At 44.9% G+C, this 143,390-nt stretch overlaps 2 protein-coding genes and 1 long non-coding RNA gene across 3 annotated transcripts; 2 read left to right on the top strand and 1 right to left on the bottom strand.

The window, feature by feature from the left end:
* The first annotated feature begins 4,437 nt into the window (after positions 1-4,437).
* On the top strand, positions 4,438-76,482 carry MARCHF6 (membrane associated ring-CH-type finger 6). The gene is made up of 26 exons (XM_070476485.1): positions 4,438-4,687; positions 26,504-26,600; positions 27,379-27,452; positions 29,221-29,364; positions 33,698-33,770; positions 38,365-38,533; positions 40,016-40,205; positions 41,646-41,707; positions 42,345-42,377; positions 46,219-46,270; positions 47,939-47,997; positions 49,239-49,319; positions 49,763-49,831; positions 49,916-49,990; positions 50,957-51,091; positions 52,880-52,999; positions 53,962-54,062; positions 56,524-56,661; positions 58,173-58,377; positions 60,307-60,376; positions 63,226-63,407; positions 65,083-65,217; positions 70,295-70,384; positions 72,257-72,389; positions 73,320-73,455; positions 76,080-76,482. The coding sequence occupies exons 1-26, from the start codon at positions 4,669-4,671 to the stop codon at positions 76,168-76,170; spliced, it is 2,733 nt and encodes a 910-aa protein (XP_070332586.1). The 5' UTR covers positions 4,438-4,668; the 3' UTR covers positions 76,171-76,482.
* Positions 76,483-78,903: 2,421 nt separating this feature from the next.
* On the bottom strand, positions 78,904-84,566 carry LOC139038234 (uncharacterized). Its single transcript, XR_011491173.1, has 2 exons — positions 84,206-84,566; positions 78,904-80,095 (listed from the first exon to the last, which is right to left on the bottom strand). It is a non-coding gene; the product is annotated as an uncharacterized lncRNA (long non-coding RNA).
* A 124-nt stretch (positions 84,567-84,690) lies between these two features.
* ROPN1L (rhophilin associated tail protein 1 like) lies at positions 84,691-103,729 on the top strand. The gene is made up of 6 exons (XM_020914166.2): positions 84,691-84,796; positions 85,096-85,269; positions 90,931-91,054; positions 92,236-92,397; positions 101,026-101,201; positions 103,547-103,729. Exons 2-6 carry the CDS (start codon positions 85,139-85,141, stop codon positions 103,608-103,610), a joined length of 657 nt encoding a protein of 218 aa, XP_020769825.1. The 5' UTR covers positions 84,691-84,796; positions 85,096-85,138; the 3' UTR covers positions 103,611-103,729.
* The last annotated feature ends 39,661 nt before the right edge of the window (positions 103,730-143,390 follow it).

Raw genomic sequence — 143,390 nt, forward strand, 5'->3', positions numbered from 1 at the left:
TGGGACCATAGATATGAGGGCTGATTGTAAAGTTATAGTCAGCTTTTGGACTGCATGGAGGGGGTGTGTCAGTGCCTCTAACCTGCTATATTGTTCAGAGGTCAACTGTATATATTTTTAAATCTGTTTATGTGTTTAAAAATGAGTTCCTAATGACACCTATAGTTCCGATCCAAGACCTCAGGTTTCTTCCTAGCCTTTCCATTTTCCACATTAGTATCTTCTCCAACAATGGGAAATCTGGTCATCATCATTCAATGTAATAAACTGTCCAACCCCACCAGTCTTCCCCTCTCTCTGCCACCTGCTTGCCTCTCCCTTCAGCACCCATGTTCTTGCCCATATTACTGTTGTGTCTCATCACAGGAAAGGAAGAGAAGTGGAATAGAAAAATAGAAGGGAAGATGAGATAAGAGGAAAAGGAAAACATTAATGTTAAGATAATGTCATAAACTACCTTCAATAACTTGTAGATGTTAATAATGTTAAACTCATAGCCAGGCATTTTGCTTAATTACTGTATCTATACTTGATCAGCAGCAATTCTGTGCAACTGTTGCAAAGTCTTGGGTTTCTCTATAAACATGGGCTCACAGTAAAAAGTTGAGAGTGTAATGGCAGTGTTAAGAGTATGGTTGTTAATGGGAAATAGGTGAGGTTTAAAAATCAGAGGTTTGGAGTCAGAGAGACCTGTCCTTTAATTTTGGCTCCTCTTCTACATATGGCCAAAAGCAAGTTACTTACCAACTGTGAGTCTCAGTTTCCTTATCTACAAAATGGGTATAATATTTTCTTCACAAGATTGCTATTAATGTTCATTCATAACAGGGATTAGGGTTAATTATTGTTATTGTTAGCGTGTTAGAGTTAGTGCTCAAAAATTTATACTGTTGTCTTCCCACACAAGCTCTGTTGCTCATTTTATTGCTACATGGAAACCCAGAATTACTATAGTATTCTCATGGCAGAGTAACACACACACACACATGCACTCAGGCTAGAACCACATATATGCCACACCTTCAAGTATCTCTTTTGACTAAACTTCTTCTCAGGGTGAAATTCTGTATGAATTCTAACTGATTTCCTCGGATAAAAGTGTGGCAAATGAAAATATTCCTTTACAATCTTGGTGTCCTTGTTTGAAAACAATGAGAATTTTAACTATAATGCCTACCTATAGTTTCGTTCTCCTTTTTCTCCTGGGAAATGCTTTTTCTGCACTTCAGTACCGGAGTTCAATGGCAGCGTATATATTCTTACAGACCCTCATCATTGGGTTCAGGGATGTGCACCTCGCTGGACCAATTAACTATCCTTCGCTGAGAATTACTGACTTGGGGCTGGAGAGCGTCACCCTCAGCCGGTCTGATGGTGAAGCTGAAGATATGACCTTGAAGCCATCACTCCCCAGCCACGTGGAGGAAGCTGGTCTGACAGCAAGAAGCTGATGTACAGAATGAAGCAGAGCTGAGGGGTGCGGGCAGAGAGAGGACTCTAGTTCCAGCAGCTCCGGAGGCCCACTGGACCACTACACTTGTCACAGTTTGTTCACGTCAACAGTACACTCCTCCCTCTTGCCTACTGGCTTAGTCGGGTTCCTGTCAATGGTTAACTGCATCCAATGTCTGAGTGACCTTATTTCCAAGGCCCTGTTGTAAGGACCACTTACATAGTAAGGCGCATAGTAAGGACTCAGCAGATGTTGGTTGATTACTCTTATCCTTTTTTTTTTTTTAAATTCATCTGTATTTGTTACAACTTTTTAAAGCAGAATGTGACTTGAGCACTACATTTCCATTCACAAAACTTGCTCCAAGTTACTTTTCCAGCGGCTTTACAACATGCCTGAGCAGGCTTATAATTTTGCTACTCTAGGATCTCCCTCTGAACATTTCCGGTGAGATGTTGCAACAAAGCAAAATTTTGGAAGTTATCAGGAAGAATTTGGTCAAAAAGTACTCTTATCTTTAAACTCCAAATGCTGAATGAAAAAACGTTGGGGCAGTTCTTAATTCTTGAAGTAACTTTCCTTGGAGCACCACAAAAAGACATAAAGACAAAAGTGGGGAGCCCTCCACCCACACCACATATACCCACATCCCTCCAATCCTAACTCTGTTCTACTGCTTGGAGATTCACATAACTGCGCTGACAGACCGCTAGCACGTCCCTCAGTAAATCTCTAAGTCTACCTCTCAGAATCCTCCCTCGTTTTGCTGTGACACCTGAGACTGGATCTGAACTGGTGGTGGTGAACTGCGCCCCTGGTCTGAGCTGAGTGAGATGTGCCCTGCCACAGGCCTTAGAGGGGATGCGTCTGCTCTACGTGTTGGGTGGAAAGGGTAGGGACTGAGGTATGAGCCTCCTTCAGATACAATTTCTTGGGAGACAATATAGTCCAAACATATTTAAGGAAAAGTTTAAATACATTCAATTCTCAAGGTCAGCCCTTGAAATTAGTGGGCCTCCATTATTGCGTCAAGAATTTGAATTCTTTCCCACCTTGGGCAACATGAGTGACTGGAAAAATCAATGGCATTAGTCTTCAAAGGTTTCTTTGTGGAAGGCCTCCATTATCTTTAATCTAAGTCTCATTTTGATTGGTGAGGCTTGCAGGAAGCGGGGATCTTCCCAATTCCTTCACTCTCACAGATGGAAAAAGTATTGCTAGCATTCTTGAATTTATTTTTGCAATTCATTTACATAGTCTTTAAAATATATCATCTTGGTATTACCGACATCTCTAGTTCTACTCAGGCAATTCAAAGATGGTGACATAACTTGTATTTTCTAAATAGATTTTTTTTTTTAATTGGAGTATGGTTGATTCACAATGTTGTGTGACATTTCTTCCTTTAGAGTAAAAAGCAGGAATTACAGTGAGGAAAGGTGTGTGCTGATGGAGGCAGGGCTGTCTTTCATCAGGCAGAAGCAATTCACCTCTGGCCAGGTAAACATCCACGGCTCAATGTATCAAGCCCTGTGCACATCTTGTCGACTAAAAAGATGTAATCACAACCTGAAAGTAGTTATTTGGTGGGAATGTTTAGGACTGGGAGCCCAGGAGACAGCATCTCAGTAGCTCTGAGAAAACTGCTCCAAAGAGGCACGTGGGGAAGTCAGGCTATATACAAGTTTGCAACCAAGGGAACACGCGGTCTGAACACCAAAGATCAGGTTATCAAGTTAAGGAATTTAGTATTCCAGGTATGGGAAGATGCAAGCCTCTGGGCTCACTGAATTCATTCCTTTCACATGCACCTCAGCTATGGGGGACGGGAGCCCGGGGGGTGGGGGGGTGGGGTGGTGGTGGTGGTGGTGGTGGTGGTGGTGGTGGTGGTGTCAACTCCGTCTTCTTATTCACTTTGCATTCACCCAGCTCCTCAGCAATCAAAGGTGGGCTTGGGGTAGCAACATCCAGTGGATTGCAGTTTGGGATTCATATTTGGAGGCCAGAAATCGCTGATGGCTGTGACACTTAATAACAAAGTGAGTGAAGTCGCTCAGTCGTGTCCGACTCTTTGCGACCCCATAGACTGTAGCCCACCAGGCTCCTCTGTCCATGAAATTTTCCAAGCAAGAGTACTGGAGTGGGTTGCCATTTCCTTCTGCAGAGGATCTTCCTGACCCAGGGATCAAACCCATGTCTCCTGCATTGCAGGCAAACGCTTTACCATCTAAGCCACCATGGAAGTCCCGTTAATAACAAGGCAGGAGGCATTTTCACTTTACAGTCGGAACCAATTTCCCTTAAAGGCGGATGTTACAGCCTCCAGCCTAAGCATATTGAAGCGGTCCTTCCAGTCAAATGAAGAAGTCTCCTTGGGGAAGGATCTCGGTAAAGTTAGGACTTGCCTTTCTCATATTAATAATATCTTAGCACTTATTCAAAACGTGCATCAGAACCGCCCACAGGTGTAGAACAAAAATGCCCATTCCTGGACCGACTCCAGACTCGCGGCACCGGAGTTTCGGGCAGGAAGAGGAGAGTGGAGCCGGGCGCAGAACTGTCTTTCACAGGCGCCCAGGTAGCTCTTCAGCCCCGAGACCCGCCTGCGTGGTGCAACGCGGTGCGGCGGCGGGTGCTGGGCTCGCTCCTGCTGCCCTCCTCGCTTGGCTCTGTGCCGTCTTTGTCGCCGCCCCCCCGCCTCCCACCTCGGTGTCATTAGAGTTCAGCTCCTTCTAAGGTTTCAGCCTCTCCGGCCGCACAGCCCTCTGGACAAAGCCCAGGTGGCCCGCGGCCCACGACGGTGGCCACCCCGCGGCCTGCGGAGGCAGTCGGGGGCGTTGGGGGGGAATGTCGCGCAACGCCCCCCGCGGCCGCCGCCCACTGAGCATGCGCACCGCGGAGCTGCCGGAAGTGACGCCACACGTCGCGGAGGCGCTCCGCCCCTTCCGCCTTCACACCCCGCCCAGGCCTCGCCCCTCCGCTCTCCCCGCCCCTCCCCCTCCCCTCTCTCGCCTGCTTTCTGTCAGCCTCTCTCCCTCTCCCTCTCCCCCCTCTCTCTCTTCCACTCTCGCACCTGAGCACACGCACCTGCCCGGGCCCGGCTCCGCTCCCTCCTCCTTCCTCCCCGTCCCTTCCCCTTCCCCGCCCCGGCCGGAAGGCTCCGGCCTCGGCCGCTAGAGCCTCGCGGCTGCGTCACCGCCGCCCCCCCAGACAAGATGGACACCGCAGAGGAAGGTAAGTCGGCGGCGCCCGCGCCCTGTGCTTGCGGCGCCCGCGTTCGGGTCGGGCCCGTGCCGGTTCCGTGCGGCGCTCGAGGAGGGCGGCGGGGCCCGTGCGGCGCGTGAGGTGGCGGGGTAGGCGGGGGGCGCCTCCGCTCGGGGCAGGGGCTCGCGGTGACAGCGTTGCGAGCGGGCGGGACCACGGCCCGTTTGCCCCACTGAGTAGCAGGGCGCGAGGGGCGGCGGGGAGCATGAGGGGGACCCGTCGGCGCCTCCAGCCGTTCCCCGCCCGCCTGCGCCGGTCGAGGGCCGGGGGCGTCGGGCTTGGGTGGGCGGCGTGGCTCCCCGACCCCCGCCCCTCCACTCCGTCCCGCCAGTCCCGGGGGGCGACGGCGCGGTCGTCGCTGCTCTAAGTCTGAGGGGTCGTTTTGTACGCCCTTCTCCCCCCCCCCCCCCAACACACACACTCGGTTTTGTCCGTCTTTTAACGTCGCTTCGCCCAGCCGACTCGAGCGGCCCGATCCCTTCGCGACGAAACTTCTTTGTTGACTCTGAAACTTCGCGAAAAACACCTCGCCAGGTGACGGCCGAGTGACCCTTGTTTGAAGCCCTCCCTCTTGCTTGCGTGCCCCCCACCGATAATTTGTTTACAGACGAGGAAGGAGCAGGCCCAGCGAGGTTATTCGAAGCTGGAAGGCTCTGAAGAGACTCCTTTTGTTTGGGTGCAGTTTATTTTGTGCTCAGCCCCTGACACCGATAAGCAGAGTTTGTGTGTGTGTTTTGCCTGGTGAGTGCGTGTGCTCTGACACCAGCTGACTCGTAAGCAGAATACAGAAGTGAAGACACAACTGAACATCTGTGGCTATTGACATGCATTTGCTTTATTCAGTGAAGGTAGTTAGGTTGTTTTTAAGCAATTTTATCTTCCTAGAGTCTATCGAATAATGAGTGAGTGTATAGATGAACTTATTAACTTGTTTCTTGTTTCGATTATCAGTGAAGATACATTTATGCTTGAGATATCTTACGTGGGGATGTGATAAGCATCTTTCAGCCTTTCAGATTGTGACTGTTGGTGATTTTAGGTGAAGATCGTTGAGGACTGTCGTGGTATGCAATAATGAGTGGTGGAAAATATGATATTGTCCATATATGTAATGAGTGGAGGGGATCAGTGTATCATTTTTAAAAGAAGTCTTTCCTTGGATAATAAAAGAACTTCAGCTGTAGTGATATTTGCATGTTATACTTGACAGTTTACAAAGCATAGTTACACGCCTTCACATTTGATCTTACTAAGAGCCCTGTGGAGTAGGTAGGTATTATTATCTTTTACAGATGTGTAAGTTATTGGTAGTTATTTTAGTTATCTTAATAGTTTGTCCAGGTTTCACACCCGAATGAGAGAAAGATTTAAACCTAGGTATCCTAATTACAAATAGTTTTCCTTTCACTGTGTTTCGGCTGTTTCTACTAGGTACTATGAGTGAAAGGTAATTGCCACAGTAGACTCCTTTGGAAACAGTCAAGTGAAACTGCTGAGGAGATTAAGAATGACTTTTTTTTGGACAAGTGGTCCTAGTGTGTAAATTTCTATCTACCTCTGTACATCCTTTTGGGTTCAAATTTTAATGACTCAACCTAGTAATAACGTGTGTTTATTGATTTATCACTTGATCTATACCGGCATGTTTTATTAAGTTCTCATTCTTTGAGCTTATGTACTAAGTACCTGCATACACTTACGGTACGATAGTGGTGATTCAGGAATTGCAGAATCTCAGTCTATGTGGAATGGTGGAGGACATATTTTCAGTGTGCTTCTTAGTGCACTGTTTGTTTTTTTTTTCCTTTCTATGTAAAATTATAATCAGGATGAGGTATAAATGATGTTTATGTACTAACTCGAACATTGTTCTCTGTTGAAGTATCTAACATTTACTGAGGGCTTGATGTATGGCATGTCCTTCACTAAACATTTTACACACAACTCACATTTTACACACAAACACTTATCAGTAGGTAACATTCTCTTTTTACAGGTGAGGAAACTGAGGGTTAGTATGATTAAGTAACTTCGCCAGGGTCATAACATGTGACTGACATCAGAGGCAAGATTCAAACTCAGGCTTGTCGGACTTTGTGGTTACGTTAGATATTTCAGACTTCATGTTTAAATTAGATATTTATAAGTGGATACCCTGTGTCTTCCCTGGTAGCTCAGATGGTAAAAAAATTGCCTGCAGTGCAGGAGACCTGTGTTTGGTCCCTGGGTGGGCAAGAGCCCATGGAGGAGGAAATCGTTAACCACTCCAGTATTCTTACCTGGAGAATTCCATGGACAGAGGAGCCTGGCAGACTGTAGTCCATGGAGTCACAAAGAGTTGGACACAACTGAGCAACTTTCACTTTCACCTTGTATCCAATGTTGAGATAACTGAATTTTTGTCACTCCATTTATAAGATGAATCATTTACATAATTGGCAAAGTTTCACTTTGCATTTGTTTTATGATACTGTTAGCCATGAAATGAAAGTGACTTTTAATACGTCTCATGCCTAATTTTGAAAAATTCCAAATTAGAAGTCTGAAAATTTCAAATTAATGTAAACTTAACTTGAAACAAGGCTGGAAAAAGCGGCGGATTACAGAAGATTTCATGATAAAATGATAAAGCGAAGATAGGAAAAAGCTTGGAAGCAACTTCTGTTTGCTAAATGAGTTATTACAGGTTATTTCTTCAATTAAAAAAAATGTGGTTGGGTTTTTATCTGATTACAAAAGAAATTTTCTTTTTGTAGGAGACTTGGAAAATATGGCTAAGCATAAAGAACATAAAAATTTTAAAAATCTTTAAATTTTATCACTCATTGTTAATAACACTGAAGACATTGTGTACTTGTTTTTTTATCATGTTAATATGAACAGATTTGTTACTGAAATACCAGCCAGCAAATAGTGTTAACTCTTACATCTCTTTTAAAAATGCTTGTTGCTTTCCCCTAATGGTATCATATATGATGTTATATGCTCAGAATGTTTCATACTTGTAGTAAAAACCCTGAATTGTTAAAAAATTGATTATTTGCCAGATTTTGACCCTTCGTATTGTTTGTTGTGTATTAAAGTGTTCAGTATATTAAATCTTATTTTTGCAAAACCAACAGGTTTATTATCATTCTCATAATACAGGCATGCCTTGATTTTATTGTGTTTCACTTTATTGAGCTCTGTAGATAATGATTTTTTTTTAAAACAAATTGAGGGTTTGTGGCAACCCCGCACTAAGTCTGTAGGTGCTGTTTTTCCAAAAACATTTGCTCACTTGCATGTCTTTCTGTCACATCTTAGCAATTCTTTCCATATTTCAAACTTTCTCATTATTACTGTATTTGTTATAGTGATCTGTGATTTACTACTGTTACAGTTGTTTTGGGGCACCATGAACTGTGCCCACAAAGAGAGCAAACTTAACTGATCAATGTGTGTTTTCTGACTGCCCCACTCCCTGCTGTTGCCATTTCTTTTTTTTCTCCTCAGGGCCTCGCTATTCCCTAAGACACTATAATATTGAAATTAGGCTGTTTAATAACCCTCTAATGATCTCTTTTAAGTGTTCAAGTGAAAGAATAGTTGCCTGTCTCTCACTTTAAATCACAAGTTAGAAATGATTCAGCTTAGTGAGCAAAGTATGTTGAAATCCAAGATAGGCTGAAAACTAGGCCTTTTGCTCCAGTATAGCCAAGGTGTGAATGCACAGATAAAGTTCTTGAAGAAAAAAGTGCTGCTGCAGTGAACATACAGATGATAAGAAAGAGAAGCAGCTGTATTGCTAATAGAGTCTTAGTGGTCTGGAGAGATCAGACCAGGCCCACACTCCCTGAAGCCAAAGCCTACCCAGAGCATGGCTCTCACTCTTTTCACTTCTGTGAAGGCTGAGAGAATGGAGGAAGCTGTAGAGGAAACGTTTAAAGCTAGCAGAGCTTGGTTCATGATTTATAAGGAAAGAAGTTGTCTCTTTAACGGCGAAGAGCAAAGTGAAATAGCCAGATATCCAGAAAATCCAGCTGAGATAATTTTTGAAGGTGGTCACACTGAAGAGCAGATTTTCAGTATCCACGAAACAGCCTTATATTGGCAGAAAATGCCAACTAGGATTTTAATAGCTAGAGAGGAGAAGTCAGTGCTTGACTTCAAAGCTTCAAAGGACAGGCTGACTTGTGTTAGGGGCTAATGTAGCTGGTCATTTTAAGTTGAAGCTGTTGCTCATTTGCCATTCTGAAAATCCTAGGGCTCTTAAGAATTATGCTAATTCTACTCTGTCTGTGCTCTGTAAATGGAACAAGGCCTAGATGACAGCTCATCTGTTTACAACATGATTTATTGAATATTTTAAACCCACTGCTGAGGCCTACTGCTCAGGAAAAAGAAGATTCCTTTCAAAATACTACTGCTCATTGACAATGTACCTGATAACCGAAGAGTTCTGATGGAGATATGCAATGAGATGAATGTTTTCATACCTGCTGACAAACAAAATCCATTCTGTAGCCAGTGGATCAAAAAGTACCAATAATTTTGACTTGGAAAGTCAAAGTCTTATTATTTAAGAAGAAATTTCTTAAGCCTATAGCTGCCACTTGTTGTTGTTGTTGTTCAGTTGTAAAGGCATGTCTTACTCTTTGCAACCCCATGGACAGCAGCATGTCAGACTCCCCTGTCCTTCACTGTCTCCTGGAGTTTGCCCTCATTCATGTCCATTGAGTTGGTGATGCTATCTAATCATCTCATTCTCTGTCACTTCAGCAAGCTGCCATGGAGATAATTATTCCTTTGATGGATCTGGACAAAGTAATTTGAAGACATTATGGAAAGGGTTCACCATTGTAGATGCCATTAAGAATATTTGTGATACTAGAACAGCATTGTAAATCAACCATCATTCAGTTAAATAAAAATTTTAAAAGGGAACATTTATGATTCACAGGAAGAGGTAAAAACATCAACGTCAACAGGAATTTAGAAAAAAGAGTTTGATTCCAACCCTTGTTGATTTTGAGGGCTTTAAGACTTCAGTGGAGGAAGTAATTGCAGATGTGGTATAAACAGCAAAAAGCCTCGATTTAGAAGTGGAGCCTGAAGATATGACTGAATTTTGTAATTTCATGGTAAAATATTAACAAATGAGTTGCTTTTTAGGGGTGAGCAAAGAAAGTTTCTTGAGACAAGATATACTCCTAGTGAAGATGTTATGAAAGTTGTTGAAATGACAACATAGCATTTAGAATATCATGTAAACCTAGTTGGTAAAGTAGGGGCAGGGTTTAAGAGAATTGATTTCACTTTTGAAAGATGTTCTGTTAGGTAGGTAAACTGGTCTGTCATTAAATCTTTAAATGTCAGAGCTTGAGAAGATCTTACATCTTTCTCATTTTGTCAGTTAGGAGTCTGATTCTGCAATGCATTGAGGTTTTTCAGTTTCAAAGAAAAAATGTTGTCCTTTGCCAAAAGGTATGCATTTTTAAAAAGCACTGCAATATTGGAATGGATGCTGCAAGCAAGTATTGATGTATGAAACTCTGATTAAGATATTAAACATTCTGCCATAGTAGAGTGGTCTTACTTCAGCTCAGTGATACATAGAGCTGACATTTTTCTTTTTCATTTTTCTAAATTACTGCTCAAACTAACAAAACATAATATAAAATCTTATCAGCAGTTTTTTATGGACTGCCAAAGCAATTGTTCTTAATGCTTTGTGAATTGTATTCATTGGGAAGGGATGACGCTCAAGTGTATCATATTGATCATGTTCTGTAGTATGGCAAAACCTTGAGATGACTTAGATTTGGAAGCGATGAGTTAAAGGATAGGAAGTTGTCAGAAGCAGACAGCTAGTTACTGTCTTTTTAGAACCACATGGTCTCTCCTCTGCTTCCAGTAGTGTCTGCTTCATTGTTTTTGCCATAGATCAGCTGTCACTGCTTTGCATGCCTACGGCCAGGCATACATGCACTTATTTGACAAGTGCTTACTGAGCAGTTGTTACAAGCCAGACACTATTTTATGCACCTGGGGTAGGCGGGTAACAAAATAGACAAAGTCCCTTTTTTCATAGAGCCTGTGATCTTGTCTTTGGCTTGGTAAAGGAGGAAGGGAGAACAGAAAATAAACATGTAGTAAATTATATGGCAAGACAAGACGATTACACGTGCTGTGGAGAACAGTCAGTTCAGAGGGAATGAGATAGGTGAGAGAAGGATGAGAGATGGAGGAGGATTACGAAGGGGCCTGAGTTAATTCTGGTGGTGACGGATCTGTCATTATCTCGAATGTGGTGACAGTTTTACCAGTGTCAAGCGTATCAAGTGGTATCCTCTGAGTGCATTTGATTGTTTTCAGTTATTCCTCAGTAAAGCTGTTTAAAAATCCATTGTCTTTTACTTATGCGTGGCTTTGTATCAGCATGTATTGATTTGGTAGCTGTTGGATCAAGGTATACAAATCTTCCAACTGTTGACATGTTTTCCTGTATAATATAAAAGTCACATTGATTAAGGTCACCACTTATCTCAGGAGGGCTTTAGATATTAGGGACACTGTCATGTTTATTGTGGTGGAAATAGGTTTTCTAAAATCCTAATTTTTGTTTGAAAGTTTTGTCATTGGCAGCAAATATTGTATTGGTTTCTTTGGTTCTTAGACTCACTTCATTCTTTTGTGACAGTGCCTGCCACATACCTGCCTGAGTAACTGTTGTCTGTCAGACTTTTTTTTTCTTCCATAGTAAAAATGGTGTTTCAGTGGGGTAAAAGCAGTTCCAACTGGTCACACCTAAGAATAATCCAAGTGCTTTTTCTTGAGACAGTCATTGCTGTTGAGCCTGAGCCGAAGAATGAGCCCAGACTCCCTGTATTTTTCAGTTCTTAAAATTTTCACTTCGTTCTTTAAATCTTCTTTTTTCTTTATATTTTGGATCCAGTGAGGAGACTGAAAACACAGTAACTTAGAGGAAGTTGAAAGAATTATTAAGCTGTGGTAAGAGAATAATTATAAAGATGCCAGAACTGCTGTAAAGGATACACTGGGCCTGAGGGAAAGTGCAGATAGGAAGACTTGGGAGGGGTGGGACTCTTCCTCACAGCTGTGGTTCAGACTGCATTGGAGAAGTATGGAGTTGTCCAAGCCAGAGCTAGCCCACAGTTCCTGGGTGAGCAGGAAACACCCCCCCTCCCCCTACCCCCGCCCCCGGGCGCATGCAGGAAACCCAAGGTTGGTGGGTGGGTAGACATGCACAGAGAGTTAGGGTGCCGCTGTGGGTGCAAGGCCTGCAGTGTGTTGAGGTCTTACCAGTGGGGCTGTGAGAAGCTGGCAAGCCCACTGAGAGTGCAGCAGGAGCAGGCTTGCCCCAGGCACCTCCAGCACCCTCTACTGACAAATCCTTTCTGAGAACTGTTTAAAAGAGTCAGTCTCTTATTACTGAACAGGTAGTACTGAAGGGTAAGTTTGGAGCTGAGAGGGATCAGACTGATACTCGGCACACTCCTGCTGACCCTTGGGAGTTACTGCCTCTGCTGCTGAACTTGTATTTGCCCACAGCTGGGCAAAGCCAGAAGTAGAAAACGGCGGTACCCCTTCCCTCCGTCTTCTGATCCCACAGAAGAGCGTCTCACTGACAGAACGTAACTCAAGCCTAGTAGTAATTTTCAGGCTGGAAACTAGTTTTTGGGCTTCCAGGAACAGTAGTGCAGGTGAATGTTAGTTTTGTAATGACATGTAATCTGAAGGGATCAGAAATAACTAAGCTTTGGGATATATGGATTGGAATTTTAAATTCCAGTTTAAATTGGAATTTAAAATTTTCAAGGCCTAATTACCAAATCCACATTTTAAAAGTATGTATATGTATATATACTTCCACGGTCAAAAAGGAAGTGTTTTCCACAAAATTTTAGTTCAGTTTTTTTTTTCTTATAGTCGTAAAAGCAGCAATGAAACAATAGAAACTTGGGAAAGAGGAGAAGAAAATCACCCATATTCTCATCTAACCAATTATAGTGGCTGTCATTTTTTTGTGTGTGTGTTTTCTCTTTTAGGCTGTTTTAGGTTTCTTACCTTGTTGGAAGAACAGTGTGTATTCATTTTTTAAATTTGTGCTTTGCTTATTTAACATTATACATTTTTCTATATTGTCATAAGAGTTGTTAAATTTGCTGTTTTTAAGGGACTATAGACATTCCGCAAAGAGTCGGACATGACTGAGTGACTGAACAGCAACAAATAGACATTCCAAGTACTGAATGTACCACAGTTTTTGTAGCCACACTCCTGATCTTGGCTGTAATATTTTGAGTAATACTTGTGGCCCTGCTGAGAGACATGTGTAATTTCCCCAACCAGGGATCGAACCCACACCCCCTGCATTGGAAGCATGAAATCTTAATCACTTGACTGCCAGGGAAGTCCTGAGTAATACTTTTTAATAATTGTTCACTGTACTAATAGCTTCTAATTAAAAGATTTTCGTCGATAATCAGATATTGGAAATCCCTTGTTACTGCAACCAAGTGAATCAGCGTCAACTTTAGTAGTCATAAAAATCATGTTGATAATATGTACCCTTGATATTATGTGCTGAAATGGCACTCTGCCTGTGAGATTTTCCTTCCCAAAATACATAGCTCCACTCTAATCATGAGCAAAAACCGTAAACAAATTCTGATAGAAGGGCATCTTGCAGTACTCCTTGAAATGATAAAAATTGTCAAAGACGAGCAAAGTCTGAGAAACTGCCAGAGCTAAGAGGAGCCTAAGGAGACATGACAACTGAACGTAATGTGGACTCTGGAACAGAAAAATCACTTTAGGTAAAGATCAAGGAGACCTGAATAGACTCTTAACTGTGGTTGATGATAGTGTGTCAGTATGGGTTCATTAAGTGTCATAAAAACCCTAATGTATTAGAAGTGTAACATCCTCATGTAGGATGTCAGTAATGGGGGTACTGGGTATGTGGAAACACTGTACTGTCTTCCCACATTTTCTGTAAATGTAATCTGTTCTAAAAAATAAAGTATATTAAACCATTGTTTATTAAAATTATCACTAGTTTATCACCAGAAGGAAAGTGGACACTTTTTGAAGTCTTAAAGAGCTTTCAGGGTAGACAGTGGTTTAAGAATTAGAATGTACCCAAAGCCAAGAGTTGGTCTGTATTTTTCCTTAGGGTAGATGCTTAGAATGTATGTGATTTCTGGGCATACACACCGAGGAAACCAGACCTGAAAGAGACACGTACACCTCAATGTTCATCGCAGCATCGTTTATAATAGCCAGGATGTGGAAGCAACCTAGATGCCCATCAGCAGACGAATGGATAAGGAAGCTGTGGTACATATACACCATGGAATATTACTCAGCCATTAAAAAGAATTCATTTGAATCAGTTCTAATGAGATGGATGAAACTGGGGCCCATTATACAGAGTGAAGTAAGCCAGAAAGATAAAGACCAATACAGTATACTAACGCATATATATGGAATTTAGAAAGATGGTAACGATAACCCTATATGCAAAACAGAAAAAGAGACACAGATGTACAGACAGAATTTTGGACTCTGTGGGAGAAGGCGAGGGTGGGATGTTTCAAGAGAACAGCATCAAAACATGTACATTATCTAGGGTGAAACAGATCACCAGCCCAGGTTGGATGCATGAGACAAGTGCTCGGGCCTGGTGCACTGGGAAGATCCAGAGGAATCAGGTGGAGAGGGAGGTGGGAGGGGGGATCGGGATGGGGAGTACATGTAAATCTATGGCTGATTATTCATGTCAATGTATGACAAAAACCACTACAATATTGTAAAGTAATTAGCCTCCAGCTAATAAAAATAAATGAAAAAAAAAAAAAAAAAAAAAGAATGTATGTGGTGAACTGGATTGTTGGCTAAAAGAACTAAAGGGATGGGCTAGTCCTAAATGGGTGCTGACTTGGTAACCTCTCACACTATTGGGCTTTCCCTCTCCCTTTCACCTCCTAGGTTGTCTCCTTGCTCAGTCACTCAGGATTTGAAGGTTTCATCCAAAGCACCTTAATTGAGCTAGGTAATGGGCTAGAAACTTTCAAAAGGTATGCTTTGTGAAGATACTTCTTGTTCCGTCACTCAGTTGTGTCTGACTCTTTGCGACCTCATGGACTTAAGCACACCATTCTTCCCTGTCCTTCACCATCTCCCAGAGTTTGCTCAAACCCATGTCCATTGAGTCAACGATGCCATCCAACCATCTTGTCCTCTGTTGTCCCCTTCTCCTCCTGCCATAAATCTTTGCTAGCATTAGGGTCTTTTCCAATGAGTCGACTCGTTGCATCAGGTGGGCAAGGTATTGGAGCTTCACTTCAGCATCAGTCCTCCGGATGAATATTCAGGGTTGATTTCCTTTTGTGAAGATACTAAGTATTCAAATAAACAAACTAAGCAACAAAAGTTGCTACAGGTTATAACAGAAGTTTGCCCTTGAAAACCACTAAGAGCTTTTTTTTTCCTAGGTAGGTTTGCAGAGCTTTGATTTTTAGGTAGGTTTGTGTTCATAACCAGTAAAGTGCATTGATTTTACTTTGGCCTGAACAAGATTTGTAATTTTACTGCATGTAAATTTGAAGGAGCCTTACTCCACCACATTTCATTTTTAGTGAAGGGCCTCAGGCTGCATCTTTTGTACACTTAGCTCTCCTTTTGTACTGTTGGCCTTGTTATTCTGTTGAAGTTTCAGGTGGTGGGATTGATCCTACTAAACAAAATAGATTATTCTTTGACTCCCTTACCGCCCCCCCCCCCCCCCACTTTCCCCCTTGAGGCATTTTATGTGCATGTGTTTCTCTCCTGTGTGTTTTTGTCTTGTTTCTTCATGGTCCTTATGCCAGCTGAGGTGGTCAGGACAATGAAACCAAGCTAACAGAATGGAAGTAGGTTATTTTGCCATTTTTCTAGGTTTTCAAGTTGCACTTCCAGATCTAGGGCTGGTCACTCCATGCTTGATAACTTGCTTGTGAGGGTCACTGTAATTTTTCCAGCCCTGTGATCATCAGTGATTGCAAATTCACCAGTGTAAGCATGCTTCATCATCACAGTCAGAAACCAGATGATGACTTGGGAGCATGGCCTGATAAGGACCTAGTATTGGTCTTTCTTTTCAGCATTGTTAATGCTCTTGAGAACATGGAAAGATGGTGGAAAGAGTTTTCTTTGAATTTCTCTGTTGGTGGTAGTTGTGCTTGTTCTAGTTTTGTGAATCTGCTAAGATCCTTTATAAAACAGGAAAGGGTAATTTATGTCTTAGTCATACTACTACTGTTGCCAAGTCACTTCAGTCGTGTCCGACTCTGTGCGACCCCATCCCTGGGATTCTCCAGGCAAGAACACTGGAGTGGGTTGCCAGTTTCCTTTTCCAATGCATAAAAGTGAAAATGAAGTCGCTCTGTCATGTCCGATTGTTCGTGACCCTATGGAATGCAGCCTACCAGGCTCCTCCGTCCGTGGGATTTTCCAGGCAAGAGTACTGGAGTGGGGTGCCATTGCCTTCTCCGGTCTTAGTCATAAACTACCCCCAAACCTGAGCAGCTTAACCAACAAAAGGTTGAAGTTTCTCACTGATGTCACATCTCAAAATGCTCCTAAGTTGGATCACCTGGAGATCTAGATGGGATACCGTGTTTTTGATTCTACAGTCATTGAGGCAGGAGCATGCAGTGTGATGGAGAGTGTTCATCAGTGCCCAAAGCCTTCTATCCAGAAGTGATGCCCATCGCTAGACCTCATATTGCACTGACCATAGCAGGTCACATGTCCATGTACGATTTCAGAGGTAACAGGAAAGTGCAGTCCTGCCACATGCCTAGGACATAGAATGCTGGAAACATTTGATGACTAGCACTGATGATTCCCAGTCCCTTGCAACGTGGTTGGATGGAATAAATGTGCTCACTGCCATACATTGCAGTCTACAACTTCATTAGACCACATTTTAGAGGGAGAACCAATTTTTTTCCATGTCATTACCTTTTCTCATTTCCTGTTTCTTGTTTCTCATTACCTGCTCTTGTCTCCTACATCTAGTCACTACTGTAGAAAATCTTTTGATCTCCTCCCCCCCAAGTATAATTAAAGTAAAATTTACCTTATTTAATGTCTGTGAGTTTTTGACAAATGGATGCAGTCATGTAGCCACCACAATCAAGAAGATATAGAATACTTCTTTCACTACTCAAAATATTTCAATGCCTTTTTATGGTTAGTTCTACCTCCAGACTCTGGAACCACTCATCTGTTTCTGCCTATATATTAGGTTGGTACAAATGTAATTGTTGTTTCAGACCTTGAATTTCAAATCATCATAATTTGGCTCAAATATCTTTATTAATCAAAATAGGAGCCGTTACAGTCAACATGTTTTTTGCCAACAGGAGGTGCTTGTTTATTCCTGTAGCATAAAAATCCATGCTTCGTGAGTCAACAAACTCTTGGAAAGCATTTTCTTTCTCCTACTAGTTATGGAAGCATTTTTCCTACAAAAAGTTGTTGAGGTGTTTGAAGAAGTGGTAGTCGGTTGGCCAGAGGTCGGGTAAACGTGGTGGATGAGGCAAAATTTTATAGCTCAATTCCTTCAACTTTTGAAGTGTTGACTGTGCAACATGTAGTTGGGCGTTGTCATGGAAAAGAATTGGCCCTTTCTGTTGACTAATATACTGGTTTGACTAATACTGGTTTCAGGCCTTGCAGTTTTTGGGGCTTCTTACTGATTTGCTGAGCATACATCTCAGATGTAAGGGTTATGCCGAGATTCAGAAAGCTGTAGGGTATCAGATGGGTAGCAGACCACCCAACAGTGACTATGACCCTTTTTTGGTGCAAGTTTGGCTTAGGGAAGTGCTTTGGAGCTTCTTGGACTAGCTGCTGAGCTGGTCATTGCCAGTTGTCATATAAAATCCACCTTTCATCGCACATCAACATCTGATCAAGGAATGGTTCATTATTGTTGTGTAGGATAAGAGAAGATGACTCTTCAAAATGATAATGTTTTTTAAAATTTTTGGTTAGCTTATGAGGCAACCCACATAGCTTTTTCACCTTTCCAGTTTGCTTCCAATGCCAAACGAATGTAGAATGTTGACATTGAGTCCTTGGGCAGCTTCTTGTGTAGTTGTAAGAGGATCATTTTCAATGACGACTCTTGGTTGTCACCTTCCGATGGCTGACCACTATACTCCTCATCTTTAAGGCTCTCATCTCCTCTGCAAAACTTCTTGAACCACCACTGCACTGTACATTCGTTAGCAGTTCCTGAGCCAAATGTGGTGTTGATGTTGAGTTCTATCCTCTGCCTTATGACCCATTTTGTACTGAAATAAGATTGCTCGAATTTGCTTTTTGTCTAACATCATCTCTGTAGTCTAAAATAAATATAAAATAAGCAGCAAGTAATGTTATTAGGGAAAAAAAAAAAAACAAGAAATGTGCATTAAAATGATGTATAATGTAACCACATTTAAGAATGTATTCCAGCATCAAACAGCAAATTTAAACAATGCAATAACCGCACTTACTTGTGCACCACCCCAATAGTTTTGCCTTTTCCAGAATGTTATACATGGAATTAAACAGTATGTAGCTATTTGAGTCTGGTTTCTTTCAATGTAACATAATGTATTTGAGATTTATTCATATTGTTGCATATATCAGTAGTCTTATCTTTTTTTTTTTTTTAATGGCTGAGTGGTATTCTGTTGTAGGAATGTGCCACAGTTTATCCATTCCCCAGTTCTGGAATTTTGGGGTTGCTTGTTTCAAGTTTGGGGGAATTACACGTGAAATTCACATAGATTTCTGTGTGAACATAAGTTCTCACTTTACTAGGTCAAATACCTAGGAATAGGATTCCTGAATGTATGATAAGAGTATATATGTTTTTGTTTTTGTCATATTAATAGGTGTGTAGTGGTATCTTATAGTTTAGTCCATGTCTGACTCTTTTGCAACCCCATGGACTATAGCCCCCGACAGTCTCCTCTGTCCGTTGGATTTCCTAGGCAAGAATACAGGAGTCTGTTGCCATTTCCTTCTCCAGGGGATCTGCCAGACCAGGAATCAAACCTGTGTCTTCTGCATTGGCAGACGGGTTCTTTACTGCTGAACCACCAGGGAAGTCCAGTGGTACTTTACTGTGGTTTAAACATTTTTTAAATGTGGGAAAACATACATAACAAGAGTTAGCATCCTAACCATTTTTAAGTGTGTAATTCAGTGGCATTAAATACGAGCACATTGTTGTACAGTTACCAACAACTTACTGTGATTTTAATTTGCATTTCCTTAATGATGTTTGCATTGCTTTCATGATGCTAACTTCTCCAGGTTAGCATCAGAAGCACCAGGTGCTTCTCTGGTGAAGCATCTGTTCAAATCTTTTGCTGAAACTTTCTGGATTATTTTCTATTATTAAGACCCCAATTAGTAAGCTGGACGACGGACTTGAATAGTTCACAGAGAAAAAGAACATGGCAGAATGTGGAAATGATCCAGCTTCACTAGTAATAAAACTACTTAATTAGCTACTGTACAAGTTATTTTTGTCCTTATATTCAGTAATGCAGTGTGTTTTTATTAGACGGAGCAATCTACCATTCAAATGCAAGAAAATAAAGTTGGAGGGGTAGATCGAGATTTATAAGATATTGACATTAAATTATAAAGTAAAACATTCAGGAAAACTTGATCTATAACCAAGGTATGCATGATAAAGTCGAAAAGTTCTCTTTTGGAATTTGGGGCTTGGTTTTAATCCTCATTTCTTTATAAACTTGCTTAATAATATCGTTGGGTTAGTTTAGAACTGGAGTTAGCTGATCTCCATCTGCTCCCCACTTGTCTTTGGTGTCAGAGGCAGTGGTAGGGTTGAAGTTTCTCTTGTACCGTTTGCCTGGATTACGGCAGCAGTTATTGTCTATAAAGTTTTCTGGCTTACTGAGTTGCTGCTTTTCTGGTCCTTTGGCTAGAGGGAGCAGGTTTTCATGGGGAATTTTTTTGGTCTGCTCTCATTATTGTTTCTAGGTTGCCAGCTTCTCCACCTTAGTCTCTAGTTCAGGCTCAGTTCGGTTCAGTCACTGAGTCATGTCTGATTCTTTGCGACCCCATGGACTGCAGCACGCCAGGCCTCCCTGACCATCACCAACTCCCAGAGCTTACTCAGGCTCATGTCCATCAAGTCGGTGATGCCATCCAACCATCTCATCCTCTGTCATCCCCTTCTCCTCCCGCCTTCAATCTTTCTCAGCATCAGGGCCTTTTCTAATGAGATCCAACCAGTCCATCCTAAAGGAAATCAGTTCTGAATATTCATTGGAAGGACTGATGCTGAGGCTGAAACTCCAATACTTTGGCCACCTGATGCAAAGAGCTGACTAGTCCAGGCTGCTTAGACCCAGAGAACTCGCTGCTGTGTGTGTGGTTCCTGGGGCCCCAGCTCCTCTTGCTGTCCTGCCTTTGCTTCGCTCTTCAGTCTTCTTATGTGTGTTTCGTGTATAATATCTTGTGGTTTTAGCTCTCCTTGGCAGGAGGAATAGGGAGAAGACTATTTTATCTTGATCTAGTCTTTACTAGTCTTTTCTAGGCTAAAAGACTTTTCTTTTCTAGTCTTTACTGCTATCTTCTCTAGGAGGAAACTTTATCTTGATTTTCTAGTGATACCTGTTTTTCACATTTTTGTATTTTTTTACATGTGGAAGTAAGTAACTCTTTGTGTCTGGGGTTCTTTATCACTCAACATAATTTTGTGTTGTTGCTGTTCAGTTGCTAAGTTGTATCCAATTCTTTGCAATCCCATGGACTCCAGCACGCCAGGCTTCCCTGTCTTTCCCTGTCTTCTGGAGTTTGCTCATGTCCATTATATATGGACACATACACAAATATATGCAGTTGATCCTGAAACAACACTGGTTTGAACTACTTGGGTCCACTTTTATGTAGATTTCTTCCAGTAATGATATAGTGTTGCCTGTTATCCCCATTCGTGGGTTTCATGTCTGTAAATTCAACCAACTGCAGATCATAATTTTCGTGTGCCTTTGCTTGAATCCGTGGATGCAGACAGAACCTGCGGATGTGGAGGGCCGACTTTGGGACTTGAGTGCCCTGGAGTTTTGCTATACATGGGGTTCCTGGAAGCAATCCATCCATGGATACTGAGGTACAGCTGGACTATAGGCAGTATACCCATGTAAATTAAGGAAAGAACTTCTTTCCCCAACTGTGATCCCTACAAAGTAGCAACTGTTAATAGCTCTTACCTATTCTTCCAGAATAAATGTTCAGCCATGACCTTTATACATTTATGCTTTGTTTCAGGTTTTTCTGCTGGACTATGGATTGGCAGGGAAGAAGCTTCCGTGCCTTCTACTCCATGCGCACAGACTAGTGAAGGAAGCTTGGTTGAGGATATAGACCAGGGCAGCCTAGCTCTTAGGCAGCTTTTCTTGGCCTCCAGTTCCTTGATAAAGGGGATAAGCCACACCTAATCAGGTGTGTGGCTCAGGGCCTACTAAACAGTGTTTGCCTTAAAGTGTTTTATAGCTAAGGCTTATCACCATTCTGGTTGATTTTGAGAAACCGTCTTTGCCTTTCCATTTAGGGAAATATTTATACAGAAAGTACACTTGAACAAAACTCATTTAGTCACAACTTTATCATGTGGGAAAAGACAAAGAATCAATACTACAGAAGAGATTTGTGACATTGTTTCTTGGATCAAATTCTTTTTAGAGTCATTTAGATTAAATGGTTTTAAATTAGATTTGGATTGTTGTTGTCATAGAAATAGACCTTTAGGAATGTTGAGACATATTACTTAGATCTTATTCTGCTTTCTTTCCCTGATGAGGATATAGACAGTGAAAGTTTGAACACATTTTTTTTTTGGCCTTGCCATGTGGCATGTGAAATTCTAGTTTCCTGACCAGGGATTGAATCCATGTCCCCTGCATTAGGAGCTCCAAATCATAACCACTGGACTACCAGGGAAATCCCTTAACACATTTTTAAAAACATGATCACTAAAATAGGAAAATTGCTAACAAAAGTTTTCACATTTGTGTGTGTATATTAAATAAACTACATGCTAAGTCCTCCTACTAGAGAACTTCATGATAAAATTGGACTTGATAGTGTTTAGTAAAATAAAAATTCAGCTATGATATTTCCAAATTGTGTGTTTAATCTTTGATTTATATAGTTTAAAAGTTTAATTATATAAATTTCAAACTCTCACAAATAATTAATGTAGCAAGCCTTCATGCTGCCAGCATCTTGATTCAACAGATACAAGTACGGCTGACAATTGTTTTCTCTCAACTCTTTCCCTCTTGCTTCCCCACACTTCTACTGGATTGTTTTAAAGGAAATCCCAAATATGATATCTTTTCATCAGTAAATGCTTATGTATTCTAAGAGAAAATAACTTATTAAAAAAAACCAACCATAATACCAATATCATTCTGCTTACTGTCTCTATCCTCCCAAGTTTTAAAAGTCCTGTCAAGGGGCTTCCCTGGCAGCCCCGTGGCTAAGACTCGACACTTCCTCTGCAGGGTGCACAAGTTCTGTCCCTGGTTGGGGGACTAAGATCCCACATGCTGTTGGTGCAGCCGAAAAATAAATAAATAAAAATGCCTGTCAGTATTATTGCTATTAACAGGATGATTATTTAATTCTCTTTAGGATATCTCTGTAGTCCCTTTTGTCTTTGGATATAGCCTACTAGGGATGTATGATCATGTTATAAATTCTCTAAAATAATTATTTTCTGTGATTAAGCTTGATATACACAGGTTCATTTGTTTTTGGCTTATTTTCTACTTTGACTATTTGATTCCCACTTTTATTATTATGTAAAAGAGTTCCATGATTCTAAAACAAGATTGATTTAGAAGCCTAAATGTCCCTTCTCTTTCCTTTTATATATTCAGTGGAGCTTGTGAAGTCCCTGATAAAATAATGATAATATTGTTTACGTGTGTATTTTGAGAGAGCCATAGTTACTGTCAATTTTACTGTGGGAAAAAAAATTATATTGGGCAGTGGTTCTCAAACATTTTTGGTCTCAGGATCCCTGTAAACGCTTCTGAAAGACTCAGAAGAACTTTTATTTGCCATATAAGAAAAAAACATTTACAAATTTTTATTTACTTAAAACTCCCATTATGTGTTAATATACATTTTTTTTTCTTGAAAATAACCATATATTCCAAGCCAGAACATTGGTGAAAAGAGTGGATTTGTTTTATATTTGCATATCTTTTAAATGTTTGGTTTAGTGGGAAAAGCTGCATTCAAACAGTTATGTCCTGTGGCCTCTGGAAACCGCCACTGTAAACTGGCAAGACAGTGAGAGAAGACTCTTCGTGTTAGAATGGAGATAGTTTTGACCTTGCAGGGCCCCGGTGAGTCCCAGTTCTGTACTGTAGGCTGTTGAGCAGAGCTCTGGGGCTTGATTTAGATTTGTTGTGCTTGCTTAGTTTTGTGTTCCTTGGTTTGTCCTTTAGAAGGGTGGAATCTTCTGAAAATCAGTGTCTGGATCTAATGGAGATCCAGTCTTCCCAATCATGCTCAACTCCAGCCCCGCCTGCCCCTTGCGGCCGTCCTGTGGAGTGTGGGGAACTGTGGTGCCCCGGGCGGATGGGCGCACCCCGCAGTCTCCACGTCCGGAGCCCCAGGGCCCTCAGCGTTCATATCTAGGAGGAGCCAGGCTGGCCGTCAGCCGTTTGCCCGCTCCTTGGTGGTGGTCCGCGCGTTACATCCCTGTGTCCTTCTGGCCGAGTGTGCCAACAAAGGCTCTCCCTGGCCCAACCCCAGTCCTTCGCCGCATAACTGCTGGCTGCCAGTCACCATGTTTCTGCACCACTTCCCTCTGCCCTGTGTCCTGCCTGCCACGCTCTCTGCTGTGCCCTACTTCCTGCCCCCGGGGCCGCTTGAGAGCTGGTGGGGAGACAGGAAGAGGTGGAGCCACTTGCCCTGTGACTGCACCTGCCCACCCACAGTTGAACTCAAACTCCCCATAAGTGGGGGATCCCGCAGTGGCATACGCCTGTCTCTAAAGTTAATCCACAGAGGTCTAGGCACTTCTGACTGGTACCCCGACATAGCGAATGACTTTGAGTGCAGGTTTGGCTCCTACCTGCAGAACCGTGGTCATTCTAGAACTCATCCATGCCCGTGGGCATCCGCAACTCAGCTCTCATGGTTCTAGGTCAGGAGGAGTGCATGTCCTGTGGCCCTGCTAAGTTGTTGTTTCGACCTGGGCGACTGGTAATTGGGTGACGGGGAACCCAGATTTGGTTCCATAGAGGAAGCCTGGTAATGGACTACCCCATCCAAGGGGTAGCAGACTTGGTACTCGTGACCCAAGGGTGGGGAGGCAGTGATGAAAAAACAGCACTGGTCTCTGGAGATCTGATAGTTGGAATGAGTCCACTTAAAATCCTTTCAGGCGGATCCATTGCATGGCAAATCTAGTACCTGCAGCCGGGGTGATGGTGGTGTGGTTGCTAAGTCGTGTCTGACTCTTGTGACCCTGTGGACTGTACCAGGCTCCTCTGTCCCTGGGATTCTCCAGGCAAGAATACTGGAGTGGACTGCCATTTCTTTTTCTAGGGGGTCTTTGCGACCCAGGAATTGAACCTGGGTCTTTTGCATTGCAGGCAGATTGTTTACCGACTGACCCATGAGGGAAGCAGCCGAGGTAATCTCCAGCTTCAATGGCAGGTTGTTGAGTTCGGTGCAGTTAAAATACTGTGTGATCTGCCGCACGGGTTTATGGATGGGGAGCCTCTGCCCCTATCCCCATGTCCTGCTTCTCCTTGCCCTCCTGGCTCCTAGGCTAGTTTTCCTGGGCTGAAGTGAGGGAGCTGCCTGCCCACTGCTGCCGCTGGAAATCACGGCATGGGACTGTGGTTCTGTTTTGTGTTGGAACTTTGCGGAGGCCGATTAGACATGAAAGCTGGGACGTTCCTACTGCACCGCTGGAGCTCAAAGTCTTAGATCGATGCAAAACGGACCAGAGTGAATGCTGTTGCCATGGATGTTTTTATTAATTAAGGATGAAGGTGAAAAAGGGAGGTTTGAAGAGATTCTGATCCCATGTTCTCTCCATAAACGATGCCAACTGCCAGCATTATTTCCGGTAATGTGCCGGTAGCTTACCGAAAGCAAAGTCCTTCCAATGATGGTAGCTTCAGTGTCTGGTTCTAGAGAATTTGAAGATGCAGTAGTGCAATCTATGCTTAATTTGATACAATTTGGATAACTCTACAGCGACTCCATGGGAACCAGGATTGACAATTTTGGTAGATTTTTCCTGGGTGATGGTGAGTTATGAGTTTATGTGTTTATGTGTTGCTGGAGTGATTTGTCTGGTTTATAGATAACAGAGAGACTAGTGTGCTAACCATAGGTTACCCTGAGCGCTTGATAGCCTTAACTTTGACAAATATTGCTTAGCCGCCCAAGATTGAGCAGTCACAGTTCTGTGATGCTCTTAAGTGGCCCAGAACCGTACCACACTGCTCAGCATGTGTGCTTCCAGTCAGATGGGTGCTGGAGGCTCATTAATAAATCCGTTAGAGAGAGGCTCTGGGTTGCAGCTGTTACTCGTTAGTGAGGAACTCACTGTAAGAGTAGATGAGAAGCTTGCGTCATGTCCCTGCCCCGTGTCCACACTGCCTATTGCCCCTCACTTTCCCACCTTGGGGTTGGTATTTGGCCTTGGTGGTTCGCTGAGAAGCTGTTCTAACTGAAAGTCACTACCAGTTTTGGTAGGTGGTCCTGCGGAAGGACCACATTAATGAACGAGCGAGCTTGATGGCATGCTTTTAGTCCTCTGCATGTCACCTGCCACGCCAGTCAGACTGACCCTTAGAACCACTTAGGGCAGGAGCGTGAGGAGGAGCTGCTGCCCTCTGGCTGCAGACCCGTAGCCCTGCGCTCCTGTAGTTTCTGCTTAAGGCGGCATCTGACTTGTTTCTCTCTGGCCTTCGTGGTCTTGGGGGGGCCCCCTCCACGCCCTGATTGTGTGTGTGTGTGTGTGTGTGTGTGTGTGTCTGTGTCTGTTACAGTGTCTCCCTCTGGTGGAGGGTTGTCCCCAGGGCCGCTCACTGCTGTTTCTGTAAGTCCTGAGATACGTTTTTGTGAAGTTTAAACTTAGGACTGGACTTAGAACTTTGAATTGTTGGCAGAGGAATGGTGATTGATTTTTGCTTATTTCTATCTATAGTCTGTTAGTTATGAGAGTGTGCAGTTTTAGAGCTTCCCCGGTGGCTCAGATGGTAAAGAATCTGCCTGCAGTGCAGGAGACCTGGTTCGATGCTGGAGTCAGTAAGATCCCCTGGAGAAGGGTGTGGCAACACACTCCAGTATTCTTGCCTGGAGAATTCCATGGACAGAGGAGCCTGGAGGGCTATAGTCTGTTGGGTCGCAATGAGGTGGCATGACTGAACGACTAAGCACCATGCAGTTTTAAAGAAAACCACTGTTTCTGTCATTTTCAATTTTTATTTATTTACAGAACTCTCATACAAAGGAACAATTGACCTTTTTATATGATAGGGATTTTAAGTTTCAGATATATTTGGTTATCATCTTGATCACCCTTTTTAGTTCTTCATGATGTTGATTGATGTTTTATGTAGTGACAGAGTCTTTGACAAGCAATATTTTAGTTTTTGGTGGTCTATTAATTTTTTATAAGTTACAACCAAAATAATTCAACTTTTCTTTTTTCATTAATAGACATATGTAGAGTGTGTCGGTCAGAAGGAACGCCTGAGAAGCCTCTTTATCATCCTTGTGTGTGTACTGGCAGTATTAAGTTTATCCATCAAGAATGGTGAGTCGTCCTTCTGGGAGATTTTTGCCTGAGCTTCACTTGTCATCTGTGTAAATAAGGGGAACTGTTTCAATGACTTTATCTGTAACTAGATATTTAAAAATTCTTTTACTGTGTTTGGAGATTATGCATATTCCTTATTACCATGCCATGTCATTTTGGTATATTGTCTTTTGCCCATTTGTTTGTTTCTACCGTGGAGAGCTTATATGTTCATGGGGAGTGTTATGGTTTTCTGGTTTTGCTTAGGATGGTTGTAGCTTACATTGAGGAAATGCTTTGTGTCGGAATACTCAGTGCTTCTATACGTTTTAGCTCATTTAATCCTTACAACAGAAGTGTGAGGTGGAGTACTACTGTTACTCACATGAGGAAACTGAAGCAGACAGAGGTTAAGTTCTCCGTGGCATTGCCCGCCGATTAGCGACAGGCCTGGCCACCAGGCGGCAGTGTTCTCAGACCAGTGTTAGAACCAATGCTGATGCTTGAAGATTCTTTTTATATTCAGTTATCTTTGAGGAGATTACAGTTTACATTAATTAATTGTTCAGTTTAATATAAGCTGCTTTTTAATAGTAGAAACACGTGATTTTTAATCTTTGTTATAATTCTGTACTCTTCGAGGGCATCAGTGATAAAAAAATTAAAGATACTCTGAATTTAAAATGTAAAAGTTCTGTGATATGTAAAACTTTAGTAAAGCAATATTAGTTTTCAGTGAAACCTTAAAATTTCATTGTCATAAATACTATACTTATGAATATGTTTGTAATTGCAGCTTAGTTCAGTGGCTGAAACACAGTCGAAAAGAATACTGTGAATTATGCAAGCACAGATTTGCTTTCACACCAAGTAAGTTCTTCAGAAGTTTTCACTGCATTTCTAGGTTATAACTGGCTACATAAAGGTGTTTAAACAGTTTTAAAGCAACTATGTTCGATTCAATTTGTTTTTGATAGTAATAGAAAGTATTGCTATAGCATTTTGGAAAGCATTTTTTAAAACTACATGTTAACTTTTAACACACGCATGTGTGATTTAATTTGCGAGATATTTTTTCTTTCTTTTTTATATTTTAGATGAGTTCAAACATATACAAAGGTATAGTGAACCTATGTATATCCATCACTCAGTTGCATCCATTTTCAACCCATAGCCCTTACATGTTGTCCCCTATGCTCTTTAACAGCAAACATTTACTGCTTCATACATTCTGTGGATCCGGAATCTGGACCCACCTTTGCTGGGTGTCTCTGGCTCAGCACCTCTCACACACTTGTAGCCAGTCCGTCAGCTGGAGCCCCAGTGTCATCTGAAGGCTTGGCTGGGCGCTGTGGGCTGCGGGCTTTTCCGGAGTCTCTCGGGTTTGTGAGGGTCCGTCCCCTGCAGGCAGTTTCCTGGGGGCCTCTCTCGGTTGCACGTGGGCTTCTCTGGTGGTTCCCTGTGCTCTTGTTCCCACGTCTCCACCCTGATTAAAGAAAATCCTATTTAGGATTTCATCTGTACATATTTTAGCATGTACCTCCAAGACAAGGGTTCTTTTTTAAAAAAAAAAAAATACAGCTATAATACCATTATTTACCCAGAAAAGTGAGTAACTAATGATGCCTTAAATTTGTCAAATATCCCATCCCTATTAAAATTTGGGATTTTTTTTTGAGTTAAAATTGTGTTGGTTGTAATAATAACGACAAATATTTAATTCACTTTTTAAAAACAGGACTTTTTAAGCTCAGTATTTTGTAAGCCTATGGTAAATATTATGCAGATCTTTAGAATTCCAATTATATTTTATAAGTCCTTTTTCTGTTGATTTATACTTAATATTATGTACCTTATAAATAAGTAGATGTTTATATTGGCAAGGTATCAAGAATTTGAAGCCTATTTTCATTCTGGGATCCTAGTACATTGCTCTTCTTCCTCTTCTGCACCCTCCCCCAAAGCTTTTTATGCGTTCGTGTTTGTTTTAAGCATCTTGAACTGCTGAGTATAAATTCTGTAAATTAGTGTTAATTTTACTTTGTTTTTATATAATTAGTTTATATGATTAAAATCATAACAATTTACCATTTGAATGTTGATTGTGCCAAAATGGGAGCGGGGAGTGGCTAACAGACCTCAACAGGCTGTTTGCTCCTGTAGGAAGTACTTCTGTCGCAGATTCTTCTGCACTGCGAGTGCTGCTGCTGAGGCTAGTATTGGGGGAGGGTTCTTTCTTGAGGACCTCTGTCAGCTTCACCTTTTGCTCCTGTATGCTTTATGTGATCTTTGATAATTCTGGAAACTAGTTGGTTATATTGTTTGAGTGCTGAAATGTGTGTGAGTTAGCCTTGCATAAAGTTCCTGGCTCTTGAGTGAGGGGGTGTGTACATCTCTTGAATCTTTTTTCCTGCTCAGAGGCCTATTTTGTTGGCTTTTATATTTATGTGATTTGCTCTCATAAATGACTTCTGGGTAAATGTAGTATTATGTTGTAACTATTTGAATTATTTTTCATATAGGACAAAATAAGTGCAATGCAAAGGTCGACAGTTAGATAGTTCTATCTGCCTACACAGTAACCTATTTTTGAATCTTCATGAAGTTGTGTGAACTTTTTCCTTTCCCCCCATTACAGTTTATTCCCCAGATATGCCTTCGCGGCTTCCAATCCAGGACATATTTGCTGGACTGGTTACAAGTATTGGCACTGCAATACGATATTGGTTTCATTATACACTTGTGGCCTTTGCATGGTTGGGAGTTGTTCCTCTTACAGCATGTGAGTATTCATTACCCTGTGGCTGGAGTTGTTTAAATATTACACAACTGTTTAATATTATAAAGTATTTTTGGTCAATGATGTTTATTAGATATTATAATGTTGTATATTAGGAAAGCCTCATTTGGAACATGTTATTTACCTGAATGAAAAACCATTTTTTAACATCTGAGCTTCTTAAATGAATGTGGGAAAGAAACACAGCTATACAGAGGCTAATAATGAAAGTTCATGAGAGAATTGAAAAAGCAAAATCAAAGCATGATTGAAAGGAAATTGAATTTTACTGAAGTTTATCAGAAGTTTGAAGTTTATTAGAGCTTTCAAAGATGGCAAAAGATGTATTCTTTTGAGTTTTTTTTTTAAATCCCCCTTTAAAAAACACATCCCCAATGGTCCTGAAGAATTGGGAAGTGTATTTTTCAACTACAGGAGTGCCTCTGAGAAATTGGTATACCAACTCTTAGTTGATTCTCTCTGGGTTCTTTGTGTTCTTAAAGACATGGGGAGGATTCAGTAGTGTGTGTGCCAGAGTATGTAGGCAGGATTCTTTAGAGTTAAATGCAAACAAAATTTTTACGTAAGTGTGATTAATATCCTCATATCTTCTTAAATAAGCTTGATGAGTTATGAAAATTTTATGAGAATAGCAGAATAGGTACTATTCACATGAAGAATGAATTAGTGAGCTAGAAGATTGAGCAACGAGTTCACTAGATGTGACTCAGGGATAAGAAGTTGTAAGTATGAGGGAAAAAATTGAGAGATGGAGGCCACATCCAGTTGTTTCAGTATCTGACTAGTAACTAATACCAGAAGGTGAAAGAGAGCGATCTGACTCTGATAAGGGAAAAAGGCAAAGCTAGGCACATTCTAAAGTTTTCCAATGCTGAATAGGGTAGTGTATAGATATTAAGCTTTCATATTATCCTACAAAGTAATGAGCGTCAGGCTGGCTGAATGTTAGAAGACAGCTGACACTTCAAAATTTGACAAAACTTTTGAACCTAAAGTCTTATACACGTAAATTATTCTCAGATAGAAGGACAAATGCAGACTTTTCAATAGAGGCAAGGAGTTGGAAAGTTTACTACTTCAAATTATTTATGAAATAGTGTTTGAAAACATATTTTACTAAAGAGAGCAAGGAATCAAAGAGAAAGGTGTAATTTACAAAGAAAAACAAGTACTTCTTACAGCTAAATTATAATTGTTGTTAATATACAATAATTGGAGTAGGAAATGGCTGCCCACTCCAGTATTCCTGCCTCAAAAATTCCATGGACGGAGGAGCCTGCTGGCTACAGTCCATGGGGTTGCAAAGAGTTGGACGTGACTGAGCATGCATGCACTACAGTTTTTTAGGTGTCAGTCTGAAACTAAAATTCTGGGTGATCTTCACATGAAAGAACCTTGTGAGGGGAGGATAGAAATAAGAACTTTTTAGATTGTTTGTCTTTCTTGTGGGGAAATTATAGATGCTTTAGACAAAACAAGAGAATACAGTGCAAATACACATTAAAAATAAAGGCATAGCTAAGTAAGAGTCCAGAACTAGCAAAGTGATTAAGAGTAGAGGTGCCACCACTGCTCAGGGGTGGAAAGATGGCCATTTCAATAAGCAGTATAAGCATCAGCCGGTTGGGCATACGGAGAAAAACGAACCACACCATCACCTCCCACCTGACCCAAGTTAATTTTAGATAGATCATAAGTCTGATTGTGAACATTAAAATTAAAGAATTTCTAAAAGATAATATGTTAGAACAACCGTAAAAGAATGAGAAATTTAACTTAATTAAAGTTAAGGTTTTTCATTCATGCTCAGATACCCTTAAGAGAGAAAGGCAAGCTACAGAGTGAGAGAAGGTATATGCAGTTCACATATCTAACAAAGGACTTGTATCCAGGATATATGCAAGGATATTTAATAAAAGAAGTATTAAATCTAAGAGAAAGGCAGACAAGCCAATTAAAACTTGGACAGCAGATGTAAACAGGTGTTTCTGGAAAGAAGATTAAATAGCCAGAAAGCACATGACAAGACAAGCCAATTAAATCGTGGACAGGAGATTTGAACAGGTGTTTCTGGAAAGAAGATTAAATAGCCAATAAGCACATGAAAAGATGCTCAGTATCATTAGTTATCAGGGGAAGGCACAAGAAGGTACTCTACAGAATCAGCAGAATGGCTGAAGTTTAGGAAAAAAGACAGTGCCAAATGCTTTTTATTAGGATGCGGATCATCTGAAACATGTATTCATCAGTAGTGATTAATATAAATATTGTATAACCATCTTGGAAAGCTGTTTGGCATTATCTGTCAGTGGTTAATATTTGAAATACATTATGACCCAGCAGTTCTATTTCTGGGCATATTGATTACAGTAATATTCACAGGACACTTGTATATAGTAGTGTGATGACTGCAGCTCTGCAGATAGCAGTCTAAAACTGGAGCCAACCAGGTGGCAGTAGAATGGACGCTGCCCACTCACCCCTGTAGTGGGGTTCCGCACAGTGATGACGGAAGGGCTGGCTCTCTGACGTGGGGTAACATGGGTGAGCTTCACTTCTTTGAGAGAAAGAAGCCAGCCACGAGAGTATGAACTGTATGACTGCATTTATGTGACGTTTTAAAATAGGCAAGCTGATCGGCAGTAATAGAGATCAGAATAGTGGTTACCTTGTGCTGGCAATACTGACTGGGAAGCAGCTTGAAGGAGCCTTCTGGAGAGCTAGAAATGTGGGGAATCTTATCTGGGTGGCAGTTACTTAGATATATAGTGATGTAAAAATTCACACAGATACACCTAAGATTTATGTGAATTTTACCTTAATAAAAAAGTAATAAAACTTAAAGGTAACCACTCGGAGAATAGAAGTAAGATAGTGAGTTTTTATCCTAGGGAGTAGGAATAGGAGACAGCGAATAAAATTTGAAGTCCAACAAAGGACAGGAAAGACAAGAAGGGAGGACAGAGAAAGAGGAGTGAAAGTGATCACAGTAGCTGTGATAACTGTGTACATATGAAAGTGTTCCACTACGAGAAAGAAGTACAAAACACCCGGGGCTGTTGTTAGATTTGTTAGCTAACAAAACACAGGAACAGTATTCTACCAGTCAGATATTCTTCAAGATGAAACACTTTAAATGAGGAAAAGCATTTTATTTCATATTAATAAAAGAAAACAACACTTTTTATGCATCAGCAAACAGGAATGTAAAACATTCACAGTGATAGTGAAAAACTAACACACTTCTCTGAAATCAGTAGATCAAATAATCAAAAGTTAAGTAAGGACATTGAGGATTTAAGTAACAGGTAACAAGCTTGCTTTCTGTTCTGACTTGTTTACACATACACTCACACACAATTAAAATCTATGTCATACTTCTTTCTTTAAGTTAGCAATGTACCCATGACTGTCTTCATGTAGGAAGGTGTTGAACTGCCCTATTTTTAAGCACACTAGTAAGGAGGCCTTTAATTTATGAATCTATTTTCTTATCTACAGACAATTGGCCTTCTGTCAGTTTTACTTTGCTATAAACATACTTGCTTTGAATATTTTATACTCAGATGTAAGCAAATTGTATTACAGAAAACCTTTTCCTATCTTTCTATTTTGACTTGACATTTGAAAACAGCCATTGAAGTTACTGTAAATTTTTGGTACAAGGCTATAGAGGATGCTTAAACTAACACACAAGTACTGGTTTGAAAGAAAACCTCAACTTTTGGGCCTCATTTCCAAATCTATTCCTGCCTATTCTGGTAAGAGGATAGGGGATGGCTATATATTGGCCCTTCCTTCATATTTTCCCTTCGTGGCCAGGTTGAAGATTTTGTCCTTTTGAAGACCCTTGAATTTGTGTTTTTAATAAATTGGTTGTTAGTTTGCTCTTCATAGCATTGAAGCATGCACTCTACTGAAAAGTCCTTTTGATTTCAAAAAGCATGTACCTCCAAAACTTCATTTTCATGAGCAGATTCAATGAATTTTGGAATTCTAGGTTAAAAAAAAATTCTCTGTATTATAATTTTGGAGATCTTTTCTGGATTCCTCCCCCCCTTTTTCTCAAACATCTAAGCTTATTCAATAAACACAAGTAAATCTAGAAAGAATCTAAACTTTAAACATTACTGTGTAACACTCTACTATCACTATTTTTAATGCTTTTTTTTTTTTTTAGTTTAGTATTTTGAGACTCAAACTTGCAAAGACTGTTTATTTCAGTGGCATTCACACTTTACTGCCGTTTAACCGAATGACTGTGTGAGTTACGATGAGAGCTGTGACTGTGTGCTGTCGTGTCCTTTCTTGGCAGGCCGCATCTACAAGTGCTTGTTTACTGGCTCTGTGAGCTCCCTCCTGACACTGCCACTGGACATGCTGTCCACGTGAGTATTGAACCTCATGGCGGTGGAAGGCCGCACCCTGGGAACAGTGCTCGTCTTTTCTTCCACATGCTTGGGTTTGTTGTGATTTGAAAAGTCCTTCTATTCCTCTTACCTATTCTAACAGCTATAGGGGAAGCAACTGATATATGTAAATACTGTTTTTTTTTTTTTTTCTTTTGTATTCCCCATCCCAGTCCCCCCTCCCACCTCCCTCTCCACCCGATCCCTCTGGGTCTTCCCAGTGCACCAGGCCCGAGCACTTGTCTCATGCACCCAACCTGGGCTGGTGATCTGTTTCACCCTAGATAATATACATGTTTCGATGCTGTTCTCTTGAAACATACCACCCTCGTCTTCTCCCAGAGTCCACAAGTCTGTTCTATACATCTGAGTCTCTTTTTCTGTTTTGCATATAGGGTTATCGTTACCATCTTTCTAAATTCCATATATATGTGTTAGTATACTGTAATGGTCTTTATCTTTCTGGCTTACTTCGTTCTGTATATTGGGCTCCAGTTTCATCCATCTCATTAGAACTGCTTCAAATGAATTCTTTTTAATGGCTGAGTAGTATTCCATGGTGTATATGTACCACAGCTTCCTCATCCATTCGTCTGCTGATGGGCATCTGGGTTGCTTCCATGTCCTGGCTATTATAAACAGTGCTGCGATGAACATTGGGGTGCACGTGTCTCTTTCAGATCTGGTTTCCTCGGTGTGTATGCCCAGAAGTGGGATTGCTGGGTCATATGGCAGTTCTATTTCCAGCTTTTTAAGAAATCTCCACACTGTTTTCCATAGTGGCTGTACTAATTTGCATTCCCACCAACACTGTAAGAGGGTTCCCTTTTCTCCACACCCTCTCCAGCAGTAGATGCTATTTTAAAACATACCATCTTAAAGGAGTATTTGGTAATGGTGGGAAAGCTAGTTAAATAAATAAGCTGTCACATAGTGCAAGAAAATGTGTTACTTCATGTAGATCCTGAGAGTTCCTTTAAATGTGTTTTTAACAACACAGGCATTTGAAGTCAGATATCTTTTTTAAATGTTTTTTGTGATTGTTAGGATATGAACTCTAAAAACTTATTGACTGTAGCCTTATTGTATTTTAATTTGACATGAAGCTTTATAATTGCAGTTTCTTGGGAAAGACATGTGACCTATATTTTTATTATTGATGTTAGAATTAGAAATGCTGTGAATGATTAACTGTATCAAGATCATTAGAATATTAAACTTGCAAAAGATTGGACCTCTGTTTGCTAAATCTTCTTTTGTACCCAGCTGATCTTAGGTTTCTGATCCCTATTCAGTAAAGGCAAAGAACAATGTAAGACTATCTTTTAGAATAGAGGCATTCAGATTATATTATGAAAACAAGCCAAATGACAACAGAAGAGTGCAGGAGAGTATGTTTCATTTCTGATCAACAAGAAATCAAGTCTCTGCATCGTTATTTTGAATTACTGTTGAAAATACATAGAAACATTAGATATGTCAGCAACTTGGGTTTCCTGCTTGCTGGTTTACCTTTTTGGATAGAACAGACAAGTTATTTATTTCTGTTTCTTTGGCAGTATAGGAAACAGAAAAGGTTTTGAACTTTATTCACATTAGAACAGCTTCTGAAGTAATGTTCGTAAGTAGACAGGAATCTTGGAAATAGGGCATTAATGGCTGTGGCCATGATAAAAAGGAGAAGCAGTGATTTGACACTTGAGAATTTAGAAATAGTGTAATATTACCCTTTGTATGAAAATACTAACCTGTGAAGTGATTCAGTAGAAATAAATATGACAGCATTCCTATATCTGTACATCAGATTTTTATCTCAGCCATCCAGAGCACAATTTTAGTATGGAGGCAAGGAAAATCAATCTTAAATGGCTGAAGTGTCATTCATTATGTCTCTGTATTTATGACATAACTCACCTCTGGCTTTCCTTTAGAAATTGTATAGTAAAGAAAAGCTCATGTTAGAAGTATCAAGGGAGGTCAGAAAAAAGCTAAAAGTGATGGAAGTTACATTTTAACATCTATGAAATAATAAAATAATTGTTTCAAACAGGGTGGTCTTGTTCCATTTAGTTTGAGGCTGAATTGTATTTATCATTGTAGCTTTTGAGAGAACAGTGTAGCAGCCAGTCAGTATCCTGGTTGTTTAGAAAAGATGACTTGAGGTCCCGTGTGTGCTGTTCAGTAAAGTGGGGTGTATTCCTTCTTTTATGATTTCTGTTTTGAGTGGCAAAATATGTTAATATTTACCAAAGCTTAAATTGGGAGACTTGGGCTTTGTGGAAAACCGGGTGCTTATGGAAACCACCATGTCAGTGAAATTTTAGGATTTTGGTCTCAGGGCAGTATTCTACTTGCCTACCACCTTTACTGCTTGTTGGTGGGACCGTTAAACATCTGGTTGTTTGGCTGGTGTGATCATTTAGGTGGTGCACTGAGATTGTAACAGAAGGAACCCTGGCCCTGGAATAGAGTTGCAACTTTTTGGTGACCTTGGGCAAATCATTGGACAGTTCTGAACCCTTATTTCCTTATCAGACAAAATTCACATTAAGTTTTTACATGTTTTTGTGAATTTAATCTTCGAACAGCCCACTCTTCAAAGTGGGCTGCACCCCACTCCCTGAGGCACATTCAAAGATTAAATTCACAAATACATGTGAAAACCATGTGTGAATTTTGAGCACTGTGTTAATCAGTAGCACAGTTACCACCAAACTCAGAGCTTCTGGAAGCCTTAGGTTGGCAGACTCCCCTTTTCACGCCAGCCTGATTGGTTAGGGCCACGCCTGAATTGCCTTCATGAGCTTCCTCACTGACACCGGAAAATGCTAGAGGCTCGATGGGGATTGTCAAAAGAAGTTGTAAGCGTGGGTAGATTTTATAATCTCATGCTGCCTTTTAGAATTTGAGGAATTGAACCAGTTTTTCTGAAAGCACTTACAATTAGATCACTTATTTTTTCTGAGTGATGTTTAATTTTTCTCTATAGAATATATTTTCTGAAAGTTTACTGAAAATTTCTTAATACCTTAGTAGGCACTACATATTCCATAGCTGAGGTCTTCAACATCTCAAGGCCCAGTCTGTCAGTTAACTATTACTACAAAACATACTGTCTCCAAAACTTAGTGCCAAAACAGCAAGCATTTTGATTCGCTCATAATTCCAGGGGTTAACAGTTTGGGTTGGGCTCAGCTGATCGGTTTACCTGTTGGACTTGCCTCAGTTATGCCTGGGTGTCATTGGGGTGGGATGGTCTAAGGTAAGGTACCTTGGTTCTTCTTCTCTTCCAGAAGGCTAGTGGGGCTTCTTTACATGGTGGTCTCAGGGCAGCCTTCTAAAAGGGTGAGGATGGAAGCTTGAAAGCTCTTTTCTAGGCTTTGGAACTCAGGAATTCTCACTTACGGTCCAGATGGTTCCCAAACCAGCCCAGAATTAAGGTGTGAGGGAAAAGGAGAGGATTCTACCAGGAGTCTGTCACTGTTTAAAGTCTGCGGTGACTGGTTGCTGTTCTTACTACTGGTGACAAGGCAGGAGTCAAGAGAGGTCCCGCCTATCAAAATTTTAATGATCTGGAAGGTTCCTTACCAGGGGGGGTGATTATCTTTCCTCTTTCTATTAAGATATATTCCAGATAGTATCTGAGGACCACATTATTTCAGTTTGGAGCTTAAAGGCCAAGGTCTCCCAAATTGACCCTTCCTTAAGTCTCCATGAAGGGAAAAATGTCATTTTGTTATGGTAGTGAATTTTCCAAAGGCTCCCAAAATTCTTGAGTTACCTTTGAATTATTTTAAAAATCAGACATAGACCAGGGAAGGATATGCTCCTTCAGAGAAGAAAAGAACAAAGACGTGTTCAGTAGTGTAATACTCTTGTATTGTCATGTGAATTGTACATGATCTGTCAGAATTTGTTGAGAAGCTAATATACTTTTAGTATATTTGCAGTTAGCATCAAAATTCAGTCTCCTTTCTAAATGAGGCATTGGTAAAGCTTACCACAGGCTTCTTGCCTCACATGTTGTATACTGTGCGTCTCTCAACCTTCCTGTTGGACCTTACTAGAGGGTCCTCTTTTTGATTTGCTGATTCTGTTCATTTTCATGGGTTTAAGTATAAGCCAACCAAATTGGTTAAACTTGTGTGTAACATAAGGATAAGGAAATTCTTAGTAAGTGTTGGGCAGAGTCATTTATCTTTAGTAAATTCACGCATTGTCAATACCTTTGTCAAGTATTTGACTACTCTTATTTTTTGCTGGCTGCCTTCATTTTTCTCAGTCATCCTCAAAGAGAGGCTGGCTAGCTGGTTTATGTAGTTCTGATGTTATTCTTTGCCTTCTATAATATAAACATATATAATACAAATATATAAATAAATATATTTGACCCTCTTATAAAGTGCCACCATCCTCAGAAATAACTCTTTTTGAGAGACTGATTTTCATCAAAAAGTTACCACTTTTCTGGCTGTTCTTTCTAGATTTTTGTATAAAGTGAATGTTGTTACCTTTGGTTCCTTAACTTGAAGTGTTCTTTGGAGTAATTCTATATACCTTTTTTATAAAACAGGGACAACTTGTTGGCAGATTGTTTGCAGGGTTGTTTTGTGGTGACATGCACACTGTGCGCGTTCATCAGCCTGGTGTGGCTACGAGAGCAAATCGTCCATGGGGGAGCCCCAATATGGCTGGAGCATGCCGCTCCGCCCTTCAATGCTGCTGGGCATCACCAGAATGAGGTAAACCCCTGCGTCCCTGAGTTCATTTGATCTGGGTGGCACATAAGAATTATTGTTCCCCTCCAGGATCCAAACCCTTGACTCCCATGTCCCTCATTGCGAAGCAGGACAATGACAAGGATTGGGAGAAGTTTAAGGGAGACGTGAAAAATCAGAAGCATGTGGCTGTGACTTTGCCTCTTAGTTTCCGAGTGAGACTAGGAGCAGTATTAGGTTGTGTACCAAGTGCGCCTTCGTTCCCTTCGCCTGGGCTCACAGCTGCCTGGAAGTTAATATCGAAATCTCCTTCATGTCCTTATGATGTGCTCCTTAGCATTAAAGAGGCCCCTTGCCCTCTTTGTTCATTAGTTCCCTCGTGTGTAAAACAGCTCACCTTTGTCTTGGTAGGAACATTGCCAAAAGTAGACAAAAGGAATATTGTTGATAACAGTCTTGTACAATTTTACTTTTTCTTAATGGGAGATGGCATGCAAGATCAAGAGCATTTGCTTGAGGCATTAAGAAGAGGACGGTATGATAAATGATTTTTAGTATCTTGTTTACTGAGAAACTACAGGGCTAAAGATGTAAAAGAGACAAAAACTGACACATACAAAAACAATTTGCACTTTGTAAAATTTTTATTATGAAAAAATTGACTGAAAAATTAACTCTATAAATAGTTAACTTCAGTTTTTCATTTAAGTACCTTAGCTTTTTCTCATGTTAGGATTGATTTCATCAAATTCCGCCACACCCTTTTCCTACAGATTTAAGGATACAGCTTCTTTGAAAACTACACGTATGAAGAAATGGGACTATAAAGCAGGCATGCTTTTTGTAACCTAGTGTTAATACTTCATCATTGTATCTCATATTTGAAGCATTGACCACAGTTCTCTTAGAGTCTTCATTACCTTTATAGGAGTTCAGTGTTTTAATTAACTGCAGCTGGGTCTTTGTTGCATTTGGTGGGTTGCAGAATTCAGCAAGAGGCAGAGAAGTCAGTGTGTGGGAATTGATGACGTTTCTGTGGACAGGCTTAACCTGCAGTTCAGACATGAGACATCTTTCCTCAGCTGTTAACTGATGACAGAAGTTATATATCAGTATGTGTGTAAACAAGCAAGTAGAGTGCATAAATACATTTTCATCCCTGAAGTGATCAGTAAAAATAAGAGATTGTCTTATAAAGAAGGATTATGAAATGATGTATTCAAAATAGCCAGATTTGTTCATGTATTTTCTATAATGCTTTGTGAAATGTTAATCTCTAAATTATACCAAATGAACGTGTATCCTGTTAAGTGAGTTTGTGTTCTTATATTACCAAGTTGGTCCAGACTCAGATACATGAGAAGAGATGCCCTTAAGATCTGATTTTTTGGAATTTTAGTAGTTTTTGTCTGCTAGTTTTGTTTTGTTAGAAAGGAGGGTGCAGTTTGGAAATATAGCAAAACTGAGACAAGTTAGCCAAATTTCTGGTCTGTTCTGTCATTTTAGGCTCCAGCTGGAGGAAATGGTGCTGAAAATGCTGCCCCTGAGCAGCCTGCTAACCCCCCAGCAGAGAACGCGGTGGTGGGGGAGAACCCTGATGCCCAGGATGAGCAGGCAGAGGAGGAGGAGGAGGAGAACGAGGAGGAAGATGACGCAGGCGGCGAGGATGCAGCCGACGCCAACAACGCGGCGCAGGGTAATGGCTGTGGCCTGTCCTCACCCTTCACCAGCCATGAGTCCATCCCCACTCCCCGGGGTGGGGGTGCTGCAGTTCTTAAAACTTCATGGGCTTGAAGTTCTGTTTCTAACCTGATTTTACTTTATTTTAGCAGACTTGCATTTATGAGCATTCATAAGCATGACATTCTTTTTAGCTATGAAGTACATGTTTTGTGTTTTAAGATTCTTCACACAGGACTTTTTATAGGATGGATACGAAGAAGTTATTTGTAAGTTGGAGTAGATACTATTTTTTTTAAAAAGGAATTTACTACCATTTTCTTATTTCTTTGCCACCTTTATTGAGTCAGTGCAACTTCTCTTATTAAAGAAGAATTCTTGAAGTGTATTTTGCAGGCCAGACATCACCCAGAGAAACTCATTTTCTGGCAGTATGTAAAAATTCTAGAATGTAAAAGAATGTCTGAGACTAGCCCACCAGTCAGCTGTCAATAGTTCACCATGTTCTTTTCTCTCTCTGGTCCCAGAGGCTTCCTGTCAAGCGCTGCACTGTCTCTGGGCCCACTTAGCATTGCTGAGTGTTCCCTCTGCACCAGGCATGCAGACACCAGGTCCTTGCCTTCCTGGAATTTCTGGTCTAGTGATGAAGTAGAAATATCCAAGTGAGGAAGTCTGTTATTACACAGTATGATAAATGTGCAGCTTGCTCTGAGGGTGCTCCTGAGGAGAGACCTGTTTGAAATAATTCCCTGGGTAGCTGAGAGTAAGTGATACCTGAGCTGTGGCTTGAAGGATGAAAGGAAGCCAGTTGTATAGTGGGAGCAGGGGGCCTTTGGAGGGAGAGGTGGGTGTATGTTCAGAGGCTCTGAGAGTGCCCTGCAGTGCCCCAGTGACGACCCTGGTTTCTGTCTGTTGTCTCGTGCAGTGGGTCCTGCCTGCACCCTCTTCCCTTCCTGTTCCACACCGTGTTTGTACTGATCTCTTGCCCTTAAAATCTGTCAAGTGATTTCCCCATTACACTAAAGAACAAAATAAAATCCAAGCTTCACTTCCCTTTTGTATCAATAAGATTCTATCCCCATCTGTCTTTCGTAATCATCCTCTACCACCCTCCTCCTCACCCAGAGAGTTCTAGTTGCCTGGGTTCTTCACTTTTCTCAAATTCTTGATGCAGAGCTGTTGAATTCCTCTATTTCACATAATCCTATTTATATCCTTTCTAGCACTTATGTCACAGTCTGGAATCATCTAATTTATTTTGTATGTTGTGTTTATGTTTTTTAAAAATTGCCTAACTAGATAACTCAGTATGGGAAAATTTTAACTTTGGTTTAGCCTGTTTTAACTGTTGTGTTTAACAACAGTTATGAAACACTGTTAAACACAACTTAAAAGAAAATGTTTTATTATTTATTAAACTCACATTCCAGAAGTAATATTTAAATTGTATTTCCAGATGACATGAACTGGAATGCCTTAGAATGGGACCGAGCTGCGGAAGAGCTTACGTGGGAGCGAGTAAGACGTCTGTCTATTGCGTGTCCTAGCGTTTCAGTTCTAACGTGTGTCTTCAGGTTGGCGTGTTTAGATGGATACGCTGATTTTACAGTTATATTCGATGAAGGCAGTTACCAGAACTTCAGTTTCTAGAGGAAATTAAGTGATACACTGTTTGTGATGAAAATAGTATAAATACTATGATAAAGATCTATTAATGCCTTTTCTACCTTTTGGTACAAACCTTGTTTCACTTACGAAATTTGTAACTTGAAATTGTGGACTTTTGAAAATGAAGTAGCAATTTAAATATAAGTATTATTCTGATATTTCAGTTAACAAAACAGTACAGTGTATCATGAAATCTTGACTGGCTCCATATCTAATGTAAGAATAAAAATCCAAGGTGGAATTTTTTTTAACTTTATATAATTTGGATTAAAAGGAGATCCAAAATATAAAACTCCTATGATAAGTTTTTCAGTCTCTGAAAATGATAGGCTCTTTTGAAAAGTAGTGGGTAAATATTATGTTTAAAGATACTGAGAGGAAAATGAGCTTTTTTCATAAATAAATATTTATTTTTTAATAAAATTTATTTTCATAAATAGATGAAAATCCTGTTGAATCTTGACTTAATGCTTATTATTTATTTTAGATGCTAGGACTTGATGGATCACTAGTTTTTCTAGTAAGTAAAGCTAATCTTTTTTAATAGTAGAATTGTAACTTTATTTGTCTTAGTGATTCAGTGATCTCAAATTTACAATATATGGTTGCTTTTTATACTAAGGTCAAAATGCCCTTTGATTTTTGATTACTTGGTGTATTGAAGAAAGTCTTTTTTGTGTATTGAAAATATTGGCAAAGCATAAAGTTAACACTATTTAAAAAGGAAATTATTAAAAATATTTGAATTTTAGAAAAGAAAATGAAATACAAAGTTGATGATAATTCAAAAAACTTGACCTTCTTTTAATGTCCCAGCTTGCTGTGTTTTCATGCCTGAACTGGTGAAAACAGCAGCTTTGAGATGTTCACAGAGAGAGTCCTGTTTGCTGAGCCTCACCTATGTTTACCTTAACAACAAAGAGTACCGCTCTGAGGAAGAGAGCAGTTCTCCGAAGAACTTGTTCTTTAAGGCGAAATGATGTTTTTTCCAGGTTCTGTGATATAAAGTCACAGAACTTGCCCTTTGGGATTTTTAAATAGCTTTGGTTATCAAGATAACTTTGGCTGCAAGTAGCCAAACTCCAGCTGACTAAAACTATTAACGTAAGAGGAAGTCCATAGGAAGGATTGGCTTCAGGTGTGCTCGATCCAGGGGCCCAGCAATGTCATGGACCTAAATAATTTCCCTCTGCCGTCCACAGTATTGGCCCTCCTCACACTGCCTCTGGATGGAGCCAGAATAGGAATTGAGGCTCATAGCTTGAGGATTTGAGCAACATATTTGATGATAATTCTCAGATTAGTAAGAAGGTTATATTAATGAGCTCCTATTCAAGGTTAGATCAGTCAATTTGAATAGTTCTCAGATTAGTAAGAAGGTTATATTAGTGAGCTCCTATTCAAGGTTAGATCAGTCAGTTTCAGTTCAGTTCAGTTCAGTCAGTCGTGTCAGACTCTCTGCAACCCCATGAACTGCAGTACGCCAGGCCTTCCTGTCCATCACCAACTCCTGGAGCCTACCCAAACTCATGTCCATTGAGTCGGTGATACCATCCAACCATCTCATGCTCTGTTGTCCCCTTCTCCTCCTGCCCTCAATCTTTCCCAACATCAGGGTCTTTTCAAATGAGTCAGCTCTTCGCACCAGGTGGCCAAAGTATTGGAGTTTCAGCTTCAACATCAGTCCTTCAACACCCAGGACTGATCTCCTTTAGGATGGACTAGTTAGACCTCCTTGCAGTCCAGGGGACTCTCAAGAGTCTTCTCCAGTACCACAGTTCAAAAGCATCAATTCATCTGCACTCAGCTTTCTTTATGGTCCAGCTCCAACATTCATACATGACCACTGGAAAAGCCATAGCCTTGACTAGACAGACCTTTGTTGGCAAAGTAATGTCTCTGCTTTTTAATATGCTATCTAGGTTGGTCATAACTTTCCAAGGAGTAAGCGTCTTTTAATTTCATGGTTGCAGTCACCATCTGCAGTGATTTTGGAGCCCAGAAAAATAAAGTCAGACACTGTTTCCACTGTTTCCCCATCTATTTGCCATGAAGTGATGGGACTGGATGCCACGATCTTAGTTTTCTGAATGTTGAGCTTTAAGCCAACTTTTTCGCTCTCCTCTTTCACTTACATCAAGAGGCTCTTTAGTTCTTCAGTTTCTGCCATAACAATGGTGTCATCTACATATCTGAGGTTATTGATACTTCTCCCAGCAATCTTGATTCCAGCTTGTGCTTCCTTCACCCCAGCGTTTCTCATGATGTACTCTGCATAGAAGTTAAATAAGCAGGGTGACAATACACATCCTTGACGTACTCCTTTTCCTGTTTGGAACCAGGCTGTTGTTCCATGTCCAGTTCTAACTGTTGCTTCCTCACCTGCATACAGGTTTCTCAAGAGGCAGGTCATGTGGTCTAGTATTCCCATCTCTTTAAGTAAATTTTCCACAGTTTACTGTGATCCACACAGTCAAAGGCTTTGGCATAGTCAATAAAGCAGAAATAGATGTCTTTCTGGAACTTTCTTGCTTTTTCGATGATCTAGCGGATGTTGGCAATTTGATCTCTGGTTCCTCTGCCTTTTCTAAAACCAGCTTGAACATATGAAAGTTCATGGTTCACATATTGCTAAAGCCTGGCTTGGAGAATTTTAAGCATTACTTTATGAGTGTGTGAGATGAGTGCAATTGTGCAGTATTTTGAGCATTCTTTGGCATTGACTTTCTTTGGGATTGGAATGAAAACTGAGCTTTTCCAGTCCTGTGGCCACTGCTGATTTTTCCAAATTTTCTGAGCTATTGAGTGTAGCACTTTCACAGCATCATCATTTAGGATTTGAAATAGCTCAACTGGGATTCCATCACCTCCACTAGCTTTGTTCGTAATGATGCTTCCTAAGGCCCACTTGACTTCACATTGCAGGATATCTGGCCCTAGGTGAGTGATCACCCCATCGTGATTAACTGGGTCATGAAGATCTTTTTTGTACAGTTCTTCTGTGTATTCTTGCCACCTCTTCTTAATATCTTCTGCTTATGTCATATCCATACCATTTCTGTCCTTTATTGAGCCCATCTTTGCATGAAGTGTTCCCTTGGTATATCTAGTTTTCTTGAAGATACCTCTAGTCTTTCCCAATCTATTGTTTTCCTCTCTTGCTTTGCATTGATCACGGAGGAGGGCTTTCTCTTCTCTCCTTGCTGTTCTTTGGAACTCTGCATTCAAATGGGTATATCTTTCCTTTTCTTCTTTGCTTTATGCTTCTCTTCTTTTCTCAGCTATTTGTAAGGCCTCCTCAGAGAGCCATTTTGCTTTTTTGCATTTCTTTTTCTTGGGGATGGTCTTGATCCCTGTCTCCTGTACAATGTCACGAACCTCTGTCCTTAGTTCATCAGGCACTCTGTCTATCAGATCTAGTCCCTTAAGTCTGTTTCTCACTTCCACTGTATAATCATAAGGGATAGAAGGTTGCTATTGTTTAGTCACCCAGTCGTGTTTGATTCTTTTGTGACCCCATGTACTGTAGCCCGCCAGGCTCCTCTGTCCGTGGAATTTTACAGGCAAGAATACTAGAATGGGTTGCCATTTCCTTCTCTAGGGAATCTTCCTGATCCAGGAATTGAACCCATGTCTCTTGTATTGGCAGGTGGATTCTTTACCACTGAGCCACCTTTTGTCCTTTATTGCTTTCAATTTCTCATAGATGAGAGACCTTAAAGAAGGCATGAAAACACACTGGACACTGAAAGAGTGCTGTGCAGTTTACATTAATATGTTGTTCAGAAATAATCTGGTTTTCAAATTTTTCTTTATTTGGATATTTTAGTGTCATGTGATACAAGTGAAATCTGGTGTTTATGAGAATCTGTACAGTTCATGGTATATTATTAATTTCTGAAGAGGAAGTGTTTATGAATTAATTTGATTTTTTTAATATGTGACATTAAGAACTTCGAGTTCTTTAGGTTTAGTTTTAGGGGCTATCTGGAGATTTCCATGTGGTGCTAGGGGTAAAGAACCCACCTGCTAATGCATGATATGTAAGAGTTGCATGTTCGAGCCCCAGGTCAGGAAGATCCCCTGGAGGAGGGCATGGCAAGCCACTCCAGTTTTCTTGCCTGGAAAATCCATGGACAGAGGAGCCTGGCAGGCTACAGTCAATAGGGTCGCAAAGAGTTGGACAAAACTGAGCAATTTAGCACACACACATGAGCTGTCTAATGAAAAATGAAAAGTTACTTGTAATTTCTGAATGAAATCTCAAGATGGCAGTAAAAATTTCAATCTTCTTAACTAAGTGAATTAAATGTAAATCCAATAGGAGATGAATATGTCTTATTAATCCTTTTTTTCTTTAGGAACATGTCTTTTGGGTGGTGTCTTTAAACACACTGTTCATTCTCGTTTTTGGTAAGTGATGTTTTGCTTTTGTTTATGGTATTATGATAGGAGTTTAGTTTTCTCGGACCTTGTTACAGGTTTGGTTTTGTTTTAACCTTAAGAATATATGAAAGGAGTTTTAGACAGTCATCTGGCATAGGAAGGCCCTAGGTATACAGATTCTTTCTTTCCTAAGCAGCATTGACTGCTGTTACTGCCAGCTCTACTTCTGTTGGGCATTTCTGTCTCTTTTTGTAGAAGCTGGTTTTAGACTGACTTGAGAATATAGTGTCCCACTTTCGAAATTAATTTTGTGCTGATTATCTGTGTGTGCTTTCCTGTGGCAGAAGGTCTTGTTTTTAATCTGTTAAAAGTCCTGACCAAGCTCTTACCAGAGACGTTGGCTTGGGAGCTGTCGCAGAGAGAGATGCGGGTTTGAGGAAAGACAGTGAACTTAGCCTGAGTGTCACTCCCCTCAGAGCCAGATTCCAGTAATGCCGGGACTTCCGGACACTGCAAAGCTGTAGCCGTGAGGCTTCTGTGACAGCGCTGAGTCCCTCCAGTTGGGAGTCAGGAGAGAAAGGAAGGCAGAGTTGATGCAGTTCACAGGTTTCTCTGCTTTGGGGGAAGATAGGGAAACTGAGTCAAGTAACTAAGGTTCCTCCAGCAGTTCTTCAAGGTGGAGTCTGATGGAATTGGGTCATTGTTAGACTGTGTTTGGGTGTCCTAGAGAGAGACTACAGGCTGCAGACTGACCTTAGAATCCTCTGAGTGCCTCACTGTCTGCTTCTTTCTAATTACTTCTTGATGACATCTGCTGCCTTGCTCCTTTGTCTCTGTATTTCCTCTAAACTGGAAGTTAGATCTAAGACCTGATTTGATTCAGGGTCAATACTTGTAGGACAAAACCTTCATTGGTCATGCATTGCCTGATGTCAGGTACCTGATGTCTGGTTCTCCACATTTGTCTGTGGCTCAGGTCATGGTATCTTGAAGCCATTATTGTTAGGTTTCCTGTTTCCCTTTAACCACCAGAAAGTAATCTGTGGGAGGTGGTATTTTAGTATCATGCAAATATCTAGTGTTCCATCAACTTTTTGGCTAATAATTTTATTAGCCATTGATATTTGCCTGGATTAATTTATTAGGCATTGCAAAAATGATAATTTTCAAATTCTGTCATTTTAAAACATTCATTGGCTGGTCTTTTAATAAAGAAAAGCTTGTTCTTATCAGTTGGAACAATTTAGTTAATCTGAAGCAGCAGGTCAGATGTGCAGTTCTTTTCGTTTAATTATTAGCACAAGCTGCTTTCCTTGCCGATAAAAGTGTTTTGTGTTATGTTGCTTTTTTTCCTCTTGTGATTTTTGGCATTCCCTTTTTTGAATATTATGAACTCACGGATATGTATATATTCAGTGTTTTCTTTAGATTTGGAGTTCTTTTTGATGCTCACAGCTTCTTCTCTTTGGCCTGTGAGACCCTTTTCACAATGGTTCTTGTGTCTTGTCACCATGAGCTTATGAGAGCTTGGTAACTTTTTTGTTCTCTGGTTCTAGAGAACACCACAGGCAGTACATTTTTGGTTCTGGGATCTTTCATTTCTCTAAGAACCCTTGTTCTTTTTAGTGGGGTTGGTACTAGGAGTGTTCATTGTTTTGATTTTGAAGTTTTCATTGAGCTTTTCCCCCCTTTTAGCATTTTGCCCTTACCACATCGGCCACTTTTCCCTTGTTGGTTTGGGATTTGAAGAACACGTGAGTATGATACTTTTACAAACCTAATTTCAGTAATTAAACCCCAAATTTGATGTATGTTGAGTAAGTAATAATATTGTAAAGAGTTACTTCATTTCTTTGTCTGCCTTACATGAAGGAGTAGTTATCCAGCACCATCTTGTTCACATCTTAAGCTAAAAGCAGCTCAAGACATAGAAGTGTTGGGAGGTGTGGGAGGTGTGGATAGTGTTCTCTGAACCTCTGTGAGGCACAGTCTTCCTCTCTGTGGGGCAGGCGGGAGACATGCTGTGCGGAAGCTTCCTTACAGACTGACCTTTCACCTGACCACTGGCTTGTGAGATCCGTTCTCTCCCTTTTCCCTAGTTGCCCCATAGTGAATTTAGAAAGGTAACGAGATATTAATCAGTTTTTAAAAATGTTGATCTGTGTCAGAATGACGAGCTGTGGTATCTTCTAAATAGTTTGCTCTAATTTTGACATTTATGGTTATTTTTCAGAGGTAGATGAATATTGGGATGGACAACTACTGTTTTTTGGGGGGGGGGTCCTCATAAAGAGTTAGTCCTTTAAGGACACCTAGCATAGTTGGAACATTCTGGTCCATTTGTGTGTGTGAATCCTGAGAGATCACGTTCTGAAGTTTCCGAAATGGCAAAGAGACATGTTCTAGTATTTAATACACCTCTCCAGATTCTCACTAGATGAATGAGAGAACTTGAAAAGTCAGATAAATACTTTGATACATTTTAATAGCACTTGGCTTTGTGAAATTCAGTAACCAGAAGGTGAGCAGTGTTTGTCGCGATCCAAGCTCTTGCTCTTTGTAAGCTGAGAATGAAACAGATTTAGAGAGCAAAAACTGTAAATGTTGCGGTAGGAGACAGAGTGGCTTGGTTGCACGTGGCCGGTGGATAGCCCAGGCCGTGTGCTGCTGCTTTCAGCCCTCAGCCTTTAGCAGGTCCACTTCAGAGTGGACTAGAGTGCAGACTGTTACAGCTTCTTTATTTTTGTAAAATTCAATTCACTGTACTCTGATTTTGTCTGCTTGAGCAAAGTGTTGCTCTTTAACTTTTCCTCATCATTTTGTAGTAAATTTCAGTCAGTGGGAGAATCCAGTTTGTTGTCATCCAGAGGAGATTTTATGGACGTTTTCTAGTTGTAGGGAATTATATAGTCAACTTGGATTGTTTAATAAACATTGTTTAACGGATATAGGCCACGTAGTAAAATTAATATTTTATTTATTTTCTTTTGTCTAGGTCCAAGCATCACATTTTGAAGGCCTAATCACAACCATAGTTGGGTATATACTTTTAGCAATAACATTGATAATTTGTCATGTATCCTTTAATGAACAAGGTTGGTGTTCAGTAATGTTATTATTAACCCAAGAGTTGTTCTTATTAATGAAAACTATTTTTCTCCACTAGTCCTTTTAGTAGAAGTTGTAGGTATTTGTAGTGAGGATGAGAGCATAAAAAATATGAGATAAATTAATTCTGTCTGTCAGATAGTACTAAGTGTTGCATAGTTACCTGTTTCATTGTATCTTTATTATTTTTAAATAAAAAAGTTTTTTTTTGTTGGAGTATAGTTGATTTACATGTGTTGTACAGCAAAGTGATTCAGTTATACATGTATATGCATTATTTTTGAAAATAATTCTTTTCCATTATGGTTTATCATAGGATATTAAATGTTTCTCTGTGCTGTACAGTAGGACCTTGCTGTTTATCTGTATCTTTCCTTTAATGTTCAGTTTTTCCTTGACAACATGCTGTAGGGGTTGGCAACTCTCGTTAAATTTCACAGGTCTCGTCGCTTGCTGGGAGTCTGCTATATTGTTGTGAAGGTAATTAATTCCTTCTTATAAGTTAGGACTGAAAATGCTTTCTCCCCATTTAGGCGATATTGATGATCTTTATTTTTACTTAAGGTCTCTTTGTTAGTGGTGGTAGAAATTGGAGTTTTCCCTCTCATTTGTGGCTGGTGGCTGGATATCTGTTCCTTGGTGAGTTTATTTTTCTTTATCTAATACAATCTAATAATTTAAAAGCTTTTTAAAAAGTCTTTAGAATGGGTTCCTTTTAATGGAAAGCCAGTATTTGATGATAATTTTTTTTTTGAGAATGTATCATTGTAGAGTCTTAATATTGCTAATTTTCCCTGAGTACCTGATTTTTGTGAGGTTTTGTACACATTTTTGATGTTAGAGTGTTTTGACTGGAACCTTTCTAATAACTAGTGAAGAATTTTCTTACTTGTTTAATTCTTCTCACTTTTATAATGATGCCAAGATGTTATAAACCTAAAAAGAGTAAATCAAAGGAGTTCCCTGGTGGTCTGCTGGTTAAGACCCAGCACTTTCACTGCTGTGGTCCAGGTTCAGTCCCTGGTTGGGAAACTCCTCAGAGAAAGAAAAAGGGGAAAAAAAAGAAAAGCAATCTTATAAGAAGACTACCTTTATTTATAGTAATAAATTCAACCCTAACCATTTGTTTTAACTAAGATGCTCAGTCTTGATTAAAATCCTTAATGGCTGTCAGTGATAATCAATTTCTTCTCAAAAAATAATTAAATATAGAAAAGCTGCTTTTTCTGAGGTAACATTTTCTCTCATACCATAGTATTAAAACCCACCATTAATTTAGATCTGTAACCAAGAAAAGGAGGTATTATGGTAACATAAGTGTTCCTTTCACAATAGCAGTATTGGTAAAGTTCTTATTCACAAATTGGTCTATCAATATTGCCTCTTTTAAAATTTTCACAGTGTCATATATGTCTTTGAAATAGCATCCAACGTTAATGTTGTTTGTATTTCTGTGATACTATGAAATGCCTTTAAGAAAACTGTAATCCTAGAAACATCAGAACTTACATGTATGGTGATTCATTCACTTCCTAGAATGTGAAGATGTTAATTCAACAGAGGTAAGTGGTACAGATCTGTTTCACCTATTCTGTTTTGGTTTAGGAAATGTTTGACGCTACTCTGAAAGACCGAGAACTGAGCTTTCAGTCGGCCCCAGGCACCACCATGTTTCTGCATTGGCTGGTGGGAATGGTGTATGTGTTCTACTTTGCCTCCTTCATTCTGTTACTGAGAGAGGTAAGTTCCACGGGGAGTGCCAGCATTACACATTTACAGAAAGAACTTCTGCCCTAACCACATGGCGTGCCTTAAAGGCTATGATGATTTCCTAGCTAAGCCTTTTTCTCTTTTTCTTTTTTCTAAGAGGGAATAGCTATAGACTAGTTTGGCTCAATTGCTTTAAACCATTTTTTAGTAATTGGTCTCAAAAACTGGCAGGTTTTATTATTTCGATCAGTTTGAAATATGAGTAGAGGGGAAAAATTAAAAGCATGTGTTTTACTTGGTATGTATTTTAACCATCTTCAAATACATGTTCTTGGAATTTTTTATGTGATGTGAGCCTGTTTTGGACTTCATCCAAGGACATGCTAGAAATACCCAAAGGGTATGGTTTCACAGGATCAGATATGTAAAATGGTCTTGAAGTCGTTTATACTCCATAAGTATAATATTATAGTGGGGGTCCTTTATGATTCTGGTTCAGTCTCCAGATGGGAACTTTTACTAATCTGTTTTCAGAATACGGTCCTTACTGATATGAAGACAGTAAAAACAGCGTTAGTACTTGACTAATATGCATCTCATGCTTAGTCATCTGGTGCAAAAGGAAGTATGAGACTTGAGTAATTGTAATAAATGTACTTTCTGCTCTGAATTCTTTCCCCAAATAGTACTATATACTTTGTGCCAGACTCTGTGCTGTATGCTGGGGTAATCATGAGAAACAAGGACAGAGTGTCTACTCAGTGTTAACATTCTGGGAAGGAATACAGCCATGGAACAAGTCAACTTACTCCATTGAGAGCCGCATTGGATAAGCAGGGCTGAAGGAGCAGGCTGGCGACTAGTCCAGTGTGAATGGAATACTAACACAAAAAGGCTTAAAGCTGTTCATGGTTACTCCACTCTTTTGAGAGATTTGAGGAGCTAGCGATGAGGCTGGGGTCCAAAATATTCTCCTGAAACATAAGAGTATAAGTTCAGTAAATTCTGTTTGCAAATAAAGCCTGTATTCTTGTTTTGAAACTAGTGATTAAAACTAAGTGTATTTTTTAAATTGTAGTTTTATGTGACCTCTAAATTGCATTGTTCATTGATAAATATTTTATACTGAATTTTTTTTGCTTTATCAGTGTGGTAGTTTTTTGTTGATACAGAATCCTAGTATTTTGTAGTTAGATGGAAACTTAAAGGTCTGTGTTTGTTTGGAAGATGGAAAAATAGAATTTGGGCAGAGAGACTTTACACAGGGTAGCTTAGTGAGTTTGGGCCACCCAGAACTAACCCCCAGGTCATCCGTTGCCCCATCACCCACAACCTCTAGAGTTGATGCTTTCTTCTGAGCCAGGGAAAAAGATGTAATAGGTAGTCACAAAGCTACTGAGAAGCTGAAGGGTTTGTTAATTAAGGTAGGTCGTCTTGGAAAGTGTAAGACTGAAATCACATCTTTTGTTTAGGATACTTATAAATTGTAACCCAGTTCTTCCCAAATTATACAATATAGTTATAATTTTTATAAAAATACTTATTGTTCATCTTGGAGGTCTAGATTTCTTGACAAATTATACTTAGTAAATTTTTTCCATTGAATGATTAAAAGCATCAAAGGCTATCAGGCACAGGATATTTTTTATTCTGATATAGGAACTTCTTTTCCAAGTAGAGTTACATGAATTTTCTGAGGCCAATTTTTTTATGATGCCAAAATAATTTTGAAAGCTTATTTCTCTGTTAATGTTTTAGCTCATATACAGAGGCGGAAGACATTGATGACTATTTATAGCATTTGAAATAAATTTGCAGGTACTTCGACCTGGTGTTTTATGGTTTCTAAGGAATTTGAATGATCCAGATTTTAATCCAGTACAAGAAATGATTCACTTGCCTATTTATAGGCATCTTCGAAGATTTATTTTGTCAGTGGTAAGTGTATTTTTTTAAATTGATTTTGAAGTAAAATGCGCTACCCTTGAGTTTTTGTTTTTGTTTTTTGGTCAGAAGGACTGGTAGAGTGGATTGAATAATTTAGGTTTATCTATGCCTGTGGAAGTTGGTTATCAAATAGCTATTTTGTTGGTTACTTTGATAAAATGTTAGTAAAAATGCCTTCTGGTTCTTTAGAAGTATAATTAATTGCCAAATTATGGGTTTCAGAATTATATTAATTTGCATTTAAGCAATAGAGACTTGTTAATAACTTGTAAATTAAACTCTTGGGACTTCCCAAGTGGTGCTGTGGCAAAGTATACACCTGCCGATGCAGGAGATGCAAGAGATGTGGGTTCAATCCCTGGGTCAGGAAGATCCTCTGGAGGAGGGCATGACAATTCACTCCAGTATTCTTGACTGGAAAATTCCATGGACAGAGGAACCTGGCTGGCTGTGCAGTCCATGGGGTTCCAGGGCATTGGACACAGCTACGTAAGTGAGCACAGCACATTAAACTCTTAACAGTAGCATCTCAAAGTTTCTTCCCTGGTTGGAAAAAGAAATTGCCTAGTTAAATCTTAAGTTTTTCCAAGATAAAATTCTAAAAACAATATTGTGTGCCCTTTGGAAACTTTTGTAGCCATTAATATGGGTTCTCTCTTACTGTCACTGGTGGTTTGTTATGAGGCAGACAGTTCTGATCCTTCATGGTGAGTTTCTAGCACTCTTCTCATATACCGTGCCGTGGTTATCCTTTGTGGCTCCTGTCTGAGCCCTTGTGTCCTAGAGAGAGAGGAGCAGCTGTCCTAGGAACGCATCTTCCCACAGAGTGACCCAGGTGTAGTGTGTTGAGTGAGAACACTCATTGCCCTGTGCACACGTCGACCTGGACTGGAGCCTGCCATCTCTCACGGATGGTGACAGGGGCACCCGGCCTGCCCTCTCTCTTGTTGCAGATTGTCTTCGGCTCCATCGTACTCCTGATGCTGTGGCTGCCTATACGGATAATCAAGAGTCTGCTGCCTCATTTTCTTCCGTACAACGTCATGCTCTATAGGTAAGTTTTTGATATTTGGAAGCTTTACTAATTAAAAGTCTGTTAGGGATTTGATACTCAGAGTACATACATTTAATAAAACATTTCATTTCTCACAGATATTAGCAGTCATCTGATAACTAAATTTTTCCATATGAACATTAGCAGTTATATTTTCCAAAGAAAGACTTGTTTTTCTGCAAATGCAGTGTGCCTTTGTTTAGAAGCAAAATGTTAACATTCCTAATGAGAAATATCTAGTAGTGTCATCTTCATATGAAAAGCATTACATCATAAGTAAGGTAGCCATAGTTAAAAAAAAGATGAAGACAGGATCTAAAGCTTATAAATGGAAAAATATTCTGATTTAAAGACTAAAGTAATCTGGAAATCTAGTCTCCAGTGTTCCTCCTACATTCCCTTCTTCAGTGATTTGCATCTTCTCTTCAGTCATCTAAATATGCCAGGCAAATTGCATTTCTTCCTCAGATTTACTTGTAATTGTCTTTAAATCTTGTCAGTTCTAATTCTTTATGATCTCTCACATAAATCAACATGATATACCACTTAATATTTTAGGCCTTTTTGTTTTTCTCCATTTATAATCCATCTGTAACAAATCTGCCTCTTCCTCCATAATATACATAGTAATATCTGGGTTATTTAGAATGACATACAAGACTTGGCATAATCTCACACTGCCTTTTGAATCTTGTCCAGCATCGTCTGACTGGAATTCTGCTCCCCAGCCCCATGCATCCTCCATTGAATCTCCCCATGAAGGCCTAGCTGTTCCTGGTTTTTCCCTGTTTGTAGTGACCTTCTGCAAGCTTTTGCTGTCTCTCCTCAGAATCCAAATTGAGGTTTTGTTCTCTTGAGTTGTTTCCTATCTAGAGTAAGTTACCTCCCCGTCCTTGTATGTTCCAGTTGTAGTGAGAACCAGGAAGCACAGTTGGTTTTATGTATTGTTGAAATAGTCCCATTTTGGTAGTTGGTTATACCTAGAAGTTTAATGGAGCTATTGTAGCAGTGTTTAGTGCATTCTTCCATTCAGCAAGATTGAAGGCCCATCATATACTAGGTGCTTCTCTGTGTACAAGGGATATAACAGTGAACAAGTCAGAATCAAGAAAAGTTTGTGTCCTTCTGGACTTACCTTTCAGTGAGGAAAACAGCCAATAAAAAATAGGTAAAATATATAATATGGCAGAGAGTCATAAGTGCTGTGGGAAAAAATGAACAAAGAAGTGACTGGTGAGGCCCTGAGGTGACAGTTGAGGAGGCCTTGGGGAGGTGACGGAGTGAGCCATGTGAATCTCTGAAGGCAAAGGGCCCCGTGCAGCCGGGCAGGCACACGCGGCAGCATTGAGGTTAGTGTGAGGAGCAGCCGGAGGCCAGTTTGGCTGCAGTGAAAGGAGAAAAGTAGTTGGCTGTGAGTCGGAGAGGTCATGGGAAGCTGGGTCCTCCAGAGCCTTGTAAGCCATGGTAAGCACTTCGGCTTCGAGTTATTTGAGGGGTGGGGGTTTTGGGGAGGTTGAGCAGAGAGAGAGTGATCTGACGTAGGTTTCTCAGGGATCAGTCTGGGCTACTGTGACTAGAAGAGCTGGGGTTGGGATGGCCAGGGCAGAAACAGGAAGCCAGCCAGGAGGGTAGTGCCACATCCTGGTGAGAGGCGAGGGTGGCTAAGATGGAGGAAGTGGCTGTGGGGTCAGGAGAGGTGGTTCGATTTAGGGTACGATTAGGGTACAGTCAGTAGGATTCTCTTGATGTTTTGAATGTAGGGTGAAGAAAGCTAGCAAAGGGTCTCAGTTTCTGTCCTGAGCACCTGAAGGGAGGAGTTGCCGTTTACTAAGATGAGGGAGATGGTGGAGGAGCAGGGTTTAAGGAGGAGTGGGAATTTGATACTGAACATGGTCAATTTAAGATGTCTTGGGTTCTGTGAAACGTTGGGTTGGTTCTTTGGATATGTACGTAATTAGGGCAGATATCTGATAGTACATAGAAGTTTACAGAAAGTTGCTGTCGTAAGCCACAGGAGGTTGCATGCATCCAGAGGCCACAGGCAGATGAGAATAGAGCAGGGACCTTTCATTGTGTCCGAGTCAGGGAGATGAGGAGGAGCCAGCAGGTCTTGGTGAGGTGTCTGTGGAGAAAATGTGCTGAGGGGCACAGAGTGGCCAGTGGTGTGATAGATACACTGCTAATACAGCAGGTGAGTTGAGGACCAGGACGCGCCCGTCACTCTGGTAACAACACGACGGTCATGGCAGTCCTTATCAGGAACAGTTTTGGTGATATTTGAGGGAGATGCCTTGTTGTCTTCAACTGAGAGTGGATGTGAGGTGATAAAGGCAGTAAGTTCATGTGACTCTTCAAGGAGTTTTACCATCATTCCATTAAATGTTTAATATCATACAGGCTGGAGGTGATAATAGAAAATTGAATCCACATTGTGAATTATGGCTTTTTGTAATTATCTTAGTGATGCTCCAGTGAGTGAACTGTCCCTTGAGCTGCTTCTGCTTCAGGTTGTCTTACCAGCGTTACTCGAACAGGGACACACGCGGCAGTGGCTGAAGGGACTGGTGAGAGCCTGGACTGTCACCGCTGGATACTTGCTGTAAGTATGGCAGGTGCCTCGTAGGCATATCATCTGTGATCATTTAATAACTTTTCTGAAAAAGCATGCCCCACTCAGGAAGAGTTAGTTTTAATAAGAGACATTTTGATGATATCTGCAAGTGTATACAACCCTTACTAAAGCTTTTCTAATCATTGCTCTCCTTTTTTGGAGAATGTATACATGTTTTGGGGGGCTTCCCAGGTCGGTCAGTGTTAAAAATCACCTGCCAGTGCCAGAGACACAGGTTTGATCCCTGGATCAGGAAGATCGTTTGGAGAAGGAGATGGCAACCTACTGCTGTATTCCTGCCTGGAGAATCCCATGGACAGAGGAGCCTGGCGGGCTACAGTCCCTGGGGTTACAAAGAATCTGACATTACTTAGTATGCACACATGCATGTTTTTACCCTCTTATAGAGGGGTTGCGGCCCAGCTTCTTTCATTACACTGGGTAGAAGTAAAATGCTTTTTAGTGCATTAAAATCTAACCAAGTTACCCTTTTTTTTTTTTAGAAATCCTAACCTGATAAGTTAGGACTGGAAAGGATCAGTTTTCATTCCAATCCCAAAGAAAGGCAATGCCAAAGAATGTTCAAACTACTGCACCATTGCCCTCGTCTCACACGCTAGCAAAGTAATGTTCAGAATTATCCAAGCAAGTCTTCAATAGTATATGAACCGAGATACCTTAATGTGAAATATGGGCATACTTTGTTTTATTGTGCTTCACACTTACAGTTTTTTTTAATAAATTGAAGGTTTGTCAGATGATGGTTAACATTCTTCAGCAATAAAGTACCTTTAAATTAAGGCGGGTACATTGCGTTTTAAGACAGCGCTGTTGCACTCTTACCGGAGTGGCCCAGTGCGAGCGTAAGTTTTTATGCGCTCGGAGGCCGCGAGTCCTGGCCCCTTTGCTGCGCTGCTGGCTTCGCTGCGGTGTCCTGAGCTAGACCCACGGTACCTCCGGGGTGCCTCTGTGCGTTGGGCTCAACGTGAACATGTATCCTTCTCTGAGGCTCAGTGCCCTGCCATGCCCCCTTGCTCCCCATCTCATTTGTGCTGTAACTCATTTGTGGCTTGGAGGTTTTAGTTGAACTGTATGTCATAGCAGACACGGTAGTCATCTATAGCGAAAAGAGAAATTGGTACTTTTTTCCCTAAAATTCTTCACATAGAGTAGCTTGTATGTTGTACACTTTTTTTGTTCCAGTTACTGATTTTTCTCGGAAGTTGGCTGAAGAAAACATAAAATAGATCAAATTTATGGGGTATTTTGTATGACTTTACATTTGGAAGGGTTTCATTTAGAGCAGGCAGCAACATTTAGAGCAGATTGAGGTAATGGTAGTGCTCTGCATAGATTCTACTTATACCTTTTCTTCCCTAAGTAATAATTATTAAGGATAAGCACTAATTATAGTAATAATAATTGTTATTAAATAAAGACAGTGTCATGTCTGCTGTTTTATTCTGAGTGAGAATTTTCACTGATGCAATTTTACACAGGGATCTTCATTCCTACTTGTTGGGAGACCAGGAAGAAAATGACAACAGTGCAAACCAACAGGTTAACAATAACCAGCACGCGCGAAATAACAACGCTATTCCCGTGGTGGGGGAAGGCCTGCACGCAGCCCACCAAGCCATACTGCAGCAGGGCGGGCCTGTCGGCTTTCAGCCCTACCGCCGGCCTTTAAATTTTCCACTCAGGGTAGGTACTGTACAGCCTGGACAGAAGATCTTTCAGATTTCTGTTGAGAGCTTTTGCTGCTGTTATTGGTGGTGTTAGTATAGAGTCCTTGGTGTAAACACATCTTACAGTCTTCTGAGGAGAACCTACATTTCACTCCTCTCATTCTATGACACATTATGTATGTAAATGTCAGGTAAGTTTATCACATTTTAGACATGGGCAATGGAGTTGGGCTTCCATGTGCCATTGGCCCCTACCATTTGTAAGGAACAGGGAGACCCTAGATCAAATAAGAAACTAACATTCTTGACTCATTTCCTGTGTCAGGAACTGGAATCAGCATTTTAGAGTTTTTCTCTCTTTAATCTTTGCAGTATTAATCCCAGTGCTCCAAGGAATGAGTCGTAATCTTTTGTTTATATCTGATAAAACTGAAGAGTTTTAATAATGAGTTTATTAATGAGTTTTTTAATTTATGAGTTTGGTTAAGGAAGTGCCTGCCTCACCGAGACCTTCCTCCAGATGCTACCAAAACTGTTCCTTCAGGGGTCTCCAGGGACCTTCATGGTGTTAAATTCGATGGTCAGGTCTTAGTCCTCACCTCATGTGCTATATGATTGCCCACTTCTTGTTCCACAAAACACTTTTTTGGAAGTTGTTCAGGAAACTTCATGGAAGAGTTGATACTTTTAAGTCTTTAAAGTTAGGAGATCAAGCAGATTTAAAAAAGCAGGTGGGAAAAGGCATTCCAGGCCTGTTGTCAGGACAAGAAGCACGTTAAGACGTGGTCGGTATGGACCTGCAGGGAAGTGAGTGGATGGAGTTGAGGCAGGAGGTGTAGGCGAGCTGTCAGAGATGGAGGAGCTATGAGAGACAAGGCTCTTCAGTTGACAAAAGATCCTTTCTTAACCAGAAGGTATTTTGTGGTCCAGATTAGAGAGAGGACCACCACGGGGTCTGTCAGGCAGTGGAAGCCGACGAGTGTCCACGCTCGGTTGCCCAGTGTTATTGCCGGTGCTTGCCATCTCCCTGCCGGAGCCCTGCCCTTGGGGCCTGGTTGGGTCCAGGCAGGTGGCACTCTTTTTATCTCTCTGTCCAGGATGGCTGCTTCCTTCTTGTCTCAGGGTGTTTCCTTTTTATCTACACTTTTCCATATAGGAGCCACCAGCTATAGCTATGATGATTGTTTACTTTTAAACTTAATTAAAAATAAATACCACTTGTAGACATGTGGTAAATAACCTTGATGGTGGATATTCCTTCACAGCGTATATCAGATCACGCATGTATATATGTGATCGTATACATATATCAGTTCACATTGAACACTTTAAATATATTATTAATATAGTTTAATTTGTCTTTTATGTCAGTTAAGCTGAAAAAATAAAAAATACATTTCTTGTAGACAACATTCATACTCAGAGTACCTAGAATCTTAAATTCCGGCACTCATCCCATGTGAAGTGCTTGGTCGCCTCATGTACCCATAGCTCCTGTGTCCAGCAGTGCAGGTGTAGACATCTCCATCATCAGAGTGTTTTGATTGGATGGCACTGTTAGAGAGTGAGCTTTCCTTTCATGAAAAGTTGTTTTTGAGAATTTGATAAAAATAAGTGACCATTTTTAGTTTTAATTAATAGTGAGGGAAAATGTAAGTTGATCATGTTTTATGTTTGTGCTCTCTGATTTAAAGTATATTTGCTTGTTATTTGCTGATGTATCTGATTATATGAAAGTGGAAGCAATTTACTTTTAGCCAGAGTTATAGTTACTATTATCTAAAATGAAAATTTCCTTTTTATGTAAAATGGAAGGAGTCCTGGAAATACCAGTATAGACTGTTTGTTTTTACTGAGAGAATTGTGTTGATTCTTTGAGTGGTGTCCTAAAATACATTGAGCACATGTGACTACTGTTTATGCACTGCTGTGTTTTGCCTTGCAGATATTTTTGTTGATTGTCTTCATGTGTATAACCTTACTGATTGCCAGCCTCATCTGCCTTACTCTACCAGGTATGAGCTTATCCTAGCTCTCTGCTAATGACATCATGAAAAGATGCTTTAACAGGGTATATTTTGCTGAGATGTGATCTTTTCATCAAATATAAAATGAAGTGGTTTTCTCTTCATTTTTATTGAATGTGGGGTACATGGGGACAAAGTTCAAAGTCAGTCACAAAGTATCAGAAGCAGCTCACTGCCCCCCAGCCTCCTTGTTAGTGCTTCATAGCAGCCAGAAAATCCTAAATCATAGTGATGTGTTAGCCACTTAAATCATCACTAAGTGGAAGATACTTTTCAGGTCTTATCAAGTATGCAAATATATATTGAGTTAGTGTCTTGATTATAACACTCAATATAACTTTATAAATCAGATTTACCTTAAACACTTGATTTTTTTCCCATGTGGGCTAAGGCTGAGGAGGAGCAACTAGTTAATTTCAAGTGAGGTTTCTTTAATTATTTTCTGATTTGTCTAAGAGTTGTGATTTACCTTAAACTGGTAAAAATAAAGTTTATCTTAAAATCTGTTTTATTTTTAACTTTCTTCACAGTGATTTTTTACTGCTAAAACTTTACTCCTGGGTTCACTGCTCAGATCTCAGCTGTTAAAATGACAAAGTCTAGTTAACCGTTGCTAAGTCACTTGAGTTGTATCCGACTCTTTGCAACCCTGTGAACCATAGCCTGCAAGGCTTCTCTGTCCATGGGATTTTTTTCAGGCAAGAATACTGGAGTTGGTTGCCATGCCCTCCTCCAGGGGATCTTCCTGACCCAGGGATCAAACCCACGTTTCTTATGTCCCCTACATTGGCAGGTGGGTTCTTTACCACTCACGCCACCTGGGAAGGTGCAGCAAAATAAACATATTTTTGAGAAAACTTAAGTTTTTGAACTTTGGACAGTTTTGTGGTTTATATGTTCCATTTTCATTTTTATCAGAAATATTGAAAAGTTAACGAAGGAAAGAAACCCAGTTTTGTTACTTTAATTTGGCAATGCAAGTACTTTAATCTCATTATAAAGATTGTTAAAGAAATACTTCCCTGTTAATCCAGTCCCAGCATCTAGTGGAAGGAATGCAGCTATGTTTAATCATATAAATACTTGTCATAGTACACATTTAAGGTGGTGAGGATGCTGTTTCCCCATAGGTTACTTTCCTATAGCTACATTTTAACTAACGTTGAGTTACTACAAACTAGAAACTAACTTGACCTCTCAAAAACACTTTAGAAGTATGTGAAGTATAGAATTAGAAGAGGCCTTTAAATTTTTTAAAACCAGCCAACCAAAAAAGAACAAAAACTTTGGAGTAAAAATCAATTCAGTTCATTCACTCAGTTGTGTCCGACTCTGCGACCCCATAAACTGCAGCACGCCAGACTTCCCTGTCCATCACCAGCTCCTAGAGCTTGCTCAAACTCATGTCCACTGAGTCGGTGATGCCATCTAACCATCTCATCCTCTGTCGTCCCCTGCTCCTGCCTTCAGTCTTTCCCAGCATCAGTGTCTTTTCCAGCGAGTCAGTTTTTCACATCAGGTGGCCAAAGTATTGGAGCTTTAGCTTCAGCATCAGTCCTTTCGATGAATACTCAGGACTGATTTTCTCTAGGATTGACTGGTTTAATCTCCCTTGCTGGAGTAGAAATACATATACATATAGAATGCTTGACATTTTTCCAGAATTATCAGTGATACTTTTAAATATTTAACAAGCATATGTGTTTATTTCATGTGACATTTGCATGTGTTTGTCTTTAAAAATTACTTATCTTCATACCCAAGCTATTTTGTGATATTGCAAAGAAGTCTGTAATGTTATTAGCATTATGGCCTATAAACTTGACTGTTGAGGTAGTTTGATTGGGATTGGAGACAATGTGGGTCAGTGATCAAGAGCATGATCTTGGTCATGTAAACGTGAGTTGACCTTCAGCCACCACCCTTGTATGCCCTTGGTTGGGGGCTAGGTTTCTCAGTCTTCAAAATGGAGGGTCGTTACTGCTTGCAGGGTTGTTGGCAAGATGAATGAGAAAATGTATGGAAAACGTTCACCTCAGCCACTTGCTCCTTTTAGACATTCAAAAATAACAGATAAGTTTTAAAAAAATGAAACAGATTATTACTGTGTCAAGGAGAAAGAGACACTGGAGATGGGGTCCTGGTCTTCTCTCCAGCCTTATTAAGGAGTAACCATGTGAAGAAATTCTATAAATGATGTTGCCTGATAGATTTTTGTGGGTACATTTGTAATAACTCTTTGTTTGAAGCCATCCCTTAGACAACTTTCACTTATTTCACATATTTTTTTCCTGAGAAAATTAGTGTGAGATTCTTTTTTATTGTGCCCACTTCTTATTAGAATAAGCTTAGTTTTCTATCTTAATGAATGAGCTAAATGGAAGAAAGTTACTCTAAATTCTTTGTAATGTTACTAAATATTAAAAATATTGACAACACAAATAATAGAAGGTATATTCTCCATTTGTGTCCTGTTACACTCTGCACACTCTTTTCATTTGATGATCCAGACAGCAAAAATACCCTGCTCCTCAAGTCATTTCGGTCCCCAGAGAGTAAGCAGTTGGCCTCGTAGGTCACCATGCAGGTCACAGGCAAGCTTGTACCCAGTGACTTGCTGTGGTTTGGTTGTATCTTAAGTTATGACATTCTTTAGAGTTTGGTGGATTTTGATTTTATTTTGTTTGCTCTTAATGAAGATACTTATACATCAAAATGTGTTGTCTTTTTAATATCACTTAAAATGATTGAAGATACTGGTAGTACAACATTGACATCAAGATTAGAGTTGTTTTTGCACGATTGCATGTCTCATTTATCAGCCTTTGTATTTTCAGTATTTGCTGGCCGTTGGTTAATGTCATTTTGGACCGGGACTGCCAAAATCCATGAGCTCTACACAGCTGCCTGTGGTCTCTATGTTTGCTGGCTCACCATCCGGGCGGTGACGGTACTGGTGGCATGGATGCCACAGGGACGCAGAGTGATCTTCCAGAAGGTCAAGGAGTGGTCCCTCATGGTAAGCCTTTCTAGTCAAGACTGGTCCTGTCTGACAGCAGTGGTGAATGTTTTTCCAGTGGTTTCTTTAAATCTTTTCACTTTGTTTCTTCATTATGTTGATTGTGTCAAGAGAGTTGATTTTTTGAATTAAAAGGAGTATTCCTTTAAGGCAGTAGTTTTCTGGTTTTACTCTGAGAGATACAGTCCAGATATATCTGAGGGTTAGAAGAAAGTCATGCTATTAAATAATCCAGTAATGCCCTTGAGACATAAGACAGTCTGTAGAATTTAAAATCAATTTATTTAAGTAGAAATTTCCTTTAAGTTATTTTTTCTAAAATTTGATTAAATTCTTTTAATATATAAAAACTTGACTTCAGGATTCAGTGTTTTCTATATAAATGAAATTCTTTTAATTATAGTCTGTTGTTATTCAAGAATGTCCTGGCTAGTGTGAAAGGATAGTAGTTATTGGGAATTATTACTCTCAATAAAGAACTTAATTGTCACAAGAGTGAGGGAAAATGTCACTGTAAGATGATTGTCTAAGGGTGGCACCTTATTGATTGATCATAATGTTGATTATGACTAATAAATATGTTTAGGTCACTGCTTTATGCCTTTTCATTTGTATAATCAAGTCTAGTTTTGTATCTGAATTTTTATTTTGATTTTACTAGAAGTTTAACAGCTATTTAATATTCATGTTTAAAGAAAACCACAAGAGATTCATTGTATATTAAGAATGGAGGGATTTGATTACTATGCAATCTGTAGCTATGAGACCCTTAACTATATTTAAATAGAGAAACTAGCCAGTACCAGTTTTCATTTGATATTCTTCCACATCATATGGCTATGTAAAGAAATAATTACTGTGTCTTAATGCACACCATTTTAGTCTCTTGTTGTTGAAACAGCTGTACTCACTGAGGCTCCCTTAAGAAAAAGGGACATCAAGGCCACTTTAAAGCTGATTTCTTTGTCAGGATTTCATAATGGCTCTTACATGTTATTTCTTCCTTCTTTTTTGTGCCTATTTTCATTTTGCCACTTTGTCCAAATTCTGTAGCTGTGCTAATAGAGTAGCCATGTGACTAATGGCTACCGTCTTGTACAACACAGATGCAGGTCGTTTCTGTCATCTCAGTAAGTTCTGTGGGACCGTACTGTTCTCAGGGGAGCTAATTTGGTTAGCTTGGTTAATTACCTTAACTGGGGTTATGCAGAATGCTTCACCTATGTCAGTCTATCTCAGAGGTCCCAGGTCAGCCTATGGGTGGGCCACCGTTGGCTCAGGGGTGTGGGGCGCCCAGGGAGATGACGAGCACTGGCAGTAACACTCCAGGACGGGGCATGGAGACTTGGTCAGCTTCTTAGACAAACAGAAGCCTGGTCCTGAGACTCAGATTGAGAAAAGTAGCACAGCCACTTGGTTAATATACATATTAAAATAATTTTGTAGCAACATAGTAATATGTTTAGTAGTCATTTCATGCTTTTGTTAAGTAGCTTGAGTTTTTGTAATTATACATTCAAATTTCATTCAAACATGTAACATAAAAGGTGAGTTGTTTAAGGTATGTATTTGTTCTGTTAGGCATCAGGTCAAAGAATAAACTTCACATGAGATAAAGGGTTTGGCTAGAAGTCAGGGAGACTCTCTAACTCAGTGGCCTTTCATCTCCCACTAGATAATGAAGACTGTGATCGTGGCAGTGCTGCTGGCTGGGGTGGTCCCGCTTCTTCTGGGGCTTCTGTTTGAGCTGGTTATTGTTGCTCCCCTGAGGGTTCCTTTGGATCAGACTCCTCTTTTTTACCCGTGGCAGGTAAGTGCATGTCTTTTGCTCATGATACTTCCTTTTGTATTTAGAATCAGAAAAATTCTCAGTTGTTTAAAATGATTTTAAGCAGCTTGTTTAGAAAGACTTCTTAATTTTTTCTATTGTAGGAGCTCTTGTAAAATTGATCAGATAATGCATTTTACCTTTTGAAATATGCAGGCCATCTAAAATAAATACCAAAATGTCACTATAGGCTTCACTAATATTTAAAAATGCAAACTAATGTGTTGGTCTTTTCACTTTTAGTTAGGTTGATACCTTGCTCCTTTTAGCATTGAGCCTTCAAGTGATAACCTACATTTTTGAATAATTACATTTTCCCCCACAAGAGTCATATAGGCTTATTAAAAAGAACATTCTGAGGGAAACTATGCAGGTCATAGCAAAGGCCTTAAAATACACATGGAAAAAGAGATTTAACTTTTCTGTCGCACTTAAAGAGTCTGAAGTTAACATCATAGACCTCAGATTTTTAAGAGAGATTAGGGAAAGAGTGGATATTGACTTCAGTCATTCAAAGCCTTTTCAGCTTTGTTTTAAAAATAAACTTTCCAGAGATGAAAATTTTGTCTACTTTCCTGATGAACAACCTCTGTAAACTTCATTTAGCAGCACATACTTACTCGAGTGCTTTAATGTATGCCCAAGCCCTATGTGGTGTAGGGAGTGAGGCTAAATGCAAGGACTTCTGGGGACCTTGCAGGCTGGTGGGAAAGATAGGTAGAGGGTGCTGTGGTGGGGCACGCATGAGGAGCACAGCATTAGGGGGCGAGGTACTCACCCAGCTGGGGGGGTTTTCACATAAGGTTTTCTGTAGAGACAGTGTCCAGGACAACATGGTAGAGTGCAGAGGAATGGGTGAGAAAAGAAGTGTATTCCAGAAAGGAACGAATGGGCAGGCCTTGAAGTGAGACAGCACACAGACATAGGGGACACTCTCATGGGGTGTGCTCGTAGGTTAGAACTAGAGTGAAAGTGAGCAATAAAGGGGGATTGTTACGTGTATGTTACATGTATGTGATGCCTTCCTGTAGGAGCTGAATTGCAGTGTAGTGTAATAGCATCAGGGATTGAAGGAAAGCTGTTTTTCACAGAATAATAGCAGCTATGAAAGGTAGAGGAATTAAGAGAATTAATTAGGAAAATCATTATTTTGCAATAACTAAAATAGTTGATTCCTGGGATTGTCAGTGGATACTGAACCCATTAGGTGAAAGTTGATGCGTTGGTCTTTGGTTACTGTGCTGCAATAACAAGTTACCTGACAGTCCTGGCTTACTGGCTTAAAACAATCATTTATTTTGTCCACAGAATCTGTGGGTCAGAAATTAAGCCAGGGCGTAATCTGCTTGTATCTGATTCATGTTCTCTGGGGTCTCATGTAGGAGACTCAGTGGCTGAGTGTGATTTGACAGCTTTAGCTGACATCATTTGGAGATGTCATCATTCAGTGTGTGAGGACTGGCACTGGTCGTTGCCCCTCGTTTGGGCCCTTGGTTGGAGCCCCTGGATGTATTTGAGCTTTTTTATAGCTTGGTAGCTCAAGGTACTTGGGCTTCTTCCATTGCATTTCAGGGAAATGAGTGTCCCAACCAGCAAGGCAGAAGCTACATCAGCTTTCATGGCCTCCTCTCACAAGTCCTGCACATTGCTTTTCACTGCCTCCTAACTGGGTATGAGCAAGTCACAGGTTGGCTCAATTCTATGGGAAGGGGACATAGACCCCAACCACTCCATGGGAGAAGAATTTGCGGTCATGTTTAAAGGCCACTACAATGCAGAAGTGGTCATTTGCATGGTGACAGAGTGTCACTTTTCAGATTACTTGATACCTGAAAGGGAAACACAGCTTTGTAGAGGAGGGGTCAGCAGACACTGCCTTGACCCACGTGATCACTGCAGATGTGGCCAACAGATGCTCTGTGCCTCCTGAGGTTGTGTGGTATGCTGCACCAAAAACATCAGAACAGCCCGAGTCCAGGAGTTGTGCCTCCTGTTGGATGTGAACAGTTGACGGAACATCAGCGTCATACTGCCACTCTGTGACCATGATGGATCACAACAAAATGAAGGCCCCTCCGTAATTATGTCTGAATGCAGGCAAAGCGTGAGCATTATCCAAACCACACAAATGACCAAACATGCCCATGCCTGGCTGCCCCTTCGTTTCCAGCTGCAGTTTTATTAGCCTCAGTTTGTCCTGTCTTCTGGAAAGATTTATTAAAATATGCAATTATAGATTACCAGGACTTTTCTGGTGGGCTTCCCTGGTGACTCAGGCAGTAAATCATTTGCCTGCAATGCAGGAGATCTGGGTTTGGTCCCTGGGTTGGGAAGATCCCCTGGAGAAGGGCACAGCAACCCACTCCAGTATACTTGCTTGAAGAACCCCATGGATAGAGGAGCCTGGTGGGCTTCTTTTCTAAATAGCATCTGGAATAGAGCAAAGCCCTGCCTCCTTAAATTCTCCTCAAATCACTTGACACAAGCCAGAGAACATATTTTCTCACATCTTAACTCAGGGCTCCGAGGCCTCCACACTTGTCTGTTCTCCCTCACCACACTGAGTAGTGATGCAGCTCGTTCACCTGTACATGTGTTCTTGGTGGTCTTAATGGTGTCTGACTTCTCGACCTTGGCAGGGTAGTTGAAATTACTCAGTTTCAAGAATGCTTGTATGTTGTGACCCATCTGTTTCACTTTTCAGAAATCTTGCAAAGAAATATTTACATGTGTGCAGGAGACATGAGTAGGGTTGTTCTGCTATCATGTGATTTTTGTGATGTCAGGAAACTTAGAAGCAAGCCAGATGTCCATCAGTAGAAAATGACTAAATAAAATCTGATATATTTTTCCTTTTGAATTCAGTGCAGCAGTTATAAGAAGTCAAGCTGTGTTTCATTTTTGCTTTTGTTTTGGTGAATGTTATAAATAGTTAGCTCTCAGATACATTTTTTGAGTACAGGATAGATACAAGTTGTGGACAGCATGATATCCTTAATATTCTGGATAAAACCCAAAGTTTGAAGCAACAACTTGGTTTTATTCATCCCTGACTCTAAGCATTTCTGTGGGAGGTTGGGCTCTTCTGGAATTCTAGCAGAGGAGCTAGTGTGGTGTGTTTTGTTTTGTGGGAAAGAACTGCAAAGCAGAGGATTTGAAAGAGCTGGAACCGCAGTGTCCTGTGCTCCTCCCCAGGGGAGCGTTAACTTCACTTGGGTGCCTTCTGGACTCCCACAGGCCACGAGAGAGCTGAGCTGGTGGGTTGAAGCTTCTCTGCCTGGAGCCTGGAAGGATAGAGAAAAAGCAGAGAGGCTTTCTCCATGTTCTCATTGGCAAGCATTGGCTTGCTACCCCAGAGGTCTAATGAGCTAAAAGATCCTTGTGCAGCCCTGTAGGATATTCTCAGTCTGAGCCACGTTGAGCCTATAGAGAAAAGTAACGACTGTTGTGTGTAAGGAGGGGTCCAGCAGCCACAGAAAGAAAAGGCCCAGTGACGGGGAACTGCTTGCAGAGTGTGAGCATCCAAACAGAAGATAAAAACACAGGTGGTTAGGATATGTGTGAATGCACACACAGCAGCATCCATAAAACAGTGAAATTGTCATGGTGTTTTATAGCATGGATTTCAAACAAATTCAGTAAATGAATTAAAAATGTGACCAGACACCATTGAGGCTCAGACTGGAGGTCTTGGAAGACAGTGCACGGCGCACAGCTGAAGAGCAGGCAGTTGCGGGGAGAAGCAGTGGAGGATACAGCCAGGAGGCTCAGTGCACTCATAAAAGGCTCTACAGTGCGGAGATGCAGGGCCACGTGGAACAGAATAGACATTCTTAAGTGAAGAAGAGAACTAGTCTGTAGGTTGAAGGAGCTTATCAGGTTTGGTGAAATGGAAATTGATGAGGAAAACACATATTTGGGTACATCTTGGTAAAGTTTCTGAAATCACAAGCTCCAAAAAGAACCATACTGACAATGGACTTTGTAGCACTGAAACTGTAGAAGATAGAAAGGTGTTTAGAGACCACTAAGATAAAAGGAACAAAAACCATGCTTCCTGTACCCAACCAAAATGTCATTCAGTCATTCATCTGTCAGGATAGAGTGGTGTTTGAGGTTATGCAAGAATTCAGTGCATGCCTCAGCCTCCCACCCCATTTTGAAGATGTTTTGGGAAACCCGCCAACCAACCTAGAAAATCAGAACAGAACAGTATGAGCAAAATCCATGTAAAATAGGTACTATGTATTTCCTGTGGAACATAACATGTATAGACATTGGTTGGTGCCTAGGGAAACCAATGTAGAAGATGCTTACCAGATGTTAGCTGTGGTTACCGCTGGTATTGGGGCGGGAGTCAGGATTTGGGCTGGACTCCAGCCGTCCCTTAAAGGTTTTCAGTTTTATGTAAGAATAGATTTAAATGTTACTGATGCTTTGAAAAAATACACATATTTTAAGATAAACAGAGAACAGATTATGAAAGACTTTGTGTGCCATATTTAGGGTTGTAAGCAGGGAAGGCTCTTTAAATGATCTGATTTGCACTTTTAAGAGATCCCTAAGGTGGTGGGAGTGGCAGTCACTTTGGCTGCCTGGTGGAGAGTGGGGGTGGGCAGGAACCTCCATGTGGCAGACAGTTCAGCAGAAGTGCCAGTGCACCAACTCAAAGTGCTCTGAGCCTTCGGGATGGCTTCTTTAGGTCAGACAGGGCTTCCCTGTCCAGACCAATAGAACAGCCTAAGAATGGTGTGATGAAATAAAAGCAGGGCACTGTTTTATTTATTTGCTTTTGACATCTCCACTAAAGTAAACACTTTTCTTAGTTCTCTTGGGAAAATAATGTAGATTTTTTTGGTGGCGGGGGAAGATAATGAGTTTTGGTAGAAGCATTGAACTTTCCTAAATTTTCTTCCAGTGTGTTTATTACTCTTCCATAAAATTGTTACTGATCCAACAGAACTTGTGTTTTGAAGTAAATAATGCAAAAAAATTGTATAGCCTCTGTGTTGGGTTTATTGCTAAAAACAAAACCTGTTAAATGATTTTTATTCTCTAGGACTGGGCACTTGGAGTCCTGCATGCCAAAATCATTGCAGCTATAACATTGATGGGTCCTCAGTGGTGGCTGAAAACTGTAATTGAGCAGGTAAGCAAGTTTGACTCATGGGGCCTTTATTTTCCATGTTCCCACTTCTCTTTTAAGTTTTCTACATTTTCTTTAATGAGGATATATAATTTTTTCTTTTTTTTTTTAAGGAGAAAAGGCACTTTTTACTCTTATCATCAACTACTCTTAAAACTTCCCTTACCTAAGTTAACTGGTAGCTTAAAGTACCTAGAAGCCTGAGCGAAAGTAAAGGCAGAATTTAGCAAGTGCGCTTTTCTCTTTTTTTAAGAGCAGGGATTCAGGTTTTAAACCTGTAGTAGAGAAAAGAGGTCATTGTGCAAGGCAATAAAGAAAAAGGCAGGAAAAGAATAGATTTAAAAATAGTTAATTCTAGCTATGTAGCACCTAAGACAGTTTTGTATTATGGAACTATCAGATAATTTGGTCATTGTGGTGATAACCTTGAAAGAGATAGATTATGCTTCGGTACTTTGATAATAAGGCTAGGAAGTAGGAGAATTCATTGTAGGAAGACTTCTTCCAAAATAATCAATGTAGTAAATTTTGTTACTTCTTTTAAGTTTAGTTTCCTAGACATGTACTTACAAACAACCTACTTGTCCTTAAGGCAGCATCAAATTAATAAAATGTTACAGTTTTGTAGCACTAAAGGTACACCTCCTTTTGATGTATAGGAAATAGTTCTCAGTTCAGTATGCACAAAAAATGGTCCAAAAATTCCTGTACCTGGAGATTTGTGGGGCCGGGAAGAGCCATTGTATGCGTTTGCATGTGTTTCTCAAGAGAGGGCTGATTCTGAAGTGAGAGGGATTGGGGATTGTGGGGTGCCTGGCAGCACATCCATTCACTGTAGGGGTACAGACCAGTCCAATTCAGAGGTTGTAGGTGAGACCTTGACTCTCTTGGAGAATAAGCACTAGTTACAACTGGAGACTGTGAAACATTGTTGATCTTTATGACATTTTCTCTCTGATGCATTCTTTCTCATCCATGTGTCTAAGTCTTTAAAATGATTAAGAAGCAATGAAATGCCTTGCTGCATTAATTTAAATGCATTTGGGTTAAAAGTACTTTGAGGGGGTCAGAGGAGCCTGTTTGTCATTCACATTCTAATGCTCTAGCCCATGTCTGAGGGATCCAGAGTCTGGAGTGAGTTGCACCGCACTGTAGACCATGGGCCAGGAGAGGCTGAAGCGTTGGGGAAACACAGCGCTCTTCAGTTTTGTCCCCTTCTGCACACCATGTTTATTTCCCATTATTCCCAGGATCTCCCCACTGCCATACATTCTTTCCTCTGCAGTACTACTCGGTAGAACTTTCTGGATAAAATGATGGAAATATTTTAGAAATTCTTGAATTAAAAAAAAAATTCCCTGTAGCATTCTTTCATACTGAATTGTTACATAAAATATGTTTTGATTTGTTCAAATTTTATTTATAACTAGCTTTTTAGAAACATGCTTCCTATTTGTAATGTTTTCTTATATTCAGATAAAATGAATGTAATATTGAGTAATAACACAGCTTACTCTTACACAATTTATATATAAAGTTACTTCCAGTTATGTGCTCTTCAACTAATGTTATGGATGCCACCTGGTGTTGTATAGCACAAAGCTAGTATAACTGTTATTCTTGATTAGATCCTACTATTTCATCTCTTAGCAGAGTTAACTACAAAGTGTTGGGAAGTAAATGCATTTCTTTTAAAAATTGTGGACACCACACCTATGTTCCAGAACTTGCCTTGACTTCTGAAAAAAGGGCCACCTTGAATCCATTTGTGCTGGTAGATCCAGCTCCCCGTGGCTTGACTGCAGTAGAGTTTGCCCTGTTAGCCTGGAGGAATTTGTCTTGTATCTTGGCTCTCCCCCTCCCGCTGTGTTTCAGGTTTACGCAAATGGCATCCGGAACATTGACCTTCAGTACATCGTTCGGAAACTGGCAGCGCCAGTGATCTCTGTGCTCTTGCTTTCCCTGTGTGTACCTTACGTCATCGCGTCTGGCATCGTTCCTTTACTCGGTGGGTTTTATCCACATCAGTACCTTCTTCTCCCTTCTAAGATGAGGTTACCTGGCTCCAAATGCTTTATTGTAAATATAAATCCAGCTAAAAGAGTGATTTTCAAAGACTGTTTTTTTTTTAGATTTTATTAGTCAGGGCAAGATAAGGATAATAAAACTCTTTGTCACAGTTTTTTCCTCTAGGCAGGTAAGAAAGTATTGACACGTAAAAAATCTTCTTTAGCATAAAAGAAAAACCAAAGAGGAAATACTCATTTGTGACACTTTAACATGTAGACAGCATCTTAGTAGTTACATGCTGAACAATCCTCACAGACCTTAAAGCCAGCACATGTTCAATAATATAGACAGTTTTCCCCTCCAGGTCTTTTTCTTCTACTGAGCTCCCGCTCACAGTTATCCCCATTATCATCCAACAGGTTGCATAAATCAGAGACCTTGAAGGTCTTACATATCACCTGAGGCTCTTTGCTCTTCAGACTCAGCTGGCCTCTGGGTCCTGCTGATCTGGGTTCTCTCATCTCTGAGCCCTTGCCTGCCCCCTGTTGAGACAGAGAGAGGCTGTCACCGCAACCTCAGCTGTCTCCTCTCTGGGTTTCCCTGCTCAGAACCCTCTCCCACTAACTCATTCTCCACACTGCAGCCACGATGACCTTTCAGAAGAACAAGTCTTATGGTTCATGACCTTTTGGTGAACATCCTTTCTTTGGTTGCTCTGTGGCCTTCAGAGCACAGTCTAGCTCCTGGGGTAGTTCACGAGGTTCCTCCTCTAGCTAGGGCTGGCCCCAGGCACTCCTCGCCTCACTCTAGGTCCTACAGATGAGTTTCCATTAAGCTCCCCTTCCGAAAGGATGTATTTTCATTTCACTGTCTTTCTGCATACACTATATATATACTTGAGTTCTCCTTTTTTTTTTTTGTTTTACAGGTGTTACTGCGGAAATGCAAAATTTGGTCCATCGGCGCATTTATCCATTTTTGCTGATGGTTGTGGTGTTGATGGGAATCTTGTCCTTCCAGGTCCGCCAGTTTAAGCGCCTTTATGAACATATTAAAAATGACAAGTAAGTCCAGACTTTATTGGTCTATCTGCCCTTGTTAAAATGTCGCATATCTTAACTATTGTGTCTGATGTGATAAATCACAGGAGGGAAAAGTGCTCAGATTCTGGATGTATTTTGAGGTAGAAAGAACAGGATTTGCTAACAGGTTGGGTGTAGAAAGTAAAAAAGAGAGTTATTAAGGACTTGGCTTGGGTCAAGCAATTAAAAATACGGAATTATTGACAGATCAAAAAGACTGAAACTCGTTTGGGGAGGTAGATTTTTTTAATGTCCATTTGAAATACTTTTCAGTCTGTTTTCAAATGTCTTGGTCTGGCAATGTATTAAGTAGTTTAAGATAAAAAAATAAGAAACCTAAAGAGAAAAAAACAGAAGCCTACACTAGGAGCTAGCAGTGCTGCCTAAGCCCTTCCTGTAGCCACAGGCCAGTGGGTTACTCTGCCTATTGTTGAGAGGAGAGGTGAAGGTTACTTTAAAGTGTTGTGCCACCCTCTGTTTTGAGGAAATGATGCTACCTGCCCTCTGAGAAACTGAGGACAGTTGACAAAAACACCTTCTGGGGTAACAGCCCTTTGACCCTCGTGTCCTCCTGGAAGGCAGAATCCTCAGCTTTAACGGTGTCTCACAGAGGAAGAGCGTCTGTCATTCTCCGTCCTCATCTGCCCAGGAGAGTCCCAGTTTACACGTGCCGCCTTTGTGTCTTCATTAGCAGCCGCCCCCGTTTAGTTGTGAGAGCCAGCTTTGGACAACAGATTATTCAGTCACCTTGTTACTCTGAGGACTCTTATTTAAGAGTAACTTTTTAAAGAGTGAAACCTAGAGTGTTGAGGGCTTCTCCAAATCATGTACTGATGCTGATAAACACTAGACCTTTTAGGGAGTCAGAGTGTAAGTTCTGTCAACCATGAAAGGGGGAGGGTGATTTCAGTGCTGAAAATCAGTTTTTCTCATCTCCCCTGTCTTGGCAGCGCAGTAACACACAGGAGACATAGCCTCGGGAGCTGCCCGCGGCCCAGCGCACTGTTGTCTTTCCCCTCTGTTTCTCCGTGCAGGAAGCCATTGAACTGCAGGCTTCACGTAGGCCACATCCTGTTTGCCAGTGTATATCCACAGAGCGTCTCTCAGGGCGTGATGCCTGGGAGGCGCCGAGTGTGCCTGTGTGCATGGGGGGTGAGGGTACCAGGACTGCCTGCAGGCTCAGAGTCTCCTTTTTCTGCCCCTACTTTTTGGGTCCTGGGCAAGTTCACTTTGCTTTTCTGTGCTTGAAATCTTGATATGGTTTGAACTTCAGGTATGTGTCAGAAGTGCCCTGTGTATCATGTCAGATATTACTAGGTTGCCATTGTCTGACATATTTACAAAAATCCTCACGGTTTTAAAAAACGCTGTTTGGTTGGGAAATAGTGGGATAAGGAATGGTTATCTTCAGAAAGAATATCAGGAGGACAAAAAGAAAAGGGATTAAACAGTGAGCTTGTCACAAAGAAGCCGTAGGATTAGTGGAATGTTTTTAAGCTCCTTGGCATAAACTGCCAGAGTATCTCGTGCAGCATATTTGTTGGCAGAAGAGTGATAAATGAAAGACAGGGTGGAAAAGAAAAGCTGCTGGGTCCTGAGTCCTCAGCACGTGCCAGGCCTCCATTCCCCAGGCTTTTGTGTGCTTGCTGTTGGCTGCAGCAGTGCCCAGAGCCCTGTCACGGGCTGGCTTCCCTCTCCACTCTCACACAGTCATGTCAGGTCCTGCTGGGCACTTCGTGATCTGTGTTGCTGACTCCAAGCGGGCGCACTTGTTCCCGACCCCTGCCCCAGCTTGTTGTCATCAGCTTTGCACCCACTCTTCTCCTGGGGTCAGCCTCCAAGAGAGGCACGTTCCTGCTCCTCCTCCCCAGCCCCTGTGGTTGTTACAAGGACACTCTCCCTGGTAGGGGACCCCGCCTCGTCACTCCAACCGCAGGAACTTCATCTCCGTCTCTGCAGCCCTGCTTCATCTGTTGTCACCTCCCTGCCACCACATGGCACAGGTTATGGACAGTTAGCCTTCCTTCTTGGACCATAAGCTCCTACCTTCTATCAGTCCCTTGCACACACTCACGTCTCTGTTTGACCTCCCTTAAAACTTTGTCCTTTGATTTCTCCTTTTCTTTAGAGCTAGAGCTTTTCAGAGTTTGACTCTCCTTCCTACCCAGCTTTCTGGTGATATTTCCAGTCCATTTCTTAAGATCTGTCCACTTACCTGTTTTGTAAAATATGATCTGTAAGGTAAGACATAATATTCCTAGTTTACTTGACCTTACCTACCTCTGGCCTCCAGGGTTCAGTTTCTGAGGGCCCCTGGCCTGTGGACCAGAGTGTATTCTCCATTGCACAGCGTCTGAGGCCACTGACCTGTGTGTCTCTGTCTCCCATAAGCCCCATAGCTTGCTATGAAATGCCTGCTTTTGTGCTGGTGGTCATTCTAGGTCCACCCCCCCCCATTCTACCTCCCTAAGTATTGAAGGGTTCTAAGAGGGAGTGAAGTGATCTGATTTACATTTTAAAAAATGTATCAACTGGCTAACCCGAGGAAGGATGTTTTAGTAAGGAAGATGACAGAAGAGAGTAATCACCCTGTTTTTACAACCCAGGTACCTTGTGGGCCAACGCCTCGTGAACTATGAACGTAAATCCGGCAAACAAGGCACATCACCACCACCTCCACAGTCGTCCCAAGAATAAAGTGGTTGTCTCAACTCCCTTGCCTTCCCCTTGCCTTTCCGTGTCCTTCTTTGTGGACTTCTCTCTCTGGAGATTCCCCGGTGATCTCTCAGCGTTGTTTCTGAGTTAGGTGTCTGACTTATGTGCTCAGCGCTCAGCGAGCAGCAGCGAGACTCTGCCGCCCTTGTGTCTTCTGACATCACTGCTGTCCGAGGTCTGTACATGTGTAAATAGAAGTTCCTGGATACCCTAGAGCCCTGGATTAAACAGAATGTGCATTGTACATCTTTAAACAAAATGTATATTAATTTATTAAATCTAGTTGTCACTTTATTTTGGACCTGCTGTGATTTTGACAGGAAATGTGCCACAGAGCTATAGTACAGAGGCAAAACTTCTGAATGACGTCTTTTGGAGCACAGTGTCCTGATGTTCCTAGCAGTTCTTTTTAAGTGAACTGTGTGTGGTGTGTGTCTTGGCTGTTCAGACCTTACCGAGAACAAAAAGGAAACAAGCAGAAATCAACAGTGGAGTGTCTGTGGTAGGAAAACATGAACTTGTGCTTCACTGTCAATCGTTTTTGGAAGTTATTTTGTATAACACCAAAGCTGTTGTACATTTTCTACTGCCTGATTTTTTTTCATATGTCTGTGTTTGTAATATTGTATAGTATCTTGTGCTAGGTGAAGAAATTATTTTTAATTTTGATAATTTAATATTCCTAGTGATCAGCATCGGGAGTTGGGGTTTTGTGCTTGTTAGGGGCATGTCTATACTTTAGAGGAAAAACAAAACTCCAAAAGAAGTTTTTCTCCCAATTCCCCTTTCCCACACACAGCTGTCCTTTTGGCAGCAGTGGCCAGGAGTCATTCAAGATCATAAATCTTAAGAAAATAACATCACCAGTGATCCTGCATCTTCCTGGAATAAGGACATACTGAAATGTCTGTCCAGTGTAGCTGGGGTTTGTGGTCTTAGGTTGACAGCATTAGATTGTGGGCATAGATTAGAGGAGACTGGCTGGAACCCCAGGTCCCACTGGTGAGCACGTCACTGGGTAAGGATTAGGGCCAGTGCTTTTCTCCAAAGTTTCTGAAGCTTTTTGTTTACAGAATAAAACTATCAATAAAACCAACTTGATTTTATTTGACCAGGAGGAAGCTGGCCGCACTGGCCTTTGAACATAGGAGTGCAGAGTGTATTTCATTGGAAGCGTGCTGTAAAATCTCAGAAGGCAGAGCACTTAGAGACTTGGTTTTCCCGTATAACCAAAGCTTCAAGCGAGAAATGGAGGGAGAGAGGATGGTCAGGCCGGTGATCCCAGTGTTTGACAGTGATGGTATATTATAAGGGGGGGTGTTTGTTTTATGAATGATAACTTAGAAGTTCTGAGAAAATGCTCAGCATAGGTCTTAAGAAACCATAAAAGAGTTTCCATATAGTATTAAAACCCATAGGCTTAAACCCAAGGATTTTTAAAGTATGAGAGTCAGCCAAACATAAGCTACCAAAATCAAAAGCACCAGGTTCTGATTGTTTCATATTTCAGCAATTTTTCCTGAAGTGGTAAGTGAGAACTTTAAAAACATCAGTATCAAAAAAGAAAAAGCTTGACATAGGACTCAGTGTTAACAGTTTCCACACTTTGTAGTGGCCCTTTCTCACATTTGAAATAAGGTCTTTGCTAGCCCTACCCTCACTTAGAAATTTAGACCTACTGTAAAAATTAGGAGCATTTTTTTAAACATAATGCCACTTGTTATGGTGTATGTCTACATAAACTCTTCTCTTTGGGGGAAAAAGTATCAAATTGGGCATATAACTTTGATTATGTTAATTTTGTTTCTTTTTAAATTTTTCAAAGAATTTGTAGATCTTGATACAAAGTTATTGGAACACGTTTATCTGTTTTGCCAGAAAGAGATCTAGATAGATACCACAATAGATAAAAATCGTTACTCTATAAATTTTAAATGAATCTTATCAGATATTTTGTAAAAAAAGAAAAAAAGAATGGCCAAAAAGTTGCCCTCCATTTCACTGGCAGATAACTTTGCCTTATCTTACTTAAGGATTTCCCCTGGTTTTTCATTTGTGCTTTGTCCTGTTGTTTTCAATGAGGTGAATACTTTCATGAAGAAAGCATTTGCTGGCATACTATTTACTTGGGTAGCATCAAGATTTTATTATTAACTAATAGTATTATAAATGTTTAAACTTCTAGTTCTGAAAGTGCTAGTATTGCTACCCTTCTTCATGTAGAATTAAAAAAAAAAATAGCTCTGCTTCATTTTACATTGGGCTAAAACTGTCTTCAAGGAAGTTCATTAGGAAAGACCTTTTTGCTTTATTTTTCCTGTTTATAAATTGAAGACAAATCAACAATTGGGGTTAGTTTTACATGACCAGTTATCAAATGGTCACAGTTGAAGTGTGCAGTTGTTCATTATTAGCAAATTATGTTTGATTTTTAAACTACTATTAAGTACTAATAGTTGAGATGAAAGCTGAAGAAAAAAATGCCAATGTGAAGTTTGTGTATAGCTAGCCTTAAAAAAGCTCCATGTTTTTAGGTGATTTTTTTTCCTGTTAGTGCTCTGGGAAAACAATGGAGATTGGACATCTCAATTCCAGATGTAAATGAAAAGTAATTTTTATTTCAACATTTAATATAACTGTTATTACTGTGGATTCTTGTCTTGTGTTTTTTGTTTCCCTTATTCAAGTACTAGAGAATAACTTTTTCTCAGATGATTTGATCCTAGATGGTATGTCCTTTCTGTATTGGCAAAATGCTACTATTAAAGTGTAATTCTTGAATTTAGGTTGAATTAATGACTTTTTAACACACACACACCCTTACTCATTTCCTTACTCTGAAGAATGTTGCACCAGCATAAGAACACTGGCGCTTTTAAAATGTCCAAGTGAGCTACTTAGTCTCATTTTCAGGACTGAACGTTTAAGCTCTCTACTAACTGTGATAAATTTTTTATATTGTAAAATTAAATGATTATGTTTAAAATACTCCTTAAGAATGTTACCTGTTCACTCGCCTTCAAGAAGAAGACAAGTGTCTTAGCACAGAGGTACTGGGAGAAACCTCACCTGTGGAGATTGTCTAACTTCCTTGTGTCTCCTTCATTAACGTGCCCTGCAGTCAGATGTTTTTCCTTTCAGTCCGTTACTGCCCTCTGTCATTTTTTAAAAACAGCCATCATGAGTAAATAAGGGCTTCTTTCAGATGATCCCCAACAATATCTTGGGCATTTAATGCAACATGAAGATAGGATACATCTGTTTTCATTCCCATCTGTTTTGTATGAGTGCCTCATTTTGTAGTCACGAAATTAGTAACTTAAATGAAAATGTAATGACCATAGGGCCTAGAAATGACTGTTGTAGAAGCTCAATAAATAGAACTTTTATGTAGTTGGGATGTCAGTTTTCTACTAAACACAGATACACAGACCAACTTTATGTGTACATATTCTAAAGTGCTCCCTTTTTTATGTGGTCCTTTGTTGCCTTCTGAGTTGAGAGAACAAAATTAAATAAAAATGTTAGTTGTAGCCTAGCTTTTTGGTTCGTTTATTTTTGTTTTGTGGCATGGTTGCTTCAGAATTACAGAAATGTGCATTATTAGTTGGCAGAAGCAGATAATCCAGACTGTTAAAAATATAATAATTATGGAAGAGAAAACTCAAATTACATATGATTATAGTCCCTCTATTCTGTTTTAAGGGTGAATTTAAAAGTACTTGCAGAAGTTACACCCTCCCTCCCTCCTTGCCTCTCCCTCCGCTGTGATTAACAGACCATCCTCACCAGGAAGAGCGAAGCCCAGCTCCGTGCCTTCATTGCAAGGTCCCAGCATGAAGCTTCCCCAGGTGGGCTCTTAGTGGAGATCTGGATGGAATGAAGCCAGTCAAGTCCACCTCACATACTGATCATGTGTATCGGAGAAAAAGGAAAGGACCGCAGTGAGGGTTACTAAAGTGCCCGTTGTGACAAGATTCCTTTTTTTCTAGGTTCAGTTTTTTTTTTCCTATGGTTTTTGTTTTTTTTTTTAAATCAAGTGTATCTGTATTTTAAATGCAGTAGTGGTAGGTGAAATGCTGTTTAACCCACAGGTTATATATAAGCTGCGAAGTTGAAATTTCACAGCAAAGGATGTCGTGCGGTGAATCTCAGTAAGTGGTCATCAGTTCCCTCCCCCCACTGTGCGACTTGCAGCCACTCTTGTTGAAATGGAACCCACATCACAAGTGCCACACGGGTCTGAGGAGGTAACACTCACCCCACCCCACCCTCATCTACTGTGGTGTCTGTGTTGTTTCCAGCACTGTGCTTAGTACTATAGCAGAATGAAGTAGGGGGTCTGCCTTCAAGGAGCCCAGTTAGAATGGAAAAGAGCAGGAAAAAATGACCAAAGGGTTCTGTTACAGCTGCGAATAAAATGCCAGGAGGAACACCTGGGGACCCACCTGGAGAAGTCCGTGACAAGTTGACCGCATCCTTCGTTCTGTCGCGTGTAGGTAGCACCCCTGCTCCCACAACTCCTCTTTCACCCTCGTGCAGTCGACTGCTGCTCAGACCCACGTGGCACCACAGCTGTCCATATCCAACACCTAGTAACCCACTGTACATTGTCTAAGCATCATCTTTTTGAAATTTCTTCCTTTACCTATATATGTAACAGTGCCCCAGCCTTTCTGCTCCTCCATGTTTGTTCTGTAACTTTAGGACAAGATGCTTCATACCCAGGAGCCCCATTCATTCACTCATTGGTTACTTGCTTAAATTGATCAGTCCCTTCTGCTAGCTGCACAAATCCAACATGTGATGGAACGTAATAGAACCCAGAAATAGACCTACACACGTGGTCTGCTGGTTTTTTGCAAAGGTGCAAAAGTGAACAGATGGTGCTAGAGTAATTGGACATCCAGATGCAAGATTAAAAATTGATTCATGTCTCAACATTTGCAAACAGTAACTTAGAGTGATTACAGTCCTAAATGTAAAACCCTAAACTGTGTAACTTCTAGAAGGCAAAGGGGAAACTTCATCCTTGGGTTACAACCCCAAAAGCACAAAGAAAAAATTGATGAATTGGGCTTTATCAAAGTTGAGGACGTCTGCTCTTTGAAATACACTGTTTAGAGGACAAGAAGATAGGTCATGGAGTGGCAGGAAATACTTGCGAAACATTTCTGATAAAGGAAAGTGCATCTGGAGTAAAGAAGTCTCTCAACTCAGCAGTAAAATTTATTTGCCTGTTTTAAAAATGGGCAAAATTAATACTTAACTAAAGAGGCTATATAGATGACAAGTCAGCACATGAGAAGATGTTCAACAGAATTAGCCTTAAGTAAAATGCATGGTTAGATAGTATCACGGACTCAATGGACACGAGCAAACTCTGGGAGATAGTGGAAGACGGGGAAGCCTGGCAGGCTGCAGTCCGTGGGGTCTGCAAAGACGCAGCTGAGCGACTGAACAACAAAGTGCAAATTAAAGCCACAGTGAGACCACTACAATACCTAATCTGTTACTAAAATTAAAAACACCATCCTGCATTGTGATGAGGTTGTGGAGGAACTGGAATTCATACTCTGCTGGAGGGAATGTAAAGTGGTACAAACACTGGAAAATAGCTGGGCAGTTCTTAAAAGGTTAAAACATGTACTTAACACTCCTAGTTATTTGCCAAAAGAGTCCATATGAAGACTTCTACATGAGTGTTCATAGTAGCTTTATTTATTAATAACCCAAAGCTGACAACAATGCCCATCAATAGGTGAGTGGACAAATGATTATCATATAATGAAATATTGCTCAGCAACAAAAAGCAATTCACTGCTGGTATATACAACATGGATATACCTCAGAATGATTATGTTGAGTGAAAGACAAAAAATGTATGCTTTCATTTATATAGAATTCTAGAAAATGAAAAGTACAGAAATCTGTAGGTAGCAGATCAGCAGGCTTGGGGTTTGGCAAGGAGGGATTTGAGGGGTTTCAAAGCTGCATGAAGAGATAGGGCGGGGAGGATGCGTGTGTGATGGATGTGTTTGCTGTCTTGATGAAATTCTGCTTGGACATGTCAGAATTTACTGAATTGTGCAGTTTGCTGCATGTTAGGTACAGTTCTACTTTAAAAAGTAGTATGTTCATACATTCTCTCTAATGGACCATTTCATACATTCTCTTTCTTTAAAGCACCTCCTCCTCCTTCCAGACTTTTGGCTGATGTTTATTCCTACTTCAGTTAGAAGACAGACGCAATCAGTACTTTTCACAGGTTCACACACACCCTCAGCAGTTCACACCATCACCCCCACCCGCTATCTTTACAGTGCCCCAGGCAGTCTTCCCTTTTCCAGAACAGGTCAGACCTCAGGACCTTTGCACTTGGCTATTTGCCTTGCCTTAATAGCCAAGCTTTCCCCAACCTCATTTCTACACTGAAATGTCTGTTTTAGGGAGTCTCATCTAAAATTGTAGCTACTGGAGCACTTCTGTCTCCTGGTTTTTTCTCTTTCACATTTAGTAACATACTGTACAGTCTACTTATCTCATTTGTATTTGCATGTTTTTCCTCACTTGAATATAAGCTCCAGAGATTAAAAAAAAAAAAAAACTATTTGGGGATTACTACACGGCTTCCCTGGTGGCTCAGATGGTAAAGACTCTGCTTATAATGCGGGAGACTCAGGTTCAATCCCTGGGTCGGGAAGATCCCCTGGAGAAGGGAATGGCTACCCACTCCAGTATTATTGTCTGGAGAATCCCATGGACAGAGTAGCCTGGCGGGGTACAGTCCATGGGGACATGACTGAGCGACTTTCATTTTACCTTTTTTTTTTTTTTTAACTGTATTTCAGTACTGGGATATATTGGGCATTCAGTAAATAGTGTTGAGTGAATGAATGAATCAGAATCAAAATAATGTATATATGGTTAACATAAAACCTGAAAACCATCCTCCAGAGGCAAGCGCTTGTCAGTAGTTTGGTGTTTGCTTCCAGACTCTGCGTGAGCATGCGTCCACGGGTACTTCTGTCAACACGCGTGTCGAGCGGCATGAGCCCTGGGCAGCTCTGCGGCATGCTTCTTTCACTTCATATTTCTGAACATCTTTTTATCTCTGTACATAAGTAGCTGTCCCATTGGAAAATTTTTAGCTGTATTGTATTCCATTGTGTGAATAAGATTATGATTTACGTTTTCCGAAAGACAGTTAACTAACTCATTTTATTATGTGCTAAACATTTTTGTCCATATTTACTTTACTAGTATTTCTGTAGGATAGATTCCTAGGAGACTGCTAGATCATCAAACATATTTAAAGTGCCACACTGCCTCATTAACACTTCTCTCAGTGTATGAAATTCCTTGTTTTCCCATAACGTTAATAGTGCCTATTTTCAGTTTTGCAAGTGCCCTGAATTTGGAATCGTGTGCCTTCACTTAGGTAGGGTTCATTTGGTAAGTTGCCCCAGTCGAGAAGTTGTGTTTCAGGCCTGATACCTCTAGGGAAGGAAGAAGGGCTTGTCGGTGGCCCCTCCTGGAGATAGCTCAGTCTACCGATTTAGCCTGGTCTTTGTGCCTGGAGGTGGGCAAGGAGAGGTAGGTCTCAGGCCTGTTTCTCCCAGTGTGGGTGTTAAGGGCACCTTGCAGAAGCCAGCTAGGAGACCCGGAAACTAGGCTTCACATTGCTGCCCGAGTCAGCATCCACCAGAATGGAACAGCTTCTCCTACCCTTGGACCCCAAAGCTATTGTATCGGGAAAAAGTAGCTTATTTTCTCCCACACCCAATTAGATCGGCTCAATCCCACCATCTTATTTAGGAAAACAAGTTTAAAACCTCAGCTGGAAACTGCCACTCTCTAAGTTCAGTCGCTCAGTCGTGTCCGACTCTTTGAGACCCCATGAACCGCAGCACGCCAGGCCTCCCTGCCCATCACCAACTCTCGGAGTCCACCCTAACACATGTCCATGCCACTCTCTAAAGTGGCTTTTAAACCGCGATCTGAAGAATGAGTTTACCAAGGGTGCCGACTGGGTCCGGGCCACTGGGAACAGCGCGTGCGAAGGCGTGGAGGTCAGACACGTGCTGGACAAACGGCCAGGGGCGCGTGTCCCGGAGGGCAGGGGCCAGGTTCCCGGAGGGAGGCTCGGGCCGCTGGCACAGGTCAGCTCCCAGAACCTCAACGGCTTCCTTCCACGGAGCCCACGAGACGTCTCGTTCTAAAGCTTCACGGAGGCAGTGCAAAGGAAAGGTGGGCCTTTTGCGAATTCGCCGCTCACAGCTGGTAGTGGGAAATCGATCCAAACGTCCTCTGTTTTAATTGAAATTTTCCTTTCGTGCATCTATAAACTACCCGTTTATGCAAAGCGGGAGCCGAAGCCAGACTGCGCAAGCGCACTGCTCCCCCGATACCCCAGCCCAGACTCGCACAAGCGGCCGATAAGCCTGGCTCGAGGCGTGTGCGCCTGCGCGACCCAGAGGGGCGGAGCCCGAGCGAGCGTCTCGGTTGCCTGGTTACCGGTGCGCGACAATAACGCTGGGTTGCAGCTTCTGGGCTGTTGCTAGAAGGGCGGTTGGTCCTTGTTTTCAGAGGAGCCTGTGGAGGAGCGGTAAGAGCCGTTTCCGCCGCCCGCACCTCGGGACGCCGGCCCCTTGGCTCCCCTCCAAATCTGAGACCCCACCCCCACCCCCACCCCCATCGGGGCGCCACTCCAAACCCGGGGAGACACTAACGGCCTGGCCTGGCCCAATTTAACTCCGGGGCCCCGACCTGCCCCAGACCCCCGGCCCCGGCCAGGCTCTACACTCGGGACCTGGGACCCCGGCCCCGGAGCCCCTTGGCAGGCGCGTCTCCCGCGCGCTCCAGGCTGACCGATCCGCCCTTCCTCTCCCCCTTCCCCCTCCGCAGCACACCTTGGTTCTTCCAGCTTGGTTCTGGTCTGCTGAGAGCGATGCCGCTTCCCGACACCATGTTCTGCTCGCAGCAGATCCACATCCCCCCCGAACTGCCGGACATCCTGAAGCAGTTCACCAAGGCTGCGATCCGCACCCAGCCCGCCGACGTGCTCCAGTGGTCCGCGGGGTAAGCCCCCCTTGGGCCAGCACCTGCAAGAGCCGGCCCATCGGCATGTCCAGTCGTGCCTGGACCAGTGGTCCAGCCCTCAGGACACAGAACTCAGTTAGCATCGGTGGCATCTACACCTAAGTATCTGTCTAGGAAACATCATGCATTATTGACCATGAGACGAGAAATTACTGCACAATGCCCATTTATCTATGAAGCAGTGACACCTCCATTCTTGGAGAGTGGTGTTTATGCAGGTAGACTGAAATTTGTAAAGCAGTAACACGGGATAAAAAGTTTTTGCATTGTGTTATAAAAGTCAAACTGTCACAGTCCCTTTGTTTTACTTGTGAAATGATTTTACAAAGAGAAATCTTATGCTCATGTTCCTTATCACCAGAGAATCCTCCAGAATTAGGTACTTGTTGAGTTTGTTGGAACCAGAGGGACTGGCTCCAGTTAAATATCCCAAGAATGCTATAAGGTTAAACTCTGTCCATCATAGTTCACAGCACCAGAGACTTCACAGTTTCTTGCAGCAAGCATTCTAACCATTTCCAGGAACAGATTATCAATACTTTTAAAGTCACAAGTCAACAGGCCTTGTGTGTGTGTGTGTGTGAGAGAGAGAGAGAGAAAGTGTGTCAAATTTTGCTGAACTTCTCTATAAATTGTATGGCCAAAGTGATATATTACTAGGATGGCTGTAACAGGTAACCACCAAATGTGAGGGCTTAAAACAACAAACATCTCTGTTCTTACAGTTCTGGAAGCCAAAAGTCCAAAATCAGTTTCACCAGGCTACACTCAGGATATTGCCTGGGCTTTGCTCTCAGCTGGTAAAGAATCCGCCTGCAATGCGGGAGACCTGGGTTGGATCCCTGGGTTGTTGGGAAGATCCCCTGGAGAAGGGAAAGGTTACCCACTCCAGTATTCTGGCCTGGAGATCATGGACTGTATAGTCCATGGGGTCGCAAAGAGTCAGACATGACTGAGTGACTTTCACTTTCACTTCCTCTCTGGAGACGCCAGGGAGAATCCGGCCCCACCCCTTGCCTTTCCCAGCTTCTGGAGCTGCATTCCTTGTGTTGTTGGGCTCCTGGGCCCTTCCTCCATCACCAGCACTGTGGCGTTCTCATGGGTACCTCTGCCTCCCTCCTCTAGGGACACTTGTGATTGCATTTAGGAACCATCCAGATAGTCCTGGATGGTGTTCCCAACTCAAAATCGCCTCTCAAATACATATATTTGCTCAAAATGCATGCAAAATTTGAGCATGTATTTGCTCAAAATACATGCAAACTCCCTGTTGCCATGTAAAATAAGATCCACAGCTTCCAGGATCAGGGCCAGGGTATCTTTGGGGCCCTCACCGCACCTACCAGACGTGGCTGCTGGTTAACCAGCACCTCTGACACATGCTTCTGAAAGACTCTCTCAAGGTTCTTGCCCCAAATTGTGGTCTCTGGGTTTGTTTGTTTCTTTGATAATTCATTTTATTTATCTGCTTTTTTTTTTTCTTTTTAGTTATGCTGAGTGTGTTGCTGTACCCTGGCTTTCCCTGGCTGTGGAGAGCTGAAGTTACTCTAGTTGCTCTGCTCGGGCTTCTCATGGGGGTGGCTTCGCTTGTCGCAGAGCACAGGCTCTGGGGCACACAGGCTTCAGTAGTTGCAGCATTTGGGCTCAGTAGTTGTGGTTTCCAGGGCTCCTGGGCTGTAGAATATGGGCTCAGTAGTTGTACATGGGCTTAGTTGCTCTGTGGCATGTGGGATCTTCCTGGACCCAGGACTGAACCCGTGTCTCCTGCATCGGCAGGCAGATTCCCACCCACTGGGCCACCACCAAGGAAGTCTGTGGCCTCTGGTTTTAACCATTATTCAAGCCTAAATAAAAGATACTGCTGTTTCAAAAGAGTTTATTTGTACTTTACCAAACCTTCCAAGATTTAATCTTGTTTTTTTTCCCCTTGGAATGTTATATTTGGTAACACTTTAGAGGCAACTCTTTTAAGCTTCACTTTAATTGAAAAGGCTTAATCAAGAACCTTCTGAATGTTCCATGCAGCTAATTTCATCTTAAGAACAATTTTGGAGTTGAGGAGAAAAAGCAGGCATTGTTCACGTGTCTCTGCTCGCTCAGAACAGAATCTGTTATGCAGAGACGTTGCTCAGAAGAACGTGAAGTGGGCTTTGAAAGATTTTCTAGCGATTGGGGTTAAGACAAGGCAGGAGAGGAAATAGCCTATGACGCAAAGACATAGGAAGGGAAAACAACCAGAAACCAAGCAGGGAGCCAGGAAGTGCATGGAAGTGACTTTGCGTGGAAGGCTGTAGCAGGCACTCCCGGGAGGGTTCTTGTCAACCGAGGTTGTCAGGAGGCCGAGGGCCGGCCTGGCTCCCAGCCTCTGCTGTGACTCCCCAGCCCATTGGCTGTGCCTTATTACGTCACTGAGCCCTAAAGGCTTTTGCTCACGTGCGCCTTCTGTGCATGTGACATAAATTGGCCTGGCCCCTCAAGCAGGCCGCCTCCGCCCTGGCTCTGATGATGCCTTGACTATACCATAGCTCCGACTATACAAACCTTTGTGGGCAAAGTGCTGTTTTTTAACATGCTGTCTAGGTTGGTCACAGCTTTTCTTCCGAAGAGCAGCATGTTTTAATTTCTTGCTTGCAGCCCCCAGCAGCTCTTTAGGGGAGTGTGAGGGTGTCCAGTGCACTGTAGGGCCCTTAACAGCCTGGTGGCCTGCACCCACCAGGCGCCAGCAGCACCAGCCAGCCCTGGATGAGGAAGCCAGCGGGGCCTCCAGGCACTGTCCGTGCCTCTTGGGGAGGGGGCCCTGCTCTAGAGGCCGCCCCAAGACTGGGCGCTGCTCAGATGGCTGATGAGGGGCAGTCTGGGTTGCTGCTGTTCAGTTGCTCAGTTGTGTCCGACTCTTTGTGACCCCATGGACTGCAGCACGCCGGGCCTCCCTGTCCTTCACTGTCTCACAGGGTTTGCTCAAACTCATGTTCATCGAGTCAGTGATGCCATCCAACCATCTCATCCTCTGTCGTCCCCTTCTCCCGCCTTGAGTCTTTCCCAGCATCAGGGTCTTTTCCAATGAGTCGGCTCTTTCTGTCAGGTGGCCAAAGTATTGGAGTCTCAGCTTCAGCATCAGTCCTTCCAATGAATATTCAGAACTGATCTCCTTTAGGATGGACTGGTTGGATCTCTTTGCAGTCCAAGGGACTCTCAAGAGTCTTCTCCAACACCACAGTTCAAAAGCATCAATTCTTTGGTGCTCAGCCTTCTTTATGGTCCAACTCTCACATCTGTACATGACCATTGGAAAAACCATAGCTTTGACTATGCAAACCTTTGTCGGCAAAGTAATGTCTCTGCTTTTTTTTGGTTTTGTTTTGTTTTGCTTTTGTCTCTGCTTTTTAATATGCTGTCTAGTTTGATCATAGCTTTTCTTCCAAGGAGCAAGCATCTTTTAATTTCTTGGCTGCAGTCACCGTCCACAGTGATTTTGGAGCCCAAAAAAATGAAGTCTGTCACTGTTTCCATTGTTTCCCCATCTATTTGCCATGAAGTGACAGGACCGGATGTCATGATCTTAGTTTTTTGAGTGTTGAGTTTTAAGCCAACTTTTTCACTCTCTTTTTTCACTTTCATCAAGAGGCTCTTTAGTTCTTCTTCACTTTCTGCCATAAGGGTGGTGTCATCTGCATATCTGAGGTTATTGACATTTCTCCCTGCAGCCTTCTTTCCAGCTTGTGCTTCATCCAGCCCATCATTTCTCATGATGTACTCTGCATATAAGTGAAATAAGCAGGGTGACAATAGGTGAAAACCCCAGTTAGGATTAACATGGCCAAGTGAAGCACCCTTCCCCAGCCTGGCCCTTTAGGTCTTCAGATCCACATTTGTCTAATTCACACCTGCCTGCCTTTAACTTTCCCTCAAACCATCAAGTTAACAAAACATGACTGGATTTGTCTTAAAAGCATGAAAACAAAATTGAATTTGAGGGGTGGAGAGAGAAAAAGGGACTGAGATGTAAAATTTAGTCTGGTGAGTGTCTTTTACCTACACTTTGTTACATGTTCTGAGATGTTTCTAATTATTCATATATTAAAATTTTTTTTATTGGAGTAGAGTTTATTTACAATGCTTTACTAGTTTTGACTATATAGCAAAGTGATTCAGTTATACATATATCCATTTTTTTTTTCAGGATTCTTTACCCATATGTGTGTGTGTATATGTATCAGTCGCTCAGTCATGTCCAGTTCTTTGTGACCCATGGACTATATAGCCGCCAGGTTTCTCTGTCCATGGGATCCTCCAGGCAAGAACACTGTTGTGGGTAGCCATTGCCTTGTCCAGAGGATCTTCCCAACCCAGGGATCGAACCCAGGTCTCCTGCATTGCAGGCAGATTCTTTATCATCTGAGCCACCAGGGAAGCCCCCTCTACCCCGTAGCTTATTAGAGGATGTTGAGTAGAGTTCCCTGGGCTATACATATACAGTTGGTCCTTGTTGGTTACGTGTATTTTTATACAGTAGTGGGTGTATGTCTCCCACTTTATCTCCAGTTTCCCAGTCTCCCAGTTTATCCCTTCTCTCCACATTTCCTCTTGGGTAAGCACAGTTTTTCATATCTTTTACATTATTTCCTGTGACCCTGGATGGTTTAGTGTTTTATTTTCCTGGATATGTCATTTCTTTGATGGTGGGAGAGTGACATGGGCAGCAAATGTCGTTGTTTCAGGAGCCGGTCTCCACTGACATGTGCCCCAGTGGGGAAAGTTTTGCAGAGACCCCACATAACACCCCTCCCCCTCCCTCCAGAAACCAGATGTGCACCCCCTTCTGAGTTGTTGCCCCAAACTGTCTCCATGCCCTGCTTGGTCCCAGGATTAGCGGCCATATCCACGTCCCAGAAAGGAACAATTAAGGGGAAAAAAAAGTACCAAGCAGGAAAAGTGAAGGGTAGGAATGTTGGCACCTGACTCAGCCAATCAGGTGAATTCCGTGCTCCAGGGGGTCTCAGTCCTGAATAGGCAGAGATGCTTGAAATCCTGCCCCTCAAAAAGCAGCAGGGCCAAGTCTGGAACTGTCAAAGTGGCATGACCTTGCGCGTGACCTTGCACTCAGATTCATGTGGGGCCCTGACCTCCACCTCCTCTGGCAACGTCTCTGGACCTGGATGGGTGATTGCTTGATAAAAGTAGCACGTGTTACTGGAGCCCCCCAGGTGTGTCAGACAGGGGGTCCCTGAGTCTGGAGCTGCCACTGTCCCCATTGTGCAGACAGCGAAACTGAGGCACAGGAGAAGGTGAAGTCTGAGAGCTGAGTGGAGGAGTCAGGAGGGGAGCCCAGGCCAGGGGCCGCAGCCCAGTCCTCCCTCGTCACTGTCTCCCTCTGGGGTCGCTGATGAAAGTGCCTGAATTTGGGGCTGTGTCAGTGAATCCACCTGCCAACGCAGGAGACATGGGTTCAATCCCTGGGTCGGGAAGATCCACTGGAGAAGAAAGTGGCAACCCATTCCAGCATTCTTGCCTGGAGAATCCCACAGACAAGAGGAGCCTGGTGGGCTACAGTTCATCGGGTTGCAAAGAGTCAGACACTGCTGAGCGATTGAACAGCAGCGTGTGTCAGTGAAGCTTCAGCGATGTCTGTTGTTGTTTCAGGTATTTCTCAGCTTTGTCAAGAGGAGATCCACTGCCCGTGAAGGACAGAATCGAAATGCCCGTGGCCACTCAGAAAACAGACACAGGCCTGACTCAAGGGCTCCTCAAAGTTTTACACAAGCAGGTATCAGAGTCTGTGATCAGTCAGCTGAGCCTGAGATAAAGCTGCAGGGTCTCCATGGTCATCCATCCACAGTCCTGTGTCCCCTGCGGGGGACCTTTGAGGTTTACTCAAGGAAGGAATCTTAAATTCAGTGACCTTCCTCTGGTTTAAAGAACCCAAGATTGCTGTTCATGATTATATAGACATACACTTTTTTTTAAGTACTTGCATTAAGATGCAAGAGGCTGCTGGACTGAAATGAGAGGTTTGAAAATATGGCATTTCAGACATGGGGGTTGTAAGATCCTTCTTGAAATACGTATTTATAAAAACTATGCTAAATATGATAATCCTCCACCTTCTTCATCTGAAGGGATATCTGGTTTCCAGCCCTCCTGAAAGCCCTTGAGACCCACTGACTCACTTGGAGAGTTCATAGAAAGTGTATTTTATCGGAATGATCAGGCCATATTACCAAAACTGAGATCAGTAATAAGAGCCCTGAGTTTTAAAGTGGCTTGTCCCCATTATTCATCTTGAAGTTCTGTGTTCCTGACCAGGGTGCAGTAACTTCTACACACGGGATTCTCCCATGGCGCTCTTGCTTAACCACTGAAAGGGAGGGTAGTTTGGGCAAAGACAAATTTGAGAAATTTCCTCAAACGTCTTCCACGTGGAATACTGCTACATATCACAGAAGTCACCCATTTTCATCAAGTTGTCTTAAAATAGTAGAAGGAATACTTTTATTCTCAGCGTTAAAATTTCTCCCATTTAACTGTTAGCATGTTGTGGAGTTGGATTTCATTTGGTCTGTTGAAGTTTATTTGTGTTGTGAAGTGTTGCAGACAGATAGTAGAGAATCGGGCACCCCGTGTCCGCGTGCCCATTTCAGTAAGTCATGACATTATGCCATGTTCGCTCCACAGTCCTTTTTTTCTCTTAAGAAGTAACTTGTTTCCAGTCTGTAGTTCACAGTCCCCCCCGCTTCCCTGCTCATGTACCCCAGCTCCCACGACACACACATACACACACACGACCCCAACCCGCTCCCTGCCCCTAGCAGTGGGCTAACGGTGTAGTGAATTCAGAGTTCATCTTTGAATGGGGACGGGTACTCTGTTTAAATCTTCACAAGCATTGTGTTATTTCTTGGGTCTTCAACGTAACATTGATCATATCATACTGTGTTTTCCAAATAGTGTAGCCACAAGGAATATGTGGACATAGCAGATCTGGAGCAGAAATGGAAAAACTTGTGCCTGCCCATAGAAAAATTCAGAGCTCTCCTACAGCTGGATCCTTGCGAAGATAAAATCGAGTGGATAAAATTTTTAGCGCTTGGATGCAGCATGCTTGGTGGGGTATGTACCTATAAATAGCCTATTAATAGTTCTGAGTCATCATGGGCCTGCCGTCCAAATAATTTAGGTGTTTCAGTAACTGTAAGGACACTCTCATCACTTTAGTAACTCTCATGACTTTAGTCGTTTTGTCTTAGGCAATATTTTTTCAGATGCTTATTATATTTTAGGCTGGTAGTTACTTTAACTTACAGAAGTTAAATACTTATGAGTGCCTCAACATAAAAGATGTTAACAGTAGACAAAACATGTAGATACCGTGAAAGTGTGTTGAGCAGAGAATGCATCGATGACTTTTTATTAAACTACACGTCATTTGACAAATTGATAGACTTCCCTCCTGTGCAAAAAGGAATAAAATTATCTTCTGTTTTAGTTAAAATCGTTTATTAGTAACTTACAGCAGATACCTCGCTAATGTTGAGAAGTATAGCCCATACGGGTTTAGGACCGAAGACACAGACTTCCCTTCAGTCTGTGAATTGAGAAGGGCGGTGGGTGTGGTGGGGAGGGGCTGCAAATCTAGAGCCTGCCTTCAGCTCTAGAATTTGAGTTGCCCTGTGAGACACAGGAGGCAAGTCCTGGGAGAGGGTCTGCGTTAGTGTGTGAAGAAAAGGACTGAGAAAAGAGCCAGCTCCCTTTACCGCTGAGACCAAGCGTGCGACCCCCCGTCCCTTCAGTCTATGGACCCCAGAGCACATACCTGGCTAATCCTTAGTCCTCGCTTCATGGGGCACCCTCATCTTGGGTCCCCGCGCAAGCCTCCTTGATTCCATTTTAACTCTTTAGAATTACTTTGTTTGATACTACCTCACAGGACCACTAACAGCTAACTGCCTTCAGCTAACCTCCCATCCCATCCCCGCACTGTGCCCCACCCACCGCCACCGCGTCAAGCATCAGCTGCCCTGAGCTTCTGCTTCCCGCTGAGCATGTATGAACCCCCAAGAAACACTCGATTTAATTTTAGCTGGTTTTAACTTTAGGTTGTCACTAATCTAGTCAAGGCCATGGTTTTTCCAGTGGTCATGTATATGGATGTGAGAGCTGGACTGTGAAGAAAGCTGAGCGCAGAAGAATTGATGCTTTTGAACTGTGGTGTTGGAGAAGACTCTTGAGAGTCCCTTGGACTGCAAGGAGATCCAACAAGTCCATCCTAAAGGAGATCAGTCCTGGGTGTTCATTGGAAGGACTGATGCTGAAGTTGAAACTCCAGTACTTTGGCCACCTGATGTGAAGAGGTGACTCATTGGAAAAGACCGTGATGCTGGGAGGGATTGGGGGCAGGAGGAGAAGGGGACGACAGAGGATGAGATGGCTGGTGGCATCACCGACTCAATGGACACGAGTTTGGGTAAACTCCGGGAGTTGGTGATGGACAGGGAGGCCTGGCGTGCTGCGATTCATGGGGTCACAAAAAGTCGACACGACTGAGCAACTGAACTGAACTGAACTGAATCTTCTGGAACTTTTCTTTGATTCCAAATTCGATTTCTCTTGATTCATCAGCCTGGCTATAGACGCTGTGGTTCATTCACCCTCCTCTGCCGTGTGGTGCCTGCTCTGTGAATATCGTGTACTTTACCACCTCTGTTCATGGCCCCAGCGAGAAACTCAGGAACCCCAGAGAAGCTGAGGGTCAGGCTGGCTGCTCCCTTCCGTGTTGCTCCTGCCCACAGGTGGCATTTCCCGCCAGCCCCGGGCTGGACCACCCAGACCCAGTTGCTGCCTCGCTCTGGGCTCCAGGGACACTGAGGAGCATCACAGGGGGGGTCACTGAGAAGGACAAAGATGCATTTAGTTCCTGGAGGAAATTTTATGTGGCTTTGTTCTTCTGGAGCTCCGGCAAAGGGAGATTTTAATAATAGAAAATGAATACCTAATATTTGATTTGATGGTTTATTCCTCTAAACTTGGTTTGTGAGGCTTAGATTTTTATAAATATGGGAAATCAGAATATTTCATCTTTTGGGGGGATCCATCTTTGTAAGTCCTCCCTCCCGAATCAGGAGAATCAGGCGCTCAATTTCAAACCTGACCAGCTAGTGTTTTCTAAGAGGAGGCCTCTTAGCTGTGTGTGGGACGTGACGCTAGATGGAGACATTTGTTAAGGATGGAGCTTCCCTTCTGGACTGAAGCCTGGGCAAGTGACAGGGAAAGATCACACTCGCTTCTCGTTTCTTCCCCTAACGTCACTCCGCCCGTCAGCCCGAAGGGGATCTGGCATTGGCCCCTGACTAAGCTGCCTCGGCCCGGACTCTTTGCTGCGGGCCCGTAGACTCTCTCCTCTTTCTCTGCAGGGAGCCGACCCTGGGGAGGGGGTTCAAGTGTGAACGTCCCCTGCTCCTCTGCCAGGAAGAGTTCAGAGCCTGGGGTGCCCGCTCCATCCTGACCTGCCACCCCCCCCAAAAAAAAAAAAACCCAGGGCAGGGCTAGCTGTGGGTCCACAGGGGCTGGGATGGGCCAGGCCCAAGGGGACACGTGCTCTGTTGACCCACCACTGCCCGTGTTGGCAGGACAGCTTGGAGATGCCCCAGGAGCCTGGCACTGTGACTTCCTGGAGACAGCCCTTCATGCAGATTGGCACCTTAGTACTTGTCTTTATGCTTCGAAGAAGGAAACGCTCAGAAAGGAGCCAGTGAAGAACTGAAGCGAGATGAGAAGGAGGAATTTCTCATGGATCACTGCTGTCCACTTCTCCGCACGCAGGACTGCCGTGAAGCTGGAATCTGGTCGCTGTGATACAGCGACTCTGGCTGCTCCACGCATGGCATCTCGTGGCTTGTGGCTCTTCAGGTTGTCTTTGGAGTCTCTCTAGTTGGATGGGTTGAGTCCTCTGCAAAGACTGGAACCTCCTCTGAGATTTCTGAGCCATAAGTCTCATTCCTTCCCTGGATGTTTGTCGATTGCAACTTGTTGTGGGCTTTGCTCTGAGTGCCAGGGGATCTCGACACCCCACGCCCCACGGGACGACATCTGGTATATCCTCCGAGCCCCAAGTGCTGCTCTGGTTCTTGAGTGGAAGCTTCAGATGTGATTTGGGGTGGAGCACGGGAGCAAGAGCGTCAGCGGGCTCTGCCCCAGGAACCTCGGCCGTGGCAGGGTGCCTGTCTCCCAAGGTGCATGCTTGCTGGTTGAGACGACTACAGGTCTGCGTTGTGACCTTCACCTTACATTTCTGCTGCCCCATCAGTGCTCTAAGAGGTAGATCGACAGTTTTCATCTGTTTGGTTTTTTTTTTTAAGTATGGAGATCTTTTTTATAACATGAAAAAGTTGAAAGTGGACCATAAGGAAGACTGAGCACTGAAGAATTGATGCTTTCAAACTTGTGGTCTGGAGAAGACTCTTAAGAGTCCCTTGGACAGCAAGGAGATCAAAGCAGTCAATCCCGAATACTCATTGGAAGGACTGATGCTGAAGCTGAAACTCCAATACTTTGGTCACCTGATGCGAAAAACTGACTCATTTGAAAAGACCTTGATGCTGGGAAAGATTGAAGGCAGGAGGAGAAGGGGACGACAGAGGATGAGATGGTTGGATGGCATCACCAACTCGATGTACATGAGTTTGAGTAAACTCCGGGAGTTGGTGCTGGACAGGGAGGCCTGGCATGCTGCCGTCCATGGGGTCACAAAGTGGGACACGACCGAGGGACTGAATCATGACAGCAAAACAGTCGTGGACCAAGTCCACCTTCTTCGCTGCCCCACACAGGGCGGAGAAAGTCTGTACCGACAAACTGCTCGCCCAACTCTGGCTCATCTTTGGAAAGCTTTTGAACTTCCTCATTCATGGGAGTGTCCCTCTGTGTGTGCAGCTGCACATACACATGTGTCATCGGAACGCATTGCTTATGGATGGCTGTCGTTTCCAGGGTTCTCACCAGGTGTGGGAATGTTTGGAGCCCTTGTCTGTTTTCTCTTTAATCCTCCGAGCAGCCCTCTGAGGAAAGTCCTGATCTCGGAACCCGTGGGCTGGAGGGCTGAGTGGAGCGGCTCCCAGCGGCGGGGAGAGGTGGTGGGGCGGGACTCGAACCCAGACCACGGGCTCCAGAGGCGCCGCTCCTGGTGGACACAGGGGGTGGAGGGACCCCTGTGACGATCTGTAGCCCAGGCAGAGTGCCGCGCACAAGCTGGGACATACCCCAGAGAGTGACAGCTCCTCGGCCTTCCCTGTGATACCATTTTATACCCTTAAAATTAAAAGAAGAAAGAAACTGAAGTTGCTCAGTCATATCTGACTCTTTGGACCCCATGGACTGTAGCCCACCAGGCTGCTCCATCCATGGGATTCTCCAGGCGAGAGTACTGGAGTGGGTTGCCATTTCCTTCTCCAGGGGATCTTCCCAACCTAGGGATCGAACCCGGGTCTCCCGCATTGCAGGCAGATGCTCTGCCGTCTGAGCCCCTAGGGAAGCCCTGCCCTAAGATGATCGGCTCCCTGAAACCTGTGTGCCAGCCTGCCCACAGCGCTCACCCTGGAGGTCTCACCCCCACCCCGCCCAGCTGCGGGCCGCCCATGGGCCCTGCTGTCTCTCAGCACCGCGGGGCCCTGGGTGCTGGAGGTGGTGTCTGGTCCCCTCCAGGCTGCGCTCTCCCCTGGTTCAGGTTCCCAGTGGGGCCCCGCAAGCCTGTCCGGAGATGCTCACCCCTGCGTGTGCGCCTCGGGCCGCGGCTCGTGTACTAACTGCCTCCCAGCGAGGAGACAGCTGCCCGCGGGCCCCTTGCTTACCTGCCCCTACCCATTGCGCCCCGGCTGAGCGTCCGCTCTGTGGGGCTGGGGGCGGTGGGATCAGCGGATGCTGGGCGTGCTGGCCCCTCTGCCCCTTCAGCCCAAGGCACTGGCTTCACTCACGTCCGAGAACGTGGTGCTGGCCACGAGCCCCAGGCCCGCGCTGTAAATGAGGAAGCTTGTGAGGAAAGGAAGTGAAACGGGGGGGTGGTGCTTCTTTAAAAATGAGATCTGGGGGTCAGTGCTGCTGCCCGACATTGAGTCGGGTGTCCCCCCCGGAGCTCCGGCCACCGAGCAGGAGTGAGTGTCCCCGTACTGTGTCCTGACTGTGTTCAAAGGGTCAGGCAGAGTGTGGCCCACGTTCATCCGCTGCAGCTGAAAGGTGTCGTGAGGGCGGTGAGGTGGCTCGCAGTGTCGTCAGGACCGCAGCGGGAACTCGGAGACTGGAGGGCCCCACCGGACCAGCACTGCACACGCTTGGGAGGCCAGGTCTCTCCTGCATCTCCGCTCGCATCTGAGATGCGGCTCCGGCATGCATGGGCTCCCCTGGTGGCTCAGATGGTGAAGAATCCACCTGCCAACGCTGATGTTAGAACCGCAGGTTTGATCCCTGGGTCGGGAAAATCTGCTGGAGAAGGGAATTGGCAGCTCACTCCAGTATTCTTGCCTGGAAAATTCCATGGACAGAGGAGCCTGGAGGGTTACAGTCCACTGGATCACAAAGAGTCGGACACGACTGAGCAACTGATACTTTCAGGCATGCACGCGGGGCTGGCAACACTGCAGCCGCCGCCTCCTGGACCAACCACCAGCCAGAGAGTAACGAGCAGTGGGTTAGCGGGGTCGCTTGCCCGGGAGAGGGGTCTTTGTAGCTGGCAAGCAAGTAGCCTTAGGACCCACGACTGTTAGAGTGAGAGAACTGTTGTAGGGAACAGAGTTCCTGAGCCAAACAAGTTGCCTAACGAGTCCTTCGGGATATAAAAACTGCTGTGAGTCTCTGTGTCGGAAACGTTAGCACCGGTAATGTCATCGCATCTTTGGGGGGAAGTGATGCCAGCATGTTTGGATGGATTTTTTTTTCCTAAAATACCTCTTCCTCGGAAGTGCCAGAGCAACAGTCATGAAGAAGAGCTTCTGCTCTGGCTCCTTGCCAGCTTCCTCCACCCCTCAGCCCTGCCAGAGGCCCCCAGCCCTGCTTCGATGACTGTCATCTGCTGTTCGGGCTGGAACAGCAGGATCTAACAGACCAATGTGTCTCTGAGACGTTTCAAGCTGGGAACCTGTAAAGTACACAACTCTGTTCACCCAGTCCTCCCTGGGGACAGTTTTTCGGAGAGACGGTGTGTGCAGTGGTCCCTGCAAAATGAACAAGCGAATGCCACCCTTTTTTTTAACTAGAGCATCCCCTCGCCCCCAGAGCTGGGCTCACGTCAGGACTATGGGGTTGTCCGCTCACCCCCTGCATCCCATCTCAGCAGGGCGTTGGTCGGGGTGGGGGTGGACAGTCGTTTGCAGATGCCCCGAGTCCCAGCAGCTGGCAGGGGCAGTGTGCGTCTGTGGTCCAGGCGCACCCCTGGCAGGCACATGTCACCCCCCTACCACCTGCTCCCCGAGCCAGTCCAGTGGTGGGATGTGCTGGTCTGGGCTGGGCTCAGGGTGCCGACTGTGGGATTCCCATCCCAGCTGGCTCACCTGGGTGAGTGACCCGGCCTCTCTGGACCCCCCGACCTCATCTCACATGGTCACCATGAGGAGTGAGATGCCCAGTCCATCTCTCAGGGGATTCCTGCTGTGTAGCGTTGCCTGCTGTTAGCAGTTTCTGGGCAGGAACCTCATTTCGAGGCCCCTGCCTTGCTCCTCCTGCTGCGGGAAGCACCACTGATTTCTCTCTGATGTTTACCATGAGAATCTGGTCCAGCCCCTGGTGCTTGAAGATGCTGCCATGTAGTGAGAGGACCACGCGGTATCAGGGGACCGCAGCAGCCTGTCAGAGCTCAGGGGGGCTCCGGCCAGCAGCTGGCCAGAGGCCAGGCCCCCTCGCAATCTCACAGCCTCAGGAAGTGAGTTCTGCCCACCCCCTCGGGAGGCTGGTAGTGGGTGCCCCAGTAGTCGAGCCTCTGGGTGAGAAGCAGACCCCAGCCGCCACCCCACTGGAGCCTCAGAGGAGCCAGCTGGCTGGGCCCAGGCTCCTGACCAGAGGCGGCCGGATAACGACTGTGTCAAGGCCTGGCCTCGGCTCTCTGTGTACCCCTGAGCCGTGGGGCTCACTTCCACATGGCTGCTGCTTTGGTCCATTGAGTCTACCTGTGACCTCCCCTCCACCTGCTGCCTCGCCCCCACCTTGGGGGACTGTCCTCCGCAGCCGGCCCCCCGGGCTTTCCTGGCTCTCTCTTCCTCGTGAGCACAGCCCACGTTTCATCCCCTCAGGAGCTGCCCTGGAGGGCTCTGGTCTGTCTCAGAGGCTCGCCGCCTGCGCTCTGTAGGCCCCACCATTGCCGCGGCAGCCCTCCATGTCAGAGGTTGGCTCCCTGAGGGCAGGACAAGGGCCATGAACGTGGCGAAGACACTCCCACCGAGGCTGATTTCCTACCATCTCGCAAAACTGCTGGGGATTTAAGCCTTCAGTTCAGTCACTCAGTCGTGTTTGACTCTTTGTGACCCCATGGACTGCAGCATGCCAGGCCTCCCTGTCCATCACCAGCTCCCGGAGTTTACTCAAACTCATGTCCATTGAGTCAGTGATGCCATCCAACCATCTCATACCATGTCGTCCCCTGCTCCTCCCACCTTCAGTCTTTCCCAGCATCAGGGTCTTTTCCAAGGAGCAGTTCTTTGCATCAGGTGGCCATAAGTATTGGAGTTTCAGCTTCAACATCAGTCCTTCCAATGAACACCCAGGACTGATCTCCTTTAGGATGGACTGGTTGGATCTCCTTGCAGTCCAAGGGACTCCCAAGAGTCTTCTCCAACACCACAGCTCAAAAGCATCAATTTTTTGGGACTCAGCTTTCTTCACAGTCCAACTCTCACATCCATACATGACCAATGGAAAAACCATAGCCTTGACCAGACGGACCTTTGTTGGCAAAGTAATGTCTCTGCTTCTCTATGGGAAGGCCCATGGAGGCGAACGTTGGTCTTAGTACTTGATTAAATTAGCACTAGGCTTAAATCTTTACCAACTGAGCTATGGGCTTCCTTGATAGCTCAGTTGGTAAAGATTTAAGACTAGTGCTAATTTTAATCAAGTACTAAGACCAGCCTTCGCCTCTATGGGCCTTTCCGGGTATTTGTTTGACACTGGCCAGGGCTCCCCAGACCCTCATGCCCTCGTACCTGGAAGGTGTAGGGTGGGGTCAGCATGCTCTGGAATGTTCTGGAAGCTTGTGCCACGTGTGGGTGGGGAGGAGTTCTGGCTGAAAGTCAAGGATGCCGGCGGATGGTGGTGTTGAGGGGGTGACGCACCCAGGTTTGCTGCTGCCCCCAGCCTGCTCGGGGCCCTGCCAGCCCTGCCCACCCACCCCACTGGTGGCCTAGTTCGGGACAGTGTGCTCTGTCCCAAGGTATTTTGTGGGGCCGGAGTTCTGTGGATTCTGTGTTGCCTTGTGTGTCGTCAACAAGATCGAGGCTTTCTCTTGTCTCTGTGAGAGTCATTCCCATTTAACATGAGAGAATCTGGAAATCAAACTCTTTTTCAGGCCAATTACATCCCGATCAACAGTTTTTCTTTCTTGTGGCAACTGTAAATTCCCCGTAGTTCAATTTAGACCGAGAACATACTTGGGGGAGAACTTCTGTAGGCTGTACCCAGGTGTCTGTCGGCGGCCGTCTTTGCTGACCGTCTTAGCGCATCCCAGCGGTAACTGTTTCCCCGCCTGCTCTCTGCCGTTTCCAGTCACTGAACACTGCGATGAAGCACCTGTGCGAGATCCTGACCGAGGACCCCGAGGGCGGGCCCGCGCGCATTCCTTTCGGGATCTTCTCCTACGTCTACCGCTACCTGTCCGGGCTCGACTCGGACATCACTGCGTCGGACACCGAGTCCTACCTCTCCTCGCTGAAGGAGAACGTGTAAGTGTGCGCGCCGGGGCTCTCGGCTCTCAGACGACCGACCGATCGGGCCTTCGACAGGAAGGAAGGAGCTCACGCCGAGCCCCCAGCCCCGAGGCGTCAGGTGTGGCTCGGCGGTGGGAGGAGGCCGGGCGGGGGGCCGCTCAGCGCGCAGACTTCACATCCCGCCTGGGCCTTCTTAGGCACCGGATGCCCGATGGTTTAACACCAGGTCGCGTTGAAAAGGTAGAGTTCGTTTCTCGCCAATGCAACACAGAAATGGGTCCCCGCAGGTGGAGGGAGTCCAGACTCCCCGCGTGAGTGAGCAGCAGTGGGGAGCGACCCCGCGCACCCCACTCCCCACCCGCCCCCAGGTGTCGGCCCCGCCCCAGGTGTCGGCCCCGCCCCCAGATGTCGGCTCCGCCCCAGGTGTCAGCTCTGCCCCTCTGCGGGTGGGAAAGGTGAGGCTCGCGGGCCTCGAAACAGCGGGGCCGCTCCCCAGGCCCTCAGGCGCCCCTGCCCAGTCGTCCGAGCCCCCACACCCGCCACCTGGAGCCACAGGACAGGTTTGCGGAGAGCCACACGTGCCATGCCGGGACGTAGTGGCGGTGCGCGCGCGCGTGTTTTTGTGGTGGTGATAGACCGCAAGACAGCAGGGCGATGGAGCCGCTGACGGTGACAATGACCGTGTCAGCCCCGCTGCCCGGCCCCCGGGAGCCCGCCCCCGGCAGGCCCGTCCCCACCTCCCAGGCTCTCGTCCCCTCCCCCTGCCCCCCAACCCATCTGGGGGGCTCCGAACCTGGCCCCTCCCCTCCTCCCCTAAGGGGACCCTGGCCCCTCCACAGCCCTCACCTGGAGCCCTTGAAACCCCTTCCTCTCCTCCGTCCTTCAGAATCGCACTCCCTACCCGCCCCCTCCACTCCTTCCCCCCCCCAATGAGGAGGGGTGCACGGGGTCGCTCATCACTCACGCGGGGAGTGGGGACTCCCCCCATGTGCAGGGACCCATTTCTGTGCTTCATTGTTGAGAAAGGAACTCCTCCTTTTGAACACGCCCTGGTTTTTGAACCGTTTGACACTCTGCCTAAGAAGGCGGGTGGTGGGATAGCTGCCTCCCTCTGAAGTCCCCTCCCCCCGCCAGCCACCAGCTGAGTCCCAGACCCTTGTGGTCCCAGTCCCCCCCCCCCCGCCCCATCCTCCAACTTGAAAACCTCTGCCTCCTCCTGGAAGCTGCCAGCCCTCTGTCCCTCTCTCCTCCCAGGACTCTGTTCCTGTCGCCTCAGCCAGTCATTTTCCAGTCCACTCTGATGCGGGATTTCCATTCCAACCAGGCCCCGGGGGCTTCCCCTCGCCTGCTCCCACACTGACTGGACTCCTCCCGTGCCTCCCTCCCCGGGCCCGGCCCTCCATCCCAGGTGTCTGGGCTCCTCTAGGCTCGAGTTGCCTGTGGGTTCTGTCTGGCGTTGGCCCCCAGCTCCATACTTCGATGAGGAGGGCCTACTGGACCTCCCCTCAGGATGTCTGGTGCACCCGTCAGGCTTAAAACGTCCCAACAGAAATGCATGTTTGCCCAGCTTGAAATTACAGGGAAAGGGCATTTAACTGCGGCTGCAAGGTGGGAGGAGGTGGGTGTTTACAGTTACACAGACAGTAACCAGATTCTAGCTGCCTAAGCAGTGAGCTCATGTGGTGGGAGGTCCCTGAATCCAGAAGGGCAGGTGTTCAGGGAGACGTCCACTCTCCATCACCAGGTGACTCCAATGGGAGGCTCTTTCAGGTGTCATTCCCCTGGGCCCATAAGAGGTGGTTCCTTTTTATGGTAAAGTATGTTTCAGAACCACTAACTTGTGTTCCTGTTGCTTTTAAACATGAGCCCTCAAGGCAGTTCTTATGATCCCACTGACATGGAAAATGAATGGTGTTCCAGTTCAGTATTTTTACATCTAAGATGCCAGTAGGAATTTACTAACGTTCACATCTTTTAAGAAATAAAACTATCTGTAGATAAGGAGAAAAGTCAAAAGACGTTGTCAGTGCCAAAGCTTAATAGACTTAAGACACTCCTTTGAGCTCTGCTGGATCAACTTTTAAAATACTAGAAAGATCCTCATATTATACTAGTGACTAAAATTTGAGTTGTCAATAGAGAAAAAATTTTAAACCTAGTACTAATCTTTTTTCACCTAGAAATATATATGCATTTTTCAATGTAAGAAAATAGAGTGCTTTATTTTTAGAGGTAAGAACTACTGATTTGAGACCACAGTCAATTTTTAAGGTAAAGCTAAATTATGCTATATTGCATAGAAACAGTATGATGTGTGGTAAGAGATTACTAATGGGCATCTTTGTCTGTTTTCCATTTAGAGCTGCTAGAAAGAATGGTATGATAGGTCTTTCAGATTTCTTCATTCTAAAGAGGAAAATTTAGAAAGCCTTGAGAAGAAAACTCAGAAGACAGGCCATTAATACAGAGAAGAACACATTTTAATGTCAAAATAGTGCCTTTCAAAACCTTGACACCAAATACAACCTGTCATTAACCACGTATGTATGTAGTGTGAGTTTTTCTTGTGATGGAATGTGACCAATGCATCATGGGGCCCTATTTAGTGATTAAAAGATGCTTCCTCCTTAGAAGGAAAGCTATGACCGACCTACACAGCATATTCAAAAGTAGAGACATCACTTTGCTGACAAAGGTCCATATAGTGAAAGCTATGGTTTTTCTAGTAGTCATGTACAGATGTGAGAGTCAGACCACAAAGAAGACTGAGCACCGAAGAATTGATGCTTTTGAACTGTGGTGTTGGAGAAGACTCTTCAGAGTCCCTTGGACTGCATGGAGATCCAACTGGTCAATCCTAAAGGAAATCAGTCCTGAATATTCATTGGAAGGACTGATGCTGAAGCTGAAGCTCTAATATTTTGGCCACCTGATACGAAGAGACAACTCACTGGAGAAGACCCTGATGCTGGGAAGGGCTTCCCTAATAGCTCAGTTGGTAAAGAATCTGCCTGCAATGCCGGAGACCCCTGGTTCGATTCCTGGGTTGGGAAGATCCACTGGAGAGGGCATAGGCTACCCACTCCAGTATTCTTGGGCTTCCCTTGTGGCTCAGCTTATAAAGAATCTGCCTGTAACGCAGGAGACCCCTGGTTCAATCCCTGGGTTGGGAAGATCCCCTGGAGAAGGGGAAGGCTACCCACTCCAGTATTCTGGCCTGGAGAATTCCATGAACTGTAAAGTCCATGGGGTCGCAAAGAGTTGGACACAACTGAACGACTTTCACTTCACTGATGCTGGGAAAGATTGAGAGCAGGAGAAGAAGGGGGTGACAGGGCGAGAGGGTGAGATGGCATCACTGACTGAATGGGCATGTGTTTTAGCAAGCTCCAGGAGATAGTGAAGGACAGGGAAGCCTGGAGTACTGCAGTCCATGGGGTGGTAGAGTCGGACACGACTTAGCGGCTGAACAACAACAACATTTAGTGATTGTTCTTCTCTGCATTCTCCTAAGAACCTTAATTGCAACACATTCATAGCAGAGAAATGACCTGAGGAAAGCAATCTAGAGGCTGCAGAGTAGGGAGGGGGAGGGGCAGGGTCAGATCAGCCGTACCTCTTCTTGCAGAACTCCTGAGCACGGGAAGGCAGAGGCCCTCTGCTCGCTGGCCAGCACACCTGGGCTCCCTGGGAGGAGCGTCTTGTGCTGAAGCTGGATCTTCTCTGTGACAGGAGGGCCCCGGGGACTCGCTGGCCGGGAGAGCGTCCACGGATGGGAGGCAGACGGGGCCATCAGCTTGGATCAACACTTGGTCCACTGCACAGAGACAAGCAGCTGAGAGTCTTTCTTTGCTGTCTTCATATAAAATCTTCAAAATGACAGTGCCAGTGAATACATCTCAGATCTTTCTTCTGAGACCTGGGGAATGGTTTGGCTTGTTGGTTCTCCGAAAATGTGCTACCATGCTAGTAGTCAATTTTACCGGTGTTCAAATATTCGTGAAAACCCAAAGTTTTAGGAGACCCAATTGTTAGCTCAAAAAGCATGTCATTTTTTGCAAAGGGGTAAAGTATGCTTTTTCATCTGGACACGAACCTACTGTGTTTGAGATGATCTTTTGCCTGGACTTTGGTCACCCTCCCAGTGAACAATATAGAGAGTTTGTTCATAAAATTACAAGAAACTCACCAAAGTTGGCGTTTTAAAAGCTTTCACAATTTTTGGAGCTGCTTTGCATCTTCTTAAAGTTTGCCCCAAGGAATTAAAATATTTTTTCCCTTCTAGTTATAAACTCTCCATGCATGGGGATAAGCAGAAAGACCCCTGAGGTTGTGGCTCAGTGCAGTGGTAAATCACGTGGAGTGATCAAATGTGTGCAGGGGACGCACCACAATGGGCAGGGAAGTGTGGCCCCATGGACTGTAGCCCGCCAGGCTCCTCTGCCCATGCAATTTTCCAGGCAAGAATGAATACTGGAGTGGTTGCCATTTCCTCCTCCAGGGGATCTAAGGTTCGCTCTGTCCCCTGGGTGTGTGTCAGTGTAGGTGGCTGGGTTGTAACAAGTGAACCTTCTGGTGGGGATGTTGAAGGTGGGGGAGGCTGTTTGTACATGTGTGCGGGGAGGGGTGACATGGCATGAAGTGTTAATTCCCGTGGCAACGTGGGTTCCCGTAGACCATCCCACTGGCGAACGGGCTCTGGGGTTTATCCCTGGTCTTAAAGAGCAGCTCTTCCTTAGGAATAACCTTGTTGTGGATTTGTAAGTGGCATTCCCTCAAACATGTTCTGTCCCCAAAATTGTTTTGGTCTGATTTAGGGCTCTGTCAGGGTCCTATAATTCAAACAGAAAGAACGTGACCCAGAAACATTCGTTTGCCTTTGTCTAAGTGAAATGGCAACCCACTCCAGTATTCTCGCCTGGAGAATCCCTTGGACAGAGGAGCCTGGTGGGTTATAGTCCGTAGTGTCGAGAAGAGTCAGACACGACTGAGTGACTTTGCACGCACGAAGGGAGGGCACTTTTCTGTCCTGCTTTTGCCAGAGTGCCTCAGTGTCATGTTCCAGCACCCAGTCCAGGCGTGTGCCACTGTGTGTCCACCCTGGATCATCCGCTCCTCAGCAGCCAGCTCCCAAGCCTCCAGACAGGGGCCTCAGCTCACCTCTGTCCTCGTGGGGACGTGGGCCCTTCCTATGGCACAGCTGAGCCACCCTTGTTCTCCTGCGTGCCCTGCAGTTTTTTTCTGTTTTTAAACTTGCTGGAGGAAGCTTGGCTTCCAGTCAGATTGTTCAGTCTTCGGAGGGCTCACTCAGATGGTTTAATTAATAACTACAAGCTTCACTGCAAGTACCATTAACTAATCAACATGCTGGATAAAATAAACCGTTCAAGCGACTGGAATTCTGAACAGAGGAACCCTAGACAGAGACCAGTTCCTCTTTTCTGTGGGAGCCTGGGGTGGCATCCAGGAGAGCCCGGACTGTGGGGGGCTGAGGGGAGGGCGCAGGTGACCCCAAGTGGATTTATCTCCTTGAGAGACAGAGACGTTTCTGCGTAAAGTCACTTAGGAAAGAGACTTTGACATTGATGGAGACTCAGCATTCAAAGGGCTTCCCAGGTAGGTCAAGTGGTAGAGAATCCTCCTGCCAATGCAGGAGGCACAGGAGACCTGGATTCGATCCCTGGGTTGGGAAAATCCCCTGGGGGAGGGCCTGGCAACCCACTCCAGTCTTCTTGCCTGGAGAATCCATGGACAGAGGAGCCTGGTGAACTATAGTCCATGAGGTCACAGAGAGTCAGACACAACTGAGCACCAATGCACAGCATTAAAAACAACAATCCCTGGCATTTGTGCGCTGTGGGTTTGGAAAGTACCTACTCTCCCTTGATGGCACAGGGGTGGGTTGGGGGAAAACAGGATTGGAAAAGCCACAAATGCAAATTAGCCAAAGGTGACTTTGGTCTTAGGAACTGGCTGTCCCATTGAAAACACCACGTCCCTGCAATGCAACTGGCAGATGAATGGATTTTCGATCTATTGTCAGCTTCTGTTTTTTTCAGCTTTAAAGAAACTGAGGTGTTGTTTTTTTTTTGTTTTTTTTTTCCGGTTGGTATTCATGATGTGTAAGAAAGAGAAAAAGGTGAAAGTAGCAATGATTCTGGAAATAGACCATCCCCTGACAGGATGGAGTTCACTGGGCAGGACCAGTGATTTTGTTCTTAAAATGATTGAGCTTCAGGAGTTCCCTGGTAGCCTAGTGGTTGGGGTTCTGGGCTTTCACTGCTGCGGCCTGGGTCCAATCTCTGGTCTCAGAACTGAGATTCTACAAGCCATGTGGCCACACACACAAACACACAAACAAAAGATTTTGCTCTAAGTCACTCATTTAATTTGTGATTAGCCGTTATTTCCTGGCAGTCAGTGGCATACTTGTGAATTCTTGTGACATGAGAAAATCTATCTTTACAGTTTTCAAATGCAGTGAGATTTTGATGTTTACTCGATTTAACAGTTAATGAAGAATGTATTTATAAATTAATCATTTGTGGAATTTGATTTTGCTATTGCTATTTCCATAATCTGCAGCCTATCATGTTTTTTTTCAAGACATAAACATTTTCAAAGATCCCTGAAGCTCTCGTTCGGCCCGAGGCTCTGTGCCTTAGCGTTTGGAATGAAAGTGGTGCAGACGCTCGCTAATGAAAACTCCCTCTGTAGAGTTCATCCTCCTTGGTTATTAACGTGGATTCTCTCCGGAAGCCCATGAGGTGGGCTGCAAAAATATAATTAACCCCCTTTTTGGGGCCTGAGCCCTAGAACTAAGAGGGCAAGGGCATCTCAGCTGGTCTTCCTGCCCCGGGCTCAGGCCCACCCTCCTGGCCTCGCACTTCTGTCCCTCTCGACTTCTCCCACATCAACCAGAATTTCTTTTCTTTTTAAAATTATTTGTTTATATATTTGGCTGCCCTGGGTCTTAGTTGCAGCATGTGGGATCTAGCTCCCTGGCCAGGGATGGAACCCGGGCCCCCTGCATTGGGAGTGCAGAGTCTTAGCCACTGGGCCATGGGGGACGTCCTTCAACCAGTGTTTCTAATATCCACCCCTCCATGTCCTTGGTGCTGGCTTTCCATGAGGTGGGAAGACCCAACAGGTAAACTGAAAGGGTGTTGACACGTTCACCTGCAGCTTTCCCCAGGACGGCTGCACCCTTCCAGACATCTCGTGGACAGCTGGTACGTGACCCGCTGAGATGGGGCAGGGGTCCCGTAGTTTTCAGTGCCGAGATGGAGCCACTGACTCGGGATGGAGAATGGCTCCCTTCTGGGCACACGTTCCATCAGTCACCACCTCAACCCAACCCATGTTCAAATCTGCCGTGACCAGGATGGCCAGACAGGATGTGAAGATCCCTGGCAGAGGTTGCCCAGTGGGACCTCTGGGACATTGGGGTTGGGATAACATCCAGCTTAGATGAGCAAGCATTTAACCAGCACCCACTAAGGGCTGGGCCCTCTGCTAAGAGGCATGTTCACAGCACAGTGAATTTTCACAACTGCAGGAGGTGGTTACTATCACTGCCTTCACGGGTCAGAACGGTGTCTTTGTCCAGGTGAGTCACGTTAAAAAGTGACAGGGCTGTGACTAAACCCTAGAAGTCTGACTTCAGAGTCTGGGGAGTCCCGACTCTAAATAAGATGTGAAGGTAACTGGGGAGCAGGCAGTAATTGGGGCAGGATTCATTTCTTGATTTTCTATTGAAAAAGTGTATACAGTGGGCCCTCTAATAGGGATAGGCTCACCTTGTTGGAGAGGAGGTGTCACAGGAGACTTTATCAAAGTGTGGGGAGAGTTAAGGGGAGCGGATGGGGGAGGGCGCAGGGCCCTGGGCCAGCCAGTGTGGGGGCTTTATGTGGTAGAGGGGTGGCTGCCCCTGGGGTTCGGAGAGATGGCAGGAGCTATGGGTTTAGTAGGGGGGTAGCCATGCCTTGGGTCTTCCCAGGTGGTAAAGAACCCATCTCCGTCAATGCAGGAGATGTAAGAAACTCAAGTTCACTCCCTGGGTTGGGAAGATCCCCTGGAGGAGGAAATGGCAACCCACTCCAGTATCCTTGCCTGGAGAATCCCATGGACAGAGGAGCCTGGTGGGTTATAGTTAATGAGGTTGCAAAGAGTGGGACATGACTGTCGTACTTAGCATGCACGCACACAAGCTATGCCTTGGCACCCACAAGGTGGCAGCTGGGGGAATAAATACTCCCCTTCCATTTGCCTCCGGCCTTCTGATCTTCTGCCAGGGCCTCAAGTCAGTCAAGCACAACTAGAAGCAGGGGCATGGAAGTCCCAGGCCACAGAGATCAGGGCATCTGGCTTTGGAAAAGGGCAGAGTGAGGAGAGGAACGCTCGAAGTGGGAAATATCCAGCACACAATCATTCGTGTGAAAAAAAAGGTGCAGGAAATTTGTATCTACATCTCTGTGCATTGATGTGCATGCTTACAGATGCACAAATTATTTCTGGAATGTTAACACACACAAAAGGCACTGGTAGAAACTCCTGTGAAACATTGGCCTACTTGCCATGGTGTAACTTTACCTACTATTTGATTTTTATCATGTGCATGTATTATACATTCAATCCATCCATCCACCAATCATTAACAAGAATTGATGTTCTGGCTTGGGATGCAGCCAATAGGGGCATGTCTGCGATCTATGCTAGACCAATCACTCCCCTCCCCTCCTGGCCACAGTGATTTGTCAGCAGGTTGGTACATGACCCACACTCAGCCAATCAGAGCCTCCCTTGGGCTTTTTATCATGGAGCTGGGAGGGAGAAGTCTTTTGCTTTCCTGTGGTTGGGGTATCATCAGGAGGTGGGCCTAGAGCTGTAGGTAGTAACCTTAGCTAACAATGACATGATACTTATGGGGGTTTCCTGGTGGCTCAGACAGTTAAGAATCTGCCTGCCATGCGGGAGATGTGGGCTCGATCCCTAGGGTTGGGCAGATCCCCTGGAGAAGGGAATGGCAATTCCACTTCAGTATTCTTGCCTGGAGAATGCCACAGATAGGAGAGCCCTGTGGGCTAGAGTTCATAGGGTTGCAAAGAGTCAGATATACCTGCAAGACTAAGACATTGACTGTGTTCTGCTGAAACATGTAAGTTACAGATCGACTCCATTTTTCATCCCTAAATGTCAGTTTCATCTCATCTAGTACATGCCAGGCCATCAAGGAGAGGGGGCTGTGGAATTCCCCAGCGTGGTGGGAATTTCGGAGCCAATTAGAATTCTACCTACTTTTACATACATGAACTTATTTAACCTTCATAATGACACCCCATAGAGAGAGTGTCACGGTGACTAACTTCATACTATAGATGTGACACCTGAGGAAGAGAGGTTGCGCGTCTTGTGTAGGGTTGCAGAGGTCTCCGTGCTCCCCTGCCTCCCCATCTGCAGGGACCCCTGGGGCCCTGGTGTGGAGGAGTCTCTCTCCGGGGCAGGGCAGCAGTGTCCTGGGGGTTAGGATCCTGGCCCTGTGCCTCTCTAGGGGCACACCACCTTGGCCAGGCTCTCAATTTCATTACACTTACCAACCAAGGCCTCCCCACCGAGCTCCCGCAAGATGGAGGTGGATCACTGGTCTTTGCAACTGATGTAAGTGGACTTCTAAATAAATAGTTTTCTAATGCAATCGGTTGAATAATGACACTCTGAAAAGATAGCCCATGTTTTACTTATTTTTATTTTATTTTGGCTATGCAAAGTAAAAAAGAAATAAAACCTGGACTGCTGTGGCAGGTGGGCTCTTCGTTGCAGCACGTGAGTTTCTCTTGCTGTGAAGCGCAGGTTCTCGAGGGTGTGGGCTTAGCTGCCCCATGGCATGCGGGATCTTAGTTCCCTGACCAGGGATGAAACCTGTGTCTTTTTCACTGAAAGGTGAATTCTTAACCACTGGACCACCAAGGAAGTCCTTAGACCATGTTTTAACCCTGGAAGCTGTGAATGTGGCCATGTTTGGAAAAGGCCTTTGCATATGTAGTTAAGAATCTTGAGATGAGATCACCCCTGGTTTAGGGTGAGCCTCCAGTGACTGGGGTTTTCATAAGAGAAAGACAGAGAGAGACTTGAGACACTGGAATAAGGTCACATGAAGATGGAGACAGGGACTGGAGTGATGCAGCCAAAAGCCAGGTACACCTGAGGCCACCAGGGGCCTGGGAGAGGTGAGGAAGGACCCTCCCCTAAGCCTCTGGAGGGAGCACAGTCCTGCCAACGTCTTGATTTTGGACTTCCAGCCTCCAGAACTGTGAGAGAATAGATTGTTGTTATATGCCCTGCAGGTTGTGGTTATTTGATACAGCAGCCTTGGGAGGCTAGTATACTTGCCGACCTCTTTTCTTGCTGTCCAGAGGGGGGCATCAGAAATTGAATAGAACTGTGTTCTTTATGTCTGCATCTCTGTTTTTGCTCTGCAAATAGGTTCATCAGTACCATCTTTCTCGATGCCATATATATACGTTAATATACGTTGTTTTTCTCTTTCTGACTCACTTCACTCTGTATAATAGGCTCTAGCTTCATCCACCTCATTACAATGGACTCAAATGCATTCCTGTTTATAGCTGAGCAATATTTCATTGTATAAATGTACCACAGCTTCCTTATCCATTCATCTGCTGATGTTCATCTAGAAAATAAATAAATTAAAAAACAGAAACAAACAAAAAACAACAAAAAAAGAAAAGCTGCTAAAAAACAAACAAACAAAAAGAAATGGACTAACCTCTGGCATGGCCAGATCTGGCTTTGTTTTTCTATTGATCCCTAAGAAGAAAGCCCTTTAAATTCCAGAGTTGGGAAATGGGGGTTGGTTTGAGGATAGAGGAAGTCTAAGTGTAATGAGGGAATCTTGGCTCATTTAGAAGATCAGAGAGATTTCTGGAATGGGGAGAAGCTAGACTTGCTCTTGATAATTTTCAAATTGTCTCAGACTCTCTATGCATCTCAGCAGCAGACAGTGTTACATTATGTAAGACTCAGAAGTGGCTGACTAGAGAGATGCTCCCACTGGCTTTGAGATCTTAGCTGTCATTATGAGAGGCCTAGGTGTCGAGGACCCGAGGGTGGTCTCTGGGAGTTGAGAGCAACCTCCAGCTGACAGCGGGCAAAGAACTGTGGCGCTCAGCCTGATGAGGGGCTTCCCAGGTGGCGCTAGTGGTAGAGACCCCGCCTGGCGACGCAGGAGACCTAAGAGGCAGGGGTTCAATCCCTGAGTAGGGAAGATCCCCTGCAGGAGGGCATGGCAACCCACCCCAGTATTCTTGCCTGGAGAATCCCATGGACAGAGGAACTTGGGGGGGCTACAGTTCATGGGGTTTCAAAGAATCGGACATGACTGAAGCACCTTAGCACTCACACTCCGCATGCAAAGATAACAGAAAATGATGAGCAAAAGATGACTGTTGCTGGTTCACAAATGTGGTCTAAATGACTGGTAGTTGTCTGCCTATTATCCTCTGTGGCCAGCAGCTTCCCTAGAGCCCCCGTGGTTTCAGAGCAGCAAGGTGTCTCCTGTGACTCTTTTCCTGAGTCCCCAGAGGGCTAGTTTCTGGCAAGTTCTCCGGCACGGAACCACAGCCAGAGCCGACAGATCTGGAGCTCAGCCCCACGGCGAGACTGGGGGATGGGGGCGCTTTCCCCCGAGTGCCCTGGTCCCACACCTGGGGCTCATGGCTGCTCCCTGCACTCGCTAGTCAGATATCTTCTCGCGTTCTCTTTACTTCTTTCCGGCTAGTTCCTTGTACCCGACTCCTGTTGGCGTGACTGATTCTTCTATTGTTCGCGACCCATTGGTCTTACTCTGTGGTTTCTCTCTCCCGACTGGACTCAGGCCGACACACTCTCCCAGCAGCATGTGGGCGTGCGTGCGTGCGAAGTCACTGCAGTCGTGTCCAGCTCTGCGACCCCATGGACTGCAGCCCGCCAGGCTCCTCTGTCCGCGGGATTCTCCAAGGCAAGAACACTGGAGTGGGGTGCCAGGCCCTCCTCCAGGGGATCTTCCTGACCCAGGGATAAAACCTACGTCTCCTACATTGGCAGGTGGGTTCTTTAGCACCAATGCCGTCTGGAAAGCTCATGGGCACCATGTGCTAAGCACTGGGTGAATTAATTCAGAGGCCTGAGGGGACACGGGCTTGTCTCCAAGAGCAAATATAATGCCCGTGTTAAGTGGATAGGGCACAGGGTTCTGAGTTCAGAGATTGGTTCAAACCTGATTCTGAAGCTAAGTGTGGGGTTGGCATCAAGGGGTGGTTGGCAGACCAGCCAATCACTCGGTTTCCGCCTCCACTTCTGTGGGCAGAGGGTAGTGGGCTGCATGGCTGTGGGTTACTTAGGATGAAAGCTAAGCCGCTGTGACAAAGTGTACCCTGCGTCTCAAGGCAGATACCCAACCACTGGGCCACCAGCGAAACACCCCCTCTGTGGTGCTTTTGACATGAGGATTTGTAGAGCTTGGAAGAATGTCCTTTAATGCCAGAGAGTAAGGAGGTGGAGGGTGTGCTTAACAAACCATTCCTGTGCATCAGCTGAGGGATATGGATTTTTTTTCTCCTCCATGTAACAAATTAGAACCCAGCTGGGATTTGAGAAATCCGAGTTAAGGTCTCCTGGATCTGTTTGCCTGTGGACCAATAATGAAAATTGAAGGAAATGCAGAAAAAAGGAGAAAATGATAAGTCTGTGTTAAGTAAAATGAAGACTTGGAAGTTGTTATTCATTTTACTCTGGTGTAGAATGGTGTAGGATTTACGGAGACTGAGGATTACTACAAAGACCTGAAGATAACTTAACCCAGCTATAGTATTGCTCTGTGTCAGGCACTGTATTAAGACCTTAGAATGATAAGTCATCTAATCCTCACAATAATATTTTGAAATAAGAACTTGTGTGTCCATTTTAGAGACGTGGAAATGAGAGAAGAGAGAGGAAAGTAACTTGTCCCAAATCACAGAGCTAGTAAGTGGTGGAGCTAGGATTTAAAGTTAGGTCATCAGACTCCAGAGTCTATGCCAGGGGTCAGCAAACTTCTGTAAAGCATCAGCTAGTTAAGTATTTCAAGCCTTGTGGGTCACGTGGTCTCCGCCATAGCTACTCAAGTCTACTGCTGACCAGTGAAGACAGCTATGGTCTCACAGAGACAGAGCAGTGTAGTTGTATTCCAATAAGACTTCACCTATGGATAATACTGCATTTCATGGAATTTTGACAAGCCACAAAATATTCTTCTTCAATTTGCTTTCCTTGTGCTTACATGCTCAGTCGTATCCGACTCTGTGACCCTATGGACTGTAGCCTGCCAAGTTCCTCTGTCCATGGGATTTTCCAGGCAAGAATACTGGAGTGGGTTGCCATTTCCTCCTCCAGGGAATGTTCCCAACCCAGGGATCAAACCCCTGTGTCTTGCGCCTCCTGCATTGGCAGGTGGATTCTTGATGCCACTTGAGCCATTGGCGAAGCCCCAACAAGGATTCTGAGGTCGAGGGCTCTTTCGCCCTCCCCCGGTCTTGCGATTGACCTTGACTGTCAAGGTCAAGCTCTTCAAGATACAAGCGTTCCAGCGTGCTGGCAGCACCAGGCACCCTGTGAAGGCCTTTCTGGGTCCCGTTCCCTGTTCGTGGACTCACTGCCTTCATCTGGGAGAAAGGACCCATTACCATCATTCACACTCTGCAGATGAAGAGAGTGGAGGGTCCCCGGAGAAGGTGGAGGAGGATGGACAGCCACTGACCGGTGTGGAGACCTGACGATGCAGCGGCAGGAAGGACCTGGCCTGGCCCCAGGGCACTCCTGCAGGATCTGGAAAAAAAGTGTTGAGAAGATCTCCGGATCAGTCTTGTTGGAATGAGAGGGAAGGGAGGAAGTAGGTGCAGAAGAATGGGAGGATATAGGACCCAGCGCCTACTTGTCTGACCACTTCCTGGGGGAAGAAGGCACAGCTAAAGGGATCGCTGGTCCCAGTGAGTGGGAGAACCCACCGGCCTTTCACTGATTGGTCAGACGAAGCTCCTCCTCCCACAAGTACAAGCAGAGATGGGGGATGGGGGATGGGGGATGGGGGATGGGGGATGGGGGGACGGGGAAGATGAACATCATGCTGGCTTCTTCCTGACCCTCTTCTTGGTTCCCCAGGGCGTTTGTTCCCTGGGATGGATCAGAAGGGTCCTGAGCCTTCTCTGAATTCCTGAGTGGCAGCCCTGGAGTGTTCTTGAAGCCCCTGCTTTTCCCTTCTGGGTCTCCTGGCTCCCAGGTCCTGGTTGTCCTTCTTTATTATTTCCCTCGGGCTGACATAATGCAGTACCATATAGTCTGGAGGACTTAAAACAACAGAGATGTGTCCTCTCACGGGCCTGGAGGCAGGTCCTAATCAAGATGCCTGCAGGGTCATGCTCCCAGGACTCTAGGGAAGAATCTTTTCTTGGTCCCTTCCAGGGTCTGGTAGGATTTCCTGGTAGCTCAGACGGTAAAGCGTCTACCTGCAATGGTGGAGACGAGGGTTCAATCAGTGGGTTGGGAAGATTCCCCTGGAGAAGGAAATGGCAACCCACTGCAGTACCCTTGCCTAGAAAATTCCATGGATGGAGGAGCCTAGTGGGCTACAGTCCATGGGGTCACAAAGAGTCAGACACGACCGAGCGACTTGACTTTCACTTTCACTTTTCCGGGGTCTAGTGGCTGCAGCGATCCTTAGGGTTCCCTGGCTGGTGTCTGCATCACTCCAGCCTCTGCTTTCCTCTGCACAGGGCCTTCTCCTCTGCGTATTAGTGCGTCTTCTCCTCTTCTCATAAGGACAGCAGTCATTGGTGACTCTGCTCGAGGATGACTTCATCATAACTAATCATCTCTGCAGAGACCCTATTTTTCCAAATAAGGTCACATTCAGAGGTTCTGGTGGGACCTGTGTTTTGGGAGGGGACATTATGCAATCCACTACCTTTCCTCACCCAAATATTGCTGGACTCTCATGTCTGAAAAAAAAAAAGTGTATTATTTGGAGAAAATAAGAATAGTTTCAATCCTTCTGTCAGGAATGAGGACAGATGGTAAAATGAGTGTCAATTTTGGAAAGAGTCTGCAGTGCCCTGGAAGCATGCCTGGTGATGACAGGGATCATGTTTTCATGAATTAGCCACCTCCTGTCCTCACAGAGGCATCAAGAAGATTACCGCTTGGAACTCTTCTGTGTTCTAGTGCTGTATTACTTTTGTTCCTCCGATGATTATCCCAGTGTTTCCACTTTTGAGGTGGTTGCTGGAATTACAGTAACCAGTGTGGATATTTTGGAAAGATTTCACGAGTGATTAAGCTGCACATTAATCCCTGGGGCTGAGCAGTAGCTCCTCTGAGTTCCAGGAGTATAACTGGGTGCTGACGTTCAGTTCAGTCGTTCAGTCGTGTCCGACTCTTTGTGACCCCATGGACTGCAGCACGCCAGGCCTCCCTGTCCATCACCAAGTCATGGAGTTGACTCAAACTCATATCCATTGAGTCGGTGATGCCATCCAACCATCTCATCCTCTGTCGTCCCCTTCTCCTCCCGCCTTCAATCTTTCCCAGCATCAGGGTCTTTTCCAAATGAGTCAGTTCTTCGCATCAGGTGACCAAAGTATTGAAGTTTCAGTTTTAGTATCAGTCCTTCCAATGAATATTCAGGACTTATTTCCTTTAGGATGGACTGGTTGAATCTCCTTGCTGTATTTATGATTCCCACGTCATTCATGGAGAAACTGAGACCCAGAGAATTCGAACACTTGCTCAAGTGCTTGGCGTGGTCAGTGTCAGTTCTGGAGCTCAGCACCCCAGTTGCAATGATTACCCTCTTTCAGATATTTTTACAGGCTTAGAATGTGGGTTCGCGTGCAGCTCACACGTCCCACATTTTTTCATTGAGTGGCTTATAAACAACCATTTGGTCCAGTGCGCTTGGCCCTCGGTGGAGATGCAAATACAGGGACGGGGCTCCAGCGTTAATACCATCTCTCTGGAAGTGGGAAGAGAACAGGTGGATGGAGGAGGACCCTTCCTACCTGGCTTCCTGGAAGCTGCGGAGAGTGGAGTCCACGAAGACAGGAGGAGCTGGCACTTGTGCTGGAAGGCTGCTTCAGGGACAGCCTTGTGACACTTCCTGGCCACTCTTGTCCACCTTTCTTGCTTTGTGACCATTTTTGAAAATGTTCTTATTGAATGAAAGACTCTTTAAATTCTATGTTGTTGTTCATTCACTAGGTTGCATCTCTTTGTGACCCCATGGTCTGCAGCACGCCATGCCTCCCTATCCTTCACTATCTCCTGGAGTTTGTTCAAATTCATGTTCTGGTGATGCCATCCAACCATCCTATCATCTGTTGCCTGCTTCTCCTGCCCTCAATCTTTCTCAGCATCGGGGTCTTTTCTAATGAGTCAGTGCTTCTCATCAAGTGGCCAAAGGATTGGAGCTTCAGCTTCAGCATCAGTCTTTCTAATGAACATTCAGGGTTGATTTCCTTTAGAATGGACTGGTTGGATCTCCTTGCAGTCCAAGGGCAGTTTTCAAAGGCCTTGTAAATATTCCTGGGGGCTGGGGGCCCCCACTGTCAACCCCGTTGGATGCAGGACATGACTCTGCAGTTCACAGGCTGAGAATTGTCAACTTTTTAAGAAAGCTCAAGGGAAAAAGAAAAATGCACTCTTGAGTCTGGGAGGTGCTAAAAATAGGAACTTCTTAGCTTCCTGAAGAGCAGATCAATGAATAAATAGGCCATAAACAAATGTGGTTACTTCTGCCGGAAGTTTTCTTTTCTTTCAGTTTTCCCTTGGAGCTGCAACACACACACTCACAAATTGATAGGGTTTTTTTTCATTAATTCAAAACTTGTTTCTTAGGCCCTAGGCCCTATCTCTGTGCAGGGCAGTGGATGTGGCAGCAGATTTCTGAGAGTTTGGAGGTTGCCCAAGGCAAATCCTCCTGGGGATGTTAGGATAAGGATGGAGGTCAGGGTCATTCTGAGAACCCCATCTTCTGTTCCAGAAAATTTCTCAGATTCCCCTGGGAGTCACAGCCTCCAGGGCCCCTGTGTTTGTTGCTGAGTTAATCCACACTGTGGAATTGAGGCTGTGTGTGCTGGAGTGGGTTGGGGGACACAGGATTCAACATGGGACAGGATGGTGCTGGTGGCTGGTCAGAGGATGTCCTCCCGGCCCCATCCTCCAGGTGCACCTATAAACGTGGGTTTTGTGTCACGTGTGTCTCTAGACACCTGCTCCAAGTGTGGTCCCAGCATGGGCTTCCCTGGGAGCTCGCAGATTCTCATGCCCCCATCCAGACCTCTGGGGCCAGGTCTGCCTTTACACAAGCCCTCAGGGGAATTAAAATCTGAGTAACAGTCCCAGTTGTTCTAGATTTCCACAGCTGGACCTGGCAAATCCCCTCTGGCCTCAAACCTCCCGTACCTTTTGGAGAAGCTGTCTTTTCTTACCACTAGGCCTTCTATTTCTTCCTTCCAACACCACCGCTCTTACAACACCTACTGCAGCATGGGCCTGGGTCTTGTTGGAACTGTAAGTCTGAGAATCTGCCTACGTTCAGGCTCACAAGGTGGCCTGTCAGTTTCATGCAGGCTGCCAGATGCCAGATGACACCAGACTCCTGAGTCAGGAACAGGAGCCTTTATTACTCATAGCATAGCAAGCAGCATGAGATTCTAAAATAGAGTGTATTCATAGAACACTAGGGCTTCGCTGGTAGCTCAGATGGTGAAGAATCTGCCTGCAGTGCAGGACACTTGGGTTCGATCCCTGGGTTGGGAAGATCCGTTGGAGAAGGGAATGGCTACCCACTCCAGTATTCTTGCCTGGAGAATTCCATGGACAGAGAAGCCTGGGGGACTACGGTCCATGGGATTGCAATGAGTTGGACAGGACTGAGCAACTAACACGTTTGCTTTTTCATAGAACATTTGAGATAGAGTAAGGATGGACTAAGTTTGAGTAGGTTCCGGGAGCTGGTGAGGGACAGGGAAGCCTGGTGTGCTGCAGTCCATGGGGTTGCAAAGAGTTGGATGTGACTGAGTGACTGAACTGAAGGGAACTGAAGGCCCACACATTGGAAAACCAAGGTCCTTGAAGAGTCAACTGGTTGCTCGCAGTTCCCAGGAGGAGGGGGCCACACGGGGGAAGCACCAGGGGTGGCTGGGGCAGAGGGAGAGAGGGGAACATGGGCAGGAGCCTTTGATCCCCAGGAAGGAACGAGTGCGGCAGGGTAGCAGGCTTCAGACTGGCTGGCTTGAATAACTTCCATGGGCTCTGGGTGTGGGGGCGACCCTAACTGTGTGGTCCGGGCCCTAGGGGCGACCCTAACTGTGTGGTCCGGGCCCTGGGGGCGACCCTAACTGTGTGGTCCGGGCCCTGGGGGCGACCCTAACTGTGTGGTCTGGGCCCTGGGGGCGATTAGGGCAGGGGGACAGTGGCCTGGTATGTTTGGTTGTTGCTGTTATTCGCTCAGTCATGTCCGACTCTTTGTGACCCCGTGGACTGCAGCCCACCAGACTCTTGTGTCCATGGGATTCTCCAGGCTAGAATACGAAAGTGGGTTGCCATTTCCTCCTCCACTGGGTCTTCCTGACTCAGGGATGGCACACGCTTCTCCTGCACTGGCAGGCAGATTCATTACTGCTGAGCCACCGGGAAAGCCCAGGCCTGTTGTGCGAGGAGCCCAGTAAAGAAGTGATTGTAGTGTGAGCTTTGGATCGGTTGGTTTGCATTAGCCAAGCATTCTCAGAAGAGGGTCATTTACCACGTCTAGCAATTGGCTCTGCCCGGCAGGGGACAGCCCCTCCAGGATCAGCAGGGCCCCAGAGGTCGAAAACATCAGAATCCTGAACATACAAGTAGAAGCTTAGTGTTTGCCCTGCGTCTTCTTGTCCCCAGGTTCCACAGGAGCAAGCTGGAGGGCCCAGGTGGCTGCCTCATGCTGGGTCTCCTCCGCAGCTGGGGACCCTGCACTCAGGGAACATGTATGTTTTATAATCGGCAGTAAAGAAAGTCTGTGCCCAGGGCTAACGTTATGCTTATCTTACTGGACAATTGCCAAACACCCTCTCCTCTGCAGGGCCACGCCTCCTCTTCCTCCGAGGACATTCACTGAACAACCATCCTTGACAGATAGTCTGCAACAGAAGGGCATTCGTACCTCTGCTCGCAAGATGCAGGTATAGTGAGAAATACCCTCTGTCAGCTCGTGTTCTCACCCTCATGCCGTTCATTTCTTGTCAAGAAATACTGAACACCTCCTGGATGCAGTGCAGTTTCTTGCTGTTGAAAACACTGCTGTCAACAAGACAAATGAGGTCTCTGCCCTCGGGGGTTTACGTGAAGGACGTGAAGGAAGGCGAGGAGGGAGGCCAGTGAACGGGAGGTACACAGCATTCAGAGAGCAGCGTGTGCAGGGAAGGAAAGGCGATGGGTGATTCGACGGGGTGGGGGCACAGTCTGGATTGGGTGGTGGGGAAGGCCTTGCTGGGGACTGGGAGCTTTCCTGAAATCCAGTGATTCTCAGGGTGTGGTCCTTGGACCAGCAGCATCAGCATCTCCTGGGAATACTCTTAAGATGTAAATTCCTGGGCTGCCCCAGACCCTCTGAAAGGGAGGGCCTGGGGTGGGGCCAGCCTTCTGGTTCCATGCCCTCTAGGAGTCTGATGTGCACTCAGGTCAAGCACCACTGGTACATGCTTTCTCCACACAGTGGCCTGGTGGTGCCTCTAGGCCTCATTAAGCCTGCAGCCAGGCCTGACCCCTTCTGGCTCCTGCCCACCCTTCAGGCCTCTTTCCTGCTGAGCTGGCCCTTCCTCTGCTCCAGGAAGTATGCCTCACCCCCCTGCTTCACTCCCCTTCCAGGGATGCTCTCTGCAGCCAGGCCTCTCCGACCCTTTGAGCCTCAGCTCAGATGTCTCTCCCGAGAGGCCCACCCCAATCCTGTGGCTCCTACGGACCCTCCCAGGCACTGTCTGCATCATCGTCCTACCTGTTCCCAGTTCCCACTTCATGCCAAACTTCACACCTTCCTGTTTACTTCCCAAGTACCAACTGCCATCAGCCATCTCCCACAAGGTGAGCCAGATACCTCCACGCAGAAGTTGACCCCAAAGGTTTGATAAAAAGGACAGATGAATGGTTTCGCCCTCCTCCTGAAGACTGCATCCTCTACCATGACCAGCTTAGATGCTCTAGGTTTCCACATGAACAACACATGGATGAGATGAGGACCGAGTGCCAACTCCTGCTCTCTGTGACAGGTGAATCAGGCCCACCATTTGCTGTTATGAATAAAGTTTTATTGACACACAGTCACAGCTCATTCACATCATCTATGGTGACTTTCCTGCTGTGGCTTTGACAGAAAGCGGTTTCCTGTGGTTTCTGGCAGCCGAAAATATTTGCTATCTTTACAGGAAAAGTTTGCTGCCCCTGGACCCACACAGGGACAGGGGGGGCCTCCCCAAGAAAATTAGGGAGCAGACAGGGATGCATGCATTCATGCTAAGTTGCTTCAGTCGTGTCTGATTCTCTGTGATCCAGTGGACCATAACCTGCTCTCTGTCTATGGGACTCTCCAGGCGAGAATAAGGGGGTGGGTCGCTATGCCCTCCTCCAGGGCAGATGGGGCTCCAGACAGGGAGAAATAGCAGAAGCATGTGACCTGGAGGGCCTTGGCCCCTCTGTTGCTGTGTCCCTCCCGATGGCAGTTCTCCCACCCTCGCATGGCAACCCAGAGTGCTCAGCGTGGCAGGATTCAGGAGAATGATCCGGAGGGGAAGAAGCAAGATTCCAGATGTGCTGTCTGTTGCTGACCTTGGGAGTCCACCAGGAGAGCTCCCTCCCGGCCCAATGCACTGACTCTGGGGGGGTCCAGGGCCCCTGGACCCATGGTCCACTCAGATGACAGTGTAATGACCTGCCTGGCCTCTCGGAAAGTAAATCCAGGTGGTGAGCACTCCCTACTCAAATGTGTAATTTACCAAGTGGATCTGGCTGGAAAGGTCGTCATTGGAGGGATAAGTCACTGTGTAGGAGAACACGCATCTTCTGGCCTCTCAAGGAGTCTTCCTCTGGGACCAGGAGAGCATCCTGGAGCTGGTGCTGATGGCCTCGGACATCGAGGCTGCCGTGGGTCTAGGCGTGCTGAGCCCAGAATGTAAACTGAGGATTCTGTCTGGAGGATGAGGACGTGGCGCCCCAGGGTCACCTGGATGGAAACAGGCTCTAAACTGGGGGCAATGAGTGGGGATGGAATGAAGCAAGTGAATGGAGTAGCAGGGGTACTTTTTTCTATTTAGGGGGCATCTCAGCAGATCTGAGCTACTGGACAGCAAACCCAAGCATTTCCCGTGTCCTGTGAGTGTGGAGCCCACTGGGTCCCAGGGTTGCAAGGTCAAGTGTCCCTCTGGGATGCTCTCAGCCTGGTAGGGGAAACACAGATGCAAATTATCGCAAGGCAGTGGATGCTGCTGTTGTCTGGGTGCAGACAGAGAGAGACTGGGAGGAAGTGAGGGGCCTGGAATCTCCCTGTGGGTGCCTGCACCATGGAGGAGTCCCAAGTGCAGGGCCTGAATTTCTGTGGGAGGAAGTGACTCAGAGTTAGGTGTTGGGGGAAAGGGTCTCTCACTGCCAACACAGGGCACGTGACCCTGTCCCCCTGCAAGACAGCTGCAGAAAGCTTTTGAGATGGGAATGTGCTACTTAGAACCTTTCAGTTGCAAAGGACAGAAACCGAATTCGAACAATTTCAGGCAGAAAAAAGAAAATGTAGAAGGGGTTGGGGAAGTGGTTCTAGTGACCTCAGGAGTAGACGAGGGCTTTGGAGTGGAGCCAGAAATCCTTCTTCTGTTCTGACTCTGATCCGGGCTTCTGCCTGGCGCCGTCCCTACCATTGCAGACAGGCCGTCTCCACATGGCAGGGAACCTCTGGGGGCCAGGGCACCAACAGGCAGGTGTATCCATGTGCCTGGGTGCCACGCGACAGCTAGTCAGCCCTCGGGACGTGTGGCTTCTGCATCCACGGATTCAACCAAATTTGGAGCCAAACTATTTATATTTTTTTCATTATTACTTAAAGTCACTCAGTCACGTCTGACTCTTTGTGACCCCATGGTCTATACAGTCCATGGGATTTTCCAGGCCACAATACTGGGGTGGGTAGCCTTTTCCTTCTCCAGGGATCTTCCCAAACTGGGGATCGAGCCCAGGTCTCCTGCATTGCAGGTGGCTTTTTTACCAGCTGAGGCAGAGGGGTTGTGTATTTATTTGCGGCTCTGGGGGTCTTCCTGACTGCTCGGGGCATTTCTCTAGTTGTGGGGATCGGGGGCTCCTCTCTAGATGCAGGAGCACTGGCTTCTCTTGCTGGGGAGCACAGGCTCCAGGGTGCGTGGGCTTCAGGAGCTTAGGTGTGTGGATGCAGCTGTTGCGATTCCCGGGCTCTAGAGCACCAGCTCAGCAGTCGTGGCCAACGGGCTTAGTTGCTCCGAGACGTTTGGGATATTTCCAGACCAGGGAATGAACCTGTGTCTCCTGCATTGGCAGGTGGATTTTACCACTGAGCCACCAGGGAAGCCCCAAATTTTTATTTATTTTTTAATTAAAAAAATCTTCTGGCCATACCATGTGGCTTGTGGGATCTTATAATAGATCCCCAACCAGGGGTTGAACTCAGGCCCCAGGCAGTAAAAGCATGGAATCCTAACTACTGGACCACTAGAGAATTCTCAAAAGATGAATTTTTTAAAATATTTTAAAAAAAATTCCAGAAAGTTCCATAACCAAAACTTGAAGTTGCTGCATACTGGCAGCTATTTACATAGCATTTACATTGAATTGAGTATTCTAAGTAGCCTGGAGGTGATTTAAAGTATAAAGGAGGATATGTGTAGGTTATAGGCAAGCCCTGCATCGTTTTATATGAGGGACTTGAACATCTCCTGATTTTGTTGCCAGAAATCTTGGCTCCCTGTCCATCGATGCCAAATAGAGATATAGAGTTTGGAGGAAACAGAAAAGAGTGGCTTTATTATTTTTGCCAGGCAAAGGGGAAACACAGCAGGCTAGCACCTCAAGAACTGTGCCCCCCTTCTCAGGGATAGGGAGAGGTGTTTATATCCTCATGGAGGTTTTGCTTTTTTTTTTCTTCTGCAAAGTTTCAAAACGGCCACAGCTGGCATCAGGCAACTCAGCAACCAGGTCTGGTGATCCTGAAGTTATCGGTCCGTGACCTTCCTTCTGAAATGCAAAATGCTACAAGACAGTGTAGGGCAAGAAGAACGCCAGGTGCAGATGACAACGCGTATGAAGTCAGAGAGTAACTAGCTTTGTGAAGGGCAAGTCCAGCCACAAGTGTTTGTTCGTAGTCACAGGTCAGGAGTGACCAAGCTTGCTTAACTCTTGCAGGCCTGCGTGGCTGGTAGGTGCCAAAAGGCCGTCTGCTCATGTCTGGTTTTGCTGCAGCAATATTGGTATCTGCGGTGGGCCCTGGAACCAACCCCCTGTGGACACTGAGGCCTGAGTGTACCTCCGTGCGGCAGGCAGCCTTGAGGGGAGTACCTTAATGTGGTCAGACCCACTGACATCATTCCAGTTTAGAGATTCCTAAAGGACAGGGAGACACTGTTTCCCAGCTTCTTGTTTTGGTACAAAAAGCCGCTGCTTTCTCCAGTTTGCTTTCTCCAGTTTGTGCTGGAAGGAGAACTGATCAGAGGACATCAAATAAAAGAAAGCCAGTTGATGCAGGATGGCGCAATTGTACGCAAGGCAACTTTTTGGAATCTTAGTTTCTGCCTTCATTTTCTTCCTTCTGCTGGCCTTGTTCAGATTTTCTATGTTTCTGCCTGTCTTCACTACTCATCAGCCCTCCTTCAACTTCCCACTTTCTGGTCACCCTTTGCTCTGCTTCCAAAAATGAAAACAATGCAGTTAGTAAAGCAGTATGTCTACTTTTAATTGCAAAACCCCTTGTACTTCTTTGTATTTGTAAGGAGAGTATGCCTACTGTGAATTGTCTCAGCTAATGATTCTTTGTAGACTGGTGACTGTTTTCAGATTGAACTGTATGTGTAATTTATATGAGTATACACAAAGCAAAAATACATGGTATGTGTACATATTGTTATATATAAGCCTGTTATAGGTTATTTTATGCGGATTCTTAAACATGTTTGGGTAAGTGCAAAAAATAGTATGTAAAATTATTTTACATGATTGCTTTTGGTCTTCAGAACCATTCCGGAGGTTAGGAAAGGAAGCAGTTGTAGGCCCGTTTTCCAGAAGACAAGACCGAGACTGAGAGAGGTAAAATGACCCTCAGCAGTCCTTTTTCTGTTAAATGGAGCCAAAGACTCCTAGGTTATCTTGAAGTCTGTGTAGTGTTAAACCTGTAAGAACTTAGATTAGTGGTGTGTTGGTGGAATCTGTGTAAGTCTTTTAGAAATTATAGTGGCATTATTATTTATCCAATAAATATCAAATCCAGCATAAAAAAAAAAAAAAAGCCCCTGCAGACAACTCTGGCTGGTCTAATTTCAGTCACACGATCAATGCTGGACCAATGACTGTGGCCAGGGGCACAGAGTAGCTACAGAGGCAAGTATGAGTCATGTGATCGTCACGAGACCCAGGTCACGTGACAGGTGATGGGAGGGAGGTGACCCTGCTGTGATTGGCTTCCATCTCCCAGGGGAAGAGACTTTGCTGAAGGAAAGGGAGATGCTGGTGGACAAACAACAGTTGTTCTCGGCAGGGAGGGCCTGAATCGGATTGGTTTTAGAGATTACAGGGCAGGCAGCCATGGGGAGATGGGGGCCTGCTGCCCTGAGAGCCTGGACATGGTCAGGAGAAGTGTCTTTCAACTGAGTTCAACACTGGGCACCTGCCCCACTGAATAACAATGCAAGCCAGGCTTGAGAATTGTTGCTTGAAATTCAAAATACATTAAGTTTCAGGAAGTTAAAGCAAATGCACAATTGCTTTTGCTTCTAAACCACGCCCCTTCCCTAGGGGGCCAGGCAGCCACAGTCTCCACGTAGGAGAGAAAAGACCGGAAACTGAGTGAGAGAGCTTGTGTGTTGGTGAGAATGGACCATCCCAGAGGGGTTTAGACCCACGCGTCTCTCACGGTAATGGGCCCAGCGGCCCCTTGAGGGTCACATTAAAATGCAGATTCCGATCCAGGAGGTCTAGGCCAGGCCTCCAACCCTGCTTCTCCAGTGAGCTCCCGGGTGATGGTGATGCTCTGGTCCCCACCCCCCACTTTGAGCCGTGAGGACTTACAGTGTAGAATCTTTGGGACAGGGTGACAGTTGGATGAAGCCAGCCGGCTGTCATGGAAACCACCAAGATGGCCAGCTTGGGGTTCATCTCAGACAGGCAGAGCTATGGTGCTGGAGCAGGCGGGTGGATGGGCCTTCTCTGTCTGCGCCAGTGTGAGCTTCTCGGGTCACTCAGACGCCCTCCTGGACGGACGGAGAACTTGGGAGAGCTAGTGGGGAAGCAGGATTAGAGCCTCAGGGGGGACCCTGGGCCAGCCACAGGTCAGGACACACCAAAGCCCCTTCCCCATGGCATGAAGGTGAGCCGGGGCTCAGAAGAGATGGTGGTGGAGAGGATGGGAGGGCTTTACTAGCCCAGAGGGGGTGTATTCATTTCCTGCAGCAGCCGCAACAAGTACTGCAAACGGGGTGGCTTACAACAACAGAAATACCTTCCCTCAGCGCTCTGGAGGCCAGAAACCTGAAATCAAGTGTCAGAGGGCTGGTCTCTTTCTGGAGGTTCTGTGAGAGCCTGTTCTAGCCTCCTCCAGTTTCAAGTGGCTGCCCACCTTGCCGTCTGCCCAGCCCTCTGTCACCTCCGTCGGCCGCGGCCACAGCCCCAGGCGGCGACCTGCTTTTTGTCCTTGACACCCGCAACGTACTTGCCGTCTTGTGTCTAAAAATGCATAACCACTGCCGGAGACGAGGTGAGGGTGGGTCAACGTGATGACTGGGAACCTACTTGTTCGACAAAACCATCATTTTTTGTGATGCTTTCTTACTTGATTTTATCATTTCCTTTTATTGAGGTAGAGTTGATGTATAATATTGTATGTTTCAGGTACACAGCATAGTGATTCACATTTTTTAAGGGTTATAGTCCATTTATAGGGTCTTCACGGACGGCTCAGTGGTAAAGAATCTGCCTGCAGGGCAGGAGATGTGTGTTCCATGATCCCTGGGTCAGAAGATCCCCTGGGGAAGGGCATGAAAACCCATCCCAATATTCTTGCCTGGAAAATTCCATGGACAGAGGAGCCTGGCAGGCTGCAGTCCATGGGCTGCAAAAGAGTCAGACACCACTGAGCAACTAAACAACAGCTCCACTTAGAGTCATAGAATATTGGCTGTGTTCCCTGTGCCGCACAGTATATCCTTGCAGCTTGATTAGTTTACACACAGCGGTTTCTACCTCTCAGTCCCCTTTCCCTATTTGCCCTCTCCCACCTCCCCAGCAGTAACCACTAGTTTGTTCTCTATATCTATGCGTCTGCTTCTTTTTTGTTATATTCTTTACTTTGCTGTATTTTTTAGATTACACATATAAGGAATACCATATAGTATTTGTCTTTCTCTGTCTTATTTATTTCACTCGGCATCATACCCCACCCACATCCATCCATATTGTTGCAAATGGTGAACTTTCATTTTTAATGGCTGTATAATATTCCATCGTATATCTATATACCACATCTTCTTTATCCATTCATCTGTTGATGGACACAGCAGTTGCTTCTATATCTTAGAAGCTGTAATTAATGCTTCTGGGGATATTGGGGTGCATGTATCTTTTCCAATTAGTGTTTTTGTTTTCTTCAGATAAATATCCAGGAGTGGAAATGCTGGAGTGTTTCCTTCCACTTCATCCTCACCAACATTTGTTATTCCGGTCTTTTTGATGGTACCCATTCTGACAGGTGTGAGGTGATGTCTCCTTGTGGGTTTGATTTGCATTTCCCTAAGGACTGGCTCCAAATAGGAAAAGGAGTACATCAAGGCTGCATATTGTCACCCTGCTTATTTAACTTATATACAGAGTATATCATGAGAGATGCTGGGCTGGATGAAGCACAAACTGGAATCAAGATTGCTGGGAGAAGTATCAATAACCTCAGATATGCAGATGACACCACCCTTATGGCAGAAAGTGAAGAGGAACTAAAAAGCCTCTTGATGAAAGTGAAAGATGAGAGTGAAAAAATTGGCTTAAAGCTTAACATTCAGAAAACTAAAATCATCGCATTTGGTCCCATCACTTCATGGGAAATAAACGGGGAGACAGAGGAAACAGTGTCAGACTTTATTTTTCTGGGCTCCAAAATCACTGTAGATGATGACTGCAGCCATGAAATTAAAAGACGCTTACTCCTTGGGAGGAAAGTTATGACCAACCTAGATAGCATATTTAAAAGCAGAGACATTACTTTGCCAACAAAGTCCGTCTGGTCAAGGCTATATGGTTTTTCCAGTGGTCATGTATGGATGTGAGAGTTGGACTGTGAAGAAAGCTGAGTGCCGAAAAATTGATGCTTTTGAACTGTGGTGTTGGAGAAGACTCTTGAGAGTCCCTTGGACTGCAAGGAGATCCAACCAGTCCATCCTGAAGGAGATCAGTCTTGGGTGTTCATTGCAAGGACTGATGCTGAAGCTGAAACTCCAATACTTTGGCCACCTGATGCGAAGAGGTGACTCATTGGAAAAGACCCCGATGCTGGGAAGGATTGGGGGCAGACGGAGAAGGGGACGACAGAGGATGAGATGGCTGGATGGCATCACTGACCCTATGGACATGAGTTTGAGTAAACTCTGAGAGTTTGTGATGGACAGGGAGGCCTGGTGTGCTGCGATTCATGGGGTTGCAAAGAGTCGGACACGACTGAGCGACTGAACTGAACTGAACTGAACTGAAGGATTAGCGATGTTGAACATCTTTTCATGTGCCTGTTGGCCATCTGTCTGTCTTCTTTAGAAAAATATATATTTACTTCTGCCCATTTTTAAACCAGTTTGGGTATTTTTTTTTATGTCAAGTTGTAAGAGCTGTTTGTATATTTTAGAATTTACCCCCTTATCAGTCATATCATTTGCAAGCATGTTCTCCATTCAGTAGGTTTGACAGAAGCACTTTTGAGCAGCGCTGAGCTTCCCCAGTGCCTCTGTCCTTGCTAAAACCCACGTTGGGGCTGTCATAAGGAGCCGTCTTAGAACCGTGAGTCAGTGCACACGAAGCCAGGCAGGGCACGCTGTGGCCACAGTTTGGATCTACCTCCTAAATGGAGCTGAGTTTGGTCACCACCTCAATCACCTGACTGGGTTCTGATTAACTTTTGGCTGTTTCCAAAAATCAACTCCAGACTGCGGAGGTGGAGGCTGACCTTTAAGAAGACATTTAGAAAATGGTCACATTCTTCTGGCTGCTCGTATCGGGGCCACTGCTGCTGACTCATCAGCTCTGTCCTGCAGGAGTTTGTGGCTTAGAAATAGAGGAAACAGCCATTTCCTTTTGGTTAACGCCTTTCTTATATTATGGTCTCACCACAAGGCTGAAAGTAGCCCGTCCTGAGAGAGGCAAAGGAAGTTGTATTCCTGAGTACAGGCTGAACTCCTGATCACTCTTCTAGCAGGAATGATGCACAATTTCCGACTGAACTTCCCCTCCTCTGGGTTTCTCGAGTCACCATACTGACAGGTGCCCAGTTATTAGATCTTTTACATCAGAGAACTGGTGAAAGCACCTTGTTTCTCTCTTATTTTTATTTTTACTAATCCCTACTTCTTCTTCCTAGGTTAGGTTTTGTCTGGTTTTGTGCCTGAATTAAAAGTAATAGGAGAGGGACATTGTATACATTGCCTGAAATCATAGTAAATGAAGAAAAATAAATGATCTTTACCGAGATCATCAAATGGTGGCAAGAAGACATTTGGATGCAGCCTAGCACGAGTTCCTAGAACTTTCCGCTGTGGGGTCCTGGGCCCTTGTCCTCTGCCGGCCTCACTGCCCCATCAGCAAACAAAGGCCTTAGGTGGAGCAAAGAGTCTCAAACTTGAACATGTGCTTGCCTCCTCTGGACCTGGTTAAAGTGCAGATTCTGACTTGTAGGTCTTGGTGCAGGGGTTGGAGGAGAGCGCGGGGCTGAGATTCTAAAGGTTCTAACCAGCTCCTGGTGGCTCAGATGGTAAAGAATCTGCCTGCAATGCAGGATACCCGGGTTTGGTCCCTGGGAAGATCCTCTGGAGAAGGATATGTCAACCCACTCCAGTATTCTTGCCTGGGAAATCCCATGGACAGAGGAGCCTGGCGGGCTAAAGTCCAAGGGGTCGCAAAGAGTCAGACACGACTGAGCAGCTAACACGAACAACCAGCTCCAGGTGACAACCACCCAAGGACGGACCCCACTTGGCTCCACGCCCTGGAACTGGCCTGACAGGCTGGTTCTCAGGCCCACCCCAGCCTCCTGACTCAGCTTCCCCAGATCCCGGGATCACACCGCCTAGATGCGCATTAGAATGTGGGGTGCTGTGCTCTGTCACAGAGAGGGGGAGCTGGCTGCACACAGGCGTTGCTGGAGAGCTTGAAAATCTTGGGGTCCTGATGGCGGGAGTGGCCTGGGACTCGGGACCTGTCCCAGCTGCCAGGTGACTGATGGACAGCAGCGCTTGAGAACTGCTGGATTGGAGAGTGCTTAGGTTCCAACCGTGATGCCACTGACTTCATTCAGGTGGCGCTGCCTGGCTGCGTGGGGCCAGGAAAGGGAACTGAGCTTCGCGAATGTGTATGGGACGCTCCTCCCGAGTCGCCCTGGCTCCCTGAAGACAGGACCCGGCTCATGGCCAATAAAGGCCCAACCCGTTGGCAGCATCATGAAATACACACACACTCTGTGTCCCCCATTTCCTGTCTCTGGTTCCCTTCAGGGGTCCAGTGACCCTTGCCCTGTGCTCTAGCCTGACCTCATGAAACCCTCCCAGCAGGAACGGGTCTCATGCCACCTATTAATATTTATTTTCACTATTTACTTATTCACACCTGAGCACCCACAGCCCTCGTCTCTGTTAGGCTTCTGTGGCGTCTCAGAGATCCATCCTGACTGAACAGTCATCCAAGCTTCTGATGTCCTGGCTGACTATCTACAAGAGCAGATGTACCAAGTGAAAGGAAGTCAATGGTTTCCTTTCCTCCTGGGCATCTGCATTTTATTATCTCTAATTGCAGAATTAAGGAGGGCAGAGTGGGGGTGAGCATGCTGAGGAATCCAGGTGGGGTTCCCAGGATGGCTGATGATGAGATAAGTGGCCCTGAGCACGTCCCATCAACCCAGGGAGCACCAGCTTCCTTACGAATAATGCCAACCACGTGGTTTTGGGGAGGAGGGACAGAGCTGATAGCAGGCCCTCAGGAATGTCGTCTTCCTTCGGTTCCCATCACTGCTTTAGACTCATTCTGGCTTCAAAGCACCTGAAGCAGGGGTCCTGGCAGGAAATGAGGTTGGCTGAAACCATTTTTTCTGAGAGAGAAACAAGGGATCGGTTAATTCCTAGCAGCAAACACATCAATTAGGGGAATGAACTTTGAGGATGGGAACATCTTAATTTGGAAGATAGCATCAACAAATAGCATCCTTTTTTAAAAAAAACAGAGTTTTACTCCTGATGTTACAGCCACTGTTTCCAAGCAAAGCCATGGCTGGCCCACAGTGAACGCGTTCCTCAACTTGTCATAGACCCGTGGAATGAGGTGAGTTTGGAGGCTTTGAGAGCAGTGGTTCTCAACTAGCGATATTTAGGTTTTGCCTGGAGACGTTTCTGGTGTGACGCTGGGAGGGGAGGCAGTACTGGAATCTGGTGGGTGGAGCCCAGGGATGCTGTCAAACATCCCAGGGTGCCTGGGACAGCCCCCACCACAAAGTATGCAGTCCCAAAGGCCGCTAGTCCTGAGAAACCCGCTTTAGACCCGGGGCAAGGCGAGTAGACTTGTTACTTCTGCTCTTGTAGATAGTCAGCCAGCACATCGTAAGCGTGGACAACTATTCAGTCAGGACGGGTCTCTGAGACGCCCCAGAAGCCTAACAGAGATGCAGGATGTTGGAGCCCCAGCGATGCCCTGGGTGACCCACAGCTCAGCTCTCAGGCGGCGGGCTTCAGAGCGGGGTGTGCACCCTAGAGGCAGGGCAACAGTCATGACCTAGAAGGAAAATAAGAGAACTTTCCTTGATTAGGGTTCAAACAAGCTCTAGGCTCGCCCACCATCTCCTTCCCAACACTTGTCCCCCAAGTGTTCAAAAGAAGGAAGCTACTCCAAGTGAACCAACTTGGAGGAACTCCAGGGCGTATCATTGGTGGAGAAATTAAGGTGTGGATTTGGGCTTGCAGGCCTGTGGTTGAGTGAGGCATGCGGGAGGGACCACAGAGCGTGTCCCTCCGAGGATGCCCTGGATACGGATGGCAGGTGACGCTGGAGGTGGAGGAGGCATGGGGTGGACAGGAAGTGATGGTGAATCTGCACTCAGAGAATGTATGTGACAGAGACAGGGAGAGAGAACACAGCCTCTTCAACGACAGCCTCGGCCTCTCGTCCAGGCTTGCAGGCCAAGAGACGGTCCTACACCCTCCCCGAGCCGGCCTTCTCCCCTCTAGTCTAAGCAGGTAGGTGAAGGTCGTTGTCCTTCACTGACACCCCGTCTCAGAGACACCCCCAGTGGAGGGCAGCCAGATAAAATGCAGGACATCCAGGCAAATCTGAATTCTAGATAAACAATGTTATACTTAATAATTATCTCAGATATTATACAGGACATAACACAGGAGCAGATTGGAACAGATTCTCCGGAGAGTCGACCCTGCCAGCACCTTGATCTTGACCTTGGAGCCGTGAGAACCGGGACACTAAACTTCTGTTGTTTTAGCTACCCAGTTTACCATACTTTATCGCTGCAGCCCTAGCAAACCAGCACCCGGCATGATTAGTCCCCTTTAGAGAGATGCCCGTTCAGTAAAGAATGCTCATCACAGCATCCTTGAGGTAGCTGATTAGCTATTGTGTGTACAGTATGTTTTGCCTTTTAATGTGATCCAGGAAGCCATGTCTTACATCACTGGTTATATTTCTGAATGCTTGAAATGAAGGTGAGACACGATTCGGATGAGAATCAAAAGCGAGCTGATTCTGGTCACACGTGGTGAATGGGCCCTCACCATCTGGGAACAACAGACGAGTGTGTCCGGCCTTTCAGGTCAGGGTGTTCATCTACCAGGCTGCCTTCTCCTTCTTACCCGGTGGCCCAGACCCCCGTGGAGGATGAGCCAGACCATCTTCTAGGGCAAATAGGCCTCAGCTGGAAACCTTGGCTGGAAGAGCCCATATCTGCCCTTGGCCGAGAACTTGGCCACCTGATGCGAAGAACTGACTTATTGGAAAAGACCCTGATGCTCAGAAAGATTGAAGGCAGGAGGAGAAAGAGGGTGAAAGAGAATGAGACGGTTGGATGACATCAGTGATGTAATGGACATGAATTTGAGCAAGCTCCGGGAGATGAAAGCGAACATTGCTCAGTCATGTCCAACTTTGTGCAACCCCATGGACTGTATGGTGGTGGCGGTGGTTTAGTCGCCAAGCTGTGTCCGACTCTTGTGGACCCATGGGCTATATGTAGTCGGCCAGGCTCCTCTGTCCATGGGATTCTCCAGGCAAGAATACTGGAGCGGGTAGCTGTTCCCTTCTCCAGGGGAATCCTCCCAAGCCAGGGCTTGAATCCAGGTCTCCCATGTTGCAGGTGGATTCTTTACCAGCTCAGCCACCAGGGAAACATAGTGAAAGATAATGAAGGACAGGGAAGCTTTGCGTGCTGCAGTCCATGAGGTCACAGAGCGCTGGACACGACTTAGTGAACTGAACAATGAACAACAAAGACCTTGTCTGCCCTGACTTGCCCAGGCAACCCCATCCCAAGCGGGTCTCTCCAGAAGGTGGGGAGGACAAGGGGTCTCTTCCCTGGGGTCTGGGCTTCCATCCTCCAGCTGGAAGCACAGAATCAGGGTGTTCTCTTCCTCGGAGCAACAGAACTGGGCTAAAAATAGTGCAGCTTCTTAACATTACATGATGCTTTGATTACAGAGTGGCTGCCATAACACAGTACCATGGGCTGGGGGACTTAAAACAGCAGGATTTTTTTTTTTTTTTTCTAGTGCAGCTCTGGATAGCAAGGAGTCCTGACCTGACAGACACAGTCTCTCCCAAGTCTCTGGGAGGGTGCTCCCATCACTATTCTAATCCTGGGGGCTGCCAGCAAGCTGTGGGGTTTTTCGGTTTAAGCTGCATCACTCCAATCCCACTTTTGCTTTCACAAAGCCTTCTCCTCTGTGTGTGTCTCTCTGTGTCTGAACTTTTATCTTGCCATAAGGACACCATCCTCTCCTAGGGTGACATCAACTTAAGCTGACAGCGACAGTGAGGATCCTATTTCCAAATAAATTTCCATTCTGAGGCTCCAGGTTGACATGAGTGTGGGGAGACACCATCCAATTCTGTACATTTATCTTCCGTTTCAATGGAAAATTTTTTGTTTGGTGAAATTGGCTATGTTTAAGAACATCTAGTTCCACTGCCTTGAAATTGGCCAGAGATTGAGAGAACTTTTGTGTAGTGGAGTGATTGCTGTCTGCTAGTGGCCTTGTGGTGTGAGTGAGTCTTGCGAGTGAGTGAGATGTCATGGGAGTCTATTTCTCAATCGTGTGAGGATCAGAATGAATGACGCTGATGAGCAGGTGGTGTCTGCCTGAGCACCACTTGGGGACTCAAGGCCCTTCCGTTTCCACATGGGCTCCGAGGTCCCTGTTCTCGGCTGCTTCCAGCCACGGAAGGGAGGGCGTGGGGGACACGGGGCGGTTACACTGGACCAGGCCGGGGTGTACTGGGGCCTTCCTGATGACTCAGCAGGTAAAGAACACCCCCTCCTCCCCCCGGCTAATGTAGGAGACACATGAAATGCGGGTTTGATCTCTGGGTTGGGAAGAGCCCCATGGGGAAATATATGACAATCCACTCCAGTATTTTTGCCTGAAAAAATCCCATGGACAGAGGAGCCTGATGGGCTATAGTCCACGGGGTCACAAAGAGTCAGACACAACATAGCGACTAAGCATGACTGAATGGATGAAACTCTAAGGAACACGTTCTCGGACGTGACTGAGTGACGCTGGACGGCCCAGACCAGCCTGTCGGCCTGGAGACTGGCTTCCTGCATTTCACGTTCCCTCTGCCTCTAGTGCCCACCAGGAGCTCCAGGACCCCCATCTCAGGACTGGGGTCTTTCAGGGAGAGGCTGGTACTCAGGGAGCCGAGGCCCAGGTAACCCAGAGGAAGCACTCTGACCACACCTGGCCAGGCCTGCTCAGAGTAAACTCACTTGCCTGGTTGCTGGTTTTCAAACTACCACTGAAGGTCAAGTTGAAACCAGCTTTTCAAAATGGAACAAAATAGAACCGAATAGAGAACTACCAGGTTGCATAAAACAGTGAAAGCGTGAAGTCACCCAATCAGGTCTGACTCTTTGCAACCCATTGGACTGTCGCCCGCCAGGTTCCTCTGTCCATGGGATTCTCTAGGCAAGAATACTGGAGTTGGTAGCCATTCCCTTCTCCAGGGGATCTTCCCCATCTGGGATCAAACCTAGGTCTCCCGTATTGCAGGCGGATTCTTTACCCTCTGAGCCACCAGGGAAGCATTGCTTCAGGAAACTTCTATACCTATCTGTTCCAGGTCTGGATGTCAAATATTTCAAAGCCATTTGGAAGCCCCGGGTCTGCACAGAAGAATTTGAAAGTCGATGATGACAACACACCAGGGAGATAATAGTCATTTTCCAGATTTCAGAAATGCTTTGAGCGACTGGGCAGGAGGGATGGCGTGCATGGAGAAGGAGCCTGGACTGGTTTGAATTCCTGCAGGACCACACACCGTGCACCGCCCCCGGCCCCCCAGAAGTGCATGTAAGGGTTACTTCATTTCCTCGAGCTTCAGTTTTCTTATCTATAAAGTGGGCTAAAATAGCCACCTTGATGAGGAGAAGGAGGTGAAAGATGTAACTTCTCATGTTTATTGAGTCCTTTTTGTCCCAGGCTTTTGTCCTGAGCATCTTGTGTGTGTAACTTCAGTCATCACAACAGTCCTCTGATCGAGTATGACTACTATGAGGTCCATTTGGACAGACAAGGAAACTGAGGCACAGACAGGCCAAGGACGCTGCCTGAGCGAGCTGTATATGAAAATGCCTGATACAGTGCTTGCATCCACTGAAGCAAAGTCACTTCAGTCGTGGCTGACTCTTTGCAACCCCATGGACTGTAGCCCACCAGGCTCCTCTGTCCCTGGGATTCTCCATGCAAGAATACTGGAATGGGTTGCCATTTCCTTCTCCAGGGATCTTCCTGTCCCAGGGATTGAACCCACATCTCTCATGTCTCCCACATTGGCAGGCAGATTCTTTACCACTAGTGCTACCTGGGTACCTGGCACATAGTAACAAACAAATGTTAATTTCCTTACTGTTAATATTGTTTTAAATGTTTTAAAAGATCCTTAAGTACAGGCAGATGGATGAGCTGGTAGAAGGTGGTGTGTGATGCTGGCTAGAAACTCCTGGAAAGCCACTCTAAGAGGGCCCTGCAGGTGTTAGGTTAGACCCTGCCCCCTCCCCACCGCCTCCTCATTTGAAACCATGACTACTGGGGCAGAGGGGCAGGGGGGGTAGTCCCTGCAGCCTTGTTGGGAGGCCTGACTTTCCAGCATCAGAGGAGATGGATTAAGAATTGAGAGGAGGGGGCCTCCCCCTGGCCCTTAGGGGAAGATCGGCAGCGGCTCCCAGAAGGAAAGACGATGATGGGCATACTGCTACTGCTATCGTGTCCGACTCTGTGCGACCCCATCCCTGGGATTCTCCAGGCTAGAACACTGGAGTGGGTTGCCATTTCCTCTCCAGTGCATAAAAGTGAAAAGTGAAAGTGAAGTGGCTCAGTTATGTCTGACTTTTGTGACCCCATGGACTGTAGCCTACCAGGCTCTTCCGTCCATGGGATTAGCTGCCAATAAATGGTTTACCACAGGTTTCAAAGATTAGAGACCCAGGAACCCTTGGCCTTCTCCATACCCATTACCTGAAACCCACGCTGCCTTCTGAGAAAAAAACTTGAGATACAAATGCAGCTTCAGGAAGCCCTGCCTCCCCGCCCACGTGGTTACCCCCAGCAACCCCAGGGGACAGGAGGGTTGAGTTCCCCCAAGGGCGTCAGTAAAGCAATCAGACCAAACTACAAGAGGCAATTACGTCTTTGTTTGTCAGAAACTGTAAACAGAGAGCAAGCAGAGGTTTGCATCACACAATCCCCAGGGCCCTGAGACACTTGCTCTGAAAATCAACGCAGGGTCGGTCATATTAAGAAGTGGGAATGTTTCATCTGAAGTGTCTGGTGCGGCAGGAAGACACCTCGCTCAGGGAGCGCTACTCAGAGTGGCCCTTCCTGGCAGTGCTCCGACTCGGCCTGGTTCCAGCCTTTCAGCATCAGCTTAATGACAAAAGGTATTCCATATTGTATTTTATTTAATAGCACAGTTTTTTATAGATGCCATGACTTGTTTTGCCTTCATCAACAAAACGCAATCACTCACCCTTTGCATAGTGCTTAGCACAGATGGTTCAGATGGGAAAGAATCTGCCTGCAATGCAGGCGACCCAGGTTCAATCCCTGGGTCAGGAAGATCCCCTGGAGAAGGGAATGGCTACTCACTCAAGTATTGTTGCCTGGAGAATTCCATGGACAGAAGAGCCTAGCGGGCTATAGTTCATGGGATCGCAAGAGTCGGACATGACTGAGCATCTAACACACATGCTTTCAGACACCGTACATACTGGGCATGAAATGAAGGTGGAATAAAGAGGTAACTTTAATAACATACATAATTATACAATCATAAAAATAACAAGATCAGAGTGAACTTGCTAGGGAACTTTCTCCTGTCATGCTTGTGGAAACCCCACAACCCCAGTAGGTACAACTGTCTTGAGAGGGCTGTCTCCCCAGGTGACCTGGAAATGGTATCACTGGGAAGATTACACTCTGGATTTCAGGACAGGTAGAGGCTGAGGCTGGGTGGGGGGAGGAGAAATCAATGAGCCTCCTGCCTGAGCCCCAAGCCTGCATCCCAGAGAAGGGATGCTCCGAGATGCTGGACCCTGGGTGCCTTGTCGTCTCCCCACCTCAAGCCAAGCAGGTTTGCTCCAGCCGAGTGCTCAGATGGACTCAGCGGCAGCAGGACTGAGCTCCGGAGCTCGTGGGTGGGTTTGGGGTTCCAGGGTCCCCCAGAACATGGGGTGGCATTGGACACACGTCTCCGAGGGGAAGGGGCAGGTGAGAGGGACCAGGCTGGCCTGGGGTTGTAGGAAAACGACCCTCCCTGATGCTCACTGGGGGTGATACCCGCGTCCCCGCTGTGACTGCCCCCAGCCTCACCCTCGTCTAGGAGCAGAGCCTGAGCGGAAAGAGCTCATCCCACAACCTCCCTCCCTGTTGAGAAACTGCTTCCCTGTAGGACAGGAAGGCCTGGAGGATGACCGCTTCTCACGTCCTCTGGACAGCATTGCTGTGAAGCCGGCCCTCAGAGCCTCAGGGAGCAAGACGTGAGCAAAGAATGAGACCGTGAGGCCGCGGACCCGTTGGCTGGGAGCCGTCTTTGCGTTCATTTCAGGGGCATATCCCTTTGCTCGGTCCGCGTTAACGGAACACCGCAGACTGGGAACTTAAACATCAGCAGTTTTATTTCGCACAGGCCCCTCCTGGAAGGCCAGCTGTTAACCCCTCTTCACCACTCCATTGGGCAAATTCTGGATGAAACCTTCCAGGTAGCCACGTGGGAAGGAGACGCACTCACACTTCGCACTAACAGAAGCCTCGTGCTTGCGGCTGTCACGGAAGTCCTCTCACGGGGCCTCCGACGCTCTCCCCGGGTAGGCTGGCATGTTGCTGGAGCAGCGCTGAGTGGGCATTGCTTTTTTTCTGCTGAGAGTGGGAGACGGCCTCCTCCTGGGACGTGCGCTTTCCACTGCTGCTGCTAAGTCGCTTCAGTCGTGTCCGACTCTGTGCGACCCCATAGTCCCTGGGATTCTCCAGGCAAGAACACTGGAGTGGGTTGCTATTTCCTTCTCCAATGCGTGAAAGTGAAAAGTGAAAGCGAAGTCGCTCAGTCGTGTCCGACTCGTGGCAGCCCCATGGACTGCAGCCTACCAGGCTCCTCCGTCCATGGGATTCTCCAGGCAAGAGTACTGGAGTGGCTTGCCATTGCCTTCTCCGGCGCTTCCCACTAGAAGGTGCCATTGGGAGCTGTTACAGACTCCACCCACGTGACTACCACTGATTGGTTGGATGTGGGCACCTGACCCCAGCTGGGCCAATCAGAGCCCTTCCCTGAGATTCCTGAATTTGGGAGGGAGCCGCTGATGGAGTTACCCTCTGCTGGTGAGCATCCAGCGTCCTTGCTGGATGAGGAGCCTGGGCTGGGGTAGGAGAGGGTGAACTCAGAGGCTGAGATAAGCCCTGGAGAGAGTCGGCTTAGTCCCAGACGCTGAGGCCCATCTAGGCCTGGAGTCCTTCCTGGATGCTATGAGCCTTCCCCCCGGTTCTTCAGCCAAAAGCATTCACTAATATAAAGTCTATATTTCATTCTTTCTGCGTCTCCAGCTAGTGGCAAAAGGCCAGGCATGCACTACATCTCACATGATTATTGAGTGAATAAAATCGATGTGCTCCTGGGGCCATGTGGCAGTTTCACAGTGCTCCTTGGGGCCAGGCCTGCCTTACTGTTCCGGTCGGTACATGGAACCTAATAGACCAGAACCCGTCATAGCCTCTCCCGTGTGTGTGTGTGTGTGTTAGTGGCTCTGTCGCGTCCAACTCTTTGTGGCCACATGGACTGTAGCCTGCTGAACTCCTCAGTCCATGGGATTTCCCCTGCAAGAATACTGGAGTGGGTTGCCTTTCCCTTCCCCAGAGGATTTGGGTCACTTCAAACATGTTGAACGGCATTTACTTCACAGGCATCTTCAGGAGATTGTCCAGGTGATTTGCAAAAACTGCGGGCCTCCTGAAATCAGAACAGCCAGTGTTTTCCATCCTAAACTTGGGGATTAAGAGACAAAGCCATTGTAAGCAGAGCACCAGGGTCAGCACAGCTGTGAAGGCATCCAGAGCTGGGCGCACAGCTTAGCCCACAACTGGGGAAGCCAGCCAGGCTGCAACCCCACAGGGCAAAGAAGAAGGAAAAAAGGAAGTCCAGATTTTATTTTCCAAACTCATCTTAATTTTATTTCCTAGCTCACCTTAAAATTGATAAATAATTCAAGACAGAGTGAACTGGTTAGACAGTAACCTTACTTCTCCTCTGTGGCTATGGCTATGGGGGGTGGAAACAGGAAACTTGTGTATATTTTAGGAAAATAAGAATCTCTTTTAAAAATTATATTTATTTTGTGTTTATTGGGTGGCACGGGTCTTAGTCAAGACTTGTGGGATCTTTTAGGCACAGCCTGTAGGAGCCAGCTCCCTGCCCAGAGATTGAACCCATGCCCCCTGAATTGGGAGTGCAGAGTCTTAACCACTGGACCACCAGAGAAGTCGTGCTTTTTTTGCTTATTTAAAATAAACCTTTTTCTTCCTGATTATAAAGCATACAAATCTGTTTACAGAAGAATATCAGGTGCCCAGGGCTGGGGCATGAGAGAAAGGTCAGACTTGCTTGGCACCCACCCCTGAGAGGGCCAGTCCAGGGGGCCTGGCAGGGTGGTCGAGGAGGCTCCTGGGAAGGAACACACCCCAGGGAAGAGAGCCTCATACAGAAGCCTGGTCCTTAGTTTCTCTGCCATTGGAGCAGCAGGAGACTCACCGCATCTGCAGAGCAGAGGGCTGAAAGTCACCCTTCATGGGAAGGGCTTCCTGCTCTGGGGAGTGGAGAGCAGTCTGCCGGGCCCTACTTCACCTTGGGGGGAGTCAGGGGAGCTCTCATGGTGGCGGTGGCCTCAGCAGGGAGATTTGGTGGGGTTGGGGGTTCTCTAGATTATCCCCCTGGTTTGATACATTGAGCTTTTGGCCTTGGTTTCCATGGCAATAGCCTTGGAGTCCCAGACTGTGGTGGCCATGAAAGGCTGGGTCTGTCTTGGTGTGGGGGCTGGTGGGGGTGTTCTTTGGGGACATTGGACACAGTGTCTTTGGTAGGGCTGTTTCATGGAGTGTAGACCTTCTGTTGGAAGCCTCACAGTGCTGGCAACAGTTCAAAGGAGTAATTAACCACGAGGTTCATTGTGTAGTTATCTGTTTTAGCAGTAGGGTGACCAACCTGTCTAGTTTGTCTAGGATTTCCTCAATGATAGCACGGAAAATGCTGCAACCTAGGAACCCCTCAGTCCTTTGCAAACCGGGACAGCTGGTCATCCTACTTAGCAGACAGATGGAAATCTCCATGAGCAGGACCCTCAGGTCTGTAATCCACAGCATCTCCTAAATCCCTACCCAGACATGGTGCCCTGCACATAATGTGCACCCAATAAATAGTCACCAAACAAAAAGGATGACTATTACTGGAAATGCTCTGCAAATATTTGCTAAATGAATGCCCTCTTGCCAGTAAATGAACTCTTTTCAGTATTGTAATATATTGCTAATACATGGAACACACTGGATTTACAAACCTCTTTAAAAAGGAACAAAGATTTTTGTGCAAGTAAAGACTGCTGGGTTGTGGGGGGAAGGGTAAGTTTAGCTGAGCTAAATCCTCTAAAAAGAGATCAACAAATGACCTCCAAGACTTGATGTCTTGAATCAGTCTTAAGTGGGGATTATGGATTTCTGGATCTCCTCAGAAATGAGGAGCCAAAGCAGAAAGACAGATGTTGAAGTAATGCAACAATTAGGGAGAGTAGGAACTTGTGACATGGCAGGTCACCTAATAGAGCAACTTCACAAACATCCCCTTGGATGAGACACATGCGATCATGGGCTTGGAGAGATGACACGATTTGAAAGGAGATCGTCTGGTTGCTTTTCCAGCACGTTCTCCCACTTCCTCTTAACTGGGGACACAGTGATGGAGCCAGTGGCCCAGTGGTTTCCAAGCCCCAAGCCTCTAGAGAAGTTATTCAGTCGTGTCCAACTCTGTGACCGCATGGACTGTAGCCTACATAGGCTCCTCCATCCATGGGATTTCCTAGGCAAGATTACTGGAGCGGGTTGCCATTTCCTTCTCCAGGGGATCTTCCCGACCCAGGGATCGAACCCAGGTCTCCTGCACTGCAGACAGATGCTTTACCGTCTGAGCCACCAGGAAAGCCACTAGATGCACCTGAAACTGTGGCTGATGACCGTGTAACGATGTTAAAATGCTGGGAAGAACCTACGCAGCAAGTCTGGTTGCTTGTTCCCTGTGTGTCTCCAAGGAAACCTGGAGCCTGGACCAATCCTCGGCCCACCCTTGGGAGCGTGGTTCTCAGGAGGCCTGTGATGTCAGTGATGGATGGTGTTGTGTTCACCTGGAGCAGTGGACCATGCCCTGCTGGCCTGTCAGGAAGCTTTGCATAAACGCCAAGACTGATGATGTGCACCTGGTTTCATTGCTGGAGCCTGGAATTTCAGTTGCTGTGGCTGATTGATAGCTGGATGTGTCTATGTGACCCATCTCCTGTTAACACCTGGACCCTCAGACGGGTGCGGGTTTTTTCCACGAGTGACTCTGCATTTCTCCATTGGAGACAAAGTCTGTCCTGAGTGGGCTCAGATGAAGAGGCATGGCAGGGGGCCCTGTGCCGGACAATTGGGGATTCTGCCAACATGTATCTTTCCTTCCTATTTCTGTTCTGCATCCTTTGCTGAAATAAATCTTAGGATAAGTCTCATCATGGAGTCTTGTCAGTCTTCCTAGCGAATCACCAAACGTAAGGAGGTGTGGGCCCTCCAGCCCAGAACAGGAAAGAACGGAGGCCAGTTCCTCTTTATTCTACTGGACGCTGCCCAATAAAGGTCCAGGCCACACACACTCTCACTCAGCCCAGCACCTTCCAGG

The sequence above is a fragment of the Odocoileus virginianus genome, chromosome 14, assembly GCF_023699985.2.
Source record: "Odocoileus virginianus isolate 20LAN1187 ecotype Illinois chromosome 14, Ovbor_1.2, whole genome shotgun sequence".
NCBI classification, from domain to species: domain Eukaryota; kingdom Metazoa; phylum Chordata; class Mammalia; order Artiodactyla; family Cervidae; genus Odocoileus; species Odocoileus virginianus.

What these genes read in the sequence shown, in the direction of transcription:
- ROPN1L (XM_020914166.2), top strand. Translation starts at nt 85,139, where the DNA reads ATGCCGCTTCCCGACACCATGTTCTGCTCGCAGCAGATCCACATCCCC. An exon ending in GTGCTCCAGTGGTCCGCGGG is followed by an intron (nt 85,270 to 90,930) that starts GTAAGCCCCCCT and finishes TTGTTGTTTCAG; the next exon opens with GTATTTCTCAGCTTTGTCAA. An exon ending in GATGCAGCATGCTTGGTGGG is followed by an intron (nt 92,398 to 101,025) that starts GTATGTACCTAT and finishes TGCCGTTTCCAG; the next exon opens with TCACTGAACACTGCGATGAA.
- MARCHF6 (XM_070476485.1), top strand. An exon ending in CGCCAACAACGCGGCGCAGG is followed by an intron (nt 40,206 to 41,645) that starts GTAATGGCTGTG and finishes TTGTATTTCCAG; the next exon opens with ATGACATGAACTGGAATGCC. An exon ending in TAACATTGATAATTTGTCAT is followed by an intron (nt 49,320 to 49,762) that starts GTATCCTTTAAT and finishes AACATGCTGTAG; the next exon opens with GGGTTGGCAACTCTCGTTAA.